The 115790-nt window shown below is 44.0% G+C and overlaps 2 protein-coding genes, 2 long non-coding RNA genes and 1 other non-coding gene across 7 annotated transcripts; 2 read left to right on the plus strand and 3 right to left on the minus strand.

Annotated features, from left to right (window-relative positions):
- The first annotated feature begins 19427 nt into the window (after positions 1-19427).
- LOC137318348 (Fc receptor-like protein 5) lies at positions 19428-35283 on the plus strand. The gene is made up of 9 exons (XM_067981233.1): positions 19428-19485; positions 19980-20273; positions 21979-22272; positions 23518-23811; positions 27292-27588; positions 30925-30952; positions 31803-31846; positions 33226-33266; positions 35218-35283. The coding sequence occupies exons 1-9, from the start codon at positions 19428-19430 to the stop codon at positions 35281-35283; spliced, it is 1416 nt and encodes a 471-aa protein (XP_067837334.1).
- A 16109-nt stretch (positions 35284-51392) lies between these two features.
- Positions 51393-62143, minus strand: LOC137318336 (zinc finger protein 229-like). 3 transcript variants are annotated; one of them, XM_067981219.1, is made up of 3 exons: positions 61935-62143; positions 61180-61266; positions 51393-55231 (listed from the first exon to the last, which is right to left on the minus strand). In XM_067981219.1, the coding sequence occupies exon 3, from the start codon at positions 54878-54880 to the stop codon at positions 53786-53788; it is 1095 nt and encodes a 364-aa protein (XP_067837320.1). In that variant the 5' UTR covers positions 54881-55231; positions 61180-61266; positions 61935-62143; the 3' UTR covers positions 51393-53785. The 3 variants fall into 3 exon arrangements, with proteins under 3 accessions (XP_067837320.1, XP_067837322.1, XP_067837321.1); XM_067981221.1 differs by lacking the exon at positions 61935-62143 and adding an exon at positions 61868-61927; XM_067981220.1 differs by lacking the exon at positions 61935-62143 and having other exon boundaries at positions 61180-61754.
- A 10162-nt stretch (positions 62144-72305) lies between these two features.
- LOC137318441 (uncharacterized) lies at positions 72306-81006 on the minus strand. Its single transcript, XR_010961906.1, has 3 exons — positions 80507-81006; positions 80045-80130; positions 72306-75147 (listed from the first exon to the last, which is right to left on the minus strand). It is a non-coding gene; the product is annotated as an uncharacterized lncRNA (long non-coding RNA).
- A 21351-nt stretch (positions 81007-102357) lies between these two features.
- On the minus strand, positions 102358-111551 carry LOC137318449 (uncharacterized). Its single transcript, XR_010961912.1, has 3 exons — positions 111352-111551; positions 110598-110683; positions 102358-103552 (listed from the first exon to the last, which is right to left on the minus strand). It is a non-coding gene; the product is annotated as an uncharacterized lncRNA (long non-coding RNA).
- Positions 111552-114193: 2642 nt separating this feature from the next.
- On the plus strand, positions 114194-114265 carry trnag-ucc (transfer RNA glycine (anticodon UCC)). The gene has a single exon. It is a non-coding gene; the product is annotated as a tRNA-Gly (tRNA).
- Positions 114266-115790: the final 1525 nt, after the last annotated feature.

Here is a 115790-nt window from a genome sequence, read left to right on the forward strand (position 1 = left end):
TGCGGAGCGCTGTGTTTCGGTTCTATTATCGATAAACGGTTTGAAATTGGCGGTTGGAGAAAGCTGGAGGTGGTATTTTCATTCTCACAGTCGTTACTAGGGCGATATGAGAGAGTAAACCAACTCAATATCAGAGTCACATTGAACATATCCATCTACATTCATTATACCAGACTTCCGTGGAACTAAATTGCTGCCGGGTTTGGATGTTCCAGTTTTATTTTTAATCGTCTGTAATTTAATGCGGACAACACCTCGCTAAACTAGCCCACGGGTGGGCTGTTTTGGGAAATAGAAAAGCAATAATCGATACAGTAGCTCACCTGAGGTTTGGGTTGAGGCACTTTGTTGTTACATTTTCCTGCGCCTGAATTTTGGGTGCTTGATGCTGATACCGAGTGCCTGAAGTGGGACACGGTCCCTTCCCAGTAATAGAGATCCTGACCATGATGGGAGCAATCGTTCTAACTAAACACAAATGATTTACGCTGTTTTCTGGGTACATGGTCCATTCTCACCCCTTCATCCTGTGATCACCGTCTAATAGTCAAAGGCTGCCATGTTAGATCATTGCAATGTTCCAAGCCACATCTTATTTCAGGTTGTACAAAACTCTGTGTTGTTGCTTCAATTGTCGGGACCAACTCATTCCCACCCAGCCTCTGTATCCGCTCTCAGTCTCTCAACTCTTCCGGGTTTGTCCTTCAGTGAGTTGGAGCAAGTGATTCAGTCGCCGTTCCTCACAGCTCTCATGCCTCAAAGTAGCACTTCTTCGTAAATGGATACAACCGCCTTTTTATTGCTGTTTGGTGAGTCGTGAAACAATTTTATACCAATTCCCGGTCTGAGTGGGCAACTGTAAGCGGGAGAGTGAGACTGAACCCGGCGGTGTCCGAACTCCGGTATCTCATAATTTGGTGTGGAGCCTTCTACATTGGAAAGCATTCAGAGCGGTTGCTTGCTTGTGCTGAATTCTCTGCGGGTCAGGGTGAGGGGAGTGTAACGGTGAGGGGACAATCTCTCTTCATATCGGTATTAAAGTATCTCGGATCTAGTTTTTCTTTGATAATTGAATCTATGAGAATCTGTTTGTTAAAACCTGCAGCTTTGACCAACTGTTGGTCACCTGAGCTAATATCTCCTTCAGTGGCTCGGTGTCACATTTTGTTTGATAACGCTCCCGTGAGGCGCCTTGAGACGGGCTGAAAAGGGGAGATATTGGTCTCCCGATTGCCCAGTTACTGTCTACAGTGTAGGAGTAAGATGTATATAAAAGTAAAATTCCACGATCGACATCCGCTGAGTTTGCTGATCTCTATCAAGGTGGGGGGGGGGGGAGGGGCGGGGTGGAGTGGGGGCGATACCAGTGGGCTCAGTGCCACAAAGCCATTGAATGAAATATCGGCCAAGTGTCGCCTTATCGCATCTTAATTGATCTCGAACGAGCCCTGCTATTTTTGGCGGGGCAGTGGGACTAGATGGATTGCTCATGCATAGAGCCAGCACGGACTCGATGGGCCGAATGACCTCCTGCCGTGCAGTAACCTTCTCTGATTCTCTGATACGAAATGTTCCATGCTTGGAAGTGAGCATGCGCGTTAGGAGGGTGCAGTTATCCAGGGGTCACCACGGCTGACCTCAGGTCAATCAACCCCCTGCACTCAGACATGAGCAGATAATGCGGTGGGGTATTGGAGGGCGGCCCTGAACAACTCCCTTCGTGAATACACGTCTTTGGGGGAGATAGAGAGAAAAAAGGGGAGAAGAAACATTTTAACACATTCAGTGGATAATCTAGTAAATATATTTTTAGTTATTCCGTTGGTGTTGAGACATTGTTCCCTCTGTCAGAGGTTAAGTTCCTCTTTCTTTGAACTCACCCTCCTCTGAGTTGAAACCGCTTTCTTCCGCCATGAAGCCAACTGCTCTTCCTGTTCTCTTCAGTACTGGCCATTTTCAGTTTGCTTGCTTATTTTTCATTCTCTATTCCATCTTGCATCTCGATTTTAGGGGTTTTGTGATATTTATGAGCGCGTGTGTACTGTCTGTACAACTAAATGTTTCTGGTGAATAATTCAGGCGACATTCAGCTCGAGGATTTTATTTTAACTCCACTTCCTCCTTCAGTGTGCTAGAATTGACCATGTCACTAAGATACAGATCTACACAGTGGGTGGAGACTAATGTTCCTCAATAAACACAGTGCTGCAGCTGCAAGTTGGGCTCAGCATTAACCCCTTATCTCCAACTTTTCATGCTGTTTTGTGTAAATAGACCCAAGGGCACCTATTGATAATTACCATGGATTAATGGAATTAGTTACAAATTTACACCTCTCGATAAACCTTATTCAGTTATGATGGTGAAATGGAGAACAAGGGGGCACAATCTAATATATCCCCTTATTGCTAGCTTAGGAGATATTAGGTGGAATATTAAATATCTCTATCAATTTCAAGTGAATTCAATTCAATTTTATGAATAAATGAATGCCTGATAATCAGTGTGCTCCTGCACCACTATTAGGGGTGGATTTCAAAGAATTAATTAATTACTCGGTTAAAAGCCTATCAGAAAGATTGCCACAATGTATTTTCATTGAATATATTTCAACACATTCTTGGTTCTGCTACAATGTTCTTACTGTCAGGGGTTCCCATTCTGTTTGAGTGTTGTCCCTAAATAGATCCCCTTAATGAAAGCTTCGAAGATGTTAGTTGCAATATTAAATATTTTTATTCATTTTAAGTCTCTTGAATTGTATTTTATTAATAAATGAACGCCTGAGAATATATCTGTTACTGCACCTCTAATAGTGGTTGCTTTCAAAGAATTAATGAATATAACCATCGGTTGGAAGAAAATCAGAAAGATTGGCACAATTAATTTTCATTCAGTGTGTTTAAACACACTCTTGTTCTGCTGACTGTCCTTACTGTCAGCGGTTAAACTTCCTCTTTGTCCGAGGTGAAGCGCTTCTGAGCTGAAACCATTGGCTTCCGTTCTAAGTGTTTGATATCACTGTTAAATTCTGCCTGCAATATTTTCAGAGTCTTTACTTATTCATGTTCAATTTACTTCCTCCTTCCATACCGTTCACCCGAATTGTGACATTTGTAACAATGAGTAAACTGTTTGTAAAAGTATCGGTTCCCAGTGAGTTCAAACACCATTCTGTTCTCATTATTTAGACTCCACCTCCTCCTTCAGTATGCTGCAATTGACCACATCACAGAGATATAGATCTGCACAGTGGGTGGAGACTAATGTCCTTCAACAAACACAGTGCTACTGCTGACCGTTGCTCAGAAAAATATAATGAAAGGTTTCAATCGAGTAGTTGGGGAGAGACTGTTTCCACTGGCAGGAGGGTCGGCATTTACCGTTTAATCTCCAACTACCACCTTCAAAGATTTGTGAATGTGAATCCCCAGGTCTCTCTGTTGATGCTCCCGCTGTGCAATTTAATCATTTAGGTTATATTGCCTCTTCTCACTCTTCTTTCCAAAATACATCACTTTACACTTCTCTACATTAAATGTCATCTGCCACGTGTTTCCCCTTTTCACCAATCTACCAATGTCCTCCTGAGCTCTGCCAACAACCTTCTCATTGCTTACTAAAATTTCAAGTTGACAAGAAACATAGAATCATAGAATCTTACAACGTGGGAGGAGGCCTTTCGGCCGTCGAGTCTATGCTGGCTCCTTGAACGAGCAATCCAAATTAGTAACACACCCGAATTATTTTCTTCATAACCCTGCAAATTAGTCCCCTTCAAGTACATGTTCAATTGCCCTTTGAAAGTTCCGATGGAATCTGCTTCCATCACCCTTTCAGGTAGTGTGTTCCAGATCTTCGCAAACCTCTTTATGTAAACATTTCTCCTCATTTCCCTCTAGTTCTTTTGCCAACTATTTGAAATCTGTGACCTCTGGTTACAGACCACTTGCCAGCGGAAACAATTTCACTCTACTTGATCTATCAAAGCCCCTCATTATTTTGAATACCTCTATTAGGTCTGCCTTTACATTTACCTGCTCTAAGGAGAACAACCCCAGCTTCTCCAATCTCTCCACATTACTGAAGTCCCTCATCCCTGGTATCATCCGGGTAAATCTCCTCTTTACCCTCTCCAAGACCTTGACATCCTTCCTAAAGTGTGGTGCCCAGAGTTGTACACTGCCAAGGCCTCGGTCACTTCCTTGCAACCATCATAATCTACATCTCCTTACTTACTTCAAATCAAATTACTTCTGCGTTCCAACTTTGGAATAAACACTTTCACACTCTCTGTTGCCTAGACTTTGACCCGCCATTTGTCATCATACTTCTGCGGCTGTGGAACTTCTCAACCACTCCCGTTCTTCAACCGTTGATGCCTTTGCCCCGAGTAAAACGTTTACTCTCTTCTATCCTGATCGTTCCTGCTGGTTTAATTCCAAGGGGTGCAGACTTGAGCATATCTGGATCACCACTGGTTTAGCCATCCATCACCAGATATGGCTGACCCAGAATTAGAACAAGCACTATGTCCTCTCTGAAAACCGCCTGCTGCTCCAGAATGACCCTGGGGACCAAAGATAACCTCCAGCTTCTTTTGCCCACAACACACAATCTCCATAAATCTCTTTCCCAGCCCCCTCCACACTCTCCTCCAACAACAAATACGAGGACCTAGTGAACTTCATGAAGTCTTACAGCACAGAGGAAGGCCTTTCGGCTCGTCATGAATGTGACAGCATTTAAATGAGCTGTCAAATTAATCCCATTCTCCTGTTCTTTCACCATCGCTCTGCATTTTTTCCCTTTTCAAGTTTCTATCCAATTCGCTTTTGAAAGTTACTATTGAATCTGCTTCACCACCATTCCAGATCAGAACAATTTTTGGCGGAACAAAATTTATCCTCATCTCCTTCTGGTTCTTTTGCCAATTAACTTTAATCTGTATCCTCTGATTCTCGACCCTCCTGCCAGTGGAACCAGTTTCTCCCTTCATACTCGATCAAAACCCTTCATAATTTTGTACACACCTATTAAATCTCCACTTAACCTTCTCTGCTCTCAGGAGAACAATCCCAGTTTTTCCAGTTTCTCCACATAACCGAAGTCACTAAGATTAAGACCATCCATTCAGGTGCCTCTGCTGCATCCCACAATTCCCAATATCACCACGCCCAACCACTCCTAAGGCTCCCCCATCATCCAGCCCTGATCCTGAGCCTTTTTCTAGTTTCCCTCCGATCTCCACGCATGTACTTTCCGAGCTGAGCTTGCCCATTAGACCCACCTCCTGATCCCTTGACCTTATTCGGAATAAAGAGCTGACTGTCCAACTTCGATTCCGGGCCCCAAACCAGCTGAAATTGTGAATGGTCAGTTTCCTGAGGCATTGTCCTCCTCTTGCCGTGAGACTGTTTGTTTCCTCTGCTTTCTCCTATTCTGATCGAATGCTGTCCCTAAATACATCTCCTTATTCATAGCTTAGGAGATGTTAGTTGCAATATTAAATATGTCTATGTATTTTAAGTGACTAGAATTGAATTTTATTAATAAATCAATGCCCATGAATAATTCTGTTACTACACCTTTAATATTGGTGGTAATTAACTTTCGGTTGAAAGCATATCAGAAAGATTGACAGTGAATTTACATTCAAAATGTTTAACCACAGTTTTCGGTTTGATGTATTTGCTCTCACTGCTAACTTCAGTCTGATGTTATATAGAATTTACAGCATGGAAACAGGCCATTCGGCGTAATTGGTCTGTGCCGGTGTTTATGTTCGACGCGAGTCTCGCCCCCTATATCATCTAACCCTATCAGCATATCCTCCAACACCTTTATCTCTCATGTACCTATATAATTTGCCCTTAAAGGCATCTATACTATTCGCCCCAATTACTCCATGATGCATCAAGTTTCACATTCTCACCACTCTCTGGGTAAAGAAGTTTCTCCTGTTGGATTTATTGTGACTATTCTATATTTAGGCTCCTGGATTTGAACTGTCTCACAAGTGGGAATGTCTTCTCTACGATTACCCTATCGAACCACTTCATAATTTTCAAAACCTCTATCATGTCACCCCTCAGCCTTCTCTTTTCTAGAGAAAAGATCCCCAGCATGTTCAATCTTTCCTGATGGGCGTAACCACTCAGTTCTGGTTTCATTCTTGTGAATCTTTTTTGCACCTTCTCCAGTGCCTCTGCATCCGTCTTTTTTTAAATGTGGCGATCAGAACTCAGCACAGTTATCTAAGCGTGGTCCAACTAAGGTTCTGTATAAGTTTAAAATAATGTCTCTGCTTTTCAATTCTATTGCTATAGAAATGAACCCCAGTGCTGTGTTTGCTTTTTATGGTCTTGTTAACTTTCTTTGCTATTGTTAATGATTTGTAAATCTGTACCCCAGGATTCCTTCGCTCCTATACCCCATTTTGATTCTTATTTTCCAAGGAATACGTGGCCTCCTTACTCCTCTGACCAAAATGTATTGCATAATATTTTAAAATTCATTACTTATTCATCTTGGATCTTGCCCTCCAAAGCGATGACACTCATTTTGTGATATTCGTGACAGTCAGTAAAGTGTCTGTAAAAGTACCAGTTTACAGTGAATTCAAACACCATTCGGTTCTCATTATTTAGACTCCACTTCCTCTTTCAGTATGACCATATCACTGAGATATAGATCTGTAGAGTGGGTGGAGACTAATGTCCTTCAATAAACTCAGTGCTGCAGTTGCCCGTTGGGATCAGCATGAAGCTTTTAATCTCCAATGTTTCCATATCAATTCCCACCGTTAATGCATCCATCCATCCATCCCATAATAGAGCTCCGACACTTCTATTGCATTTCTGTGGTGTTGAGATGTGGGAATCTGTAAAAATGCACAATGTTTGGACACACACCCAACCCAGCTGCTTTCCTTTATCTTTCAGTGACGGTTTCATTCAGTCCCAAAACGGGGCTTTTGTACATTTTGAAGAACTTTTCACGCTGTTTTGTGTCAATAGGCACAAAGGCACATTTTGATACTGACTATGGATTATTGGGATTATTTGCAAACAGACATCTCGATAGACCTCACTGCAAAAACAAATTCTCCTCATCTCGCCTCTGGTTCTTTTGCCAATTCATTTCAATCAGTACCTTTTGGCTACCGACTCTTCTGCCAGTGCAAATATATTCCCCTTATTTACTCTATCAAAACCCTTCATGATTTTGAACACCTCTATTAAATCACCGTTTAACTTTCTCTGCTCTAAGGAGAACAATTCCAGAGTCTCTAGTCTCTCCAATTAATTGACGTTCCCTATCCTTGGTATCATTCCAATAAATTTCCACTGCTCCCTCTGTAAGGTCTTGACCGCCTTCCAACAATGTAGTGCCCAGAATTGGACGCAGCACTTCAGCTGCGGTCAAACCAATGATTTATAAATGTTTAGCATAACCTCTTTGCTTCTTTTCTCTCTGCCTCTATTTTTAAATGATGTGGAGATGCCGGTGATGGACTGGGGTTGACAATTGTAAACAATTTTACAACACCAAGTTATAGTCCAACAATTTTTATTTGAAATCTACAAGCTTTCGGAGGCTTCCTCCTTCGTCAGGTAAATGTCTATTTTTGAAGCCATCGATCCTATAATTTTTTTGAACAGATCTATTAACTTGTACTGCCACCTTTCATGATTTGTGTACATACACCCCCAGGTCTCTCTGTTTCTGCAAAACCTTTAAAATTGCACCATATGGTTTATATTGCCTCGCTGCATTCTTCCTCCCAAAATGCATCTCTTCACACTTCTCTGTATTAAATGTCATCTGCCATGTTTCTGCCCATTTTATTACCAGTCTGTCTGAAGTCTGCTACTATCCTCCTCACTGCTTACTACAATTTCAAGTTGACTACATTTCCAACCGAGCTACAAGGTGACTTGACATTTTAGATAAATGAATGGTGGAAACTGGAACAAATAGATTTCTTTCTCGTGAAAATGTCAATTAGATCTTGTGGTTTCAACGTCATTTAATAACTTTAATAATTTGGACTCAGAAATAAATTAGTTTGGTTTCAAGGCCCAGTTAAATTTGCAGCATAATACACGATTAAGATGCTGATTATATCCTCCTATTTCTCCCAATCAGTTTGTATATAAGTCGCCTTATATCAAATACAGGAGACACAAGGTGGGATTCCATCTCTGCATGTATTTTAACAGAATTGAATTCAATTTTATTAATAAATGAATGCCCGAGAATCAGTCTGTTACTGCAACTCTATTTGTAACTTTCAAAATGGAATTGGGTAAATACTTTAACGGGGAAAAAAAACATGCAGGACTATGGACAAAGTGCAGGCGGCTGGGACTAATTGGATAGCACTTTAAAGGTTGTTGAGGCTGTAACTAGTAGAATAGATAGGGGAGAACCAGTGGATGTGTTGTATTTGGATTTTCAGAAGGCTTTTGATAAGGTCCCACCAAAGAGGTTAGTGTGCAAAATTAAAGCACATGGGATTGGGGGGAATATACTGGCATGGATTGAGAATTGGTTGACAGACAGGAAACAGAAAGTAGGAATAACCGGGTCATTTTCCGGGTGGCAGGCAGTGACCAGTGGGGTACCGCAGGGATCAGTGCTTGGGCCCCAGCTATTCACAATATATATCAATGAACTGGATGAGAGAACTCAATGTAACATTTCCAAGTTTGCAGATGACACAAAGCTGGGCGGAATATGAGCTGTGAGGAGGATGCAAAGAGGTTCCAATGTGATCGAGACAAGTTGAATGAGTAGGCAAGAACATAGCAGATACAGTATAACGTGGATAAATGTGAATTTATCCGCTTTGGTTGTAAAAACAGAAAGGCAGATTATTGTCTGAATGGTGATAGATTGGGAAAAGGTGAGGTGCAATGAGACCTGGTTGTCCTTGTACATCAGTCGCTGAAAGTGAGCATTCAGGTGCAGCAAGCAGTTAGGAAGGCGAATGGTATGTTGGCCTTCATTGCAAGAGGATTTGAGTACAGGATCAGGGATGTTATATAGGACCTTGGTGAGACTACATTTGGAGTATTGTGTGCAGTTTTGGTCTCCTTATCTGAGGAAGGATGTCCTTGCCATCGAGGGAGTGCAACGAAGGTTTACCAGACTGATTCCTGGGATGGCAGGACTGACGTATGAGGAGAGATTGGGTCGACTAGGCCTATATTCACTAGAGTTTAGAAGAATGAGAGGTGATCTCATCGAAACATATAAAATTCTAACAGGACTAAACAGACTAGATGCAAGGAGGATGTTCCCGATAGCTGGGGAGTCCAGAACCAGGGGTTACAGTCTCAGGATACGGGATATGCCATTTAGAACCGAGATGAGGAGAAAATTCTTCATTCAGAGGGTGGGGAATTTGTGGAATTCTCCACCACAGAAGGCAGTGGAGGCCAAGTCATTAGATGTATTCAAGAAGGAGATAGATATATTTCTTAATGCTAAAGGGATCAATGGATATGGGGAAAAAGCGGGAACAGGGTACTGAGTTAGATGATCAACCATGATCATTTTGAAGGGTGGAGCAGGCCCGAAGGGCCGAATGGCCTACCCTTGCTCCTTTTTGCTATGTTTCTATGTTAAGGAGCTGGCACAGGCACAATGGGCTGAATGGCCTCCTTCTGCGTTGCAAGGTTGTATAATTTTATGATTGTAATTGTGGTGGCATTCGAAAATTAATTATTCTGTTTGAAACGTATTACAAAGATTGCCTCAATGTATTTTCATTCAATGTGTTTAAACACATCCTTGGTTCTGATGCTCTGCTCTTACTGTCAGTGTTTAACTTCCTGTTTGTCTGAGGTGAAGCGCTTCTGAGCTGAAACCTCAGGTGTCCATTGTGAACATTTCCTGTCGCAATTAACTTCAGCCTGAAATATTTTTTGCTGCTTTACTTATTGGCATTCGATTTTCCTCCTCCTTCCATGCCGAGGACACCCGGATTGTGCAATTTGTGACAGTGAGTAAACTGTTTGTAAAAGTATCGGTTTCCAGTAAATTCATACAACTTTCGCATCTCATTATTTAGACTTAACTTCCTCCCTCAGTATGCTCGAGTTCACCACATCACTGAGAAATAGACCTGCACAGTGGCTGGAGACTAACGCCCTTCAACAAACACAGTGCTGCAGCTGTCCGTTATGCTCAGCATTAACCCCATAATCTGCAATTTTTAAAATCTCAATTCCCACCGTTAATGCATCCATCTATTCCATATTGGAGCTCCGACGCTTTCATTGCAATTCTGTTTCGTGATGTGGACGCATGTGAAAATCTGTAAAGATACACAGTGTCTGCACACACACTCCACACCAGTTGCTTTCCCTTGTCTTTTACTGACGGTTTCACTCAGCCACAAAATGGGCCCTTCGTGTTTTTTGAACAAGTTTTCATGCGGTTTTGTGTCATTAGGCCCAAGGGCAGCTTTTAATACTTGCCGTGGGTAATTGGAATGTTTTACAAAGGGACGTCTCGATTGATTTTATTCAGTTATCGAGGGGAATCGAGAACAAGTAGGCATGGTATTAAAATTAGAGCTGGACCATTTGGAGTGAAAGCAGGAAGTACTTTTTCAAACAAAGGGTAGTGGAAATCTGGAAATCTCTCAAGTTCTGGAGTGGGAGTTTAACCGAAACGGACGAAAATGCCACCAATGCAATCACACTGAGAAATATCCATAAAACAATTCACGAAAATCAGCTTGTTATGTTGATCGTCTAAAGGTGCTGGTGTTCATTTAACTAATTTATATTTTCTCCATTTAGTTGTCTTTGGGGCTCGGCGGAGCATTTCTCAAGGTTAGTGTCGACGTTTTTCTCTAAAATAATGAAATTTAATAACTACTGTTCTAGACTGCTAAATCATTCAGTTAGTTTTTATGTAAATGATTTTGATTACTGTAACCAATCGTGTTGTGTCATTGGTAGCAGTAATACAGGTCTGTATCTCAGCAGCTGTCATTGCGAAGGCACTATGGGATATGTCCATGTTATGGACAGCACATCTATACACTTACTCTGTCGTGGGTTACAGAACTGCAAACAGCACTCCAGGTGGAACATAGGGACACAGGAACAGGTGTTGACCATTCGGCCCCTCGAGCTTATTCCACCATTCCTTTAGACCATGACTGATCTTGCTTAGACCACACTTGGAGTACTGTGAACAGATCTGATCTCCATATTATAAAAAGCACATTGGGGGACTGGAGAAAGTGTAAAAAGAATTACTAGGCTCATTCTAGAACTGAGAGGTTATACCTATTTGGAAAGATTGAGCAGGCTGGGGCGCTTTTCTCCGGAAAAGAGAAGACTGATGGGTAACCTGATAGAGGTCTTAAGATTATGAAATGGTTTGTTAGGGAAGACGTAGTGATGATGTTTCCACTTGCGGGGAAGACCAGAACTAGAGGCCATAAATATTAGGTAGTCACTAATAAATAGGGAATTCAGGAGAACCCAGGGAGTGGTTAGACGGTGGAACTCGCTACCACATGGTGTAGTTGAGGCAACTGGCAGAGAGGCATTTAAGAGGAAGCTAGATAAACACATAAGGAAGAAAGGAATCGAAGGATGTGCAGATAGGGTTAGATTTGGAGGGAGGGACAAGGCTCGTGTGTACCATAAACACCAGCATGGAAATGTATGGCCGAAAGGCCTGTATCTGCCCTGTACATTCTGTGTAATTCTATGTAATTCTATGTACTGAATCTTAACTCCATTTACCCGGCTAGGTTCCATATCCCTCAATAACCTTGCCGAACAAAAATCTATCAAAATATTCCAGGTTACTTGATTTTTGGAAAAGTGAGGCAATATGGAAAAGTTTGTGGCGGGTGTGTGGGGACGTTGTTGGAGGTAGCCTTGATAATAAAAGATGAGATACAGAGAGAAACATCTTATCTCAAAAAATCAGGAAGTAGAATCAGAATGGGTGGAGTTGAGAAATAACAACGAGCAGAAAACACTGGTGGGTGTAGTTTAGAGGCCCCCTAACGGTAGATACAGTGTTGGACAGAGTATAAATCTGGAAATTAGAGGAGCATGTAACAAGGTTAATGCAATAATCGTGGGGGACTTTAATCTTCATATAAACTGAGCAAACCAAATTGGCAAAAGTAGTCTGGAGGAAGAGTTCATGGAATGCATTCGAGGCAGTTTTCTGGAAGAAGATGTCGAGGAACCAATTAGGGAACAGACTATTTTAGATCTGGTATTGTGTAATGAGACAGGGTTAATTAGTAATCTTAGAGTCAAGGATCCTCTGGGGTAGAGTGATCAAGATATGATAGAATTTCACATTGTGTTTGAGCGTTAAGTCCGAAACTAGGGACTTAAATTTAAACAAAGCTAATTATGTAAGTATGAGGGGCGAGTTGCCGAAGGTAGATTGGGAAATTAGATTAAAATATATGGTGGTTGATAAGCAATGGCGAACATTTAAAGAAATCATTCATAATTATCAACGAATATATATTCTCTTGAGGAATAAAAATCCATGGGAAAAGTGATCCATCCGTGGCTAACTAGAGAAGTTAAGGATAGTATTGGATTAAAAGAAAAGGCTTACAATTGTGCCAAAAGGAGTAGTAAGCCTGAGGATTGGGAGGGTTTTAGAAATCAGCAAAGGATGACCAAAAAGTTGATAAAGAAGGAGAAAATTGAGCTTGAGAGTAAATTAGCAAGAAATATAAAAACAGGTTATAAGAGCTTCTACAAGTATGTAAAAAGGAAGAGATTAGCGAAAGTAAACGTGGGTCCCTTAAAGGCAGACAGGAGAAATTATAATGGAGAATAAGGAAATAGCAGAGACGATAAACAAATACTTTATATCTGTCTTATAGTAGAAGACACAAAAAGCATACCGGAAATAATGTGGAACCAAGGGTCTAATGAGAGTGAGGAACTTAAAGCAATTAAGATTAGTAAAGAAAAAGTCCTGGAGAAATTAATGGGGCTAAAGGCCAACAAATCCCCTGTACCTGATGGTCTTCATCGTAGGGTTCTAAAAGAGGTGGCTGTGGAGATAGTGGATGCATTGGTTTTGTTCTTCTAGAATTTCGTAGTTTCTAGAACAGCCCCTGTGGATTGGAAGGTAGCAAATGTAAACCCGCTATTCAAGAATGGAGGGAGAGAGTTAGCCTGTAAAAGGGCACTTAGAAAAACATAATATGATTAGGTAGTGTCAACACGGTTTTATGAAAGGGAAATCGTATTCGACCAGTCTATTAGAGTTTATTGAGGATGTAACTTGCAGGGTCGATAATCGAGAACCAGTGGATGTAGTATATTTAGATTTTCAAAAGGCATCCAATAAGGTGCCACAAAAGAGGCTGTTACACAAGATTAGGGCTCATGGGATTGGGGTAATGTATTAGCGTGGATTGAGCATTGGTTAACGGACAGAAAACAGAGAGTAGGTATAAACGGTTCATTTTTAGATTGGCAGGCTGGAACGAGTGGGGTGCTGCAAGGATCAGTGCTTGGGCATCAGCTATTTACAATCTATATTAAAGACTTAGATGAAGGGACCCAGTGTAATTTATCCAAGTTTGCTGACGATACAAAGCTAGGTGGGGAAGTAAGTTGTGAAGAGGTCGTAAAAATGCTGCAAAGGGATATAAACAGGTTAAGTGAATGGACAAGAAGATGGCAGATGGAGTATAATGTGGGGAAATGTGAGGTTATTCCCTTTCGTAGGAAGAATAAAAAACAGAATATTTTTGAAAAATGAGAGACTAAGAAATGTTGGTAGTCAGAGGTATTTGGGTGTCCTTGTACATGAATCATAGAAATTTAACATGGAGGTAAATCAAGCAATTAGGAAGGCAAATGGTATGACAGCCTTTATTGCAAGGGGGTTGGAGTATAAGAGTAAGGAGGCGTTGTTGCAATTTTACAGGGCTCTGGTAGACCACACCTGGAGTATTGTGTACAGTTTTGGTCTCCTTACCTAAGGAAGGATACACTTGCTTTAGACAAGGTTCAACAAAGGTTCACTAGATTAATTCTTTGGATAAGAGGATTGTCCTATGTGGAGAGATTGAATAGAATGGGCCTAAACTCTCTGGAGTTTAGAAGAATGAGAAGTGATATCATTGTAACGTATAAAATTCATAGTCGATTTGACCGGATAAATGCAGAAAGGCTGTTTCCCCTGACTTGAGAGTCTAGAACTAGAGACCATAGTCCCAACATAAGGGGTCGGCCATTCAGGAACGAGATGAGAAGGAATTTCTTCACTCAGAGGGTCCTGAATGCTTGGAATTCTCTTCCCAGAGTGCTTTGGATGCTCAATCGTTGAATAAATTCAAAGCTGAGATCGGCAGATTTTTGGACTCTTGGGGAATCACTGGATATGGGGATCGGGCGGGAAAGTGGAGTTGAGGTAGAAGATCAGCCATGATCTTATTGAATGGCGGAGCAGGCTGGAGGGCCCATATGACCTACTCCTGCTCCTATTTCTTATGTTCTTATGTTCTTATTGGGTTGCAACTTCAGATGCCCGAAAAAACGTGCACTAGCGCCATCTGTCGGCAAACAATGCCAACACAAAAGATGATCACTGTTATCAATCCCTTTTGGGGTTGGGCAGAATCGCATAAAATCGACACTGAAAAGTGAGAATCAATTAATATTTTGAACATGACAATTTAACATCGATGTTTTTCCTTCTTTATGCTAGTGTGGAGACAATGTTATATTTCCCTTTCGTTAGATATAGTTTGGAAAAGCTTAACTCCCAAACAGGCAGGCGGGGAAAATTAGCTGGAGTACCAGTCACCTCAGAAATGTGCATTTTCACACATCACATTACTTTCAAACAATGGGAGTTCGGCCGAAACTTTCCAAAGATATTTACAGCTCTGTAGGGGGGTTGATTACATAGAATTAGTTAGAATGTACAGCACAGAATCGGACCATTCGCTTCTGCTGGTCCATACAGGGTTTAGAATGACCGCTTCCCACACTGCCCCCACAGCCCTCTGTTCCCTTCTCCCTCGTGTATGCATCTAGCCCCCCTAAGATGCACCAATGCCACCTGCATCAACCACTCCACCTGCCAGCGACTTTCACATTCTCTGTATGAGAAGAAATTCCTCCCAATTTCTCAGTTAAAGGGACAACCGGCTTGGCGGAGATCCAAAATTAAGTTGGGCGTGGTTTCTCGACCAAGGGAGTTTGTGAGCTCGGCGAGCCAATCAGCGACAGAGATAGCTGAGGGAGAGGTTAAAGGTCCAGCTTCTCTCTCTCTTTCTCCCGCTCACTTCCTCTTTCCATTTCTTTTTCATTTCAGTCACCTCTCCTATTTCACCACACTCTCTCTCTCTCATTGCCCATTGTCTATTCCCTGCCTCTCTTTTTCATACTCTCTCTTTCGTCCCACTGTCTTCTTGCACTTGTCACTCCCTCCCGCCCACTCTCTCATTTTTTCTTCCGATCCAGCCCCGTTGATACCACTCTTGCCATTTCTCCTGCTTCTCTCACAGCATTCCTCTCTCTGTTTCTCTTCCACTCCTATTTTTCATTCCTCTCTGTCGCTCTGTGTTTCTCTCCTGCCCTCTCCCAAGCCTCTGGCGTGATCTCTTTTAACCCGTTGAATCTTCCTTCTACGCCCCGATCTCCATCTCTCTCAGTCGCTCCATCTCTCTCTGATTACCATTTCCTTGTCTCTCTCTGTGGTTCTCTCACTCCCCTCTGTCTGTCTGTCCGTCTCTCTCTCTTTGTCTCCCTCGCTGTTTCCCCTTCTCTTTCCCTCTCACTCTTTCTGCCTGTCTATTTTCCGTATCCTCTCTCTCTCTCGCTTTCTCTCTTCTATCTATCAAATAGCTCTGTAGTTTTATGCTCATAAGCAAATACAAACTGATCTATGTTCTCCTGTTGGTTGGGAGAGCAGCGCCCAGTTTCCCATTCTCTGTACCGCTTAGCCGCCAACGTGCGTTGTTGGTAACTGCTCATTGACGGTCAATGTCTTTTTTACATAGAACTTCTGGTGAAACCTGAACTTACCATGAATGAAGAGACTGGCGTGTACTTACCCGGAGAAACCATCACGATTAACTGCCTTGACGACAAAAAATACCGGAGTGGCAATTATGCCTTTTACAAAGATGGGAACGAACTGCAATTTTCCACTAGCAGCACAGTGTATCAAATTGCAACAACCAACAGAAATGATCAAGGAGATTACCAGTGCCGGTATAGTTATCGGATTAACGGGGAATGGAAATGGTCCTCGTTCAGTGACTCGGCGCCAGTAATAGTAACAGGTGAGTGAGACAGGGCAGGGTTTTTGCAACTTTACAACGAGGCAAATGTTTCAGTTATGTGGCGATATTAGATAAGATATGATTGTACTCCTTAGAGCAGACATGAATAAGGGGAGATTCAATAGAGATGTGCAAAATGATGATGGGTTTTGATAGAGTAGATAGGGAGAAACTGTTCCCATTGACAGAAGGGTCGGCAAACAAAGGTCACAGTTTAAGGTAATTGGCAAAAGAGCCAGGTAGGAGATGAGGAAATTATTTTTACGCAGCGAGTTGTCATCTGGAATGCACCGCCTGAAAGGATGGTGGAAGCAGGTTCAGTAATAACATTCAAAATAAATTGTATATATACTTTAAAAGGAAAAAAATGCAGAGGTAATTGGTAAAGAGCGGTGGGAGTTGATCTAATTGCGTATCTCTTTCAAAGAGTCTGCACTGGCACGATGGACCGAATGGCCTCCTTCTGTGCTATAAGATTCAATGATTCGTTGTGAACAGGTGAATAGACGCCGCACTTCACAGAAACTAAACAGAAAACAGAGCAGCTAATTTGGTGAAAATGCCCGGCCGCATATTGCACTGTCATTGGACAAGTTTCATTCCAATAACATCGCCACAACTGAATATTAAAAGTTGGATAATTGTTTGCAGAGTTTTAATTGTTTTAAACACAAACGTCTAGGAATGAATCGTGACTCACAGTTAACTGTAGCTGGAGAATACTGTAACCAAGAGCCAATGGGAAGACTTATAAAAATATTGGACAAGATTCGTTTCCTACGATTACATAGAATTTACAGCAGAGAAACAGGCCATTCGACGCAACAGGTCCGTGCCGGCGTTTATGCTCCACAAGCGCCTCCTCCACCCTATCCCTTTCTCCCTCATGTATTAATCTAGCTTCCCCTTAAATGCATCAATACTATTCGCCTAAACTACTACTTGTGGTAACGAGTTCCACATTCTTAGCATTCTTTCGGCACAGAAGCTTCTCCAGAATTCCCTATTGGATTTATTGGTGAATTTCTTATATTTATGGCCCCCGAGTATTGGTCTCGCCCACAAGTGGAAACATTTTCTCTCCGTCTACCGCATCAAATCCCTTCATAATCTTAAAGATCTCAATCAGGTCACCCCTAAACCTTCTGTTTTCTCGAGAAAAGGGTCCCAGGCAGTTCAGTATCCCCTCAGTGTTCGAATCGTCCAATAAATCGCTTTGCACCTGTCCAGTGTAATATGGATATCCTTTTTGTAATATGGAGATCAGAACTGTAGACAGCACTCAAAGTGTGGTCTAACTAAAGTTCTATGCACGTTTAACATATTTCTCTTCGCAGAGATTCTTAAACTAAAATGTGCAAGACAGCTGCAATTCTGCTTGTCTGATTCCAGTCGGTTGCTGGAGGAATACAAGGATGTCATACAGATTATGGAGAAATTACAACACGGAAACAGGCCGTTCGGCCCAACCACTTCGTGTTGGTGTTTATCCTCCACACGAGCAATAGTCCTAATCCCATGTGCGTGCTCTGCTCCCAATTCCCTTCAACCGTCGATCGAACCTATTCTTAAATGTTGACATGGTCTCTGCTTCAATCCACAGCCTCACAACACTTGCTTTAAAATGTCCCTCCTGCTCCCTGCCCGAAATACCATTTTTAACTTATCAATCTCCACTCGTTCGGACTCCCGGAAACCGCCTGTGTCTCTATACTCGGTCCCATCCCTTCTGAGATTTAAAGACGGCCACTAAATTACCCCCATTCTCCGTTGTTACAAGGAAAACAGCCACAGTTTTTGAATAAAAGAAGGAAGTACCATTTAGTTGGCGCCTTTTATGACCTCTGGACGTCCAAAGCGCTTTACAGCCAATGAAGTACATTTGAAGTACAGTCACTGTTATAATGCAGGAACCGCGACGGTCAAATTGCACTCGGCAAGGCCCCACAAACAGTAATGTGATAATGATCAGATAATCTGTTTTAGTGGTGTTGATTGAGGGATAAATATTTGGCTCAGGACACCAGGGAAAACTTTCCTGCTCTCCTTCGAAATAGTGGCGTGGGATCTTTTACATTCACTTGAGACGGCAGCCGGGGCCTCGGTTTAACGTCTCATCTGAAAGACGGGACATGTGACGGTGCAGCACGCTCTCAGCCCAATATTCACTCCCAGTGAGGTCATTGATTCTCATCCCCAAGAATGATAATGATGAAATCGAGCCCACCATCACTTACCTCCTTTATTTGAGATTCTAATCTCCACGGTTTAACAGAGACGTTCACTCTTTTTAATCCGGTTTGCACCACAGGCTAAATGACCAGAAATTGGAATTTCAAATCCACGCATTTCCATGTGCCCCTCGTATCGCAGAGTGCAATTTCAGGGCTAAAATCTGATTTTGGAAATAGAACCACAAACTTATTTCTTTTCTCTCGCAACTCAGTTTGATTCCACTAATGAATGGTTAATTCCCGTTTTGTGGAACTTCAGCCATCGATTCCAACTGTTCCCGAAAATACAGCGCAATCGTTATTGAGTTACCAAACTTCCACCGTACACATAATCCACAGATCCATTTCTAATTGTTCTTTCCATTCATTTTGCCACAGATCCGATAACAACGCCAAGGATATCCCCTGATAAACCGACTGGGGTGTATTTGAAAGGAGAGACGGTTACCATTACCTGCATCGTGACCGGATACTATCGCGATAAAACCTTCCATTTTTACAGAGGTAGCTCACCGCTGTACTCTGATCAAGTCCTCGCAAAGGACAACATTGCAACATTCAAGGTCAGCAGAGCAGACCAAGGAGGGCGGTACCAAGGTAAATATGGAACCACTGTCAATAGAAGGTATTTATGGTCCCAGATCAGCGAGGCTGTGACGGTCACTATAGCAGGTGAGTGAAGGGGTGCAGAGATTAGGAAAATGTTTATTCAACACCATTAGAGGTAGATTTTGACTGTGCGCTCGCGTAGAATGGATGATAGTGAATCGGCAGGCTGTTTCACATATCTCCTGATTTTTATTTCCATTGACTTCAATGTAGATGATAATTGGGTGGTGTATAAAACGGGTGGAGTATAAAATGAGCTGCAGATGCTCGACCGCCCGTTCTTCAGTAAAAATGGAGTAGAAATCCGCCACTGGCAGTTGTGTAAGACGGGCGGGATCGGATCGGCCGCCTGTTATAAGCCCGATCCGATATTCAGATCCAGTGATGTCATTGATTCACATCCCCAAGAATGATAAATAAAAAATCGACCATCACTTCCCTCCTTTATTTGAGGTTCCAATCTCCACGGTTCAGCAGAGAAGTTCACTCTTTGATATCCGGTTTGCACCATAGCCTAAATGACAAAGAATGGGAATTTCAAATCAGCGCATTGTCCATGTTCCCCTCGTATCGCAGGGTGCAACTTCAGGACTAAAACCTGATTTTGGAAATAGAACCACAAACTGATTTCTTTTCTCTCGCACCTCAGTTTGATTCCACTAATGAATGGTCAATTCCCGTTTTGTCGAATCTCAGCCGGCGATACAAACATTTCCCCTCAACACCGCACAATCGGTATTGAGTTCCCAAACTTCCACCGTACGCTTAGTCCACTGCTCTATTTCTAATTGTTCTTTACATTTATTTTACCACAGATCCGCTAACAGCGCCAGCGATATCTCTTGATCAACCAAGTGGCGTGTATTTGAAAGGAGATACGGTGACCATTACCTGCACCGTGGCCGGAGACGATCGCGATAAAACCTTCCATTTTTACAGAGATCGCCAAACGCTGTACTCTCATCAAATCATCACAAAGGACAACATTGGAGCATTCACGGTCAGCAGAACAGACCAAGGAGGGAGCTACCACTGTCAATATGGAACCTCCGTCAATAGAAGGCAGTTATGGTCCCAGCACAGCGAGGATGTGACGGTCACTATAGCAGGTGAGTGAAAGGGGCGGGAGGGGCAGAGATTATTTAAATATCTATTCAACAGCATTAGGGGTAGATTATGACAATGCGTTATCGTAGAATGGACGATAGTGAATCGGCAGAGCGTTTCTCATCTTTTCCGGTTTTTCTTTACATTGACTTCAATGGAAATGATGATTGCGTGGTGTTTAAAATCTGTGGAGTATAAAATCTGCTCGATCGCCCGTTTCAGGCCTGCGCCTCAGACGGATTTATATTCCACTGTCAGAAATTATGATATCAATCCCGACTAAATCTTCATCTCACAGCCCAAGGCGATAGTTCGAGAATAATTTTAACTGAACACGCCCGGCGGAAAAGAGGCGGGTTCGATTCTGCCACTTGTTTAAACTCTTCCCGATTTTGCCCCAAGTGACTTTAATGGAGCGTAAAATCGGTCAGAGTTTTAAACGGGCGGTCGACAGAACTTATCCAACTCCCACAATGCCGGTTGTGTTAAAATTGTCCTTTTTAACTCCGTGCTGAGGAACTGGAGAATTCCAGAGGTGATGGCGTTCATTTCAGCAGTTGGCCAGCGAATAAATATGAAGATGTGAACGCAAGACCTTCGATAAACAAAACAATGTAGGTTGTGTGATATTATTACATGACCTCTGTTCCTGATTTCCAATTTTACACCCTACAGGTCTCAATTAACAGAGCGAACAATTTAATATTATAATAAGAGCACAGCGCCGGGGTTCTAACTCCATTGAGTGTAGAGTCACCTCATGAGGCTCTGCCAGACTGGCTGCTCTTGTCACGTTGCAAATTTTCAGTCTGATACCCGCAACTGCGTGCAGAGATTTTAAAAATGAACCTGTTTTGGGGGTTGCTTTAACTTAAATACGTTGTGGCTTTCCCTATATCGACAGCACCTCCCAAACCCGCGACCTCCACCATCTTAGAAGGACAAGGACAGCAGGCACATGGGAACAACACCACCTGCACGTTCCCCTCCAAGTCACACGCCATCCTGATTTTTACAAGAACCACCGTTCCTTCATTGTCACTGGGTTAAAATCCTGGAACTCCCGACCTAACAGTACTGTTAGAGAACTTTCACCATACGGACTGCAGCGGTTCAAGAAGGCGGCTCACCACCACCTTCTCAAGGGCAACAAGGGATGGGAATAAATGCCGGCCTTGCCAGTGACGGCCACCTCTGTAATGATAAGAACGTATTTCGGCCACACCAAAAAACTCCTTTATCTGAAATGCGAATCCCCGGTTTAACGGAGAAGTTCACTCTTTCTATCTGCGTTCTCACCTGGGCTAAATTAGCAGAAATAGGAATTTCAAATCAAGCATTTTCCTTGTTCCGCTCGTATCCCAAAGTACATTTTCTGGCCTAAACCCCAAGTTTGGAAAGAGAACCCCAGCTGTGGTGCTGCCAATTGATTTCCTACTTTACAACAGTGACTACACTTCAAATGTACTTCATTGGCTGTAAATCGCTTTGGGAAGTCCTGGGATGGTGAAAGGCGCGATATTGATGCAAGTCTTTCGGTGTTTCTTGTGAAACAAATCCAGAATCCCACGTTTGTAGAACCCCAGTCAGCGATGCAAACCCTTCCCGTCAACACAGCTCAATCGTTATTGAGTCTCCAACCTTCCAGTGTACAAGGGAACGCCAGAGATCCATTTCTAATTGTTCTTTCCATTTATTTTGTCATAGATCCGCTAACAACGCCAGGGATATCTCTTAATCTTTGGAGTGGTGTGTATGTAGAAGGAGAGATGGTCACCATTACCTGCACCGTGAGCAGAAAAAATCGCGATCAAACATATCACTTTTACAGAGAGCAGGAACTGCTGAACTCTGGTCAAATCACCACTGAGAACAACAGCGGAACATTCCCGGTTACCGGTACAAACCAAGAAGGGCGGTACTACTGCCAATATGGAATTTACGTCAAAACAAGACGGCTACTGTCCCAGCGCAGCAAGGCTGTGACGGTGACTATAGCGGGTGAGTGAAGGGGAATATACATTGTTCATATATCAAAGTGAGGGTCTCTGCGCTCTGCTCCTGACAGGGTCTCTGTAACAGTGTTCAATACTCAATGTGAGGGTCTCTGCGCTCAAACCCTGACAGGGTCTCTGTAACAGTGATTAATAGTCACAGAGAGGGATTCTGCGCTCAGCTCGTGACAAGTTCTCTCCGACAGTGTTTAATATTCACAGGGAAGGTGTCTGCACTCAGCTCCTGACAGGGTCTCTGTAACCGTGTTTAATATTCACAGAGAGGATCTCTGCGCTCAGCTCCTGACAGGGTCCCTGTCACAGTGATTAATACTCAGAGTGAGGGCCTCTGCGCTCAACCCCTGACAGGGCCCCTGTCACATTGTTTAATGCTCAAAGTGAGGGCCTCTGCGCTCAACCCCTGACAGGGCCCCTGTCACATTGTTTAATGCTCAAAGTGAGGGCCTCTGCGCTCAACCCCTGACAGGGCCTCTGTCACATTGTTTAATGCTCAAAGTGAGGGTCTCTGCGCTCAACCCCTGACAGGGTCTCTGCAACAGCGAATAATAGTCAGAGAGGGAATCTGCGCTCAGCTCGTGACATGTTCTCTCTAACAGTGTTTAATATTCTGAGGGAGGAACTCTACGTTCAGCTCCTAAAAGGGCCTCTGTAACATTGCTTAATATTCACAAAGTATCGGCGCTCTGCTCCTGACAGGTCTCAGTAAAAATTGATTAGAAATCCGCCACGGGCAGTTGTGTAAGACGGGCGGGATCGGACCTGTCGTCTGATATCAGCCCGATCCGATATTCAGTTCCAGTGATGTCATTGATTCACATCCCCAAGAATGATAAATAAAAAATCGACCATCACTTCCCTCCTTTATTTGAGGTTCCAATCTCCACGGTTCAGCAGAGAAGTTCACTCTTTGATATCCGGTTTGCACCATAGCCTAAATGACAAAGAATGGGAATTTCAAATCAGCGCATTGTCCATGTTCCCCTCGTATCGCAGGGTGTAATTTCAGGACTAAAACCTGATTTTGTAAATAGAACCACAAACTGATTTCTTTTCTCTCGCACCTCAGTTTGATTCCACTAATGAATGGTCAATTCCCGTTTTGTCGAATCTCAGCCGCCGATACAAACATTTCCCCTCAACACCGCACAATCGGTATGGAGTTCCCAAACTTCCACCGTAACTTAATCCACAGATCCATTTCCAATTGTTCTTTCTATTTATTTTACCACAGATACGCCGAAAAAGCCACGGATATCCCCTGATCAACCAAGTGGCGTGTATTTGAAAGGAGAGACGGTGACCATTACCTGCACCGTGGCCGGAGACTATCCCGATAAATCTTTCCATTTTTACGGAGATCGCCGACTTCTGAACTCTCATCAAATCATCACAAAGGACAACATTGGAACATTCAGAGTCACCGGAACAGACCAAGGAGGGAGCTACCACTGTCAATATGGAACCTCCGTCAATAGAAGGCAGTTTTGGTCCCAGCTCAGCGAGGCTGTGAGGGTCACTATCGCAGGTGAGTGAAAGGGGCGGGAGGAGCAGAGATTGTTTAAATATCTATTCAACAGCATTAGGGGTAGATTATGACAATGCATTATCGTCGAATGGACGATAGTGAATCGGCAGAGCGTTTCTCATCTCTTCCGGTTTATCTTTACATTGACTTCAATGGAAATGATAATTGGGTGTGTTTAAAATCTGTGGAGTATAAAATGTGCTCGATCGCCCGTTTCAGGCCGCCGCCTCAGACGGATTTATATTCCACTGTCAGAAATTTGTGATATCAATCCCGACTAAAATTTTACCTCACAACCCAGGGTGATAGTTGGAGAATAACTTTAAACGAACACGCCCGGCGGAAAGGGGAGGGTTCGGGCGCTAAATTGGACTGTGTAGCGCCCATTGTTTCGGCCCGACACGGCCTTTTCGATATCCAAGATGGCGTCTTGGATGCTCACGCACGTTTCCAGAGTGACATGCGCCAGACGCTATTTTAGTATAGGAGTTAGCGCAAGCTAACAACTCACTGGTCACACACACTGGCAGCTATTCAACCATGACAGGCACATCATCCAGACACGCGTCACACTTTCTTGCAGGAGAAGATGTTGCATATCAGGAAGCAGCAAGTGGCGGTGGCATTTAGCCCATCGAGCCTGTTCTGCCGTTCAATGAGATCACGGTGGACCTGTGACCTAACTCCATATACCCGCCTTAGCCCAATATCCCTTAATACCCTTGGTTCACAGAAATCTATCAATCTCAGAATTAACTTTCACAAGTGAGCGAGCATTAACTGCCGTCTGCAGAAGATATTCCAACCATCTCCCACCCTTTGCGTGTAGAAGCATTTTCAAGCTTGACTCCATCACGTGCTGGCTCTTAATGTTGGACTATATCCCCGCATCCGAGTATTCAAGAGTAGGAAACCTCCAAGAACAGTTACAAATGTCTCAGCAGCCAGAAATCATAATCCTTCCACTAACCTGTAAATCATGCATGGTTAGTTTAAATAGCGCCGGTGAGTGTCCTCCAGGCACTCTAAGGCACGTTCAGATGGTCGGGGTTAAGACTGTGCGTTGAGTTGTGCGTTAAGTCCCAAAATGGTGTCTATCGCTCTTAAATCAGCGTTGCAATCTGATTGAAGCTATTTTCTCCTTACTTTACATGATTCCGGCGTTCGTTATCTGCGCCTGCTGCTAACTCCAATACCAAGGTGGCATCGAGCGCATGTCACGCTGCAAGACGCCATCCTGGATGTCGAAGAGGCCACATAGCACCCAAACAGCGGGCGCTACACGGCTCAATTTAGAACCCTCAGTTTCTCCAATCTTTCCTCGTATCTGAAGTCTTTCATCCCTAGTGCTATTCTAGTAAATCTCCTCTGTACCCTCTGTAAAGTCTTGACATCCCTCCTAAAGTGTGGTGCCCAGATTTAGCCACAATACTACAGCAGGAGCCTAACCAGTATTTTGTAAATGTTCAGCACAACTTCCTTGCTTTTGTATCATTTTCATCTGTTTATAAAGCCAAGAATTCAGTATCCCCTTTTAGCAGCCTTCTCAACTTGTCCTACCACCTTCGAAGTTTAGTGTATGTATACCCCCAGTTCTCTTTTTTTCCCGCATCCCCTTTAAAATTGTACCATTTAGTTTATATTGCCTCTCCTTTTTCTTCCCACCAAAATGAATCAATTCGCACTTCTCTGCGTTAAATTTCATCTGCCACGTGCCTGCCCATTTCAACAGTCTGTCGATGTCCTCCTCAAGTTTGTGACCATCCTCCTCACTTCTTTCTATGTTTCGTATCACCTGCAAAATTTGAAATTATGCCCTGTGTCCCCAAGTGCAGGTCATTACCATATATCAACAAAGAGCAGCGGTCCCAACCGCGACCCCTGGGTGACACCACTGCACACTTCATTCTTGTTTGAAAATCAGCCACTACTGTCTGCTTTCTGTCTCTTTGCTTATTACGTATCCACGCATCCACTGCCCTTTAATCCCATGAGCTTCAATTTTGCGAACAAGTCTATTGTATGGCACTTTTTGAAACGCCCTTTGAAGATCTTTAGACACAACATCAACCACATTACCCTTATCAATCTTCTCCAGCAATCCATCAAAGAACTCAATCAAATTAGTCCAACACAAATTTACCTTTTAAAAATCCGTGCTGGCTTTCATTTATTAACACACATTTTTCCAAGTGCCAATTAATTTTGTCCCGGGTTATTGTCTCTAAAAGTTTCACCACCATCGACGTTAGTCTGACTGGCCTGTAGTTGCCGGGTTCATCCCTCCACAATTTCCACCCGTACTTTTCTCAGCAAGCTGGGATGCATCCCATCCGAACCGGGTGACTTTTCTACTCTGAGCTTTGCTAAACTTTTGCGTGCCTCGTCTTTATCTATTCTCATCCTATCCAGTTTCTTCTCCTTTACTGGAACATTGGCAGCATCCTCTTCCTTAGTGATGACAGGTGCAAAGTACTGATAAGGTATCTCAGTCATGCCCTCTGCCTCCACAAGAAGATCGCCTTTTTGTCCCTAATCAGCCCCACCCTTCCTTTGACTTCCTTTTTACTATTAACTCCACTGAGTTTAGTGTTACCTCACGAGGCACCTCTAAACTGGCTGGACTTGTAACATTACAGGTTTCTCTGTCAGATAAGCGAAACTGCGTGCCGAGATTTTCAAAATAACCCTGTAACTCGGAGTACTTTAATGAATTACATTCTGGTTTTCCATATCATCTCACTGGGTTGGATTTCGACAGTAACGCCCAAACCTGAGACCTCCAACACCGAGAAGGACAAAGATAGCAGCTGGATGGGAACAGCATCACCTCCAATTTTCCCCCAAGTTATAAATCATCTCGACTGAGGCACATGTCACCGTTCCTTCATCGTCACTGTATCAAAATCCTGGAACTCCCTACCTAGCAGCAATATGGGAGCACTTTCACCACATGGACTGCAGCTGTTCAACAAGGAGGCGGCTCACCACCACCTTCTCAATGGGCAATTAGGGACGGGCAACAAATGCTGGCCTGCCCAGCGTTGCGCACATCCCAAAGCCCGCTAACACTTAACTACTTTATTTGAAATGGGAATCTCCACTGTTCAGCGGAGACGTTCATTCTTTTTAATCAGGTTATGGCTTGGCTAAGTTACCACAAATGCGAATTTCAAATCAATGCCTTCCCTCTGTTCCTCTGGTATCCCAGAGCGAAATTTGAGGGATAAACGCTGATTTTGAAAATAGAACCGCAACTGATTTCTTTTCTTCCGTTTCATCCCACTAATGAATGGTCAATTTCCCCCTTTGTATATACTATCCTCCTCAGTCCTTACAACTTCAATGTTACGTGTCATCAGCAAACTTTGAAATTATGCCCTGAATACCTAATTCCAGGTCATTGATATTTTGGTTCACAAATATAAGTCTGTATTGCGGTTGAATCGATCGTCACGACTTTTTCCTTTCGTATTACAGGTCTACCCACACCAAATATATCAGTGGATTCTAGTCTTGTTGTGAAGGGTGGAAAAGTCACCTTTAATTGTACAAACCCCCGGGACCATCCTGGCTTCACATTTTACTTATACAGACACCGAGAAGCGAATTACTCGGATGTCCAGACTGCTGCTGCACGGGACAATTCTGTCACTTTCACCATCACGAATATAGATCACACCGATGGAGGAAATTACACCTGTCTGTATAAAGGGGATGTGAGGGGAAGGTTGCTAACGTCGGCTGAGAGTGACCCTGTATATATAACTGTAAGAGGTGAGTGAGATTCACACGGTGAATGTGTTCATCCGACCGCAGTACAAGGCATTCCGTGTTGTATTGAACGATCAAAACTAGCGTGGAAATGACATCCAGGGGTAATATTTGGTCTTGGGCGGTATCGGATCGTGCATCCGTTTTACGCCCCGCCTGATATTCAACCCCATTGGCTGCAATAGAACTTGAATATCGGGCGCAGCGTAAAACAGGCGGCCTATGCGAAACTGTCCAGTTTGCCCTATCGCCCAATGGCCTCTTAACGCTTATTTCACGAACTGTTCGCTACTTATCCTGTTACTGAGGAAATGTTCAATCACCAAACGTTGAACGGTTTTATTTCTCCAACTCTGATGAAAAGTTTGATTCACTAGTTGTGTCCTTTAGTTGCTCTCCGATCCCCTAATAGTCCAGGGTCGACTCCCAGAGAAGCTGAGAAAAAATAACACCCATTCTACCAAATTTAACACAAGGTAATTTGAAACTAGTAAGCACAATGCACAAAACAGGTGCTGTAAACGTACAGCCCGTCAGTGAGCTTCTGTGGAGAGAGCGGGTGAGTTCTGATCAAGGTCCCCACCTGAACTGACAGCCCATCTGTTCTCACTGCCAATGTGCAATTTTGACCCAGTGATCATTCAGAATGAAACTGACAGAATGAAACTGATTCATTCCCACACTGTCGCTATTATACTTTTGACACCAGCTGGTAATAATTAAACATTCACCTTGTTCCAGGTCCACGGTTAATATCCAATGAATGAATCAATGAATTAATGAGGCAATTAATTAATCGACCAATGACAATTGAGCTTTGTGCCGAGTCGTTTTTAACAGGTGCATCGTGATGTCATCACGGTCCCAAACCACTCGGGGCCTCATTACTGATCCACTGACTTTGAATCATTGAATCAATGGGAGAGATTTATAGGTAGAAAAGAAAGGAGGGGAGACAGACTCAGAGTATCAGAGACTGAGGTACTTTATCAAAACAGTGCAAAGCTGGGGACAGAGTAGGAAAGTGGGATTAATTGGACAGCTCTGTCAAAGAGCCAGCAGTCACAATGGGCAGAATGGCCTCCTTCTGCGCTCTAAGATTCTATGTGAACATTTTAATGCCTTATTTTTTCTGTTATGCGGCCCACTCCGTCTACACAGTCCCAGTGCCTATTTTGTTTTTCTGTCAAGCAGCAGATTATTTATTCCGTGTAGATAATGTTGGTTATCTTGCTTCCACTGTGCCCCTTTATCTCATTTAGGTAAATCCGTTGCGCTGGAGGCTGGTGTTGGCTCTGCTGTGGTTCTGATTCTTATCCTTGCTCTGTTGGGTGTGTGTTTCTGGAAGAAACGTGGGTCAAACAGTATGTAATATCCGTTCATTGCCAACACATGGACCAAGCTAACTGTCGTCTCCCTTCTTCCCCACTACAAACGATCCACCACCTGACCCCTAACCTCGGACAGTAAATATAAGGAGATCACAGATTGAAAGGTGAAATAGCTGGTGGCGAAGCTGAAAGAGACCTGGGCTGAAATCCATGTCGAGTGTTGGCGCAAAACAGGCGGTATCGCGTTTGCCGCCTGTTATACACCCCACCTGATATTCAGCCCCATTAATGTGAATTGAACTGAACGCCAGGTGGAACGTATAAGTGGCACAATATGTCATACCGCCCGATTTGCGTTACTGCCCAAAGACCAATTTCGACCCTATAGTGTCACATTATGAAGAATGACTACAAAAACTCGGGGTTCTCAGTCTGGAAGGAGACATCTGAGAGGTGATTCTATGGAGTTTCTTAAGATAGTAAATGTAATGAAAGAGATAAATCTGATACATGACATGAAATGAAGTTATCGGTTTGGTCAAAGCGAGGCAGGTACAAACTGGTAAAAGATAATCTAAATCGGATATAAGGAATTTCTTCATCACGCAGTGATCATGCTCGGAATGGACTCCCAGATACAGTTCTGGAGGCGAATACCTTGGAATCATTGACAAAATATTGAGATGCAGCAACGGGGGTGGTGTCTGTCGGGTCTTTCTGGGGGGTGGGGGAGGGGGGAGCGGGGTGAATTAAGATGCAATGAATGCCCTTCCTCATCCGTAAATACCTTGTGATCCAAAGTCGAAAACAACCCTCTTCTGCCTGGGCCTCTTCTGACCACTCTACTTCCTAACCCTTCCCACTCACCCTTGTCTGAACCTTTCCAACCTGATTCTATATTTCCTTTTTTATCTCCTTACCCATCACCATTAAACTCATCTTGTCCATAAAACCCACGAACTGCTCACATGACACTTTCCCTTCTGAGCTTCTCGCCACAAAAATTCCTCACCTCAGTTGTCTGAGCACCAATGCACTGATCCGTCCCTCCATTTTTGCCTCAGTTATTATATCGTGCAGAACTGCTGTCATCACGCAATTCCTAAGAAAGCCATTTCTTAATCCTCTCATCCTCTCCAGCTCCCCATATCCAAAGGTCGCTTTCTGTATAAAGTATTGAAAGGTGTGATTCCGTTACAAGTATGCTCCGATTTCTCCCACCACTTCCTGTTCAAGGCTTTCCCATCAACCTTGCATCCATCCATAGTACCAGTTACTTCCTGTGTGACTGCTTGGATGGCTTGTTATCATGACTCTTCTTTCTCGGCCTTTGAAACATCGGTCATTCCTCAAGTGTCTGTCCTCCATACACCGCCTCCCTGGAACTGCCCCGTTTATTTCCACTCCTACCTGTCACATCATAGTCATAACATTTCATCCATTGACATCGCCTCCCTTGGCTGCACAATCACGTCTGCCGTGCCCAGGATTATCTCCTTTGACCCACTCATCTTCATCATCCATACCCTACAGCTTAACTACATCGTTGAGCAGTATGCGGTCAACTCTCCTCGGTACCCTTACTCTATCTCTATCTCTCAGCCTCCTTCATAGCCACCACAGCTGTTACCATTCGCTCCAAACTGATTAACAAACATTGAGACATTTGCAGCCAACACGTTGTCCAGATTAACATGCGTAAACACCGAAGCCATCTTCTTCAGCTCCTCAAAGCCTTGATGTACCTCTGGCCTGTCAATGGAGGGTATAATCGCGCGGCGTGTAAAATGGAAGTCCTGTCCGAACCCGCCCGTTATCCACTCGGCGGTTTAGGTTAAAATTATACTCTACGGGTTTGTTCATAATCGAGTTGGATGTGGTGCCGGGAGGGAGATGGTTCTGGAGAATAAGTTTCAGTGGCCCAAAGACCTGTTCTGTTTCTTGACCTTTCTCATCTTTCTATTTTGTAATTGGATCCGGATTTCTAACACTTATGTTTTATTTTCAGGGAAATATGGAAACAGCAGAGAAATGAGGTGAGACATTAAGTGTTGAATTTTAAATTTCAACCACACTCAACCGAAATAAAACCCAGCAGCAAACATTCGGTACAATTTGTCCGTGTCCTGGCTTTTAAATTTTAGAATCGAGCTCCCCCACTCACACTCACACTTACACTCTCACTCAAACACACAATCACACATTCATACACACAAACTCAAACACAAACACACAATCACACACACACAGACACACAAACACAATCACAAATATACAGGAACACAAACATATATCAAACACAATCACACGCACACACATGCGCACACTCTCACCCAAACACGGGCAGTTTCATTTACTTGAATAATTTTCATTTTATCTCCCTTTCATTTCTTTAAATGTCTTTTCAGCCACGTTGTTATTAAGCTATGACCTTTCTCATCTGTGGATCCCACATTACCCACCGCTCAATGAGATCAGAAATTCCTCTGTTCGCTCTGTGTAACGACATCGCGAATGCATTTGTGATGATGTCTCTCCTTAGTTATTCTAGCCAATTGGAAACTGCGCTCGAAAAAATTGAGTGTCCAACGGGAGGCAATATTCACAAACAATTTAATGAAGTCGCTACATATAGTGAGAGCTGGAGACGGTTCCTCATTAATCGCCCTACACGTCAAACAAATCGGTAGTTTCAGGGCAACAAAGAACAATTCTCAGGAATAAACTTGGTTTTGCAACAGCTGGATCTCCTGGCCATGTACCGAGGGGCATTTTTACATCTCAGGCGGGATCCATCTCTAGATCCATTCACTACCTGTCTACGAATCACATGAAATGTGCCTTGCAAAATAAAATGATTGAATCGACGATTTCTATTCTTTTAAGGACCACGGCGCCTCCTAGTGACGAGACTAATGAAACCCTGACATGTAAGTTCTATTTTGTATTGGTGCATCCGGTATTGTCTTTGACGTTCAGTATTTTCTTTTTCTTTTAACGAACAAAAATGAACAAGAAGTTATTAGCAGTAGCAGTTTGTAGACAACAGTTTGTACTATATTTAGCAAATCTGCTAAGAATCACATACAGAGTCAATCATTTCTGAACCATTTTGTTAACCTGACCAAGAAGCAATATAAACATTGATTTTATGTTTCCACCGTGGAGTGGAGATGGAGTGTGTCCTACAGTTCAAGGGGAATCGCGGGAACGAGATCATTGGAGTCCGGCGCACAGGCATAATTCAATCCCACTTTTAAAATCCGAAGTTATGCGCTTATTTGTATATAATAGGAAGTGTGCACATACATGGTTTAAAATTGTTGTAGATTTACAGTAAAGTAGTAAAATATTTGACAATTTCTTAAGCAATTAGAGTTGGTTAAAGTATCAGACGGTTTTGCAAACAGGCTGCGAAGGTGGGAGATGCAAAATCGAGGTGCGACATTGTCGCCGCTGGTGGGCGAGTGTAATTACAGGATGGCAAATTTACAGAGGCAGCTTTTTATTGTAAAAATGAATGCACCATCGGAATTTATAATGGAAAAGGTGACGCAAAAGTGTGACAAAAAATAACAACCGGAAGTACGTTTTGGTAAACAGGAAGTGGTGCAGGCATTAAGATTTTTATTCTATTGCGAATTGAACTCACAGGCAATGGGCACTCGGACTCAAGGCAAAGTATAGTCTGCAGGTGAAGTACGGCTGGAGGGTTGGGGATTACTGGACGAGGCTGTGTAGATGTAATTCAATCCACATTTGTCCTTTCATTTATATAATACTTCACTTTTTATTACTATTTATTATGAGGTCTCAGTCCTGGCTCAATGAGTAACACTCTTCCTTTCAGCTTCAATTCCTTCCTTATCCAAATTCATAAAACTATAAAGCATGGATGTAACCGCATTAATCGTCACAAGTGGAAAGTGATAAGTTCATCTATCATTGCGACCATAGGGCAACTCAAGACTTGCCACACTAACACTGTAGTTGCAATAGTCCTAAAAATAACAAGCCACATAGTGCAAATCGATTTCCTGTTCCCAGAAAAACCTTGGGAATCGCATTCATTTCCTGGCGAAAGACAGGAAATGGTAACGGAAACCAGCATAGGAAGTCCATTCGCTTCCCAGTGGCCAGCCGGAGAACCGTTGGTACTCCCCACTCTTGGCAGTGGAGATGGTCCCATTCATATGATGATTTAATAACATTTCATTTGGAGAGACTAACCATAGAAAGAAACATTTTTAATAAATGTTTTAAATATTTACACATCAATGCAATCTTTTTTTTGTTTTGTTTCATTTAGACGCTGACCTTAATCTACAAACGAAGCCGAGGAAAGTCTGCGTAAGTTACAAATAAACTTAGGGTTTATTTCTTAACTTTGATGTTATCATTTATCTCGCTCATTCATGCTCTTACAAAGTTGATTCCAAATATTTGACCGTTTTCTCTCAGGATCTTTGTTCTTTGTTTAAAATCACAGTCGCCTTGTCTCAACCTTTAATATTCATTGTAAACAATTTTACAACACCAAGTTATAGTCCAGCAATTTTATTTTAAATTCACAAGCTTTCGGAGGCTTCCTCCTTCGTCAGGTGAACGATGTGACGAAGGAGGAAGCCTCCGAAAGCTTGTGAATTTAAAATAAAATTGCTGGACTATAACTTGGTGTTGTAAAATTGTTTACAATTGTCAACCCCAGTCCATCACCGGCATCTCCACATCATTTAATATTCATGAGACCAAATACATTTGCAATCATATTTCAATATGTCGTAAAAGGACTACAGAAAGGTTGTCAATAGAGAGGAATAAATGGATCTTTTAAAAAGATTTGTTGAAAAGGATCCTCATTGGAACACGAATCTTTGAGGGGTGAGATGCAGCTTTGCTCCCCCTATAGGAAATGAAGGGCAAAAGCAGAGTTTAGTTCCCAAGATTGCATCTGCATACGTGTAAACATACTTCTGTGCACCTGACTGTAGACTGTATATAGCCGTGAAGGGTTAGCTTTTGGTTTATGTGTGGAATATGCAGAGCATTGCTATGTAAACAAGACAATTTTCTATTGACCTCACTGATCCAGCGTGCGGGTTCCATGAGTTACACCCGCCATCTTTGAATCACACCTGGAATGATAAGTTGTCCCTTCTATTTCCCGATGCTGTCAGAAATAGGCATTGGAACTTTCGACTTGGAGCGGGCGTAAAACGGGCGATCTGGGTTCGGTCGCCCGTTGTAAACTTCTCCCAATTTCCATTTCCATCGAAGTCGATCCCCTCTAATTTAGAAACGTCCTCCCGCTATGTGTTTCCAGATTTCCTGTTTCTCTGCTGGTAATCGCGGGACCTCCATGTTTTTACACAAACAGCATTACGTTGAAATGATAACTTCATCTGAAAATAAAGAAAGTAGCGACGCCGGTGAATAAGGCCACAAAAAGGCAAACCAAACACTGGGGTTCATTACTGGAGGGATAGAATTAAAAATAAATGAAGTCAAATCTGTAAAGAGCCTTGGTTGTACCACACTTGGAGTATTGAGCCGAGTTCTGTTCTATAACCTGGACTATAACCTGGTGTTGTGCGACTCCTTACATTTATTATAAAAAGGATATAGATTCATTACAGTAGGTGCAAGAAAGATTCACAAGGCTGATACCAGAGCTGAGTGGGTCAACTCATCAAGAAAGGCTGAACAGACTGGGGCGCTTTTCTCCAGCAAAGAAAAGGCTGAGGGGTGACCAGATAGAGGCCTTTAAGATGATGATGAGGTAGCCATAGAGATAATGTTTTCACTTGTGAGGGAGCCCAATACTAGATGTCATAAATATACGATAGTCACTAATGAATCCAATAGGTAATTCAGGAGAAACTTCTTTGTACATGGTGAAATGTGGAACATGCTACCACAGGAATAGTTGAGGCAAATAACATAGATGCATTTAAAGGGAAGCTAGATGGGCACACGAGGGAGAAAGGACTAGAAGGATATCCTGATGGGATTAGATGAAGTAGAGAGGGAGGAGGCTGGTGTGCAGCATAAACGCCTTCATAGAACTGTTGGGCCCAAAGGCCTGTTTCTAAGCTGTAGACTCGATGCAACCGTTAGCAGACAGTCAAATCCTTTAGAGTGGCTCAACATTTCAGCTTAATGACCGCCCACTCGAACAACGCCGCTTTTATTATTTTGCCGCCTTTTGCCGACATCCATCTGCTGATATAATTTCTCTGAACTGTTAACAGATTTTAAGCCGAACAATTGAACTTCTGACCAACTGCACCTTTCATTTCAGGGTCAGCGAAACATCGTCCGAACCTTCGGTGAGGAATCCACCACCTACGCAATGGTGAAGCGGTAGAAAATTTGGAGTTCTCCCCGGCACAAGGCGTGCCACCCTGAACAAGAGGTCCAGGGCCGAGCATTGTGATGGTCATTAGCAATTGACCCATTTCGATATCATCCAGAGTTGGTATTTGCATATAGCCATATATAGAAATGTAATCAATAGGAGATGTCCCACCTGTCTCCTGGTACTTATTTCAAGTATCATTTAAACGATATTTTTGGAATATAGGAAATAGGAATATGCCATTCAGCCCTTCGAGCCTGCTCCACTATTCAATTAGATTCGGGCTGATCTGTACCTCAACCCCAGTTACCCGTCTTTGCTCCATATCCCTTGATAACCTTATCGAACAAAAACCTATTGGGTGAGCGAGTTCCAGATTTCCACTACCCTTTGTGTGAAAAGTGCGTCCTGATTTTGCTCCTGAATGGCCTGGCTCTCATTTTAAGTTGATGTCCCCTTGTCTTGATTCCCTCACCAGAGGCGATAGTTTCTCCGTCTCTGCCCAATCAAATCCTTTCAACGTTTTAAACACCTCGATTAGATCACCTCGTAACCTTCTAAGCTCAAAGGAATACAAGCCGAGTTTATGTAACCTGTCCTCATAATTTAGCCTATTAGCCCCGCCTTTATTCTGGTGAATCTGCGATGCATTCCCTCCAAGGTCAATATATCCTTCATCAGGCATGGTGCCCAAAAGAGATGGCAGTTCTGCAGATGTGGTCTGACCAAGGCTCTGTGCAACTGAACCATAACTTCCTGACCTTTGTATTGCAGTCCTTTCAGATAATTGCGACTGAATCGCTGTTTCTACGTAGCCCGACCGCAAATTGTAGACTTGGTCCCCAGTCCATGAATTTTACTGGTCCATTCATCACATTATAGAGGGATGCACAATTTCGCGAAGGCTTTCGGCTCCCATCATTCTCTAGGAGGCTAAAAGCGACATTTTTAGTAAAATAAACTTTTTTTGTAACCCAGCACTTTAAAGAAGGGATCTCACCATGAGAAACGTAAAATAGGTTCGGAACATGCGTGAGCATCTTTGCTCCGTCCTTTACTGCTATTTTATTTCCCCAAGTAAGTGAAATCTACGCAGAATAAATTGGTGTAAAAGTGAGTATATTAATGCTTTTACCGACTGATCGTTAACTATCACCTGAGCGGAGCACCGAAAGGAAAATCTGGCGCGATTGTTCTTCTTTCCATTGGAATTAATGGCGCTTTATTCCGTTCAAGCTGTGAGATTCCCCGCCCCCGCTCCAGATTTTCCTCTCTGTGCTCCGCCCGGCCGATGCTAAACGCCCAGAGAATAAGGATGAAAATCAATTGCGGTATCACAGTGGGATCTTGGTTAACTTTGTGGCAGGGTGTTCATTGTTGCTGTTACGGGGTTTTTAAAAGCTTCATAAAGTCTTGTGTGTTTGTTTGTACAGTAATAGTAAGCTTTCAGTTTCTGAATAAATGCATTAGTTTCACTGAAGTCTATTGACACAGCACTTGTGTTTGTGTCGTTACTGCGGGCCTTTTGTGATTGGATATTTCAATAAACAAAAACGCTCCGCATCCTAAGAGAAAGGAAATAACTTACATAATATTTAACTGTTGACTCTTTTATATCGTCTACTCCTTTTCCTCCGTTTGCAAACAGGACATGTCTCTCCTAAACTCTCTTAAGCCTTTGTAACCCCAGTTCCCCCATGTGCGCACTCACGTGAGCACAATGGCTGTCACTCCGCCCCCAAGCCCATTATTTCCGTCTCTTTTTGTTCTTGAACCCTTCTCTCCATCTTCTCCCCTTCCTGTCATCCAGTCATGCCACCTTTCATTTCTCCCATCTCATGTACTTCCTCCCACCCCACAGTCCCTACGCCAACCCACCACTACCGCTCTGCCTTCCTTCTGCCGCCATCCCAGGCTTCAATTCCCTCTTGGATAAGCTCACAGTTGCCGTCTTTGCCTCACTGGGCAGTCTCCAAATGGTCCACCGAAGCGCTCATCACTACCTCCTCAGGAGCAGCGAGCACAACTGCCTCATCCTCATCTCTTGCTAACCTTCCCTCCCAGTGCATCCACTGGGGTTATAATCTTGCTAAACACCTTCCCCGCTCGATCACCTCAGACACGCCCCCACTGCTCATTTAGACTCTGCCAGTGGATCAGCAATCATCACCCTCTCCGACTTTCCCCTCCGAAATGACCGTTCACTCACCAACCAGGACCTCCGCATCCAAGACCTGATTGTGGGCGATTACATTGGCATCATGGCTTTGACTGAAACTTGGCTCCAAGCTGGCGACATCTTGCCCCTGACTGAAGCCTCCCCACCTAACGATGCTTTCCACCACCTGCCCGGTGCAATCCGCCGGGGTGTCGGTGTATCCCTCATTAACAAATCACATCTTGGTCTCCCCCTACTCCTCTAGTCGAATCATAGAATCATAGAAAGGTTACAGCACGGAAGGAGGCCATTCAGCCTATCGAGTCCGCGCCGGCACCATTCAAGAGCAATCCAGCTAGTCCCACTCCCCCGCCCTTTCCCTGTACTTTCCCAAGTACATTGTCCTCTTTCAAGCATCTCACCCTATTCCACCTTTTTCACCAATCCTTTAAAATCCATGTTCCCTTACACTCCTAAGACCGATCCCGATTTTCTCCCCGAGTTTTTCTCGCTTCTTTCCTCTCTCAGGATCAGCTTTGCGCGACTCCTCGTCCTCGGTGATTCCAATTATCACCTCAATCACTTTGCCCCTCTCTCCTCTGATTTCACTGACTTTGCTGTCCTTATACACGCCATAAACCTCTCCCTCCATATTAACTCCCCTGCCCATATTGTCGAACGTTCCATCCACATCTTCACTCCCATGGTCTAAATCACAGATTAGTTAATCACCGACCTTTCCCTTGTATCCCGCACCACCTACACCCTCATGCCCCCTAACAACCCCACTGTTTTCCATATCCGCCGATAAGGGGAGAAACTCTTTGCAATTCACTTACTACTGCCTGGTCAAGCTCCTGTCTTCCTTCCTTTCCATTCACTAAAATGCTTCTGTTGCTGTCAATCTCCCAACCATCCTCCCACCGACAACTTTGATTCCCTTCACCCCAGTGAAACCTATACTCTCACCAACCCTGTTATGGCCCCATCTTCACTCCCTCAAGACCAAAGTGCACAGCCCTTGATCGTATCTGGTGCACAATTGGCTGGACCAAATCAAGCACTGTTAGGCACTGTTAGGCAGAACTCTCCTCTGCAAAAACTAAGATGACTCTGGAGCGCCAATTTTTATTCAGTGACTTCTTTTGTCCACTACCAATCGTCTCCTTTAACCCTTATGCCCTACACCCTCTCCCCACCCTCACCTCACCTCCAAAAACGAGTGAGGATCTCATGGAATTCTTTGTCACTAAGATTGAGACCATCAGTTCAGAAGCCTCTGCCGTATTCCCCGTTCCCCTTTCCCACTAAACCAAACCTGCTCCCATTAAACTTGTGACCACCCAAATTCCCTTGCTCCCCCCATTCTAGCTGACATTGTAAAGGGTTCCCTCTCCTCGGGTGCTGTTCTATTCCCTTTCAAAACAGCAGCATTACCCCCTCCTCACAAAAATCCAGTCTCGACCATTTCCAACACCTCATTACCAATTCCGCTACCCTCTCAAAAGTCCGAGTATATGCTGTCACCAAACATACCCCTGTCCATCTCTCCAGCAATTCCATATTTGAATCCGTCCTATTAGATTTCTGCACATGCCACAGTCCTGAAGTTGGGATGTGCTTCAACCATCGTTCCTGTTTCAGGTCGCCGTTCTTCGAACGCACCCGTTATCAGTCACGTGGCTGTCGGTTGGACGGGACGAGAAATGCTTAGGCACATTGTAGCAGTGGCCGGCAAGAAATATTGCGAATCCTTGAGCTTCAGTGGAGGGTCACGTGTTGCAGAGAGAATTGAGTCTCATTTCACTAAAACACCTTGAGGAGCTGCGGTTGGGAGCCGTTGAATTATGACCTGTGACGACCGTTAGCTTTTTCTAGAGGTAGAGAAAGTCTTGCCTGTCCTGGTGTGTAACAATCCCCCATTATCACTACTCTATAGTTCTTGCATCTTTCTGTAATTTACCTGCACATGTTCTCCTATATCTCCTTCTCACTATTTGGTGGTCTAAAGTATACACCCAGTAGCGTAAATAGCTCCTACTATTCCTTAATTCTAACCAAATAGATTTTATCTTTCACCCCTCAAATACATCATACCTTTCCAGTCCTCTAATAGTTTCTTTGATCAATACTGCCCCCCCCACCCCGACTTCTTTCTTTCCTCCTCTATCTTTCCTGAATACCTTCTTGCCAGGAATATTATCCTCCCCTTCTTTGAAGCACGTCTCTGTTATTGCCATTGGATCATAGTTCAATGTGGCGACTTGAGCCTGCAGCTCACCAACTTTATCTGCAACACGACCCGTGTTTTTTTAAATTTATTCGTTCATGGGATGTGGGCGTCGCTGGGCGAGGCCGGCATTTATTGCCCATCCCTAATTGCCCTTGAGAAGGTGGTGGTGAACCGCCTTCTTGAAACGTTGCAGTCCGTGTGGTGAAGGTTCCCCCACAGTGCTGTTAGGAAGGGAGTTCCAGGAATTTGACCCAGCGACGATGAAGGAACGGCGATATATTTCCAAGTCGGGATAGTTTGTGACTTGGAGAGGAACGTGCAGGTGGTGTTGTTCCGATGTACCTGCTGCTCTTGTCTTTCTAGGTGGTAGAGGTCGCGGGTTTGGGAGGTGCTGTCGAAGAAGCCTTGGCGAGTTGCTGCAGTGCATCCTGTGGATGGTGCACACTGCAGCCACAGTGCACCGGTGGTGAAGGGAGTGAATGTTTAGGATGGTGGATGGGGTGCCAATCAAGCGGGCTGCTTTGTCCTGGATGGTGTCGAGCTTCGTGAGTGTTGTTGGAGCTGCACTCATCCAGGCAAGTGAAGAGTATTCCATCACACTCCTGACTTGTGCCTTGTAGATGGTGGAAAGGCTTTGGGGAGTCAGGAGGTCGGTCACCCGCTGCAGAATACCCAGCCTCTGACCTGCTCTTGTAGCCACAGTTTTTATGTGGCTGGCCAAGTTAAGTTTCTGGTCAATGTTGACCCCCAGGATGTTGATGGTGGGGGATTCGGTGATGGTAATGCCGTTGAATGTCAAGGGCTGCGGGTTAGACTCTCTCTTGTTGGAGATGGTCATTGCCTGGCACTTGTCTGGCGCGAATGTGACTTGCCACTTATGAGCCCAAGCCTGGATGTTGTCCAGGTCTTGTTGCATACGGGCTCGGACTGCTTCATTATTTGTGGGGTTGCGAATGGAACTGAACACTGTGCAATCATCAGCGAACATCCCCATTTCTGACCTTATGATTGAGGGAAGGTCATTGATGAAGCAGCTGAAGAAGGTTGGGCTCAGGACACTGCCCTGAGGAACTCCTGCAGCATTGCCCTGGGGCTGAGATGATTGGCCTCCAACAACCACTACCACCTTCCTTTTTGCTAGTTATGACTCCAGCCACTGGAGAGTTTTCCCCCTCATTCCCATTGACTTCAATTTTACTAGGGCTCCTTGGTGCCACACTCGGTCAAATGCTGCCTTGATGTCAAGGGCAGTCACTCTCACCTCACCTCTGGAATTCGGCTCTTTGGTCCATGTTTGGGCATTGGCTGTAATGAGGTCTGGAGCCGAGTGGTCCTGGCGGAATTCAAACTGAGCATCGGTGAGCAGGTTATTAGTGAGTAAGTGTCGCTTGATAGTACTGTCGACGACACCTTCCATCACTTTGCTGCATTAGATTTGTCCTGCTTTTTGTGGACAGGACATACCTGGGCAATTTTCCACATTGTGCGTTGGATGCCAGTGTTGCAGCTGTACTGGAACAGCTTGGCTAGAGGCGCAGCTAGTTCTGCAACACAAGTCTTCAGCGCTACAGCCGGGATGTTGTCGGGGCCCATCGCCTTTGCTGTATCCAGTGCACTCAGCCGTTTCTTGATATCACGTGGAGTGAATCGAATTGGCTGAAGACTCGCTTCAGTGATGGTGGGGATATCGGGAGGAGGCCGAGATGGATCATCTACTCGGCACTTCTGGCTGAAGATGGTTGCAAGCACTTCAGCCTTGTCTTTTGCACTCACGTGCTGGATTCTGCCATCATTGAGGATGGGTATGTTTGCAGATCCTTCTCCTCCCGTTATTTGTTTCATTGTCCACCACCATTCATGACTGGATGTGGCAGGACTGCAGAGCTTTGATCTGATCCTTTGTTTGTGGACTCGCTTAGCTCTGTCTATAGCATGTTGCTTCCGCTGTTTAGCATGCATGTAGTCCTGAGTTGTAGCTTCACCAGGTTGGCACCTCATTTTTAGGTACGCCTGGTGCTGCTCCTGGCATGCTCTTCTACACTCTTCATTGAATCAGGATTGATCCCAGGCTTGTTGGTAATGGTAGTGTGAGGAATATGCCGGGCCATGAGGTTAGAGATTGTGCTGGAATACAATTCTGCTGCTGCTGATGGCCCACAGTGCCTCATGGATTCCCAGTTTTGAGCTGCTAGATCTGTTCTGAATCTATCCCATTTAGCACGGTGGTAGTGCCACACAACACGTTGGATGGTATCCTCAGTGCGAAGACGGGACTTCATCTCCACGAGGACTATGCGGTGGTCACTCCTACCAATACTGTCATGAAAAGATGCATTTGCGACAGGTAGATTGGTGAGGACGAGGTCAAGTCGGTTTTTCCTCATGTTGGTTCGCTCACTACCTGCCGCAGTCACAGTATGGCAGCTATTTCCTTCAGGACTCGGCCAGCTCGGTCAGTAGTGGCGCTACCGAGCCACTCTTGGTGATGGACATTGAAGTCGCCCACCCAGAGTACATTTTGTGCCCTTGCTACCCTCAGTGCTTCCTCCAAGTTGTGCTCAACATGGAGGAGGACTGATTCATCAGCTGAGGGAGGACGGTAGGTGGTAATCAGCAGGAGGTTTCCTTGCCCATGTTTGACCTGATGCCATGAGATTTCATGGGGTCAAGAGTCAATGTTGAGGACTCCCAGGGCCACCCCCTGCTTGGATTCCAGTTGAAGGAGCTGTCCACGACCGAGTGCTGCCGAATGGCACACTCCAAGGTCCAGGATTATGTTCTGAGGGACGCACTGAAGTGAGGTGCTGCCTACGTAAAGGTTCTTTGAGGAAAGGCGACCATGTAAGGCCATTTCACTTTGTATGGTACAGAATGTATTAGAAGATATGTACTGTGTTTTGAATTGTAATAATGTGTTCTTAGTTTGCACCATCTGTATTGTATTGTTTTGAAGGGTAATTGTGACATTTTCATTGAAATGTGTGTATCATTAAATTTTATGAAATAAAGCATCGTTTGAAATTTTAATAAAATCTTGTGGCACAAATAGACCAATCACTAAAAGTAGCGACGCAGGTTTACAAAAAGGTGAGTCAAACACTGGGGTCCAATTCGAGAGGGATAGAATTGAATAAACAAAGAAGTTATGTTAAACTTGTGTGGAGACTTGGTGCGGCCACACTTGGATTATTGTGCACAGTCTGGTCTCCATATTATAGAAAGGATATACAGGGATTGGAGAGGGTGCAAAAAAGATTCACAAGGATGATACCAGAACTGAGGGGATACCCTTATTAGGAAAGGCTGAACAGGCTGGGACTCTTTTCTTTTGAAAAGAGAAGGCTGAGGGGTGACCTGATAGAAGTCTTTAAGATAATGATAGAATTTGGTCGGGTAGATGAAGAGAAAATGCTTCCACTTGGGAGTGAGTATAAAATTAGAGTTCATAAATATAAGACTGTCACTAATAAATCCAATATGGAATTCCGGTGAAACTTCTTTACCGAATGAGTGGTAAGAATGTGCAATGCGCTACCACAAGGAGTAGTTGAGGGAAATAACGTAGATGCATTTAAGGGGAAGCTCGATTAGCACAAGAGGCATAATGGAATATCGCATCCTGATAGGGTTAGATGGAGTAGGGAGGGAGGAGGCTCGTATGGAGCATACATGCTGGCATAAACAAGTTGGGCCGAATGGCCTGTGTCTGTCCTGTGGTTTCGAAGTAACTCGATGTAACTCAATGTACTATTTTGAGGGTGGTGGAAGAGCAGAGAGACCTGGCGGCGCATATTCACAAATATTTGACGGTGGCAGGGCAAGTTGATAAGGTGGTTAAGCAAGCGGATGGGATACATGGGTTTGTAAAGAGGGGCATTGAATACACAAATTGGGAAGTCATGTTAAACCTTTACAAAAGGCTGGTTAGGCCTCAGCTGGAGTATTGTATCCAACACTGGGCACCACAGTTTAAGAAGGATGTAAAGGCCTTGGAGAGGGTACAGAGGAGATTTGCCAGGGTGATACCAGGGATGAGGGACTTCAGTTATGTGGAGAGATTGGAGAAGCTGGGCTTGTTATCCATAGAGCAGAAAAGGTTAAGGGGAGATCAAAAAGAGGTGATCAAAATAATGAGTTTTTTTTTTCGAGCAAATGGGGGTAACTGTTTACTCTGGCAATTGGATTGATAACCAGAGGTCATAGGTTTACAATGATTGGCAAAACAACTAAAGGGGAAATAAGGAGAACATTTTTCACACGGAGTGTTGTTAAGCATTGCCTGAAAGGATGGTGTCTCTTTTCGAGGCTGTCTTCGTGTCAACTTTCACATTTTCACTGGGAAACTGCAGGAACAGAGTGAAACGGGTCTGCTTGTGTCCCTGGACTCAATGTATAATGTGGAGAAATCTATAAAATTTATAATTGAATCGGTAAAAGTGAACATGGTCAACACAATTATATGAAAACTGTAAATGAAGCCGCTCATTGTTGTTGGACCAGTCCTTTCTGAGCACAGCTTTTCACTTTATTCCTGAGAGAAGTCTCATTAAGACAAAGTCCTGAACTTTGAGAAGTTTGTGATATATCCACGTCATCATTTACATCGGAGTCAAAGCTGCTGATGTGGCCTGTTTGTTCAAATGACTGTAACTAATAGCAATGATCAGGGGTATAACAGTGTCAGTGGAGATTTACCCCCTGTATAAATCAGGGATCGCTGTAATGAATCGACACAGAGTGCCTGCTGAAGCTGCGGTTTCCAGGCCAACAGAAATCATTGCTTCTCACAGAAATGGGATATTCAGTAATGTATCTGATAGAATGTATTTATTATCCAGTTCTCGCAGCCGTTGGAGTTCCAGGTAAGCCATTATCTCAGCTGTTCATGGTCTAAATCGTTATTAACTCTGCTGCTGTACTTGATACTTTTTTTTTCTCCCATCATGTATTACACAATGGACTGTTCTGTCCTCAGTCTCTGCTCTTTTGGTCTTGGAGCAGCTGCATTTTCTGCTTTACGATTTTGTTTATCCAATTCTGGCATTGTTACTGGATTATTCTCTGTGCTGAATGTATTGGAATCAGGTGTCTGGGCTAAGAGCTGGTATCAGACCATCAGGAGTTGTTCACAGTTTCATGTTGTGGAACTAACCTGTCCTGGAATATTTTTTTCATAAACGTCTTTTCAGTGATTGATAATGAGACAGCTCACGGTCTCAGTGTTACAAGGAGGCAGCGCAATGTCCTCCGTCCACAATAATATGGTTCAGTTTAACTGGGATTTCAATGTATTTATTGGTTATCACTATTCCGAAAGTTTATTTCATTGTGTGTGTATCTGACGCCGCTTCAGATGTCTGCCTATTGAACTAAGTTTGCAGCTGATCCTTTTACACCTCATTCTCTGCTTCACTGTCGATGAATTCACTGTAAAATGCAATGTTTTGATGTTATGTTGTATCAGTTTGCACTTTATCTGTTGGAATCATGGGCCCTTCTATTTATCTGCAGACTTTCAGCAGCAGCGGTGATGTTGGCGTTTTGTTAATTGAACAATGCCGCCATCTAACGCTGTACTTTGTAATTACAGGAGAAGGAATTTCAATTGTTGTGAGGTGTGTCTGGAAGTGGCATTCAATTCTATTCATTCCATGCATTGTAGATGAAGTGAACAGTGTAGGTGAACAGGTGGAGAACGGGATGATCTGTAGAAACATTAAACCGTTCACAGAGACTTCACCATTAAACAAACTTACACTAAGAATAGGATCTTTGGAACACGGGGCTGGTGAGGAGAAAGCAGGCGCAGGATGTTAGGATTTACTCGGATGTCAAAAGGGGCATTGAGAAAGAAATTAGAGAGAGCGGAGAGTTAGAGAGGAGCGACAGAGAACGCGACTGAGAAGGAAAATGAGAGAGAGGGGGCAGAAGAAACGAGAGACAGACAGACAGACGCACACACACTCAGAATGAGAGCGAGAGGGGAAGAGAGAGAGAGAGCAGCAGCGGTGTGAATAATTCATCGGAATGAACTGCGAAACTTCCAGTACAATTGTGAAGAGGAAATGTGACTTCAAGGTTTTATTAGGATGTTGTCAGATTGTGAGAGTTTTATTGTACTCTCTCCGGGTGTGTTTATCACGATCAGATCCTCAATCTGTTTATGTGAGTGTTCCTTTTACTTGTTTACTGACTGAATACATGGACATAAATCAAATGTATTTGAAGAATAAAATCAGTGATTTTTTGATCGCAGTGAATTATTAGAATACTGTATTCTAGAGAATGTATATTTCAGCTTAATTCAACAAAGAACGGGGCAAATTTGATCAATGCATTTTCATTTAATTTCAGTTGCATGTACAAAGTAAATTTGTTGTACACATTATGTAGCCAACGAACTATTCACTGACACCAATAATCACAAAAATATAATGGTTGAATTTATTAATTGGATTGTGAGTTGGACCTATCGATCAGATTTCCTCCAACACTCTGCTGCAGTCTCTCCCTGTGAATCCCAGCCTCTCCTCCCACTGCATTGAATCCTCTGTCTCCTCATCCGTTACTTCTGTTTATCCGCTTTCACAAACCATCTGCTCCTGTCTCCCCTCCAGCTCCGACATGTCCTTTTCTTTGTCTCCCTCCCAATTTCACTCACTGGCTCGGCCCACAGCTGCCCCTTCCAATCCGATTCGAAGTATAAAACTTACCGACGCGGATATTGGTCTTTCCCGTTTTGTGCCGGCCCCTGTCGGCTCTCTTCATCCAGAGCAACAAACCAGCAGCACCTCCCGTTGTCCCCTCACCTTCTCGGCCATCAGTCACTGTCCCTTCTGTCTGGAACCCAAATCCGCATTTCATCGGTTCAGGAAAGCACCTTCTCCCTTCCCCACCGGCACTGCGCCCTCTCTCGGCCCTTCCAGTGGATCCGGTGTTCAATTTATTCACTTTCTGCATCAATTTCCCAATTCATTGTTTATAATTGTGTTTAAAAACATTTCTCCGCCCGAAAGCGCTGCCCAGGTCAGTGAATCAGTTTCCACCGTTTGATGCAGCAACAAAGCTGGAAATTTCACCCCAGATCATCTCAAACTGCTGCTTTGTCTCCAGGTCTGATCAGTAATTTCTCTCCTTCCTTTTCTCTCTCTTACAGTTAACTTGGTGGCGATTGTGATCCTGTCCCGAGGAAAGTGCGGACTCTCCAAATGTATCACTCGCTACCTGGTGGGAATGGCGGCGGCCGATCTCCTGGTCGTTATCACTGATGTCATAATGTGGCGCATTGTTGAGATTTATTTCCCAGTTTCATTCTTGACCATTACCCCCGTGTGTCGTTTCATTCTCAACCTGAGTTTTGCAGTCACAGTGGCCTCTGTCTGGTTTACAGTGGTTTTCACCTTTGATCGATTTGTGGCCATTTGTTGTCAGAAGCTGAAAACAAAATATTGCACCGAGAAAACGGCGGCTGTTGTTATCGGGGTGGTGAGTGCGCTGAGCTGTTTACTAAACATTCCCTGCTACTTTGTAATTGGCCCGGAATATATAATGGACAATGTACCCCGTGGTTGTGTCTTCAAACCGACCTTTTTCACTTCACCCACATTTGCTGCGTTTGACTTGTTTCATCTTGTGTTAACTCCTTGTCTCCCATTCATTCTGATTTTGCTGTTCAATGTTCTCACTGCCAGGCACATTTTAGCGGCCAGCAGAGCCCGCAGGGGACTCCGGGGCCGCAGCAATGGAGGAAATCACAAGGATCCAGAGATGGAGAACCGAAGGAAATCCATCGTTTTACTCTTCAGTATATCAGGCAGTTTTATATTGTTATGGAGCGCAGAAGTTTTTTATTTTATCTCTCTGCGTATAACAGACGCCCAGTTCTATACGGTCAGTGACATTGAGTCAGCCGGATTCATGCTTCAACTTCTCAGTTCCTGCACCAACACGTGTATTTATGCTGTGACCCAGACTAAATTCAGAGAGGAGCTGAAGAACGGGCTTAAATACCCACTGAATCTAATTGTTACATTAGTTAAATCATAGAAACGTCTGAAGACTTTCCATCCGAAATTAAATAAAAAGTCAATTAGAGTCAATTAGAGTTTCACGTTTGGCGGTGGCGTGAGACGGGCGGTAGCGGATCGGGCGCCCGTTATTCACCGCGCCTGATTTTACTATCTATTGACATCAATGAGTTCACTAAAGTAACTGATATCAATCGAATACTTTAAATAAATTTGGAAAAAAGCAGACAGGAATTATATTTTACCCGACAAATGCGGTGTTTGTGAAATGATACAAGATGTGATTCTAACATGAAATTATTTGCTGTTATTAGTCTGGAAATAATATGATTTCAATATTAAATGTTTAATCCTGAAATGAATAAAATCAAATCCTCCTTTTCGATTGATGATTATTTCCCATCATACAGACTGCCCGGTGGGATGGACTGAGGGTGAGCTATCAGGGTCAGACAGCGTCCTGTTCATTGGGACATTTGTTTTGACCAGAACAGAATAATAATGGACCAACACCCGGACCGTTACTAACTGGTAAAATATTAATGTAATTTCAAATTCCAGTGCGGAGTTCCGGAGATCGTTTCCTCTCTGAGCTGCTGGGCAGCAATGTTTACTCACTGCAGGGAGTTTAATGGGACATGAGGCTGGGCCTGGTTACACAGATCAATAAGGAAACCTCCTGATACATTTCTGAGACGATCAGGGGCCGGGAGATTTCTCACGGCCTCAGCAGGCCAAGGGAAAGCTCTCCTGCTCATCCTTACTCCAAAAAATATAAGTTAATAATAAACTTCTCAGTGTTCTGGATCACTCAATGCCCATCGATAGGGCGGCTCCTCCTCCCATTCGTCACCAAATTTAAATACTGTCCCGTGTACGTCATAATACTCTGATTTACATATTACACGTGGTCTGACCCGGAAACAGGTGGGTGTTGCTCCGGCCGCTCTTCTCAGGACCCGACCCACGATGGTGGAGGCAGGAACTCCAACGTTAAAGGGGCGGTAAGTGACCTGACACCATTTACTCGCCTCTACCACCCCATTTCCGCCAGGCGGGGATAGTTAAAATCGGCCACACTTTTCCTGACCTCCGCCCTAATATCAATCTTCGAAGCCCACAAGTTGGTCCATTGTCTCAAACTGCACCGGTTCACAACACGTGGAGGGAAATTTTCACCATCGCTGGGGGCTGAACTGGTGGAGCGGATCCCCCCCCCCCTCCCCCCCCCCCCCCGCTGAAAGAACCGGCCCGATTTTAATTTCTGCTCCGTCAGTTTACCGCCCAAGCAGTGAAGGTGAAATTACCCCCTACGTCTCTGACCCCAAGCTTCTACAGGTGTGTGAAAGACATCAGACAGTGTTTGCCAAACACTAACATGAATGTGGGCGAATGGATACATGTATTCGGGCAAAAGGTGATAACCCACCTCCAGAGAGACAGGATCCCTATACAATGGAGTAGAAGAGGGGTGCAGCCCCGACAGCAGTGGGACACACTGAAGCGAGGTGCGGCCCAGGCAAAGGCTCTATGGGGAAAGGCCACTGTGTCAGGCTATTTCACCTTGTATTGTACATCATGTCCGAGAAAATATATACTGTGTTGAATTGTAAAATGGAATCGTCGTGTGCACAATCTTTATTGATTATTTTGAATTGTAACTGTGATATTTACATTGAACTGTGTGCATCCATAAATTTTATGAAATAAACTATATTTTGAAATACAAAAAAAAGTTCCAGTCTCGCCGTCTCTGTTGTTATTGGACAGTGAAGAGAGTAAACACTGCCAGACTGTAAAGATGCGGGGAGTAATACAAAGAGCATCTATTGGGACTGTCGAGGAGCAAAGGGGCTTTGGTGTCAAGGTACACCAATCAGTAAAAGTCCATTACTTTTACTGGCGAAGTTTGGAAATCTAGTGCACATGTATCAAAAACAACATTGAAGATCCCAATTTCGAGCCTGTCGTATCCCAAAGAATAGAAAGATATGCTGTTAGGGTTAGATGAAGAAGGGTGACAGGAGGCTCATGCAGAGCATAAACACCGGCCTTCTGTACATTCACTTGGCACCAAGTGAGAAATAGGAGAATTTTCTTAATGGTGAGAAACTAGGGACTGTAGAGGAGCAAAGGGGTTTAGGTGTCCAGGTACACCAATCACAAAAAGCGAGTGCACATGTACCAAAATAATTTTAAATTTCGAGGCTGTCGTATCCCAAGGTACCACTGTCAGGTACTTCGCCAATTCTCTGGAAATTGCTGATACAATCAGGCCCCACAGCCTCCCTCGCTGGTCCATTCCATACATCTGCATTAAAAAAGGTACATTCAAGCATTCTGCTCATCCTATGCCCCAGGGAGAGACGACTAATAGTGGCGGGAGGACCCAGACCATCAGCCTTATGTGAGTTTAGACATTTCTGTTTTAAATTCAGATTATTGTATTTGCAGTTTTTTTTCCCTTTTTGGTACATTTCTAATTTTATTTCATTCATGAACATTTTGCATTTTAAACAAATTCTCCAAACCCTGTGCGCAGTGAGTGCTGAATCCGGGCCCTTTGATTGACAGCTCTCTCCTCCGGCCGTCTCCTGGGCTGACACCTTCCACCACGTGACCCTCTGAAGCGTCACTCACCTTTGCGCGCGGACGTCACGAGGCGTATGTGCCGCTCGGGCCAGAGGGATGCCGCACATGCGCCGCGCGGTTCCTGTGCCGCGTTCCCTTAGCAACAGGCCGGCGCCGGGAAGATGACGGCGGGCGGGCGGTGCTGTGGGCGGGGGCGAGGCCGACAGAGGGAGGGCCCGCACCCGGGAGTGGCCTGAGAGGGGTGGCGGGGGGAGTTACTCGGGGACTCCTGAATCTCCACTCTGTCAGCGCCCGGTGTCGAGCTGGGCTCGGGGGGGAGTCACTCTCCCGCCTCCCCGTCAAACGGGCCGTGGGTCGGAGCCCAAAAGTGAGCGAGAATCAAACAGCACAGAGAGAGGCCGCTCGGCCCATCGCCCCTGTGCCGGCCCTGTGAAAGAGGCCGCTCGGCCCATCGCACCTGTGCCGGCCCTGTGAAAGAGGCCGCTCGGCCCATCGCGCCTGTGCCGGCCCTGTGAAAGAGGCCGCTCGGCCCATCGAGCCTGTGCCGGCCCTGTGAAAGAGGCCGCTCGGCCCATCGAGCCTGTGCCGGCCCTGTGAAAGAGCGATCCCATTAGTCCCACTCCCCCCTGCTCTTTCCCCACAGTCCCGCAAATTTCCGCCCTTCAAGGATTGACCCGATTCCCTTTTGAAAGTTATTATTGAATCTGCTCCCACCGCCCTTTCAGGCAGTGAATTCCAGATCAGAACAACTCGCTGCCTAAAAACATTCTCCTCATCTCCCTCTGGCTCTTTTCCCAATTCCCTTCAATCTGTGTCCTCTGGTTACCGACCCTCCCGCCTGTGGCAACAGTTTCTCCCCATCGACTCCATCAAAACCCCTCCTCATTTTCAACCTCTCTATTAAATCTCCCCTTAACCGTCTCTGCTCCAAGGAGAACAATCCCAGCTTCTCCAGTCTCTCCCGGGAAGTGAAGTCCCTCATCCCCGGTACCATTCTGGTAAATCTCCCCTGAACCTTCTCTGCTCCAAAGAGAGTAATCCCAGCTTCTCTATTCTCTCCTCATAATTACTATCATTTATTAAGTGTAAACAATTTTACAACACCAAGTTATAGTCCAGCAATTTTATTTTAAATTCACAAGCTTTCGGAGATTTTCTCCTTCCTCAGGTAAATGTTTCAAGATTAAGTGGGTTGTGCTGGGTATCTGGAAGCTGTAATTCGGTGAGTAGAAAGCAGTGGGAGGATAAGTCTGCAGATTGATTTTGGGAGATGGTGAAGACGGTGATCGTGGATTCAGACAAGGGAGGGAGGTGGTCTTTGAGACCGTCCGTGCTCTGTTGTAAGATCTCACTGTGTGTGTCTTGTTCCAGCCGTTCCCATTTGTACCTGTGACCTGACTGGCGGAGTCTGCGAACTCAACTGCTGCTGTGACCCTGACTGTTCCCCCGTGGACATCAATGTCTTCTCCACCTGTCTGCCGGGCAGTGAACCGTAAGTTTCTGTTCATGTTTTACTACATTGGCACCCGGTCCGACAAAGCTTCGATTTTAAGACCCTCGACCTCGTTTTCAAATCCCTCCATGGTCCTCGCCCCCTCCCTATCTCTGTAACCTCCTCCAACCGATTTATTCTCCACCGACAACCCCATGTCACTCCAACCTATCATGGAATCGAACCCACCCATTTATCTCCTCCCACACACCATCTACACTCTGCGCACAGTCAGTGCTGGGACACTCAATCCTGTTAGACACATAGTCAGTGCTGGGACACTCCGCCCTGTTATACACACAGTCAGTGCTGGGACACTCAGTCCTGTTAGACACACAGTCAGTGCTGGGACACTCAATCCTGTTATACACACAGTCATTGCTGGGAAAGTCAGTCCTTTTACACACACAGTCAGTGCTGGGACACTCAGTCCTGTTATACATACAGTCAGTGCTGGGACATTCAGTCCTGTTATGCACACAGTCAGTGCTGGGACATTCAGTCCTGTTATACACACAGTCAGTGCTGGGACACTCAATCCTGTTATACGCACAGTCAGTGCTGGGACAATCAATCCTGTTATACACACATTCAGTGCTGGGACACCCTGTCCTGCTATCAACACAGTCAGTGCTGGGACACTCAGTTCTGTTATACACACAGTCAGTGCTGGGACACTCAGTCCTGTTTTCACACAGTCAGTGCTGGGACACTCAGTCCTGTTATACACAGAGTCAGTGCTGGGACACTCAGTCCTGTTATACACACAGTCAGTGCTGGGACACTCAGTTCTGTTATACACACAGTCAGTGCTGGGACAGTCAGTCCTTTTTCAATACAGTCAGTGCTGGGACACTTAGTCCTGTTGTACACACAGTCAGTGTTGAAACACTCTGTCCTGTTTCCACACAATCAGTGCTGGGACACTCAGTCCTGTTATACATACAGTCAGTGCTGGGACAGTCAGTCCTTTGACACACACATTCAGTGCTGGGACACTCAGTTCTGTTATACATGCAGTCAATGCTGGGACACTCAGTCCTGTTATATACACAGTCAGTGCTGGGACACTCAGTCCTGTCATACACACAATCAATGCTGGGACATTCAGTCCTGTTTACACAGAGTCAGTGCTGGGACACTCAGTCCTGTTATACACATTCAGTGCTGGGACACTCAGTCCTGTTATACACACAGTCAGTGCTGGGACACTCAGTGCTGTTCTTCACACATTCAGTGCTGGGACACTCAGTCCTGTTAAACATACAGTCAGTGCTGGGACACTCAGTCCTGTTATGCACACAGTCAGTGCTGGGACACTCAGTCCTGTTATACACACAGTCAGTGCTGGGACATATTGGATATATTGACCTTGGAGGGGGTACAGTGCAAATTCACCAGAATGACACTGGGGCTTGAAGGGTTCAATTATAAGGACCGGTTGCATAAACTTGGTTTGCATTCCCTTGAGTTTAGAAGGTTGAGGGGTGATCTGATCCAGATATTTAAAATTATAAAGGGATTCGATAGGGTCGAAATAGAAACTATTTTCTCTCGTCGGTGAATCCAGAACAAGAGGACATAAACTTAAATTTAGAGCTCGGGTGTCTTGGATTGAAATCAGGAAACTCTTTCCCACACAAGGGTAGTGGAAATCTGCTCAGCCTGATTGAAGTGGACCGTGTGATATAATAGAATTTTCTGTCCTGTCAGAGTTGGACATTTGTCGATCCATCTTTTAAAATGGTGGAGGAACTCAGTTCTAAGATGGATTCCACTCACTTCATCATGAGTCCTCAAACTGCTTCTCTTATCATCAAGATATCAAGGACTGGACACACTGTGTTTGAAAGAAAGCTGATTAATTTGACACTTGTACAGAATATTAATAATCCCTTTAACTGGGCTGGAGTTTAACATCAGAAACAAACCCCAACTGTCAGAATGAACATGGTTCGCTCCTGGATGTGATTAACATCAGCAATAACAGCAGAATCCAACCCCTGCAGTCACATGTGATCCCGCTGGTGACTCAGCAGGTGGGATGACTGAGTGAATCCCATCCCACACACGAAGCAGGTGATCGGCCTCTCCCCAGTGTGAATACGTACATGTCTCAGCAGATCCCAAGTTCTTTTAAAGCTCTTCTCACAGTTAGAACATTTAAAGGGTCTCTTATCAGTGTGAACAAGTTGGTGTTCAATGAGGCCGGATGAACAAGTGAATTCCTTCCCACACACGGAGCAGGTGAATGGCCTCTCCCCAGTGTGAACTCGCTGGTGTGTCAGCAGGGTGGATGACTGAGTGAATCTCTTCCCACATATGAAGCAGGTGAACGGCCTCTGCCCTGTGTGAACTCGCTGGTGTGTAAGCAGGGTGGATGACTGAGCGAATCCCTTCCCACATATGAAGCAGGTGAATGGCCTCTCCCCAGTGTGAACTTGCTGATGTCTCAGCAGGTGGGATGATCGAGTGAAACTCTTCCCACACACGGAGCAGGTGAACAGCCTCTCCCCACTGTGAACTCGCTGGTGTGTCAGTAGGCTGGATGACCGAGTGAATCCCTTCCCACACACGGAGCAGGTGAACGGCCTCTCCCCAGTGTGAGTGCGTTGGTGTGTCAGCAGATCACTTTTTCTTTTAAAGCTTTTCTCACAGACAGAGCATTTAAAAAGTCTCTTATCAGTGTGAACAAGCTGATGTTCAATGAGGTGGGAAGATTGAGTGAATCCGCTCCCACACATGGAGCAGGTGAACGGCCTCTCCCCAGTGTGAATTCGCTGGTGTGTCAGCAGGTTGGATGACTGAGTGAATCCCTTCCCGCACTTAGTGCAGGTGAACGGCGTCTCCCCAGTGTGAGTACGTTGGTGTGTCAGCAGATCACTTTTTCTTTTAAAGCTCTTCTCACAGACAGAACATTTAAAAAGTCTCTTATCAGTGTGAACAAGTTGATGTTCAGTGAGGTGGGATGACTGAGTGAATCCGCTCCCACACACGGAGCAGGTGAACGGCCTCTCCCCAGTGTGTCTGCGTCGATGTGTTTCCAGCCGGGATGAGTAACTGAATCCCCTCCCACAGTCCCCACATTTCCACGGTTTCTCCATGTTGCGGGTGTCCTTCTCTCTCTCCACGTTGGAGATCAGTGGAAGTCTCGTCTGCACAGAGAACACGTGTCTCGTTTCTCCCCACTGTGAATGGTATGATGTTTCTTCAGGCAGTATAATTGGTGAAAGCTCTTCCCACAGTCAGTGCACTGGAACACTCTCAATCGGGTGTGTGTGTCTCGCTGCTATTCCAGTCACAGTGATGTTTGAAATCTTTTCCACAGATAGAACAGATCAACATTTCTCCTATATTTTAAGGCCGATAATCTTCAGGTGCTGGTGAATGGAGTCAGATCTTGACGTGATGTTTGGTTTGAGTTTCTCGTCTGCAAATCCGCCCCTTGTAATACCCTGTAAAAGGAGATAACAAAAGTCCTCACTGTGAATACAGGATAGAAATTCAGAACAGGCAATTCTAGTTTCAATAGAACATTCTTCCCGCTGATTCCCCCAGACTGTAAATCCCCGTCCCACACACTCACCCTCCTCCCTCTGCTGGAACCCAAACCCATCGCACCACCTCCAACATTTTTCCTTCTATTTAAGTTTTCTCTCTCTCCTGAAGATCCCGACTGTGACTGGGTTCAGTTCTGCACTCAGTGGTTCCACTCCCTCTCCTCCCCTGAAGGTGCTGACTCTGACTGGGTTCAGTTCTACACTCACTGGTTCCCCTCCCTCTCCTCCCCTGAAGTTGCTGACTCTGGTTGGATTCAGTTCCACACTCACTGATTCCCCTCTCCTCTCCTGAATATGTTGACTCTGGCTGTGTGTATATGCTCTGCCCCTCATTTCCACACAATGTCCCTCCGTATAGCTGCCTGTATGCCGTCCATCTGTGATATCTCCCAATTTTGGCAAAAGACTCTCCCTGACCAGTCACCATTTCTCCTTCACTTAAAGATTTTCCTTGACCTATCACAATTTCTCCTTCATTTTCAGACGCTCCCTGATCAAACACAATTTCTCCTACATTTATAGACGCTCCCTGACCCTTCAGCATTTCTCCTTCATTTGCAAACTCTCCCTGACCCGTCAGCATGTCCCTTCATTAATAGACACTCCCTGACCCATCACTTTTTGTCCTTCAGATGTCGACACTCCCTGACCTGTCAACAATTCTCCTGCATTTACAGACACTCCCGGACCAATCACCGTTCCTCCTTCATTTACAGACACCCCCGGACCAATCACCATTTCGCCTTCATTTACAGACACTCCCGGACCAATCACCGTTCCTCCTTCATTTACAGACTCTCCCTGACAGTCACCATTTCGCCTTCATTTACAGACACCCCCTGACCACTCACCATTTCTCCTTCATTTACAGACACCCCCTGACCAGTCACCATTTCGCCTTCATTTACAGACACTCCCGCACCAGTCACCGTTCCTCCTTCATTTACAGACACCTCCTGACCAATCACCATTTCTCCTTCATTTGCAGACACCCCCTGACCAATCACCATTCCTCCTTCATTTACAGACACCCCCTGACCAGTCACCATTTCGCATTCATTTACAGACACCCCCTGACCAATCACCATTCCTCCTTCATTTACAGAAACCCCCTGACCAGTCACCATTTCGCCTTCATTTTCAGGCATTCCCTGATCAAACACAATTTCTCCTACGTTTATAGACGCTTCCTGACCCTTCAGCATTTCTCCTTCATTTACAAACTCTCCCTGACCCGTCAGCATTTCCCTTCATTAATAGACGCTCCCTGACCCATCACTGTTTCTCCTTCAGATATCGACACGACCTGACCTGTCAACAATTCTCCTGCATTTACAGACACTCCCGGACCAATCACCGTTCCTCCTTCATTTACAGACACTCCCGGACCAATCACCATTCCTCCTTCATTTACAGACACTCCCGGACCAGTCACCATTCCCCCTTCATTTACAGACACCCTCTGACAAGTCACCATTTCTCCATCATTTACAGACTCTGCCTCATCTGTCACCATTTCTCCCTCCTTTATGGACACTCCGTCACCCGTCACCATTTCGCCTTCATTTTTAGACACTCCCTGACCTGTCACCATGTCTTCTCCCATTTATAATACTCCCTTACCAGAAACCATTTCACCTTCATTTATGGACAATCCCTGACCTGTCACCATTTCTCTTTCATTTATAGATATTCCCTGACCCTTCACCGTTTTTCCTTCATGCATAGACACTCCCTTACCAGACAACATGTTTCCTTCATTTACAGACACTCACTAACCAAACAATTTTTCCTGGCACTTTACATGATTGTGGGGTTTATTCTGTATCTGTCAGTCTCTGATCCTGTACAAGAGTTTGGTGTTTATTCTGTATTTTTCACTCTCTGGTACTGTGTGTGAGTGTGGGGTTTATTCTGTGCCTGTCTGTCTCTGGTACTGTGTGTGAGTGTAGGTTTTATTCTGTATCTGTCTGTCTCTGGTACTGTGTGTGAGTGTAGCTTTTATTCTGTGTCTGTCTCTGGTACTGTGTGTGAGTGTGGGGTTTATTCTCTATCTGTCTATCTCCGATACTGTAGATGTGTTTGGTGTTTATTTTGTATTTATCTGTCTCTGGTACAGTATATGAGGTTGGGCTTTATTCTGTATCTGTCAGTCTCTGGTATTGTGTGTGAGTATAAGATTCATTCTGTATAAGTCAGTCTCTGATACTGTACATGAGTGTGAGGTTTATTCTGTATCTGTCAGTCTCTGGAACTGTGTGTCAGTGTGGGGTTTATTCTGTAATTGTGTGTCTCTGATACTGTAGATGTGTTTGGGGTTTATTCTGTATCTGTCTGTCTCCAATACTGTGAATCCCAAATTCACACATTCCGTATCTGTCAGTCTCTGGTACTGTATATGAGTGTGGGGTTTATTCTGTATCTGTCAGTCTCTGGTGCTGCATATGAGTGTGGGGTTTATTCTGTATCTGTCAGTCTCTGGTGCTGTGTGTGTGTGGGATTCATTCTGTGCCTATCAGTCTCTCGTACTGTATATGAGTGTGGGGTTTATTCTGTATCTGTCAGTCTCTTGAGCTGCAAATGAGTGGGGGGTATATACTGTATCTGTCAGTCTCTGGTACTGGAAATGAGTGTGGGGTTTATTCAGTGTATGTCAGTCTCTGGTACCTTGTGTGAATTTGGGATTCATTCTGTATCTGTCAGTCTCTGGTACTGTGTGTGAATTTGGGATTCATTCTGTATCTGTCTGTCTCTGGTACTGCAAATGATTGTGGGCTTTATTCTTTATTCGTCTGTTTCTGGTACTGTATATGAATGTGAGGATTATTCTGTATCTTTCAGTGTCTGGTACTGTGTGTGAGTGTGGGATTCATTCTGTGCCTGTCAGTCTGTGGTACTGTACGTGTGTGGGGTTTATTCTGTATCTGTCTGTAACGGGTACTGTATGCGAGTGTCAGGTTTATTCTGCTTCTGTCTGTATCTGGTACTGCACATGAGTATGGGGTTTATTCTGTATCTGTCTGCCTTTGGTACTGTGTGTGAGTGTGGGATTCATTCTGTTTCTGTCTGTCTCTGGTACTGTGTGTGAGTGTGGGATTCATTCTGTTTCTGTCTGTCTCTGGTGCTGCATGTGAATGTGGGCTTTATTCTGTATCTGTCAGTCTCTGATACTGTATATGAGTTTAGGATACATTCTGTATCTGTCAGTCTCAGCCAATTTATCTCAGTCTGGGTTTTATTCTATAATTCAGTCTCTGAGACAATGTGCAAGTCTGGATTCATTCTGTGTTCTTATTTCAGTTTATATTATTGTATTTGAAACTATATCTTTAATACTTTAAAGTATATGCCGTTTTTTATCAAGTGTTTAATTTGTAAATATTGATACACTTTTGGATTTTCTTTAATCAAACAATGTTTGTGAGTGTATTACATCTTCATCTCTGAACTCTGTTGTGAATGATAATCTACCTTTCAATCTCTCCATGGTGAAATTATTTAACTGGTATATAATGTGTAGCTCAGTCTATAATAATGGAATTAATTCTGTATCTCAGTCTGACACTGAGATTTTTGGACTGGAATGTAATATATAGCTCAGCCTGCACTAATAGAATTGATAATGTATCTATCAGTCTGTTACTGTATGAGATTTTTGGACTGGTGTGTAACATGTAGCTCAGTACATGCTAATGGAATTGATGTTGTATCTTTGAGTCTGATATGGTCTGACAGTGTTGGACTGCTATATAATGTTTGGCTCAGTCTGCACTAATGGAATTGATACATTATCTTTCAATCTGACACGAAGATTTTTGGACTGGCATGTTATGTGTAACTCAGTCTGCAGTGATTTGACTTAGAGATTCATTCTGTATTTGTCTGACTGTGGTACTTTGTGATTCATTCTGATTCTGTCAGCCTGTGGTACTGTGTGTGAGTGTGGGATTCATTCTATATATGTCAGCCCCTTGTACTGTATCTGAATGAGATTCATTCTGTTCCTGTCAGTCTCTGGCACCATGTGTGAATTTGGGATTAATTCCATATCTGTCAGTCTCTGGTGCTGCATGTGAGTGAGACATTCATTCCATTTCCATCAATCTCTGATACTGTATATGAGTGATATATATACTGTATCTGTCAGTCTGTGCTACTGTATGTTAGTGTGGGATTCATTTTGTATCTGTCAGTCAGTGGTACATTGTATGAGTGAGGGATTCATTCTTTATGTCAGTCTCTGGCACTGGATCTGAGTATGAGATTCATTCTTTATCTGTATCTAATTTGTATCTCATTTCACAGCATGGCATTCAAACCTGTATCTTTAATACATAAATGTATAAATAATTTTTCCCAGTGTTTAAGTGGTAAGTAATTATATACGTTAAAATGTGTTGCTGTAGGTTATAATCAGAGAATCACTGCACTTTTTGGCTACGATTAAATCTGCATCAATGTGAACACAATTGTGATACAGTGTATCTTCCAAACTGACATGGTGACATGTTGAACTTACATACAATGTGTTGCTCAGTCTGCATAAATGGAATACTGTATATTTCAGTCTGAATCTGCATTGGTCTTTTGTATTGGTAATTAATATGTAGCTCAGTCTGCACTAATGGAATTGGTACTGTATCTTTCAATCTGACACTGAGATTTGTGGACTGGTCCCTAATTTGTAGCTCAGCCTGCACTAATGTAGGTGACTGAGAGATTCATTTTGTATCTCTCAGTCCGTGATACTGTGTGGGATTCATTGTGTATCTTGTCAGTAGTGTGTTTGAGTTTGCGATTCATTTGATATATACAGTCTCTGATGCTGTGTGAGTGTGGGATTCATACTTTATCTGCCAGTCTCCGGTACATTATGAGAGTTTGGGATACATTCTCTGTCAACATTGGTACCATAAGAGTGTGAGATTTATTCTGCATCTGTCTATAATTATTGTCTCAGATTACATTATGGTGTTCAATACTGCAGCTTTAATATCTTCATGTTTAAATAGTTTTTTTCATTTAATTGGTAAATATGGATATACTTTAGGATTTGGTGCTGGAGGTTTTTAATCAGATAATTTGTGTGCTTTTTGGACTATATTAAATCAATATCTTTGTGTACTATTGTGAATGATAACATATATTTCAAACTGATATAGTGATTTTGGAATTGGTATATAATGTGCAGCTCAGTCTGTACTATTGTAATCGATACTGTGCCTTTCAGTCTAATATTGTATGAGATTTTTGGACTGGTATGTAATGTGTATCTCAGTGTGCACTAATAGAATTGATACTGTGTATTTACATCTCATACTATGTGTATTATAAACTGGTTTCTCATTTGTTTTTCAGGTTCGACTGTCACAACATTTCTCAGTCTGATACTCTACATGAGTTTTGGACATGTCTGCAGTTTGTACCTCATGATACATTAATCGAATGGATACTGCATGTATTAAACTCACATTTGTGAGTTGTGGGGTGGTATTCAATTCGAATCTCAGGGTACATTATTGGGGTTCATTCTGTCCCTTTCAATCGGGTACCATGTGTGATTTCTATCTGGTATTTAATGTTGCCCAATTGTGAGATTGACACAGTGCCTTTCAATCTGAGAGTGTGATTTTGACTGGGATTTTTGTATTTCCCTGTCAGCGGAACTGAGTTTGGGAGAAATGGAACAGTATCTACTTCACCTGCTCTGTTTGATGGTTGGATTGAAAATGTGTCTCTGGGTCTTGGGATCAGTGTGGTACTGACTACTTCTGCTATCTGAGACTGTGGAACTGATGACCTGTCTGTGACTCCGTGCTCTGTGTGTGTGATAATGTACTTACTGCGTGTGAGAAGGAGCTGGCTGCACTGTTTCTTTTGCCTCGGGTGGAGGAAACATCACATTTATTCTGGATCCTTCAAGGATTTGCCTGTGGAAAGAAAATTATCTCTTATTACTCAGGAACAAGTGAGGTAGAAAATACAAAAGTGATCAGTTTAATATCTCTGTTAATGATCATTTTGAATATCCACAAATGAAAACCAGTGATACAAACAGTTTCAATGTCTGACTGCACTGCAGTACTGCAGCACTCAGCTTCTGCACACCCGGTGTGTTGGACGATTCTGTAACAATTTAGTGACATCCAGACACAACACAACCCCTGCACTGATCCGTGAATGGGACTACCCGATGGGGCAGGGACCTTTGTACAGGTCAGGTTTCTCAACTCCTCTCCCATGGGACTAGCCGTTCACCCCAAACCAAACAACCGCTGTTTAAAATGTGTCCTTCACACTTCTCACCTGATGCCTGCAATAGATACTGCTTGTATAACTCCCCACATCCTGACTGTTCACTGTCCAGTAACAGGGTGAGACTGGAACTAAACCAGGAACATTCACTACTGATTTGGGGAGAGAAAGCAGCAATGATTTTAAATAGCAGGTTCTTCCCATTCTGTCTCCCTTCCCCTGGACACACCCTGTTCACACACAGCCCGAGAATGACCTCTCCCTTCCCCCGCTCACTCCATGTTCCGGGACCAGTTCCTGATCCACTCCGCCTCTTACAAACAGCCCCCGGACTCCCCCTGACCTGCCCCCGGACTCAATGCCGATCTCTGAGCCCATCTGCGGACACGGTCCCGAAGCGATGAGCTGCTGTAACGAGGCTGCTCTTTGCTCCCTTCCCCCGGGGGCCGTGATCTCTCCATTCCCGGCTGTTTTAAACCATCTTCTTCCGCTCACTGAGGGAATGGCGCCCACAGGCCGAGCTGGGGGAGGGAAGCGCGCATGCGCTCTTCCGTTCACCGACGACCAGCGCTGGGGGCGGGGCTGAGTCACGCATGCGCAGATATCTGGTTTAATTCCCAATACAAAAATCGATGGAAACTTTCCCCAATTGGAATTTTTCAGAGTCTGAGCAAAGGAAGTGGGTCTGGGGGAAAGGTCAGAGGGAATGGGGTCCACAGGCAGTGCAGGAACAGGCACCAGAATGAGAAACAGATGCTGACTTTACAATCTCTAACTATTAAACTAGATGTTTCCATCCCTGCTGTTTCTCTCGGTATCTTTTGATGGAAAAGAGTCTTTCAGAGATAAAGTGGGCGGCTGTGAAATGAGCCAATTGGTTCTGTTCATTCTTGGTCCCGTTACTGATAAAGAAACTTGTGACTCCGTATCTGGAGGCCGGATTCCTCCAACCAATCCTGGAGAATTGTAAACAATTTTACAACACCAAGTTATAGTCCAGCAATTTTATTTTAAATTCACAAGCTTTCGGAGGCTTCCTCCTTCGTCAGGTGAACGATGTGAAAATGAAATCCTCGAAATGAGAGGATTTCATCCTGGAGAAACATGGGAGGAAAGTTGGAGTCGGTGTATTTGCTGGGACCGTGTAGGATTAATATCTGACTGCTACAGTCCCAGTTTATTTCAATCGGAGTGAAACTCTCGGTCACTGAGAGAAATACAGAAGGGCCCTGAGCTGCAAAATTGCAGAGGGTACAACATGCAAGAGAGGGTTAAATGCGTGACACTGTCCCTGAGAGTGGGATTAATAATGTGTCTGTCTCAGAAATAATATCAGTGAGAGATGAGACTGCATCTTCTGTCACTCCAGCTTGGAATGGCAATTGGAATGGAGTATTTTCCAATTTGTTACTGGGTGAAAACGGGACATTGCAGGTCAGTTTTTCTCTCTCTTTTGTGCAACATATGAAGGTGGAATACTGCTGCTGAGCGTGATACAGAGACACTGATGGGAAGCGTCTGGCTGATACTCCGCCTGTCTGTATCTCTCTAGCGCTGCACACAAAGGTGGGATACTGTTTGCTGAGTGTGAAACGGACACACTGGGAGGAAGTGTGAGAATGATACTTTGTCTGTGTGCCTGTCTCTGTCTGTCTCTTTATCTGTCCGTCTGTATTTCTCTATCTCTAGCGCTGTACATGAAAGCGGGATAGTGTTATTGAGCGTAATATGAACACCCTGTTGGAAGGTAAAGACTGATTCTGTGTCTGTGAACAGACCTCCGGTGCTGTTGGTGAGACGGTCACTGTCCCTTCTATTCTGTATGAGCCGGTCTGACGGTGCATTTATCAGTCTCCAGTCCAGTAAGGAAAGGTGGAGAGAAACAGCCTGCAACTGTCTGACACTGGACTGCCGATGAATGTTGAATTTATTCAGTAACTGGCCGTCTCTGGGTGTTGAGAATGGGACGGATAGCACACCAGTTACTTTTGTCTGTCAGTCAGTTTAGGAGGAGGGAGAGAAAGACAGAGAGACTGGAGGAGCCCAGAGCGGATAATTTGTATTATCGTCTCAACCAAACATATTGCTGAGTGTGAATAATATAATCATGTCAAACCAGATATGGATTATCACATCCACAGCTGTGATTGTCTCCTGTCCCTGAATCTGGGGACCAGACACTGTGAGGAGCGCCGGCCTCAGGGTGTTTAACAGTTACTGAGCTGGGAAACGACAACTAACCCCCGAGAATCTGCAGCACAGGCCGAGCGGGGAGGAAAGCCTGTCCCGGGAATTGTCAATCTGGCGAACAGTTTGTCCTGTGAATGTGAAGATGTGAACATTGTGTCAGAGAGACTGTGTTAAAGGGGCGGGTGGGTTAGGTTAATGTCACTGTGTTTGTGTGGCCGGTCTCATCGCCGGATTTCCAAGTCTATTTTGAGTAAAATCGCCTTCCTCCCCTGCCGAGCTCCGAAGTGGAAATTTAAGGTAAAGTTTCAGATCAATTCAAGATTTCAGCCGAAAAACGAAGATCATGTCGGCGATCGGGTGAGAGAGCGCGATCAGTGCATCAATGAAACGGGTTTAAATCGAAACTGGTGCTTTTAATTCCGGTGAAAGTTTATCGACAGCAAACATACCGGTGTTAGAGATGGGAAGGGGCTAGTCTGGGACTCTGGAGTGCCCGATTTGAATTGGAATCGGGGAGTTTAAGAGGAGAGAGAAACACAGAGAGGCTGGAGGGGCCGGGAGCTGACAGCAGGATCTCTCCGCCCCGTCCGCTCTGTGCCTTTAAGTTGCTCTGTGCCGCCGCCTCTCGTTTCATTTCTGACCCAGCTCTGACTGTCAGAGAGATTTTCGACAGAGTCCCGGACATGACAGACACTGCAGCCGCCGAAACGGCACCTCCTGCCGCCGCCGCCGCTCCACCCAAGGCTCCCAAGAAGAAGAAGGCGGTTCCCAGACCCAAGTCCACCGGTCCCCCGTTGGGCGAACAGATCCTCAAGATTGTGGCGGATTGCAAGGATCGCAAGGGGATATCCCTGGCCGCGATAAAGAAGGTTCTGGCTACCAAAGGCCTGGATGTGGAGAAGCTCCGGTCCCAGATCAAATTAAGTATCAAGAGAAATGTGGAAAAATGCTCCCTGGTGCAGATCAAGGGCACGGGCGCCTCGGGCTCCTTCAGAGTCGCTAAGAAGGAAACCCAGGCAAAAGTGGTAAAGAAGGTGAAGAAACAAGTGACCAAGAAATCTCCCGGAAAGAAACCAGCGGCCAAAAAAACAGCCGTCAAGAAATTAACGGCCAAGAAATCAGCGGTCAAGAAATCGACCACGAAAAAGGCGGCGAAATCACCAATTAAGAAGAAAGCGGCGGCGAAGAAGCCCAAGACCCCCAAGACAGTGAAGGCGAAGGCGAAGAAGGTGGAAAAACCGAGGGCCAAGCCCAGGCCGAAGTCAGCAAAGCCTAAGAAAGCAGCGGGCAAAAAGAAGTAAAAATATCAAATGCAACTTGTGACCATCTGAACCCAACGGCTCTTCTCAGAGCCACCCACGTCTCTCAGAAAAGAGCTGATCCCGGAATCAGATGATTCCTGTCCCGGGGCCGGGCTCAGATTTCAGATAGAAATCATTTCAAATAAACCCAGGGTCCCGGTGACTCGCTGATATTCGCTATCCCCCGCCCCACCCCCACTGTCTGAAATAAAATAGAGGGAATGGGATGTCCGGGCCGGGCCTCACTGGAACTGGCGTGTGTTCGGCTCCAGTCCCAGTTCATTTATTCTCACAGATTCAGGGCGAGAGTCTGTGACAGGGTAAAACTGGCGGAGATCCGCAGCTATCACAATTCAAACCCCAACACATGAGATTCTCCAAATCAGCTGGAATAAAGTGTTTGTAAACTGCTGAACCCGTCTGGGAGGGGATGTGTGGGGAGATCGAATCGGGTCTGGGACTGAAATGGAAGGAGGCGGGTTGACTTGTTATAGAAAGGACTGTATTTTGGCAGGAATATTGCTGACTATTGATTGTAACGGGGCTTATTGAAAAGCTCCGGGATTCTGTGAAGCCCGAGTCTGTAAGGGTTTGTGCGGAGCGCTGTGTTTCGGTTCTATTATCGATAAACGGTTTGAAATTGTCGGTGGAGAAAGCTGGAGATGGAGCTGGAAGATCAGAGGCTGCTCTCCGCTCTGTCCGTCACTCTGACTCTCTCCTCCCCTCCCTGTTTAATATCTCACTCTGTCTCCTCCCCTCCCTGTTTAATATCTCACTCTGTCTCCTCCCCTCCCTGTTTAATATGTCTCTCTGTCTCCTCCCCTTTCTCTCTCACCCTCTGTCCGTTTCAGTCAGGTCAGGGCAGGCTGCATAAAAACGGAACCAGCATCAGTTTGCTGTTCATTCAGCAGCGATTTGAGTGAAGAATAATCATTTCTGGCAGAGGTAAAGGAGGCAAAGGACTGGGCAAAGGCGGAGCCAAGCGGCACCGTAAAGTGCTTCGTGATAACATCCAGGGGATCACCAAACCAGCCATCCGCCGCCTGGCTCGCCGTGGCGGTGTCAAGCGGATCTCGGGTCTGATCTACGAGGAAACCCGCGGGGTGCTGAAGGTTTTCCTGGAGAATGTGATCAGGGACGCGGTCACCTACACTGAACACGCCAAGCGCAAGACGGTCACTGCCATGGATGTGGTGTACGCTCTGAAACGGCAGGGCCGCACTCTCTATGGATTCGGCGGCTGAACAACTCGACCCTTTCAAACCGGACACAAAACAAAGGCTCTTCTAAGAGCCGCCCACCGCCTCACAGAGAGAGCACTGACCTGGGAACGGGGAGTGGAAAGATCTCGGGATGGGGAAGTAGTTTCCGATATTTAATTAGTATGGGGAGATTCCCCAACACTCGGGACAGGGAGATCAGAAACAACGGCCCGGGTTCTCGGCCATCCCTAGAGAAGGAGCGGAATTCCCGGTTTCACGGTATAAATGAACAGGCGGTGATACAGAGTCTTTCCCCAGACATTTCATTCTCCGCTCAGAGTAAAATCCCGCCTCACTCCCTCTCCCGCTGTGTCCTCTCTGCTCGCTCTTTATTTCCTGCCCTCATTCAATTATCAGTTCGATGTGAAGTTTCTGTTTGAGGAGCGGTTCACCGGGCCGGAACTGGCGGGATTTTTGAAATTGAAGCTGGACTTTGTCCCGTTCCGGAAAGCAATGACCGGGGCTTTATTCCCGCCCGTTTACAGACAGATCAGAGAATGAACCGGAATGTGAAACAGCCTGAGATTTGAGCTGAGGAGCAGGAAATAATGGAGATTATAAAGAGAGAGATTCTTAAATTGCTGGAGGGAAATGAGATTTTCTTGAAACTGTTATTTGATGCTCTGAAATTGGCGGGCTTTTTGAAATTGATGGTTAATTTCGGCTCAGCCAATTGGGGCCCAATATCTCCCGCCGTTTCGGTCTGACTGACAGAGCGCGGTTCAAACCTGCCAATCACAGTCCCGGGACGGTCACTCCCTGATAGGGTGTTGGTCGTCAGCAAATCAGAAGCCAGGGGCGGATCCCCTTAGACACTTTAAAAGGCGGCCCCAGAGGTGACTCCGTATTAACAGTCTCTGTATTTCAGGTTGTGTTGATATCAGTTCAGAAAATGGCCAGGACCAAGCAGACAGCGCGTAAATCGACCGGCGGGAAAGCTCCTCGCAAACAGTTGGCGACCAAAGCGGCCAGGAAGAGCGCTCCAGCGACGGGCGGAGTGAAGAAGCCTCATCGCTACAGACCCGGCACTGTGGCTCTGAGGGAGATCCGCCGCTACCAGAAATCCACCGAGCTGCTGATCCGCAAACTGCCCTTCCAGCGCCTGGTGCGAGAGATCGCTCAGGACTTCAAGACAGACCTGCGCTTCCAGAGCTCGGCCGTCATGGCCCTGCAGGAGGCCAGCGAGGCTTACCTGGTGGGGCTGTTTGAGGACACCAACCTGTGCGCCATCCACGCCAAGCGAGTCACCATCATGCCCAAAGACATCCAGCTGGCCCGCCGCATCCGCGGGGAGCGCGCCTAAACCCGACCCGGCTTCAGCACCAAGTGTAACAAAGGCTCTTTTCAGAGCCACCAAATCGGCGATGGAAAGAGCTGTGATCTCCTGGGTTGAAATGGCAGGGCCGTGAGAAATTTGCTGAAATGTGAAATGTGTCAATGGGTGGGAGCTGATTTCAGACGGACAGGGACAGAATAAATACCTCACTCATATCCAAACACAAATTTCACTCACATTCTTAATTCAGCAATCGCTGATACAATAAACAGCACATTAGTCAGCATCTGTTGTACAAATCTGGTTATCCGACGACGGAACTGTAATAAAAAGCGACCCTGGTATTTCTCTATTTCACCCACCCAGTTGACAATTCTGACGGTTCTGGTATTTTGTCTCATTCACCAGACAAACTGCAAATTTCAATCTATTGGAGGTTGGCGACATCTGCGGTCCGGAAGCGAGTACTGCAACAGACCGATATGGATCATTTGTATTTTAGAAATTATTGTTCGTTTCCAGAATCGGAATCAAGTCCTTATGAAATTAATTCCTGACACTACAGATAGTAACCAGCCCTTTCATAGATGCAGTGGGTGGCTCTGAAAAGAGCCTTTGGGTTATCAGATTAAATCTTGGCCTCTTTATTTGCTCTTGGAGCTCACAGTGCTGGTTTTCTTCGGCAGCAGCACGGCCTGGATATTAGGCAGCACCCCACCCTGAGCGATGGTCACCCGTCCCAGCAGCTTGTTGAGCTCCTCGTCGTTGCGGATGGCCAGCTGCAGGTGTCTGGGGATGATGCGGGTCTTCTTGTTGTCGCGGGCCGCGTTGCCGGCCAGCTCGAGGATTTCAGCCGTCAGATACTCGAGCACAGCAGCCAGATAGACCGGGGCTCCGGCACCCACACGTTCAGCGTAGTTCCCCTTTCGCAGGTGCCTGTGAACACGGCCCACAGGGAACTGCAGTCCGGCCCGGGATGAGCGAGACTTGGCCTTGGCCCGAGCTTTACCGCCGGTTTTTCCTCTTCCAGACATTTCCACAATCTCACAAACACTTTCACAAAGAATGAAGAAATCCTCCCGCACTCGCCCTTCTTATACCTTCTGGAGGAGTACAGTGGGGGCAATTGTGATTGGTGCATCTGTTCTAAATCTCATTGGTTCACCGAACAGCCCAATCAGAGTGCTGTTTTATTCACCAATCAATAGCTGGTATTGAGAAAAGGCGGAAAATACCGAACTGAACCGTTTTTTTTGAAATTTGAAAAGCCCGCCAATATATTTATAACACAAGAAGCGGATTTAGTAAATAATGTCGCGTAAAGACAAAGATTTAAAAATCTCTCTCCTTTCAATCTGTTATTCCAGAATTCCCGTCAAAACTTCCAGAATCTTTTACATTCCGGTTAAAATCGGACTTCATTCACCGCTCGCTTTCAATCGGGCGGGAATAAAGTCCCATTTTGTAACGGGACAGATTCCAGCTCAATCTTTGTAAAAGTAACAAACCACAGATTGTGGATTGATCCCTGTTCACAGGAGCTGCAGCGCGGTCGAAACCGGAGCCGAGACTCCTGGTGTAAGAAGTCGAACTTTGACAGAGCCTTTAGACTATTCTGTACTCGGTGTGAATTCCCTTTCAGGGCTGCTGCTTTACAAAGGATTGCGGTTCTGAAAGTGATATTCCCGAATAATGAACAAACAAGCGTGAAAAGGAGAAAGAAATGACTGAAGTCTAATCCACCGCCTTAAAACGGCTCTGAAGGGACAGATGCGGGGGAAGGGGTGGAAAATGAACGGGAATGAGAGGATCAGGGACATGTTTTTGGTTATTGGGACTTATTAAAAAAGCGACACACAGATTATACCGGGCAGTGATTATGAGAATCTTCCAGATTTCAAGAGAAATTACAAAAGCACAAGAGTTATAGAGAGACAGTTAGTATCAAACTATCTACAGTAAAACGATTCCATACAGAGGTGTCGGTACAGCGTCTTCAGAGAGACTGTGGGTGGCTCTTAAAAGAGCCTTTGTGTTGATTTTTTTTTCAGTACATTGTGGAGTTTTACTTGGAGCTGGTGTACTTGGTCACCGCCTTTGTCCCTTCCGACACGGCGTGCTTGGCCAGTTCCCCGGGCAGCAGCAGGCGCACGGCGGTCTGGATCTCCCGGGAGCTGATGGTCGCCCGTTTATTATAATGGGCCAGGCGGGAAGCCTCACCCGCGATGCGCTCGAAAATATCGTTCACAAAGGAGTTCATGATGCTCATGGCCTTGGAGGAGATGCCGGTGTCGGGGTGAACCTGCTTCATCACTTTGTAGACGTAGATGGAGTAACTCTCCTTCCTCGACTTTCTCCGCTTCTTGCCGCCCTTGGCTGGTGCTTTACTCAAGGTTTTCTTGGCGCCCTTCTTGGGAGCTGCTTTCTTGTCCTCAGGCATTTTCAAACTCAATTTCAGACCCAGAAATGACCCAAATCCGCTCCGAGCTCGGATTAAATAGGCAGCCCCACAGCCCTATGGTAATGAGGGATGGGGGAAGGCAATGATTGTGATTGGGTCATGGGAAGTGATGTCACAATAATTATTAACTGAAACTGTCTGATTGGTTTCTTCAGATATCCAATCAGATTTAATACCTGCCACCAATCACAAACACGCTCACACTGCACATTGTCCGGTTTCAGCAATTTGTTCCGAACTCTTGCAGTTCTGCTTCCGGCCAGTAGATGTCCCCAAACCCCGGGTCATTGAAGTTTACAGATGAGAGAGGGACAGAAGATAAACTCATTCTTCATATTATATTGCACGGGTGGGATTTGGAAAAACTGGGAATGGAGGCGAGCTGCAAGTACATTTTGTTAGATCAATCGTTAGCTATAATGCTGTGTTAAATTCTTGTAATTAATTTAGGAGTTGTTTTCTATACTGAGGAAAACTGCGACAAAATACAAGAAGACTTTAATAAGCTTGCTGAAAGGCCGTGTAAATGGCCATTGAATTTCAATATAGAAAGGTGTGAGGTGGTGCGTTTTGCTCGGGGGAATAAGGAGGCCACATACTGCTTGGAAAATAAGAGTCTAAATGGGGTAAAAGAGCAAAGGGATTTAGGGGTACAGATTGACAAATCATTAAAATTAGCAACACAGGTTGATGAGGCCATAAAAAGCAAACACAGCACTGGGATTTATTTCTAGTGGAATAGAATTGAAAAGTAGATAAGTTATGTTGAACTGTAATTTAAACTGTCAAACCTTCTGACAAACTGTTAAACCTTCCCTTTCTGAAATCCGTGCTGACTATTCTTTATTATATTTTCGGTTTACAGATGTTTTTCCACTGCTTCATTGAGTAAAGAATTCCATGATCACTCCTACCACCGACCTTTAGTTAACTGGTCTATAGTTCCCTGGACTTGTTCAATCTCCTGTTTTAAAATATAAGAATCACATTCACTGTCATCCAGTCCTCTGGCACAATTCCTTTTTGTGATGATTTTTTCTATATATGTAACAGTGCCTCTGCTATCCCTTCCCTTGCTTCATTTAATATGTGCAGATGGAATCCATCTGGACCAGGAGTTTAATCACCCTTTCTAACTTAAATGTCTTGATATCTTTATTGACCCCTTCCTCTAATATCATGTTCACCCTGTTAATCTCCCGGGTAAATACTGAGGCAAAGTAATCATTTAACATTTCTGCCATTTCACTTATGTTACCTGTGAGTTTATTTTGTGCATTCCTTGGTGGCACTGAAGCTATTCTGATTTTCCCTGTTTTATTTATGCGTCTGGAGAATAATTTACTATTTCTTTTGATATTCCTTGATAATTTAATTTCGTAGTTCCTCTTTGCTTCCCCAATTGTTCTTGTGAAATCTTCCTGGCCGTTTCCTTATTTAATATTTATAAATGAGAAATTCCACCAGCGTTTTGTGTCTGTTCAGGGGCTGGTGTTTGGGAACTATTTATTGTCTGTGATTAAAGTGCCAGAAAGTCAAAACCCAAACTCCACAGAAACACTCTATTTCTCCATCGTAGTGAACAAAGTGCTACAATGGTGAGCAGAGCTGCCTTCCAAGCAGTTAATTCCAACAGGTTTGAATCCCAGTTCGCTTAATTCAGAAACACCAAGACTGGAACCGAATTTGATGCTGTTCAGAGGGATCGTGTTTCCAAAACACAAACGGGTCTAATTTACATTTGAAAAAATACTTTAAAACTCATTTATATCCCCCATAATGTTGAATTGATCTCTGTCCCTTTTTATTATTATTTGCCCTGATCTGTACTGTGGATATTGGACACAATTGTCCGGATTCAGTGAAATTAATTGATTTTCTGAAGTTTTTCCCTCTGCTGATTCCCGTTCCTTATTTAAATTATGTCGGATTAACCTTTCTGATCTATAGAAGGGTCATAGTCCTGAACCGTTAACCCGAGCTTCCCTTCTCCACAGATGCTGCCGGACCTGCTGAGTATTTCCAGCATTTTTGGTATTTTTTTCTCTCTATTTTATCCCTTTCACCTTTGACGGTCGCCATTAAAACTTCCAGCTTTATGCTCAGTTTTTATTTCTGTTTCAGTTCGGTTTATTTGTATTAATCTAAATCGTGTCCTGAGAAATTAGACAGAAATATTGCGCAATGTACAGTGAAATATAATGGGGCAAATTCACAACTATCGAATGAGTAAAACAAAAACTTTATTCTGAATCAATTGTCTTAATATTTCACTGTCAAAACATGAAAAAATACGAGAGTAGAAGTTACAGAGATAAACTATTTCCTCACATTGCACTTTGTCCTGAATCTGTCACAACGACAGACAATGTGAATTTGTTCCACTCTGTTACAGTTCTCCCTTACGGCCAGTAGATGTCAGACTGTATATTCATTCTTTATCTGTCAGTCTCCAGTACTGTCTGTGAGTTTGACATTAATTCTCTCTCTTCAGTCTCTGGTACTGTGTGTGAGTGTGAGATTGATTCTACATCTGTCAGTCTCCGGTACAGTGTGTGAGTGTGGGATTTATTCTGTATCCGTCAGTCTCTGGTACTGTGTGTGAGTGTGAGATTTATTCTGAACCTGTCAGTCTGTGGTACTGTGCGTGAGTGTGAGATTCATAATATATCTGTCAGTCTCCAGTACTGTATGTGAGTGTGGGATTTACTCTGTATCTGTCAGTCTCCGGTACTGTATGTGAGTGTGGGATTTACTCTGTATCTGTCATTCTCTGGTACTGTGTGTGATTGTGGGACTAATTCTGAATCTGTCAGTCTCTGGTACTGTGTGTGATTGTGGGATTAATTCTGAATTTGTCAGTCTCTGGTACTGTGTGTGAATTTAGGATTAACTCTGTATCTGTCAGACTCAGGTACTGTGTGTGAGTATGAGATTCATAAAATATCTGTCAGTCTCCGGTACTTTATGTGAGTGTGGGATTTACTCTGTATCTGTCAGTCTCTGGTACTGTGTGTGAGTGAGGGATTAATTCTGAATTTGTCAGTCTTTGGTACTGTGTGTGAATGTAGGATTTACTCTGTATCTGTCAGTCTCAGGTACTGTGTGTGAGTGTGGGATTCATTCTGAATCTGTCAGTCTCTGGTGCTGTGTGTGAGTGTGGGATTCATTCTGAATCTGTCAGTCTCTGATACTGTGTGTGAGTGTGGGATTCATTCTGTATCTGTCAGTCTCTGGTGCTGTGTGTGAGTGTGGGATTCATTCTGAATCTGTCAGACTCTGGTGCTGCCTGTGAGTGTGGGATTCATTCTGTGACAGTCAGTCTCTGGTATTATATCTCAGCGTAGGATTTATTCTGTAACTCAATCTCTGGGACAAAGTGCAAGTCTGGATTCGTTCTGTATTTTTATTTCAGGTTGCAGTATGTTGCATGAAACTGTGTCTTTAATACATGAATGTATGCATCGTCCTTTTTCTAGCGTTAATTTGTAATTATGGATACACTTTTGGATTTTGTTTTAATCAAACAATGTTTGTGAGTTTTGATGTAGGATTATATCTTAATTTCTGTGAAGACTATTTTAAATGATAATGTACATTTCAATACCTTACTGTGAAACTATTGGACTGGTATTTATTGTGTAGCTCAGTCTGGGCTAGTGGAATTGATACTTTATCTTTCAAGCTGACACTGTGTGATTTTTGGACTGGTATTTAATGTGTAGTTCAGTCTGCATTAATGGGATTGATACTGTATCTTTCAGTCTGACACTGTGTGCTGTATTTGGACTTGTGTGTAAGGAATAACTCAGTCTGCAATAATGGTATTGATGCCGTACCTTTCAGCATGAGTTGATCTGATTATTGGACTGGTTTGCAATGTGTAGCTTAGTCAACATGAATAGGATTTATACTGTATCTTTCAGTACGATAATGTATTCGAATGTTGGACCATAAAAATGTGAAGCTCAATCTGCACTAATGGAATTGATACTGTATCTTTCAGTATGATACTCTATTCGAATTTTGGACCAGAGATAATGTGTAGCTCAATCTGCAAAAATGGAATTGATACTGTATCTTTCAATCTGACACAGAGATTTTTGGGCTGGTGTCTGTTGTGTAGCTCAGTCTGCACAAATGGAATTCAAACTGCATCTTTCAGCATGACCCTGAATGTGATTTCTGGACTGGTATCGAATGTGCAGCTCAGTCTGCACTAATGGGATTGATACTGTATCTTTCAGTCAGATACTGTGTGAGATTTGTATCCTGGTATGTAACGTGTGGGTCAGTCTGTACTAATCAATTCGAAACTGTATCTTTCAATCTGACACAGAGATATTTAGACTGGTATGTGATGTGTTGCTCAGTCTGCATTAATGGAATTGATACTGTATCTTTCAATCTGATACTGTATGAGAATTTTGGACTTGTATCTAATGTGCAACACAGTCTCCGGTAAAGGAATTGAAACTGTACATTTCATTCAGACACTATGAGATTTTTGGACATATATGTGATGCAAATATGGGTAACATCTGAACTGGTATCTAATTTATATCTTAGTGTCCAATATTGTCATGAATACTGCATCTTTAAGCTCATAATGTGTGTGAGTTGTGGGCTGGTATTTAATTTGAATCTCGGGGTACACTATTGTGATTGATTCTGTATCTATCAATCGGTACCATGTGTCAGTTCTATCTGATATTTAATTTGTAGCTAAGGCTGAACTAATATGAGATTGACACAGTGCCTTTCAATCTGATAGTGGGTGTAATTTTGGACTGGGAATTATTTATCTGCCGGTCAGTGGTACTGAGTTGTTGTGAAATGGAAATTCCGTCTGTCTCTCCTGCTCTGTTTGACTGTTGGATTGGGATCAGTGTAGGATTAAATATTTCTGCTTGTCTGAGAATGTGGGACTGATGACCTGTCTGTGTCTCTGTGCTCTGTGAGTGATAATGTACATACTGTGTGTGAGAAGGAGCTGGCTGCACTGTTCCTTGTGCCTCGGGTGGAGGAAACATCACACTGATTCTGGGTCCTTCAAGGATTTGCCTCTGGAAGAAAAAGTATCTCTTGTAATTCAAGAACAGGTGAGGTAGAAAATACAAAAGTGTTCAATTGAATCTCTGTTAATACTCATTGTAATATCCACAAATCAAAACCAGCGATACAAACAGTGTCAGTGTCTGACTCCACTGCAGTACTGCAGCACTCAGCTTCTGCACACCAGGTGTGTTGGGCTGTTTTGCAACAATTTAGTGACATCCAAACACGGCCCACCCCCTGCACTGATCCATCAATGGGACTACCCGATGGGGCGGGGAGCTTTGCACATATCAGATTTCTAATCCCCTCTCCCTTGGGACTAACCATTCAACCGAAACAAAACAGCCGCTGTTTAAAATGTGTCCTTCAAACTTCTCACATGATGCCTGCAATAGATGCTCTTTGTATAACACCCCACATCCTTACTGTCCGGCTCTGTTTACTGTTCAATAACAAACAAGAAATGTTAATGGGCAGGTTTAAAAAAAAAATCAGATTTAATACCTGCCACCAATCACAAACACGCTCACACTGCACATTGTCCGGTTTCAGCAATTTGTTCCGAACTGTTGCAGTTTTGCTTCCGGCCAGTAGATGTCCCCAAACCCCGGGTCATTGAAGTTCACAGATGAGAGAGGGACAGAAGATAAACTCATTCTTCACATTATATTGCACGGGTGGGATTTAGAAAAACTGGGAATGGAGACGAGCTGCAAGTACATTTTGTTGGACCAAACACTACTTGTAATGCTGTGTTAAATTCTGGTAATTGATTGAGGGGATACTGTCTATACTGAGGAAGACTGGGACAAAATCAACTTGCAGAACGGCCGTGTCAATGGCCATTGAATTTCAATATAGAAAGGTGTGAGATGGTGCATTTCGCTGGGGGGAATAAGGAGGCCACACACTGCTTGGAAAATAAGAGTCTAAATGGGGTAGAGGAGCAATGTAAATCATCCTGAGAAATCAGAGACAAACACTGTGCAATATACAGTGAAATATAATGGGGCAAATTCACAACTATCGAATCAGTGAAACAAAAACTTTATTATGAATCAATTGTCTTCATTTTTCACCGTCAAAAAGTGCAAAAATACGAGAGTAAAAGTTACAGACAGAAACTTTCCTCACATTGCACATTGTCCTGTTTCTGCAACCATGACAGATCATGTGAATTTGTTCCCTCATTACAGTTCTCGCTTACCGCCAGTAGAGGTCAGTCTCTGGTACTGTATATGAGAGTGGGATTTATTCTGTATCTGTCAGTCTCTGTTACTGAGTGTGAGCATGGGGTATATTCTGCACCTGTCAGTCTCCAGGTACTATATATAATTGATGCATTCATTCTGTATCTGTCAGTCTCTGGTACTGTCTGTTGTGGGATACATTCTGTATCTGCCATTCTCTGCTACTTTATCTCAGTTTGGGATTCATTCTGTAATTCAGTCTCTGAGACAATGTGCAAGTCTGGATTCATTCTGTATTCTTATTTCAATTTGCAGTATCGTATTTGATACTGTATCTTTAACACTTTAAATTATATACAGTTCTTCATCGAGCATTTAGTTTGTTAATGTGGATACATTTTCGATTTTCTTTAATCAAACGACGTGTGTGAGTTTTGGAGTAGTATTACATCTTAATCTCTGAACTCGATTGTGAATGATAATGTACCTTTCAATCTGTTCACAGTGAAATTACTGGACTGGTATGTAATGTGTATTTCATTCTGCAATAATTCTGTATCTGAGTCTAACACTGGAGGTGATTTTTGGACTGGTATGTAATATGTAGCTCATCCTGCACTAAAGGAATTGATACTGTATCTATCAGTCTGATACTGTATGAAATTTTTGGACTGATGAGTAACATACAGATCAGTCTGTGTTAATGGAATTGATATTGTATCTTTGAGTCTGATACGGGATGAGATTCTTGGACTGCTGTATAATGTGTGGCTCAGTCTGCACTAATTGAATCGATTCTGTAACTTTCAGTCTAAAATTGTGAGATTGTTGGACTGATATATAATGTTGAGCTCAGGCGGTGCTAATAGAATTTAAATTATATCTTCCAGTCTGGTCATTTGTGAATTTTGGGCTCGTATGTAATGTATAGCTCAGTCTGTACCAATGGTATTGATAATGTTTATTTCAGTATCACACGAGTATTTACCAATATATCTAATATGTAGCTTAGTCTGCACCAATAGAATTGATACTGTATCTTTAAATCTACCACTATGAGATCTTTGGACTGGTCTGTAAAGTGTAACTCAGTCTGCAGTAATGTGACTGTGACATTCATACTGTATCTGTAGTCTCCAGTACAGTCTGTGAGTGTGGGATTCATTCTGTATCTGTCAGTCTCTGGTACTGTGTGAGTGTGGGATTCATTCTGTGTCTGTCAGTCTCTGGTACTGTGTGTGAGTGTGGCATTCATTCTGTATCTGTCAGTCTCTGCTCCTGTGTTTGAGTGTGGGATTCATTCCGTATCTGTCAGTCTCAGGTATTGTGAGTGAGTGTGGGATTCATTGCGTATCTGTCAGTCTCTGCTCCTGTGTGTGAGTGTGGGATTCATTATCTGTCAGTCTCTGGTACCGTGTGTGAGTGTGGGATTCATTCTGGATCTGCCATTCTCTGCTACATTATCTGAGCGTGGGATTAATTCTGTAATTCAGTCTCTGAGACTATGTGCAAGTCTGAATTCATTCTGTATTCTTATTTCAGTTTACAGTATCGAATTTGAAACTGTATCTTTAATACTTTAATTTATATACAGTTCTTCATCTCGTGTTTAATTTGTAAATATAGATACACTTTTCGATTTTCTTTAATCAAACATGTGTGAGCTTTGGAGTAGTATTACATTTTTATCATTCACAATAGAGTTAAGAGATTATGTACCTTTCAATCTGTTCACAGTGAAATTATTGGATTGGGATGTAATGTTTAGCTCAGTCTGCAATAATGGGATTAATTCTGTATCTCAATCTGTTATTGTATGAGATTTATGCACTGGTATGTAATATGTAGCTCAGCCTGCACTAAAGGAATTAATACTGTATCTATCAGTCTGACACTGTATGAGATTTTTGGACTGGAATGAGATGTGTAGCTCAGTCTTCAATAATGGAAGTGATACTGAATCTTTCGATCTGATATTCTCTGTGATTTTTGGACTGGTGAGTAACATGGAGCTCAGTACGTGCTATGGAATTGATATTGTATCTTTGAGTCTGATAGGGTATGAGATGCTTGGACTGCTATATTATGTGTGGCTCAGTCTGCACTGATGGAATTGATAATGTATCTTTCAGTCTAATATTGTATGGGATTTTCAGTCTGGTATGTAATGTACAGGTCAGGCAGTGCTAATAGAATTGATACGGTATCTTCCAGTCTGATCATTTATGAGGTTTTTGGACTCGTATGTAATGTGCAGCTCAATCTGAACCAATGGTATTGATACTGTTTATTTCAGTATAATACTCTATGAGTATTTACTAATATATCTAATATGTAGCTCAGTCTGCACTAATGGAATTTATACTATATCTTTCAATCTGACACGATGATATCTTTGAACTGGTATGTAAAATGTAACTCAGTCTGCAGTAGTGTGATTGTGAGATTCATTCTGTGACTGTCAGTTCCTGATTCTCTTTGTGACTGTGGGATTCATTCTGTATCTGTCAGCATCTGGTACTGGTTGTGAGTGAGGGATTCATTCTGTATTGGTCAGTCTCTGGTACTGTATGTGAGTGTTGGATTCTTTCTGCATCTGTCAGTCTCTGGTGCTTTATGAGAGTATGGGATGAACTCATATCTGTCAGTCCTTGGTATTGTATGTGAGTGTGGGATGAACTCAGTATCTGTCAGTCCTTGGTACTGTCAGCCCGTTTGGGATTCATTCTGTTTCTGTCATCTCTGGTTCCATACTTGAGTGTGGGATTCACTCTGTGTCTGGCAACCTCTAGTACTGTATGTGTGCTTAGGATTCCTTCTGCATCTGTCAGTCTCTGGTACGGTATGTGAGTGTGAGATTCATTCTGTATCTGTCCATAATTATTCTCTCAGATTACATTATGGTATTCAATACTGTAGCTTTAATATCTTAATGTTAAAGTAGTTTTTCTCATTATTTAATTGGTAAATATGGATACAGTTTAGGATTTGATGCTGGAGGTTTTAATCAGATAATTTGTATGATTTTGGACTACTATTAAATCTGTATCTCTGTCAGTATTGTTGTGAATGATAATATATCTTTCAACCTGATATGGTGACATTTCTGAATTGGTATATAATGTGTAGATCAGTCTGCACTGAAGGAATTGATACTGCATCTTTAAGTTTTATTATAAGATTTTTGGACTCGTGTGTAATGTGTGCTCACAGAATTGACACTTTATCTTTAAATCTCATACTATGAGTTTATTATAAACTGGTATCTAATGTGTTTCTCAGGTTACACTGTCACAGCATTTCTCAATCTGATACTGCACATGAGTTTTGGACTTGCAATTTGTATTCGAATGGTACACAATTCGAATGGATACTTCATGTATTAAACTCACGTGTGTGTGAGAGAGTTTTGGGCTTGCATACAATTGGAATCTTGGGGTATCTGGGATTTAATTCATGGCTAAAGTTATCCTTTGTTGAAATTGACAATCTGAAAGCATGACTTTGGACTGGGATTTTTGTATCTCCCTGTCAGCGGGACTGAGTGAGGGGGAAATGGAACAGTGTCTGCCTCACCTGCTCTGTTTGACTGTTGGATTGAAAATGTGTCTCTGGAACTTGGGATCAGTGTGGGACTGAGTACTTCTGCTGTCTGAGACTGTGGAACTGATGATCTGTCTGTGACTCCGTGCTCTGTGAGTGATAATGTACTTACTGTGTGTGAGGAGGAGCTGGCTGCACTGTTCCTTTGCCTCGGATGGAGGAAACTTCACAGTCATTCTGGCTCCTTCAAGGGTTTGCCTGTAAAAAGAAACGTATATCTTGTAACTCAAGAACAGGTGAGGTAGAAAATACAGAAGTGATCAGTTTAATATCTCTGTTAATAATTATTTTGAATATCCACAAATGAAAACCAGTGATACAAACGGTGTCAGTGTCTGACTCCACTGCAGTACTGCAGCACTCAGCTTCTGCACACCAGGTGTGTTGGGCGATTTTAAAACAATTTCGTGACATCCAGACACAACCCAACCCCTCCACTGATCCATGAATGGGACTACCCGATGGGGCAGGGACCTTTGTCCAGGTCAGGTTTCTCATCTCCTCTCCCATGGGACTAACCGTTCAACTGAAAGCAAACAGCCGCTGTTTAAAATGTGTCCTTCACACTTCTCACCTGATGCCTGCAATTGATGCTCTTTGTGCAACTCCCCACATCCTTACTGTCCGGCTCTGTTTCCACTCTTCACTGTCCAATAACAATAAACAGGGTGAGACTGGAACTAAACCAGGAACATTCACTACTGGTTTGGAGAGAGAAAGCAGCAATGATTTTAAATAGCAGGTTCTTCCCATTCTGTCTCCCTTCCCCTGGATACACCCTGGACACACACAGCCCGAGAATGACCTCTCCCTTCCCCCGCTCACTCCATGTTCCGGGACCAGTTCCTGATCCACTCCGCCTCTTACAAACAGCCCCCGGACTCCCCCTGACCTTCCCCCGGACTCAATGCCGATCTCTGAGCCCATCTGCGGACACGGTCCCGAAGCGATGAGCTGCTGTAACGAGGCTGCTCTTTGCTCCCTTCCCCCGGGGGCCGTGATCTCTCCATTCCCGGCTGTTTTAAACCATCTTCTTCCGCTCACTGAGGGAATGGCGCCCACAGGCCGAGCTGGGGGAGGGCAGCGCGCATGCGCTCTTCTGCTCACCAACAACCAGCGCTGGGGGCGGGGCTGAGTCACGCATGCGCAGATATCTGGTTTAATTCCCAATACAAAAATCGATGGAAACTTTCCCCAATTGGAATTTTTCCGAGTCTGAGCAAAGGAAGTGGGTCTGGGGGAAAGGTCAGAGGGAATGGGGTCCACAGGCAGTGCAGGAACAGGCACCAGAATCAGAAACAGATGGGATTCCACCAGTGCCTAACGCTGGAATCCAGACTGACTTTACAATCTCTAACTATTAAACTAGATGTTTCCATCCCTGCTGTTTCTCTCGGTATCTTTTGATGGTAAAGAGTCTTTCAGAGATAAAGTGAGCGGTTCTGAAATGGGTCTATGGATTTTGTTCATTCTCGTACTCTTTACTGATAAAACTGATGCGAGCATTTCTCAAACCAATCCTGGAGAAACATGTGAGGAAAGAGTGAATCGGTGGGTTTGTTGGGACCGTGTCGGATTAATATCTGACAGCAAACATCATAGATTAATTTAACCGGAGTTAAACTCTCGGTCTACTGAGAATAATGCCGAACGGCCCTGAGCTGCATAACTGCAGATGGTAGAACAGGCAAAAGAGGGTTAAATGCAGCCCATTGTTCTTTCACACTCCGCACTTTCCCTCAGTGTGGGATTAATAATGTGTCTGTCTCTGGTACAATAACAGTGAGAGATGAGACTGCACCTTCTTTCTCAACAATGGGATCTTTCTGGATAAAACGCAACTTTACAGTTCAGTCTGGAACTGATACTGTGTATGTCTGTCTGTCTCTGTCTCTACGCTTTCTCTGTCTCTCTCTCTCATCGTGTCTGTCTGTCTCTCTCTGGTGCTGTGTATGTAGGTTGGATAATGCTGGCAAGCGTGATATAGACACACCGATTGGAAGTGTGAGACTGACAGTGTGTGTTTGTCTCTCTCCAGTGCTGAACATGAAGGTGGGAGACTGTCTGATATAAAACACTGAGAATGGGGTGTCCGGGCCTCACTGTTCCAGTTTTATTTTTAATCGTCTGTAATGTAATAAGGACAACACCTCGCTCAACTCGCCCACGGGAGGGCTGTTTTGTGATATAGAAAAGCAATAATCGATACAGTAGCTCTCCTGAGGTTTGGGTTGAGGCACTTTGTTGTTACATTTTCCTGCGCCTGAAATTTGGGTGCTTGATGCTGACACCGAGTGCCTGAAGTGGGACACGGTCCCTTCCCAGTAATAGAGATCCTGACCATGATGGGAGCAATCGTTCCAACTAAACACAAATGATTTACGGTGTTGTTCTGGGTAAATGGTCCATTCTCACCCCTTCATCCTATGATCACCGTCTAATAGTCAAAGGCTGCCATATTAGATCATTGCAATGTCCCAAACCACATCTTATTTCAGGTTGTACAAAACTCGGTGTTGTTGCTTCAATTGTGGGGACCAACTCATTCCCACGCAGCCTCTGTATCCGCTCTCAGTCTCTCAACCCTTCCGGGTTTGTCCTTCTGTGAGTTGGAGCAAGTGATTCAGTCGCCGTTCCTTACATCTCTCATGTCTCAAAGTAGCACTTCTTCGAAAATGGATACAACCGCCTTTTTATTGCTGTTTGGTGAGTCGTGAAACAATTTTATACCAATTCCCGGTCTGAGTGGGCAACTGTAAGCGGGAGAGTGAGACTGAACCCGGCGGTGTCCGAACTCCGGTATCTCATAATTTGGTGTGGAGCCTTCTACATTGGAAAGCATTCAGAGCGGTTGCTTGCTTGTGCTGAATTCTCTGCGGGTAACGGTGAGGGGAGTGTAACGGTGAGGGGACAATCTCTCTTCATATCGGTATTAAAGTATCTCGGATCTAGTTTTTCTTTGACAATTGAATCTATGAGTATCTGTTTGTTAAAACCTGCAGCTTTGACCAACTGTTGGTCACCTGACCTAATATCTCCTTCAGTGGCTCGGTGTCACATTTTGTTTGATAACGCTCCCGTGAGGCGCCTTGAGACGCGCTGAAAAGGGGAGATATTGGTCTCCCGATAGCCCAGTTACTGTCTACAATGTAGGAGTAAGATGTATATAAAAGGAAAATTCCACGATCGACATCCGCTGAGTTTGCTGATCTCTATCAAGGTGGGGGGGGGGAGGGGCGGGGTGGAGTGGGGGCGATACCAGTGGGCTCAGTGCCACAAAGCCATTGAATGAAATATCGGCCAAGTGTCGCCTTATCGCATCTTAATTGATCTCGAACGAGCCCTGCTATTTTTGGCGGGGCAGTGGGACTCGATGGATTGCTCATGCATCGAGCCAGCACGGACTCGATGGGCCGAATGACCTCCTGTAGTGCAGTAACCTTCTCTGATTCTCTGATACGAAATGTTCCATGCTTGAAAGTCAGCATGCGCGTTAGGAGGGTGCAGTGACACAAGGGTCACCACGGCTGACCTCAGGTCAATCAACCCCCTGCACTCAGACATGAGCAGATAATGCGGTGGGGTATTGGAGGGCGGCCCTGAGCAACTCCCTTCGTGAATACACGTCTTTGGGGGAGATAGAGAGAAAAAGGGGAGAAGAAACATTTGAACACATTCAGTGGATAAACTAGTAAATATATTTTTAGTTATTCCGTTGGTGCTGAGACATTGTTCCTTCTGTCAGAGGTTAAGTTCCTCTTTCTTTGAACGAACCCTCCTCTGAGTTGAAACCGCTTTCTTCCGCCATGAAGCCAACTGCTCTTACTGTTCTCTTCAGTACTGGCCATTTTCAGTTTGCTTGCTTATTTTTCATTCTCTATTCCATCTTGCATCTCGATTTTAGGGGTTTTGTGATATTTATGTGCGTGTGTGTACTGTCTGTACGAATAAATGTTTCTGGTGAATAACTCAGGCGGCATTCAGCTCCAGGAATTTATTCTAACTCCACTTCCTCCTTCAGTGTGCTAGAATTGACCATGTCTCTAAGATACAGATCTGCACAGCGGGTGGAGACTAAAGTTCCTCAATGAACACAGTGCTGCAGCTGCAAGTTGTGCTCAGCATTAACCCCTTATCTCCAACCTTTCATGCTGTTTTTTGTAATTAGACCCAAGTGCACCTATTGATAATTACCATGGATGAATGGAATTAGTTACAAATTTACACCTCTCGATAGACCTTATTCAGTTATGGTGGTGAAATGGAGAACAAGGGGGCACAATCTAATATATCCCCTTATTGCTAGCTTAGGAGATATTAGGTGTAATATTAAACATCTCCATCAATTTCAAGTGAATTTAATTCAATTTTATGAATAAATGAATGCCTGATAATCAGTGTGCTCCTGCACCACTATTAGGGGTGGATTTCAAAGAATTAATTAATTACTCGGTTAAAAGCCGATCAGAAAGATTGCCACAATGTATTTTCATTCAATATATTTCAACACATTCTTGGTTCTGCTACAATGTTCTTACTGTCAGGGGTTCCCATTCTGTTTGAGTGTTGTCCCTAAATAGATCCCGTTAATTATAGCTTCGGAGATGTTAGTTGCAATATTAAATATTTTTATTTATTTTAAGTCTCTTGAATTGTATTTTATTAATAAATGAATGCCTGAGAATATATCCGTTACTGCACCTCTTATAGTGGTTGCTTTCAAAGGATTAAAGAATATAACCATCGGTTGGAAGAAAATCAGAAAGATTGGCACAATGAATTTTCATTCAGTGTGTTTAAACACATTCTTGTTCTGCTGACTGTCCTTACTGTCAGCGGTTAAACTTCCTCTTTGTCCGAGGTGAAGCGCTTCTGAGCTGAAACCATTGGCTTCCGTTCTAAGTGTTTGATATCACTGTTAAATTCTGCCTGCAATATTTTCAGATTCTTTACTTATTCATGTTCAATTTACTTCCTCCTTCCATACCGTTCACCCGAATTGTGACATTTGTAACAATGAGTAAACTGTTTGTAAAAGTATCGGTTCCCAGTGAGTTCAAACACCATTCTGTTCTCAATATTTAGACTCCACCTCCTCCTTCAGTATGCTGCAATTGACCACATCACTGAGATATAGATCTGCACAGTGAGTGGAGACTAATGTCCTTAAATAAACGCAGTGCTACTGCTGATCGTTGCTCAGAAAAAAATAATGAAAGGTTTTAATCGAGAAGTTGGGCAGAGACTGTTTCCACTGGCAGGAGGGTCGGCATTTACCGTTTATTCTCCAACTATCACCTTCAAAGATTTGTGTGTGTGTATCCCAGGTCTCTCTGTTAATGCTCCCGCTGTGCAATTTGGTCATTTAGGTAATATTGCCTCTTCTCACTCTTCTTTCCAAAATACATCACTTCACACTTCTCTACATTAAATGTCATCTGCCATGTGTTTCCCCATTTCACCAATCTACCAATGTCCTCCTGAGCTCTGCCAATATCCTTCTCATTGCTTACTAAAATTTCAAGTTGACAAGAATCATAGAATCTTACAACGTGGAAGGAGGCCTTTCGGCCCGTCGAGTCCATGCTGGCTCCTTGAACGAGCTATCCAAATTAGTAACACACCCCAATTATTTTCTCCATGACCCTGCAAATTAGTCCCCTTCAAGTACATGTCCAATTGCACTTTGAAAGTTCCTATGGAATCTGCTTCCATCACCCTTTCAGGTAGTGTGTTCCAGATCTTCGGAAACCTCATATGTAAACATTTCTCCTCATTTCCCTCCAGTTCTTTTGCCAACTCTTTGAAATCTGTGACCTCTGGTTAAAGACCACTTGCCAGCGGAAAAAGTTTCACTCTAGTTTCTCGATCAAAGCCCCTCATTATTTTGAATACCTCTATTAGGTCTGCCTTTACACTTACCTGCTCGAAGGAGAACAACCCCAGCTTCTCCAATCTATCCACATAACTGAAGTCCTTCATCCCTGGTATCATCCGGGTAAATCTCCTCTTTACCCTCTCCAAGACCTTGACATCCTTCCTAAAGTGTGGTGCCCAGAGTTGTACACTGCCAAGGCGTCGGTCACTTCCTTGCAACCATCATAATCTACATCTCCTTACTTACTTCAAATCAAATTACTTCTGCGTTCTAACTTTGGAATAAACACTTTCACACTCCCTGTTGCCTAGACTTTGACCCGCCATTTGTCATCATACTTCTGCGGCTGTGTAACTTCTCAACCACTCCCGTTCTTCAACCGTTGATGCCTTTGCCCCGAGTAAAACGTTTACTCTCTTCTATCCTGATCGTTCCTGCTGGTTTAATTCCAAGGGGTGCAGACTTGAGCATATCTGGATCACCACTGGTTTAGCCATCCATCACCAGATATGGCTGACCCAGAATTAGAACAAACACTATGTCCTCTCTGAAAACCGCCTGCTGCTCCAGAATGACCCTGGGGACCAAAGATAACCTCCAGCTTCTTTTGCCCACAACACACAATCTCCAGAAATCTCTTTCCCATCCCCCTCCACACTCTCCTCCAACAAAAAATACGAGGACCTAGTGAACTTCATGAAGTCTTACAGCACAGAGGAAGGCCTTTCGGCTCGTCATGCATGTGCCAGCTTTTAAATGAGCTATCCAATGAATCCCACTCCCCTGATCTTTCACCATCTCTCAGCATTTTTTCCCTTTTCAACTTTCTATCCAATCCACTTTTGGAAGTTACTATTGAATCTGCTTCCACCACCATTCCAGATCAGAACAACTTGCGGTGTAACAACATTTATCCTCATTTCCTTCTGGTTCTTTTGCCAATTAACATAAATCTGTATCCTCTGATTCCCGACCCTCCTGCCAGTGGAAACAGTTTCTCACTACACACTCGAACAAAACCCCTCATAATTTTGAACACCCCTATTAAATCTCCACTTAACCTTCTCTGCTCTAAGGAGAACAATCCCAGTTTTTCCAGTCTCTCTACATAACCGAAGTCACTAAGATTAAGACCATCCATTCAGATGCCTATGCTGCATCCCACAATTCCCAATATCACCAAGCCCAACCTCTCCTAAGGCTCCCCCATCATCCAGCCCTGATCCTGAGCCTTTTTCTGGCTTCCCTCCGATCTCCACGCATGTACTTTCCGAGCTGAGCTTGCCCATTAGACCCACCTCCTGCTCCCTTGACCTTATTCGGTGTAAACAGCTGACTACCCAACTTCCATTCCGGGCCCCAAACCAGCTGAAATTGTGAATGGTCAGTTTCCTCAGGTACTGTCCTCCTCTTGCCGTGAGACTGTTTGTTTCCTCTGCTTTCTCCCATTCTGATTGAATGCTGTACCAAAATACATCTCCTTATTCATGGCTTCGGCGATATTAGTTGCAATATTAAATATGTCTCCGTATTTTAAGTGAATTGAATTGAATTTATTAATAAATCAATGACCATGAATAAGTCTGTTACTACACCTCGAATATTGGTGGTTTTCAAATAATTAAATAATTATTTGAAATTAACTTTCAGTTGAAAGCATATCAGAAAGATTAACACAGTGAATTTACGTTCAAAATGTTTAACCTCAGGTTTCCTTTTTATGTATTTGCTCTCACTGCTAACTTCAACCTGATGTTATATAAAATTTACAGCATGGAAACAGTCCATTCGGCGTAAGTGGTCTGTGCCGGTGTTTATGCTCCACGCGAGTCTCGCCCCATCCTACATCAGCTAACCCGATCAGCATTTCCTTCTACACCTTCATCTCTCATGTACCTATCTAGCCTCCCCTTAAAGGCATCTATACTATTCGCCCCAACTACTCCATGTGGTAACAAGTTTCACATTCTCACCACTCTCTGTGTAAAGAAGTTTCTCCTGAATTCCCGATTGGATTTATTGTGACTATTCTATATTTAGGGCTCCTGGATTTGGACTGTCTCACAAGTGGAAATATCTTCTCTACGATTACCCTATCGAACCACTTTATAATGTTTAAAACCTCTATCATCTCACCCCTCGGCCTTCTCTTTCCTCGAGAAAAGATCCCCAGCATGTTCAATCTTTCCTGATGGGCGTAACCACTCAGTTCTGGTTTCATTCTTGTAAATCTTTTTTGCACCTTCTACACTGCCTCTGCATCCTTTTTTTAATATGGCGACCAGAAGTGTGCACAGGATTCTAAGTGTGGTCTAACCAAGGTTCGATGTAAGTTTAACATAATTCATCTGCTTTTCAATTCTATTGCTCTAGAAATGAACCCCAGTGCTTTGTTTGCAATTTATGGCCTTGTTAACTTTATTTGCTGCTGTTAATGATTTGTGAATCTGGACCCCTACATTGCTTCGCTCCTGTGTCCAATTTAGACTCTTATTTTCCAGGGAGTACGTGGCCTCCTTAATCCTTCTACCAAAATGTACCATATAATATTTTCAAATTCTTTACTTATTTATCTTGAATTTTTAGTCCGCCCTCCAAAGCGATGACACTCATATTATGATGTTCGTGACAGTGAGTAAAGTGTCTCTCAAAGTACCGGTTTCCAGTGGATTCTAACACCATTCGGTTCTCATTATTTAGACTCCACTTCCTCTTTCAGTATGCTAGAGCTGACCATATCACTGAGATATAGATCTGTACAGTGAGTGGAGACTAATGTCCTTCAATAAACTCAGTGCTGCAGTTGCCCGTTGGGATCAGCATGAAGCTTTTAATCCCCAATGTTTCCATATCAATTCCCACCGTTAATGCATCCATCCATCCATCCCATAATAGAGCTCCGACACTTCTAATGCAATTCTGTTTCATGGTGTGGAGATGTGGGAATCTGTAAAAATGCACAATGTTTGGACACACACCCAACCCAGCTGCTTTCCTTTATCTTTCAGTAACGGTTTCACTCTGTCCCAAACCGGGGCTTTTGTGCATTTTGAAGAACTTTTCACGCTGTTTTGTGTCAATAGGCTCAAGGCCACCTTTTGAAAGTGACCATGGATTATTGGAATTATTTGCAAACGGACATCTTGATAGGCCTCACTGTGTACACAAATTCTCCTCATCTCGCCTCTGGTTCTTTTGCCAATAATTTTCAATCTGACCCTCTGGCCACCGACTCTTCTGCCAGTGGAAACATGTTCTCCTTATTTACTCTATCAAAACCCTTCATGATTTTGAGCACGTCTATTAAATGGCCCTTTAACATTCTCTGCTCGAAGGAGAACAATTCCAGAGTCTCTAGTCTCTCCAATTAATTGACGTTCCCTATCCTTGATATCATTCCAATAAATTTCCTCTGTACCTTCTGTAAGGTCTTGACACCCTTCTTAAAATGTGGTGCCCAGAATTGGAGGCAACACTTCAGCTGCGGTCAAAACAATGATTTATAAAGGTTTAGCATAACCTCTTTGCTTCTTTTCCCTATACCTCTATTTTTAAAGCCAATGATCCTATAAGTTTTATTTAACAGATTTATTGACTTGTACTGCCACCTTTCATGATTTGTGTACATACACCCCCAGGTCTGTCTGTTCCTGCAACACCTTTAAAATTGCACTATTTAGTTTATATTGCCTCGCCTCATTCTTCCTCCCAAAATGCATCTCTTCACACATCTCTGTATTAAATATCATCTGCCATGTGTCTGCCCATTTTATTACCAGTCTGTCTGAAGTCTGCTACTATCCTCCTCACTGCTAACTACAATTTCAAGTTGACTACATTTTCAACCGAGCTACAAGGTGACTTGACTTTTTAAATAAATATTTTAAAATATTATCCTCCCCTTCTTTGAAGCACGTCTCTGTTATTGCCACTAGATCATAGTCCCATCTGGCGACTTGAGCCTGCAGCTCACGAACTTTATTTACAACGCTACGTGTGTTTTTTTATTCGGTCATGGGATGTGGGCATCGCTGTCGAGGCCGGCATTTATTGCCCATCCCTAATTGCCCTTGAGATGGTGGTGGTGAACCGCCGCCTTGAAACGCTGCAGTTCGTGGGGTGAAGGTTCACCCACGGTGCTGTTAGGACGGGAGTTCCAGGATTTCGACCCAGCGACGATGAAGGAACGGTGATATATTTCCAAGTCGGGATAGTGTGTCACTTGGAAGGGGAACGTGCAGGTGCTGTTGTTCCTATATACCTGCTGCTCTTGTCCTTTTAGGTGGTACAGGTCGCCGGTTTGGGAGGTGCTGTCGAAGAAGCCTTGGCGAGTTGCTGCAGTGCATCCTGTGGACTGTACACACTGCAGCCACAGTGCACCGGTGGTTAAGGGAATGAATGTTTAGGGTGGTGGATGGGGTGCCAATCAAGCGGGCTGCTTTGTCCTGGATGGTGACGAGCTTCTTGAGTGTTGGAGCTGCACCCATCCAGGCAAGTGGAGAGTATTCCATCACACTCCTGACTTGTGCCTTGTAGATGGTGCAAAGGCTTTGGGGAGTCAGGAGGTGGGTCACCCGCTGCAGAATACCCAGCCTCTGACCTGCTTTTGTCGCCACAGTATTTACGTGGCTGGACCATTTAAGTTTCTGGTCAATGTTGACCCCCAGGATGTTGATGGTGGGGGATTCGTCGCTGGTAATGCCGTTGAATGTCAAGGGGAGGTGGTTAGACTCTCTCTTGTTGGAGATGGTCATTGCCTGGCAATTGTCTGGCGCGAATTTTCCTTGCCACTTATGAGTCCAAGCCTGGATGTTGTCCAGGTCTTGCTGCAAACGGGCTCGGACTGCTTCATTATTTGAGGGGATGCGAATGGAACTGAACACTGAGGAATCATCAGTGAACATCCCCATTTCTGACCTTATGATGGAGGGAAGGTCATTGATGAAGCAACTGAAGATGCTTGGGGCTGGGACACTTCCCTGAGGAACTCCTGCTGCAATGCCCTGGGGCTGAGATGATTGGCCTCCAACAACCACTACCATCTTCCTTTGTGCTCGGTATGACTCCAGCCACTTGAGAGTTTTCCCCCTGATTCCCATTGACTTCTATATACTAGGGCTCCTTGGTGCCAAACTCGGTCAAATGCTGCCTTGATGTCAAGGGCAGTCACTCTCACCTCACCTCAGGAATTCAGCTCTTTTGTCCATATTTGGACCAAGGCTGTAATGAGGTCTGGAGTCGAGTGGTCCTGGCGGAACCCAAACTGAGCATCGGTGAGCAGGTTATTGGTGAGTAAGTGCCGCTTGATAGCACTGTCGATGACACCTTCCATCACTTTGCTGATGATTGACAGCAGACTGATAGGGCGGTAATTGACCGGATTGGATTTGTCTTGCTTTTTGTGGAAAGGACATACGTGGGCAATTTTCCACATTGTGGGGTTGATGCCAGTGTTGCAGCTGCACTGGAACAGCTTGGCTCGAGGCGCAGCTAGTTCTGCAACACAAGTCTTCAGCACGACAGTTGGGATGTTGTCGGGGCCCATAGCCTTTGCTGTATCCAGTGCACTCAGCCGTTTCTTGATATCACGTGGAGTGAATCGAATTGGCTGAAGACTGGCTTCTGTGATGGTGGAGATATCAGGAGGAGGCAGAGATGGATCATCTACTCGGCACTTCTGGCTGAAGATGGTTGCAAACGCTTCAGCCTTGTCTTTTGCACTCATGTGCTGGACTCAACCATCATTGAGGATGGGGATGTTCACAGAGCCTCCTGCTTCCGTTAGTTGTTTCATTGTCCACCACCATTCACGACTGGATGTGGCAGGACTGCAGAGCTTTGATCTGAGTCGTAGGTTGTGAACTCGCTTAGCTCTGTCTGTAGTATGTTGCTTCCGCTGTTTAGCATGCATGTAGTCCTGAGTTGTAGCTTCACCAGGTTGGCACCTCATTTTTAGGTATGCCTGGTGCTGCCCCTGGCATGCTCTTCTACACCCTTCATTGAACTAGGATTGATCCCCTGGCTTGTTGGTAATGGTAGAGTGAGGAATATGCTGGGCCATGAGGTTACAGATTGTGCTGAAATACAATTCTGCTGCTGCCGCTGGCTCACATTGCCTCACGGATGCCCAGTTTTGAGCTGCTAGATCAAGAAGATAGATGAGGGCTGTGCAGTAGACGTGGTCTACATGGACTTTAGCAAAGCCTTTGACAAGGTACCACATAGTAGGTTGTTAGATAAGGTTAGACCTCACGGGATCCAAGGTGAGGTAGCCAATTGGATACAAATTGGATTGACGGCAGAAGACAGAGGGTGGTTGTAGAGGGTTCTTATTCAAACTGGAGGCCTGTGACCAGCGGTGTGCCTCAGGGATCGGTGCTGGGTCCGCTGTTATTTGTTATTTATATTAATGATTTGGATGAGAATTTAGGAGGGATGGTTAGTAAGTTTGCAGATGAAACCAAGATTGGTGGCATTGTGGACAGTGAAGAAGGTTATCTAGGATTGCAACGGGATCTTGATAAATTGGGCCAGTGGGCCGATGAATGGCAGATGGAGTTAAATTTAGATAAATGTGAGGTGATGCATTTTGGTAGATCGAATCGGGCTAGGACCTACTCCGTTAATGGTAGGGCGTTGGGGAGAGTGAAAGAACAAAGAGATCTAGGAGTACAGGTTCATAGCTCCTTGAAAGTGGAGTCACAGGTGGATAGGGTGGAGAAGAAGGCATTCAGCATGCTTGGTTTCATTGGTCAGAACATTGAATACAGGAGTTGGGATGTCTTGTTGAAGTTGTACAAGACATTAGTTAGGCCACACTTGGAATACTGTGTACAGTTCTGGTCACCCTATTATAGAAAGGATATTGTTAAACTAGAAAGAGTGCAGAAAAGATTTACTAGGATGCTACCGGGACTTGATGGTTTGACTTATAGGGAGAGGTTGGATAGACTGAGACTTTTTTCCCTGGAGAGTAGGAGGTTAAGGGGTGATCTTATAGAAGTCTATAAAATAATGAGGGGCATAGATAAGGTCGATCGTCAAAATCTTTTCCCAAAGGTAGGGGAGTCTATAACGAGGGGGCATAGATTTAAGGTGAGAGGGGAGAGATACAAAAGGGTCCAGAGGGACAATTTTTTTCACTCAAAGGGTGGTGAGTGTCTGGAACGAGCTGCCAGAGGCAGTAGTAGAGGCGGGTACAATTTTGTCTTTTAAAAAGCATTTGGACAGTTACATGGGTAAGATGGGTATAGAGGGATATGGGCCAAGTGCAGGCAATTGGGACTAGCTTAGTGTTATAAACTGGGCGACATGGACATGTTGGGCCGAAGGGTCTGTTTCCATGTTGTAAACTTCTATGATTCTATGATTCTATGTTCTGAATCTATCCCATTTAGCACGTTGGTAGTGCCACACAACACGTTGAATGGTGTCCTCAGTGCGAACACGGGACTTCATCTCCACGAGGACGATGCGCTGGTCACTCCGACCAATACTGTAATTGACAGATGCATTTGCGACAGGTGGATTGGTGAGGACGAGGTCAAGCAGGTTTTCCCTCGTGTTGGTTCGCTCACCACCTGCCGCAGGCCCAGTCTGCCAGCTGTATCCTTCAGGACTCGGCCAGCTCGGTCAGTAGTGGCGCAACCGAGCCACTCTTGGTGATGGACATTGAATTCGCCCATCCAGAGTACATTTTGTGCCCTTGCTACCCTTAGTGCTTCCTCCAAGTGGTGCTCAACATGGAGGAGGACTGATTCATCAGCTGAGGGAGGACGGTAGGTGGTAATCAGCAGGAGGTTTCCTTGCCAATGTTTGACCTGATGCCATGAGATTTCATGGGTACCAGAGTCAATGTTGAGGACTCCCAGGGCCACTCCCTGCTTGGATTCCAGTTGAAGGAGCTGTCCACGACCGACTGTTACCGAATGTCACATTCCAAGGTCCAGGAGTATGTTCTGAGGGACGCACTGAAGTGAGGTGCTGCCTCCGAAAAGGTTCTTTGAGGAAAGGCGACCATGTAAGGACATGTCACTTTGTATGGTACAGAATGTATTTGAACATCTGTACTGTGTTTTGAATTGTAATAATGAGATCTTAGTGTGCACGACCTGTATTGTATTGTTTTGAACGGTAATTGTGACATTTTCATTGAAATGTGTGTATCATTACATTTTATGAAATAAAGCATATTTTGAAATTTTAATAAAATTTTGTGGCACAAACAGACCAATCACTAAAAGTAGCGACGCAGGTTTACAAAAAGGCGAGTCAAACACTGGGGTTGAATTCTCGAGGGATAGAATTGATAAACAAAGAAGTTATGTTAAACTTGTGTGGAGCCTTGGTTCGGCCACACTTGGATTATTGTGCACAGTCTGGTCTCCATATTATAGAAAGGATATACAGGGATTGGAGAGGGTGCAGAAAAGATTCACAGGGATGATACCAGAACTGAGGGGATATCCTAATCAGGAAAGGCTGAACAGGCTGGGACTCTTTTTCTTTTGAAAAGAGAAGGCTGAGGGGTGACCTGATAGAAGTCTTTCAGATAATGATAGAATTTGGTCGGGTCGATGAAGAGAAAATGCTTCCACTTGGGAGGGAGTATAAAATTAGAGTTCATAAATATAAGACTGTCACTGATAAATCCAATATGGAATTCAGGTGGAACTTCTTTACCGAATGAGTGGTAAGAATGTGAAATGCGCTACCACAAGGAGTACTTGAGGGAAATAACGTAGATGCATTTAAGGGGAAGGTAGATAAGCACAAGAGGCATAATGGAATATCGTATCCTGATAGGGTTAGATGGAGTAGGGAGGGAGGAGGCTCGTATGGAGCATACATGCTGGCATAAACAAGTTGGACCGAATGGCCTGTTTCTGTGCTGTAATTTCGAAGTAACTCGATGGAACTCAATGTACTATTTTGGGGGTGGTGGAAGAGCAGAGGGACCTGGGGGCGCATATTCACAAATCTTTGAAGGTGGCAGGGCAAGTTGATAAGGTGGTTAAGCAAGCGGATGGGATACATGGGTTTGTAAAGAGGGGCATTGAATAAAAAAATAGGGAAGTCATGTTAAACCCTTACAAAAGACTGGTTAGGCCTCAGCTGGAGTATTGTATCCAACACTGGGCACCACATTTTAAGAAGGATGTAAAGGCCTTGGAGAGGGTACAGAGGAGAGTTACCAGGGTGATACCAGGGATGAGGGACTTCAGTTATGTGGAGGGATTGGAGAAGCTGGGCTTGTTCTCCATGGAGCAGAAAAGGTTAAGGGGAGATCAAAAAGAGGTGATCAAAATAATTAGGCGTTTTTATAGAGCAAATAGGGGTAATTAAATAATTGGATTGATAACCAGAGGTCATCGGTTTACAATAATTGTCAAAACAACTCGAGCGGAAATAAGGAGAACATTTTTCACACGGAGTGTTTTCAAGCACTGCCTGAAAGGATGGTGTCTCTTTTAGAGGCTGTCTTCGTGTCAACATTCATATTTTCACTGGGAAACTGCAGGAACAGAGTGAAACGGGTCTGCTTGTGTCCCTGGATTCAATGTATAATGTGGAGAAATCTATAAAATTTATAATTGAATCGGTAAAAGTGAACATGGTCAATACAATTATATGAAAACTGTAAATGCTCATTGTTGTTGGACCAGTCCTTTCTGAGCACAGCTTTTAACTTTATTCCTGAGAGAGGTCTCATTAAGACAAGGTTCTGAACTTTGAGAAGTTTGTGATATATCCACGTCATCATTTACATCGGAGTCAAAGCTGCTGATGTGGCCTGTTTGTTCAAATGACTGTAACTAATAGCAATGATCAGGGGTATAACCGTGTCAGTGGAGATTTACCCCCTGTATAAATCAGGGATCGCTGTAATGAATCCACACAGAGTGCCTGCCGGAGCTGCGGTTTCCAGGCCAACAGAAATAATTGCTTCTCACGGAAATGGGATATTCAGTAATGTATCTGATAGAATGTATTTATTATCCAGTTCTCGCAGCCGTTGGAATCCCAGGTAAGCCATTATCTCAGCTGTTCAAGGTATAAATCGTTATTAAATCTGCTGCTGTACTTGATACTTTTTTTTTCTCCCATCTTGTATTACACAGTGGACTGTTCTGTCCTCAGTCTCTGGTCTTTTGGTCTTGGAGCAGCTGCATTATATGCTTTACGATTTTGTTTATCCAATTCTGGCATTGTTACTGGATTATTCTCTGTGCTGAATGTATTGGAATCAGGTGTCTGGGCTAAGAGCTGGTCTCAGACCATCAGGAGTTGTTCACAGTTTCATGTTGTGGAACTAACCTGTCCTGGAATATTTTTTTCATAAACGTGTTTTTAGTGATTGATAATGAGACAGCTCACGGTCTCAGTGTTACAAGGAGGCAGCGCAATGTCCTCCGTCCACAATAATATGGTTCAGTTTAACTGGGATTTCAATGTATTTATTGGTTATCACTATTCCGAAAGTTTATTTCATTGTGTGTGTATCTGACGCCGCTTCAGATGTCTGCCTATTGAACTAAGTTTGCAGCTGATCCTTTTACACCTCATTCTCTGCTTCACTGTCGATGAATTCACTGTAAAATGCAATGTTTTGATGTTATGTTGTATCAGTTTGCACTTTATCTGTTGGAATCATGGGCCCTTCTATTTATCTGCAGACTTTCAGCAGCAGCGGTGATGTTGGCGTTTTGTTAATTGAACAATGCCGCCATCTAACGCTGTACTTTGTAATTACAGGAGAAGGAATTTCAATTGTTGTGAGGTGTGTCTGGAAGTGGCATTCAATTCTATTCATTCCATGCATTGTAGATGAAGTGAACAGTGTAGGTGAACAGGTGGAGAACGGGATGATCTGTAGAAACATTAAACCGTTCACAGAGACTTCACCATTAAACAAACTTACACTAAGAATAGGATCTTTGGAACACGGGGCTGGTGAGGAGAAAGCAGGCGCAGGATGTTAGGATTTACTCGGATGTCAAAAGGGGCATTGAGAAAGAAATTAGAGAGAGCGGAGAGTTAGAGAGGAGCGACAGAGAACGCGACTGAGAAGGAAAATGAGAGAGAGGGGGCAGAAGAAACGAGAGACAGACAGACAGACGCACACACACTCAGAATGAGAGCGAGAGGGGAAGAGAGAGAGAGAGCAGCAGCGGTGTGAATAATTCATCGGAATGAACTGCGAAACTTCCAGTACAATTGTGAAGAGGAAATGTGACTTCAAGGTTTTATTAGGATGTTGTCAGATTGTGAGAGTTTTATTGTACTCTCTCCGGGTGTGTTTATCACGATCAGATCCTCAGTCTGTTTATGTGAATGTTCCTTTTACTTGTTTACTGACTGAATACATGGACATAAATCAAATGTATTTGAAGAATAAAATCAGTGATTTTTTGATCGCAGTGAATTATTAGAATACTGTATTCTAGAGAATGTATATTTCAGCTTAATTCAACAAAGAACGGGGCAAATTTGATCAATGCATTTTAATTTAATTTCAGTTGCATGTACAAAGTAAATTTGTTGTACACATTATGTAGCCAACGAACTATTCACTGACACCAATAATCACAAAAATATAATGGTTGAATTTATGAATTGGATTGTGAGTTGGACCTATCGATCAGATTTCCTCCAACACTCTGCTGCAGTCTCTCCCTGTGAATCCCAGCCTCTCCTCCCACTGCATTGAATCCTCTGTCTCCTCATCCGTTACTTCTGTTTATCCGCTTTCACAAACCATCTGCTGCTGTCTCCCCTCCAGCTCCGACATGTCCTTTTCTTTGTCTCCCTCCCAATTTCACTCACTGGCTCGGCCCAAAGCTGCCCCTTCCAATCCGATTCGAAGTATAAAACTTACCGACGCGGATATTGGTCTTTCCCGTTTTGTGCCGGCCCCTGTCGGCTCTCTTCATCCAGAGCAACAAACCAGCAGCACCTCCCGTTGTCCCCTCACCTTCTCGGCCATCAGTCACTGTCCCTTCTGTCTGGAACCCAAATCCGCATTTCATCGGTTCAGGAAAGCACCTTCTCCCTTCCCCACCGGCACTGCGCCCTCTCTCGGCCCTTCCAGTGGATCCGGTGTTCAATTTAATCACTTTCTGTATCAATTTCCCAATTCATTGTTTATAATTGTGTTTAAAAACATTTCTCCGCCCGAAAGCGCTGCCCAGGTCAGTGAATCAGTTTCCACCGTTTGATGCAGCAACAAAGCTGGAAATTTCACCCCAGATCCTCTCAAACTGCTGCTTTGTCTCCAGGTCTGATCAGTAATTTCTCTCCTTCCTTTTCTCTCTCTTACAGTTAACTTGGTGGCGATTGTAATCCTGTCCCGAGGAAAGTGCGGACTCTCCAAATGTATCACTCGCTACCTGGTGGGAATGGCGGCGGCCGATCTCCTGGTCGTTATCGCTGATGTCATAATGTGGCGCATTGCTGAGATTTATTTCCCAGTTTCATTCTTGACCATTACCCCCGTGTGTCGTTTCATTCTCACCCTGAGTTTTGCAGTCACAGTGGCCTCTGTCTGGTTTACAGTGGTTTTCACCTTTGATCGATTTGTGGCCATTTGTTGTCAGAAGCTGAAAACAAAATATTGCACCGAGAAAACGGCGGCTGCTGTTATCGGGGTGGTGAGTGCGCTGAGCTGTTTACTGAACATTCCCATGTACTTTGTAATTGGCCCGGAATATATAATGGACAATGTACCTCGGGGTTGTGTCTTTAAACCGACATTTTTCACTTCACCCACATTTGCTGCGTTTGACTTGTTTCATCTTGTGTTAACTCCTTGTCTTCCATTCATTCTGATTTTGCTGTTCAATGTTCTCACCGCCAGGCACATTTTAGCGGCCAGCAGAGCCCGCAGGGGACTCCGGGGCCGCAGCAATGGAGAGAATCACAAGGATCCAGAGATGGAGAACCGAAGGAAATCCATCATTTTACTTTTCAGTATATCAGGCAGTTTTATATTGTTATGGAGCGCAGAAGTTTTTTATTTTATCTCTCTGCGTATAACAGACGCCCAGTTCTATACGGTCAGTGACATTGAGTCAGCCGGATTCATGCTTCAACTTCTCAGTTCCTGCACCAACACGTGTATTTATGCTGTGACCCAGACTAAATTCAGAGAGGAGCTGAAGAACGGGGTGAAATACCCACTGAATCTAATTGTTACATTAGTTAAATCATAGAAACGTCTGAAGTCTTTCCATCCGAAATTAAATAAAAAGTTAATTAGAGTCAATTAGAGTTTCACGTTTGGCGGTGGCCTAAGACGGGCGGTAGCGGATCGGGCGCCCGTTATTCACCGCGCTTGATTTTACTATCTATTGACATCAATGAGTTCACTAAAGTAACTGATATCAATCGAATACTTGAAATAAATTTGGAAAAAAGCAGACAGGAATTATATTTTACCCGACAAATGCGGTGTTTGTGAAATGATACAAGATGTGATTCTAACATGAAATTATTTGCTGTTATTAGTCTGGAAATAATATGATTTCAATATTAAATGTTTAATCCTGAAATGAATAAAATCAAATCCTCCTTTTCGATTGATGATTATTTCCCATCATACAGACTGCCCGGTGGGATGGACTGAGGGTGAGCTGTCAGGGTCAGACAGCGTCCTGTTCATTGGGACATTTGTTTTGACCAGAACAGAATAATAATGGACCAACACCCGGACCGTTAATAACTGGTAAAATATTAATGTAATTTCAAACTCCAGTGGGGAGTTCCGGAGATCGTTTCCTCTCTGAGCTGCTGGGCAGCAATGTTTACTCACTGCAGGGAGTTTAATGGGACATGAGGCTGGGCCTGGTTACACAGATCTATAAGGAAACCTCCTGATACATTTCTGAGACGATCAGGGGCCGGGAGATTTCTCACGGCCTCAGCAGGCCAAGGGAAAGCTCTCCGGCTCATCCTTACTCCAAAAAATATAAGTTAAAACTAAACTTCTCAGTGTTCTGGATCACTCAATGCCCATCGATAGGGCGGCTCCTCCTCCCATTCGTCACCAAATTTAAATACTGTCCCAGATACGTCATAATACTCTGATTTACATATTACACGTGGTCTGACCCGGAAACAGGTGGGTGTTGCTCCGGCCGCTCTTCTCAGGACCCGACCCACGATGGTGGAGGCAGGAACTCCAACGTTAAAGGGGCGGTAAGTGACCTGACACCATTTACTCGCCTCTACCACCCCATTTCCGCCAGGCGGGGATAGTTAAAATCGGCCACACTTTTCCTGTCCTCCGCCCTAATATCAATCTTCGAAGCCCACAAGCTGGTCCATTGTCTCAAACTGCACCGGTTCACAACACGTGGAGGGAAATTTTCACCATCGCTGGAGGCTGAACTGGTGGAGCGGATCACCCCCCCCCCTCCCCCCGCTGAAAGAACCGGCCCGATTTTAATTTCTGCTCCGTCAGTTTACCGCCCAAGCAGTGAAGGTGAAATTACCCCCTCCGTCTCTGACCCCAAGCTTCTACAGGTGTGTGAAAGACATCAGACAGTGTTCGCCAAACACTGACATGAATGTGGGCGAAAATATCGGTGTATTCAGGTAAAAGGTGATAACCCCCCTCCACGGAGACTGCTCTCGGACCTGACGGTATCCACCCCATCGTATTAAAGGAAACAGTTGGGGAAATTAGAGATGCATTAGTTATAATTTCCCAAAGCTCTCTGGACTCAGGAATTGTGCCTTTGGATATAAATGTTGAAAATGTCACTCCGTTATTTAAAAAAGGAGGGAGGGAGAAACCAGGACAATACAGACCTGTCATTTTAACGTCGGTTGTGGGGAACTTACTGAAATCTATCATGAGACACAAATTGAGCTGGTCAAAGAGAGTCAACTTGGATTTGTGAAGGGTAGGTCATGTCTAACTAATTTAGCTGAATTTGTTGAGGAAACCAACAAGGTGGACAGGGGAGTGTCTATGGATGTTGTCTATGTGGACTTCCAGAAGGCATTTGATAAGGTTCAGCACAAGAGATTAATAGAATAAATAAAATGCACACAATTGAAAGTGACCTTGTGACATGGGTTGTAATTGATTGGGAGGTCGGAGAAGAGAGTAGGGATAAAGGGAAAGTTCTTTGATTGGTGGGATATGACAAGTGGTGTTCCCAGGGATCTGCACTGGGGCCTCAGCTTTTCACCATATTTATCAATAAATTGGATGAAGGAATAGAGAGTTGTAGATCCAAGTTTCCAGATGACACAAAGTTATGAGGCACAGTAAGTGATGCAGATGGGAGCAGGAAGTTACAAAGGGACTGTTTAAGTGAATGGACAAACTGCGGCAGATGGAGTTCAATGTGGGGAAGAGTGAGATCATTCAATTTGGATGCAAAAAGGAAACATTGGAGTATTTTCTTAAAGTGAGAGATTGGGAACGGTGGAGGAGCAAAGAGATTTGGGTGTCCTTGTACACAAATCACCAAAGGCTAGTGCACAGATACAAAAAGCAATCACAGATTAATGGCCTTTATCTCCAGGGCTGGAATACAAAGGGAAGGAAGTGATGCTTCAATTCTACAGAGTCTTGGTCAGAGCCCCTCTGGAGTACTGATCCTCACCAAGGATATATTGGCCTTGGAGGGGGGACAGTGCAGATTCACCAGAATGATACTCGGGCTGGATAAACTTGGTTTGCATTCACTTGAGTTTAGAAGTTTGAAGGGTGATCTGATCCAGGGATTTAAAATTATAAAGGGGCTCGATAGGGTAGAAATAGAAACTATTTTCTCCAGTGGGGGAATCCAGAACAAGAGGACATAACCTTAAATTTAGAGCTAGGGCGTCTAGGATTTAAATTAGGAATCTCTTTTTCACACAAGTGTATTGGAAACCTGCTCAGGCTGATTGAAGTGGACCCTGTGATATAATACAATTTTCTGTCCTGTCAGACTTGGACATCTTGTAGATCCATCTTTTGAAAAGGTGAAGGAACTCAGGATTCCACACACTTCATCATAAGTCCTCAAATTAGAAAGAGTGCAGAAAAGATTTACTAGGATGCTACCGGGACTTGATGGTTTGACATATAGGGAGAGGTTGGATAGACTGAGACTGTTTTCCCTGGAGAGTAGGAGGTTTAGGGGTGATCTTACAGAAGTCTATAAAATAATGAGGGGCATAGATAAGGTAGATAGTCAAAATCTTTTCCCAAAGGTAGGGGAGTCTATAACGAGGGCGCATAGATTTAAGGTGAGAGGGGAGAGATACAAAAGGGTCCAGAGGGGCAATTTTTTCACTCAAAGGGTGGTGAGTGTCTGGAACGAGCTGCCAGAGGCAGTAGTAGAGGCGGGTACAAATTTGTCTTTTAAAAAGCATTTGGACAGTTACATGGGTAAGATGGGTATAGAGGGATATGGGCCAAGTGCAGGCATCTGGGACTAGCTTAGTGGTATAAACTGGGCGACATGGACATGTTGGGCCGAAGGGCCTGTTTCCATGTTGCAAACTTCTATGATTCTTATCATCAAGATATGAAGGACTAGAAACACTTTGTTTGAAAGAAAGCTGATTCATTTGACACTTGTACAGAATACTAAACTCCAGCCCAGTTAAAGGGATTATTAACATCAAAAACAACCCCCAACTGTCAGAATGAACACGGTTCAGTCCTGGATGTGATTAACAGCAGCAATAACAGCAGAATCCAACTCCTGGAATCACATGTGATCCCGCTGGTGACTCAGCAGGTGGGATGATCGAGTGAAACTCTTCCCACACACGGAGCAGGTGATGGGCCTCTCCCCAGTGTGAGTGCGTTGGTGTGTCAGCAGATCACTTTTACTTTTAAAGCTTTTCTCACAGACAGAACATTTAAAAAGACACTTATCAGTGTGAACAAGTTAATGTTCAATGAGGTGGGAAGATTGAGTGAATCACTTCCCACACACGGAGCAGGTGAACGGCCTCTCCCCAGTGTGAGTGCGTTGGTGTGTCAGCAGATCACTTTTTCTTTTAAAGCTCTTCTCACAGACAGAACATTTAAAAAGTCTCTTATCAGTGTGAACAAGTTGATGTTCAATGAGGTGGGATGACTGAGTGAATCCGCTCCCACACACGGAGCAGGTGAACGGCCTCTCCCCAGTGTGAGTGCGTTGGTGTGTCAGCAGATCACTTTTTCTTTTAAAGCTCTTCTCACAGACAGAACATTTAAAAAGTCTCTTATCAGTGTGAACAAGTTGATGTTCAATGAGGTGGGATGAATGAGTGAATCCCTTCCCACAAACGGAGCAGGTGAACGGCCTCTCCCCAGTGTGTCTGCGTCGATGAGTTTCCAGCCGGGATGAGTAACTGAATCCCCTCCCACAGTCCCCACATTTCCCCAGTTTCTCCATGTTGCGGGTGTCCTCATGTCTCTCCACGTTGGAGATCAGTGGAAGTCTCATCTGCACAGAGAACACGTGTCTCGTTTCTCCCCACTGTGAATGGTATGATGTTTCTTCAGGCTGTGTAACTGGTGAAAGCTTTTCCCACAGTCAGTGCACTGGAACACTCTCAATCGGGTGTGTGTGTCTCGCTGCTATTCCAATTACAGTGATGTTTGAAATCTTTTCCCACAGATAGAACAGATCAACATTTGTCCGACATTTTAAGGCCGATAATCTTCAGGTGCTGGTGAATGGAGTCAGATCTTGACGTGATGTTTGGTTTGAGTTTCTCGTCTGCAAATCCGCCCCTTCTAATACCCTGTAAAAGGAGATAACAAAAGTCCTCACTGTGAATACAGGATAGAAATTCAGAACAGGCAATTCTAGTTTCAATAGAACATTCTTCCCGCTCATTCCCCCAAACTGTAAATCCCCGTCCCACACACTCACCCTCCTCCCTCTGCTGAAACCCAAACTCATCGCACCACCTCCAACATTTTTCCTTCTATTTAAGTTTTCTCTCTCTCCTGAAGATCCCGACTGTGACTGGGTTCAGTTCTACACTCAGTGGTTCCCCTCCCTCTCCTCCCCTGAAGGTGCTGACTCTGACTGGGTTCAGTTCTACACTCACTGGTTCCCCTCCCTCTCCTCCCCTGAAGTTGCTGACTCTGGTTGGATTCAGTTCTACACTCACTGATTCCCCTCTCCTCTCCTGAATATGCTGACTCTGGCTGTGTGTATATGCTCTGCCCCTCATTTCCACACAATGTCCCTCCCCATAGCTGCCTGTATGCCGTCCATCTGTGATATCTCCCAATTTTGGCGACAGACTCTCCCTGACCAGTCACCATTTCTCCTTCATTTAAAGATTTTCCTTGACCTATCACAATTTCTCCTTCATTTTCAGACACTCCCTGATCAAACACAATTTCTCCTACATTTATAGACGCTCCCTGACACTTCAGCATTTCTCCTCCACTTGCAAACTCTCCCTGACCCGTCACAATGTCCCTTCATTAATAGACACTCCCTGAACCATCACTTTTTGTCCTTCAGATATCGACACGCCCTGACCTGTCAACAATTCTCCTGCATTTACAGACACTCCCTGACCAATCACCGTTCCTCCTTCATTTACCGACTCTCCCTGACAGTCACCATTTCGCCATCATTTACAGACACTCCCGGACCAATCACCGTTCCTCCTTCATTTACAGACACCCCCTGACCAATCACCATTCCTCCTTCATTTACAGACACCCCCTGACCAATCACCATTTCGCCTTCATTTACAGACACCCCCTGACCAATCACCATTTCTCCTTCATTTACAGACACCCCCTGACCAATCACCATTCCTCCTTCATTTACAGACACCCCCTGACCAATCACCATTCCTGCTTCATTTACAGACACTCCCGGACCAATCACCATTCCTGCTTCATTTACAGACACTCCAGGACCAATCACCATTCCTCCTTCATTTACAGACACCCCCTGACCAGTCACCATTTCGCCTTCATTTACAAGCACTCCCGGACCAATCACCATTCCTTCTTCATTTACAGACACCCCCTGACCAATCACCATTCCTCCTTCATTTACAGACACCCCCTGACCAGTCACCATTTCTCCTTCATTTACAGACACCCCCTGACCAGTCACCATTTCTCCTTCATTTACAGACACCCCCTGACCAGTCACCATTTCGCCTTCATTTACAGACACTCCCGGACCAATCACCATTCCTCCTTCATTTACAGACTCTCCCTGACCAGTCACCATTTCGCCTTCATTTACAGACACTCCCTGACCAATCACCATTCCTCCTTCATTTACAGACTCTCCCTGACCAGTCACCATTTCGCCTTCATTTACAGACACTCCCTGACCAATCACCATTCCTCCTTCATTTACAGACTCTCCCTGACCAGTCACCATTTCGCCTTCATTTACAGACACTCCCTGACCAATCACCATTCCTCCTTCATTTACAGACACCCCCTGACCAGTCACCATTTCGCCTTCATTTTCAGACATTCTCTGATCAAACACAATTTCTCCTACATTTATAGACGCTCTCTGACCCTTCAGCATTTCTCCTTCATTTACAAACTCTCCCTGACCCGTCAGCATTTCCCTTCATTAATAGACGCTCCCTGACCCATCACTGTTTCTCCTTCAGATATGGACACGACCTGACCTGTCAACAATTCTCCTTCATTTACAGACACTCCCGGACCAGTCAACATTCCTCCTCCATTTACAGACACCCCCTGACCAGTCACGATTTCTCCATCATTTACAGACTCTGCCTCCTGTCACCATTTCTCCCTCCTTTATGGACACTCCGTAACCCGTCAACATTTCGCCTTCATTTTTAGACACTCCCTGACCTGTCACCATGTCTTCTCCCATTTATAATACTCCCTTACCAGAAACCATTTCACCTTCATTCATGGACAATCCCTGACCTGTCACCATTTCTCTTTCATTTATAGATATTCCCTGATCCTTCACCGTTTTTCCTTCATGTATAGACACTCCCTTACCAGACACCATGTTTCCTTCATTTACAGACACTCACGAACCAAACAATTTTTCCTGGCACTTTACATGATTGTGGGGTTTATTCTGTATCTGTCAGTCTCTGATACTGTACAAAAGTTTGGTGTTTATTCTGTATTTTTCAGTCTCTGGTACTGTGTATGAGTGTGGGGTTTATTCTGTGCCTGTCTGTCTCTGGTCGTGTGTGTGAGTGTGGGGTTTATTCTGTGCCTGTCTGTCTCTGGTACTGTGTGTGAGTGTGGGATTCATTCTGTATCTGTCTGTCTCTGGTACTGTGTGTGAGTGTGGGGTTTATTCTGTATCTGTCAGTCTCTGGTACTGTGTGTGAGTGTAGGTTTTATTCTGTATCTGTCTGTCTCTGGTACTGTGTGTGAGTGTGGGGTTTATTCTGTATCTGTCAGTCTCTGGTACTGTGTGTGAGTGTAGGTTTTATTCTGTATCTGTCTGTCTCTGGTACTGTGTGTGAGTGCAGCTTTCATTCTGTATCTGTCTGTCTCTGGTACTGTGTGTGAGTGTGGGGTTTATTCTGTAATTATCAGTCTCTGGTACTGTATATGAGTGTGGGGTTTATTCTGTCTATGTCTGTCTCTGGTACTGTGTGTCAGTGTGGGATTTATTCTGCATCCATCTATCTCCGATACTGTCGATGTGTTTGTTGTTTATTTTGTATTTATCTGTCTCTGGTACAGTATATGAGGTTGGGCTTTATTCTGTATCTGTCAGTCTCTGGTACTGTGTGTGAGTATAAGATTCATTCTGTATAAGTCAGTCTCTGATACTGTACATGAGTGTGAGGTTTATTCTGTATCTGTCAGTCTCTGGAACTGTGTGTCAGTGTGGGGTTTATTCTGTAATTGTGTGTCTCTGATACTGTAGATGTGTTTGGGGTTTATTCTGTATCTGTCTGTCTCTGATACTGTGAATCCCAAATTCACACATTCCGTATCTGTCAGTCTCTGGTACTGTATATGAGTGTGGGGTTTATTCTGTATCTGTCAGTCTCTGGTGCTGCATATGAGTGGGGGGTATATACTGTATCTGTCTGTCTCTGGTGCTGCATATGAGTGTGGGGTTTATTCTCTATCTGTCAGTCTCTGGTGCTGCATATGAGTGGGGGGTATATACTGTATCTGTCAGTCTCTGGTGCTGTGTGTGAGTGTGGGATTCATTCTGTGCCTATCAGTCTCTGGTGCTGTGTGTGAGTGTGGGGTTTATTCTGTTTCTGTCAGTCTCAGATACTGTACATGAGTGTGGGGTTTATTCTGCATCTGTCAGTCTCTGGTACTGTGTGAGTGTGGGATTCATTCTGTGCCTGTCAGTCTGTGGTACTGTACCTGTGTGGGGTTTATTCTGTGTCTGTCAGTCTCACTGTACATGAGTTTGGAGTTTTTCAGTATCTGTCTGTCTCTGATACTGGAAATGAGTGTGTTTTTTGTTCTGTGTCTCTCTGTCTCTGGTACTGTTTCAATGTGGGGTCTATTCAGTATATGTCAGTCTCTGGTACCTTGTGTGAATTTGGGATTCATTCTGTATCTGTCAGTCTCTGGTACTGTATGTGAATTTGGGATTCATTCTGTATCTGTCTGTCTCTGGTGCTGTATGTGAATGTGGGGTTTATTCAGTATATGTCAGTCTCTGGTACCTTGTGTGAATTTGGGATTCATTCTGTATCTGTCAGTCTCTGGTACTGTATGTGAATTTGGGATTCATTCTGTATCTGTCTGTCTCTGGTACTGCAAATGAGTGTGGGGTTTATTCTTTATTTGTCTGTTTCTGGTACTGTATATGAATGAGGGTTATTCTGTATCTGTCAGTCTCTGGTACTGTGTGTGATTGTGGGATTCATTCTGTGCCTGTCAGTCTGTGGTACTGTACGTGTGTGGGGTTTATTCTGTATCGGTCTGTAACGGGTACTGTATGCGAATGTCAGGTTTATTCTGCTTCTGTCTGTCTCTGGTGCTGTATATAAGTGTGGGGTTTATTCTGTACCTGTCTGTATCTGGTACTGTACATGAGTATGGGGTTTATTCTGTATCTGTCTGTCTCTGGTACTGTATGTGAGTGTGGGATTCATTCTGTTTCTGTCTGTCTCTGGTGCTGCATGCAAATGTGGGGTTTATTCTGTATCTGTCAGTCTCTGATACTGTATATGAGTTTAGGATACATTCTGTATCTGTCAGTCTCAGCTAATTTATCTCAGTCTGGGTTTCATTCTATAATTCAGTCTCTGAGACCATGTGCAAGTCTGGATTCATTCTGTATTCTTATTTCAGTTTATATTATTGTATATGAAACTATATCTTTAATACTTTAAAGGATATGCAGTTTTTTATCAACTGTTTAATTTGTAAATATTGATACACTTTTGGATTTTCTTTAATCAAACAATGTGTGTGAGTTTTGGAGTAGTATTACATCTTCATCTCTGAACTCTGTTGTGAATGATAATGTACCTTTCAATCTGTCCATGGTGAAATTATTTAACTGGTATATAATGTGTAGCTCAGTCTATAATAATGGAATTAATTCTGTATCTCAGTCTGACACTGTGAGATTTTTGGACTGGAATGTAATATATAGCTCAGCCTGCACTAATAGAATTGATAATGTATCTATCAGTCTGTTGCTGTATGAGATTTTTGGACTGGTGTGTAACATGTAGCTCAGTACATGCTAATGAAATTGATGTTGTATCTTTGAGTCTGATAAGGTCTGACAGTGTTGGACTGCTATATAATGTTTGGCTCAGTCTGCACTAATGAAATTGATACATTATCTTTCAATCTGACACTAAGATTTTTGGACTGGCATGTTATGTGTAACTCAGTCTGCAGTGATTTGACTTAGTGATTCATTCTGATTCTGTCAGCCTGTGGTACTTTGTGTGAGTGTCGGATTCATTCTATATATGTCAGTCCCTTGTACTGTATCTGAATGAGGTTCATTCTGTTCCTGTCAGTCTCTGGCACCGTGTGTGAATTTGGGATTAATTCCATATCTGTCAGTGTCTGGTGCTGTATGTGAGTGAGACATTCATTCCATTTCCATCAATCTCTGATACTGTATATGAGTGATATATATATATATACTGTATCTGTCAGTCTGTGCTACAGTGTGTGAGTGTGGGATTCGTTCTGTATCTGTCAGTCAGTGGTACATTGTGTGATTGAGGGATTCATTCTGTATGTCAGTCTCTGGCACTGGATCTGAGTATGAGATTCATTCTTTATCTGTATCTAATTTGTATCTCAGTTTACAGCATGGCGTTCAAACCTGTATCTTTAATACATAAATGTATAAATAATTTTTCCCAGTGTTTAAGTGGTAGATAATTATATACTTTAAAATGTGATGCTGTAGGTTATAATCAGAGAATCACTGCACTTTTTGGCTACTATTAAATCTGCATCAATGTGAACACAATTGTGATTTAGTGTATCTTCCAAACTGATATGGTGACATTTTTGAACTTATATACAATGTGCAGCTCAGTCTGCATAAATGGAATACTGTATATTTCAGTCTGAATCTGCATTGGTCTTTTGTATTGGTAATTAATATGTAGCTCAGTCTGCACTAATGGAATTGGTACTGTATCTTTCAATCTGACACTGAGATTTGTGGACTGGTCCCTAATTTGTAACTCAGCCTGCACTAATGTAGATGACTGTGAGATTCATTTTGTATCTCTCAGTCCGTGATACTGTGTGGGATTCATTGTGTATCTTGTCAGTAGTGTGTTTGAGTTTGCGATTCATTCGATATATGCAGTCTCTGATGCTGTGTGAGTGTGGGATTCATACTTTATCTGCCAGTTTCTGGTACATTATGAGAGTGGGGGATTCATTCTCTGTCAACTGTGGTACCATACATGAGTGCGAGATTTATTCTGTATCTGTCTGTAATTATTTTCTCACATTAGATTACGGTGTTCAATACTGTAGCTTTAATATCTTCATGTTTAAATAGTTTTTCTCATTTTATTGATAAATATGGATAAACTTTAGGATTTCGTGCTGGAGGTTTTTAATCAGATAATTTGTGTGCTTTTTGGACTACTATTAAATCAATTTTTTTTGTGTACTATTGTGAATGATAACATATATTACAAACTGATATAGTGATTTTTGAATTGGTGTATAATGTGTAGCTCAGTCTGTTCTATTGTAATCGATACTGTGTCTTTCAGTCTAATATTGAGAGAGATTTTTGGACTGGTATGTAATGTGTATCTCAGTGTGCACTAATAGAATTGATACTGTATCTTTACATCTCATACTATGAGTGTATTATAAACTGGTTTCTAATTTGTTTCTCAGGTTACACTGTCACAGCATTTCTCAGTCTGATACTCTGCATGAGTTTTGGACATGTCTGCAGTTTGTCCCTCATGATACACTATTCGAATGGATACTGCATGTATTAAACTCACATTTGTGAGTTGTGGGGTGGTATTCAATTGGAATCTCAGGGTACATTATTGGGGTTCATTCTGTCCCTTTCAATCGGGTACCATGTGTGATTTCTATCTGGTATTTAATGTTGCCCTATTGTGAGATTGACACAGTGCCTTTTAATCTGAGAGTGTGATTTTGACTGGGATTTTTGTATTTCCCTGTCAGCGGGACTGAGTTTGGGGGAAATGGAACAGTATCTACTTCACCTGCTCTGTTGGATTGAAAATGTGTCTCTGGAATTTAAGATCAGTGTGGTACTGACCACTTCTGCTGTCTGGGACTGTGGAACTGATGACCTGTCTGTGACTCCGTGCTCTGTGTGTGTGATAATGTACTTACTGTGTGTGAGAAGGAGCTGGCTGCACTGTTTCTTGTGCCTCGGTGGAGGATACATCAGATTCATTCTGGATCCTTCAAGGATTTGCCTGTAGAAAGAAAATTATCTCTTGTTACTCAGGAACAGGTGAGGAAGACAACACAAAAGTGATCAGTTTCATATCTCTGTTAATGATCATTTTGAATATCCACAAATGAAAACCAGTGATACAAATAGTGTCAGTGTCTGACTCCACTGCAGTACTGCAGCACTCAGCTTCTGCACACCAGGTGTGTTGGCCGATTTTACAACAATTTAGTGACATCCAGCCACAACCCAACCCCTGCACTGATCAGTGAATGGGACCACCCGATGGGGCAGGGACCTTGGTACCGGTCAGGTTTCTCAACTCCTCTCCCATGAGACTAGCCGTTCACCCGAAACCAAACAACCGCTGTTTAAAATGTGTCCTTCACACTTCTCACCTGATGCCTGCTATGGATACTGCTTGTTTCACTCCCCACATCCCGACTGTTCACTGTCCAGTAACAGGGTGAGACTGGAACTGAACCAGGACCATTCACCACTGGTTTGGGGAGAGAAAGCAGCAATGATTTTAAATAGCAGGTTCTTCCCATTCTCTCTCCCTTCCCCTGGACACACCCTGGACACACACAGCCCGAGAATGACCTCTCCCTTCCCCCGCTCACTCCATGTTCCGGGACCAGTTCCTGATCCACTCCGCCTCTTACAAACAGCCCCCGGACTCCCCCTGACCTTCCCCCGGACTCAATGCCGATCTCTGAGCCCATCTGCGGACACGGTCCCGAAGCGATGAGCTGCTGTAACGAGGCTGCTCTTTGCTCCCTTCCCCCGGGGGCCGTGATCTCTCCATTCCCGGCTGTTTTAAACCATCTTCTTCCGCTCACTGAGGGAATGGCGCCCACAGGCCGAGCTGGGGGAGGGGAGCGCGCATGCGCTCTTCTGCTCACCAACAACCAGCGCTGGGGGCGGGGCTGAGTCACGCATGCGCAGATATCTGGTTTAATTCCCAATACAAAAATCGATGGAAACTTTCCCCAATTGGAATTTTTCAGAGTCTGAGCAAAGGAAGTGGGTCTGGGGGAAAGGTCAGAGGGAATGGGGTCCACAGGCAGTGCAGGAACAGGCACCAGAATGGGAAACAGATGGGATTCCACCAGTGCCTAACGCTGGAATCCAGACTGACTTTACAATCTCTAACTATTAAACTAGATGTTTCCATCCCTGCTGTTTCTCTCGGTATCTTTTGATGGTAAAGAGCCTTCCAGAGGTAAAGTGGGCGGCTGTGGAATGAGCCAAAGTATCCTGCTCATTCTTGGCCCCTCTGCTGATAAATAAATGTGTGACTCCGAAACTGGAGGGAGGATTTCTCAAACCAATCCTGGAGAAACAGTGGAGGAAAGTAGGAGTCGGTGTGTCTGACAGCAACAGACCCAGATTTATTTAATTGGAGTGAAACTCTCGGTCACTGAGAGTAATATCGAACAGCCCTGAGCTGCAAAACTCCAGGTGATACAACAGGAAAAGAGGGTTAAATGTGGCCCATTGTTTCTGTCAATGTCTGCACTGTCCCTGAGTGTGGGATTAATAATGTGTCTGTCCCTTGTACAATATCAGTGAGAGATGAGATTGCATCTTCTGTCTCTCCAACGGGATCTTTCTCGATAAAACGGAACTTTACCGGTCATTCTAAAACTAATACTGTTTACGTCTGCCTGTCAATGCGTCCCTCCGCTCGATCTCTCTCTCGCCGTGTGTTGCCCCCTCTCACTCTCTGGTGTTGTATATGAAGGTGGGATACTGCTATTGAGCGTGATATGGACACACTGATAGGAAGTGTAAGACTGATACTGTCCCTCTCTCTCTCTCTCTCCCTGGTGCTGGACATGAAGATGGGATACGTTCTGATATAAAACAGAGAGAATGAGATGTCCGGGCCGGGTCTCACTGTAACTGAGGATGTGGTCGGCTTCGGTCCCTGTTCGTCGTCATTATCTTTTCACAGATTCCGGGCGAGAGTCTCTGAGAGACGGTAACACTGGCGGATAAACTTTTAGTCGGTACTTTCAGTAATTTGTGTATCTGCACCCCTCGATCCCTTTGCTCCTCTATCCTGATCCAGGCAGTGTGTGATCTCCTTATTCTTCATTCTGTAAGTTTATTCGTGTCCTCTTGCATTTTGACACATTCTACCTTTGTATTAACTGTACTCCCCAATGTGGTGTCATCGTCAAATTTTGAAATTGTCCTTCCGATTCCCGAATCCAAATCGTAATTTTAAATTGTGAACAACAGTGGTCCCAGCAATGATCCCTGTGTTAAACCACTTCTCAATTTTAGCCACTCTAATTAGCTACCCTTAACTCCTGTTCTCTTTTTTTGTTTTGTAGCCAGCTTGCTATCCATTTCGCCGCCTGTCCCCGACTCCACGTGCTCTGAACTTTGCCATGAGTCCACAATCGAAGACCTTCTGAAGATTCAAATGCATTACATCTACTACATTAACTTTGTCTCCGCTTTCAATTACTTCTTCAAAGGATTTAATAAGGTTGGTCCTGTCCTTGTCCTGTTATTAGATTAAATCCTGGCCGCTTCACTTGCTCTTGATGTCCCCAGCTCTTTTCTTCGGCAGCAGCACGGCCTGGATATTAGTCGGCTCCCCGCCCTGAGCGATGGTCACCCGTCCCAGCAGCTTGTTGTACTACTCGTCGTTGCGGATGGACAGCTGCAGGTGTCTGGGGATGATGCGGGTCTTCTTGATGTCGCGGACCGTGTTGCCGGCCAGCTGGAGGATTTCAGCCGTCAGATACTCGAGCACAGCAGCCAGATAGACCGGGTCTCCGGCACCCACACGTTCAGCGTAGTTCCCCTTTCGGAGGAGCCTGTGAACACGGCCCACAGGGAACTGCAGTCCGGCCCGGGATGAGCGAGACTTGGCCTTGGCCCGAGGTTTACCGCCGGATTTTCCTCTTCCAGACATTTCCACAATCTCACAAACACTTTCACAAAGAATGAAGAAATCCTCCCGCACTCGCCCTTCTTATACCTTCTGGAGGAGTACAGTGGGGGCAATTGTGATGGGTCTCTCTCAGAGTGTTTACACTGCCCGCTCACCCTCGCTGATATTCTATCTTTCAATTGCTGTAATATTGTCCTTTAGTAATATTGCTACTCCCCCTCCTTTCCCTATTTCCCTGTCCTTTCATAAGATCTTACAGACTTGAATATTAAGCTGCCATTCGTACCCAGCTTGTAGTCAGGTCTGTGTAATGATTTAATATAATTATTTAACTTTACTCAATGGCTGATGTGAGCTGCGGCAAAATGTATTTCCATCTGGCCAAGTATTGCAGGTATCGACTGTCTCTTCAGTCCGATATCAGGTGAAGAATTACTGGCTGTTGTGTAATTTCCATTGATTGGGGGTTGGCGTCATCTACTGGGCTGAAACGGGAACTGCAACAGAGCGAGAAAGGATCCGTCAGAAACCAGTTTAAATGAAGGACAAAATCCAACAGCCTGCAGTGACTGTTCAGGGTCTGATTTTTAGGAGCTATTTTATCATGGTTGATTGTCAGCGATGGTGGTATAGTGGTGAGCATAGCTGCCTTCCAAGCAGTTGACCCGGGTTCGATTCCCGGCCATCGCAATTAATTTGCTTCCTTCAGAAACTAAAAGTTTGTTTTCGAATTTGATGCAGTCAGCTGGATATTGTTTCGAAAATATAAACCGCTGTAATTATGTTAAAATGTTTTCAACGTTCATTTATTTTCCCTTTCGAAGGAACAGAGGAAAAACATACTGGGAATGGTGAGTTACCAAGGGGCTAATGAGAGTGAGGAAGGCAAATGATATGTTAGCCTTTATTGCAAGGGTGTTGGAATATAAGTGTAAGGATGTCTTGCTGCAATTGAACTATGGGGAAATATTGTGTAAAGTTGGCCTATATTCGCTGGAGTTTAGAAGAATGAGAGGTGATCGCATTGAAACGTATAAAATTCTTAGGCGGTTTGACAGGGCAGGTGAGGAGAGGCTGATTCCCCTGCTGGAGAATCAAGAACTAGAGGTCATCGTCTCAAGATAAGGGACCGGCCATTTAGGATCGAAATTAGGAAGAATTTCTTCGTTGAAAGTGTTGTGAATCTTGAGAATTCTCCACCCCAGAGGGCTGTGGATGCTCAGTCGTTGAGTATATTCAAAGCTGAGATCGATAGATTTTTGCATTCTGGAGGAATCAAGGCATATGGGGATCCAAGTGCAGAAATCACTAACAGTGATTGATGAATCACTAAAAGAAAGTTAAAATGGAGATGATCTTTATCTCAAGGGAACGGGAATAAAAAGGACTGGAAGTGATGTCACAGTTATACAGTTGTAAACAATTTTACAACACCAAGTTATAGTCCAGCAATTTTATTTTAAATTTTTCACATCGTTCACCTGACGAAGGAGGAAGCCTCCGAAAGCTTGTGAATTTAAAATAAAATTGCTGGACTATAACTTGGTGTTGTAAAATTGTTTACAATTGTCAACCCCAGTCCATCACCGGCATCTCCACATCACAGTTATACAGAGCTCTGGTTAGTCCTCATTTAGAGCACTGTGTTCAGTTCTGGGCACCGCACTCTCTATAATGGCTTGGAATGAGAAGGGGTTTTTCACTTTGGGATTCGATGCAATGGGAGGGAATAAGAAAGGGTTTGGTCTTTTCAGATTTTTTTCCAGTGGGAGTGAATGAGAAGGGATTTGTTCAATTGGGATTCCTTCCACGTGCTCTTGCGTTTACTGGGGAGACCTGTATGTTGCCAAATTGCTTTGTTTTTAACTTTGTGCACCCTCGTTTTACCCTAAATAGAAAAGTATAAATATAATGAAACATGGAAAGGAAATTCGTCAGATATCAAGTTATCAGCGGAGCTTATAAGGCAGGTAGCTGCTCGCCAGAGAATGCTGAGCCCGATTGGCAATATCAGCTGACTGCCACTAAATGGGTACGGTCACAATACAAACCCAGGAAAATCAAATGAAGCAAAACTGGACATCAAATGAGAAAAAGGCAAACATTTATTTCATAAGGAGATGATATGTCACAGGCAGTTTTGCAGTCAGAACTTGTGATTGCGTGAAATTGATTGGTTGAATGTTGGACTGAAGTTTACATTCACATCTGTATT

Source organism: Heptranchias perlo, unplaced genomic scaffold (genome assembly GCF_035084215.1).
Source record: "Heptranchias perlo isolate sHepPer1 unplaced genomic scaffold, sHepPer1.hap1 HAP1_SCAFFOLD_70, whole genome shotgun sequence".
Taxonomy (NCBI): Eukaryota; Metazoa; Chordata; class Chondrichthyes; order Hexanchiformes; family Hexanchidae; genus Heptranchias; species Heptranchias perlo.

Bases quoted from the DNA above. Each gene is read 5' to 3' on its own strand.
- LOC137318348 (XM_067981233.1), top strand. From the start codon at position 19,428: ATGCTCGACCGCCCGTTCTTCAGTAAAAATGGAGTAGAAATCCGCCAC. The intron at 30,953-31,802 runs GTGAGACATTAA...TATTCTTTTAAG, and splicing joins GGAAACAGCAGAGAAATGAG to GACCACGGCGCCTCCTAGTG. The intron at 31,847-33,225 runs GTAAGTTCTATT...TGTTTCATTTAG, and splicing joins GACTAATGAAACCCTGACAT to ACGCTGACCTTAATCTACAA.
- LOC137318336 (XM_067981219.1), bottom strand. From the start codon at position 54,880: ATGGAGAAACCGTGGAAATGTGGGGACTGTGGGAGGGGATTCAGTTAC.